Below are 120895 nucleotides of genomic sequence, written 5' to 3'. Positions count from 1 at the left end.
ATACCGATACTCATAACACACACACGCACGCATGTCCGAGGGCAGTGCGCACACTCCTGCTGAATCCAGTCTCCCATTACCAACAAGAAGATTCATGTGCAAATGTATATATTCGACCACATGCAAGCATGAAAACATAGATGAACACGGAGGTAAACCATCTGACAATTCCATACAAATCTGTGTGTGTGCACTGTATGCTCTGGATGGTGCCGATACTTGTGTGTAATCTCTTGCGCTGGATAGCTCAGTGTTTGCATTTCCGGGTACTGAGTGAAGTCTGGACACAATACAAGCCAACGACGGCTCGGGAGCGAGTGGAAACTTATGTTTTCACCAACTGACTGTAGAAGAGGAGCCTGTGCTATTTCCCTCATTCTCTCTTGCATCTCTCCATCCACATCTGTGACTAGACCTTTTATCAAAGGCCAAAAACAAGTAAGGTGAGATGGAATCATAGAATATAGGATATAAAAATGTGTTCAAGGTCCATTCTGTCGTATGTCTTCAACAAGAAACATATTGTATCTACATATTAATATAAACATTTAACTCCTTGTAAATATACTATATGTCTAGCACTGCTTCTTTGTAAGCTAGGGAGGGACCACAGTCAGATATTGTCATCACGGCAGCTTCATCATATGAGGGTCATTTGCCATCTCATGTGTTGCACTTTTTTTCAGTTCCGTCGGGTTTACTGAACTGTTTAGTTTACTGTAATGTACGGTAATGCACACAGGGTGAGAGCTGCAGATGAGAACGGTGCATTGCTGTATTGTGTTGACTGTTATTGCCATTTTTTTATTATTTTGTCTGACCGTGTGTGTTTCTGCTCACAGGTCAGCGGAGACTGAACACAATATGGTTGTACTGTACCTCTCTTTACTTGACTAGTTCAGGAACCTATAAAACATGACCATGCTTGTGAAGAGAGGTTGTGTCTTGAAATGTGAAGTGCCCACATTGTACCAACAGAACTTAATATGAAGTGGCTCATAAATTGAGCACATCTTGTATCTATGACACATGGCCTGTGATTGTATTGGCTATAGGAGGAATGGTTTAAGGAGTCCATGTTGAAGCGGCTTTGACAGTGTGATTTCGGAGCCCATGTAGCTCTCACAGCACCTGTCAGCGTGTCATTTGAGCTCACAGTGCGCAATGTTTTTTTATGCCATGAGTCCTCGGCTTGAGGTGACGATGTGAGACATTCCATGGATGTAATTTTTGAGAGGCATGCGACAACCGGTGATGCCGAAACCTGCTAGAGATGGTGTTGTGTAGAATGTGTCACCCCTGGAGGCAAAAACCCCCACCTGGGCAACACTAACCATAAAACATGCACTTCCAATGCTGAAACACAAACAATGGGAGAGTGCATTCATTGACAAAAATGCATGACATAAAGACAGACGCAGTGTCAAAACTTGCAATAGTATTTATCAGAAATTGTCTGTAATTGAGCCGGAGTGTGGGGTGGGTTTTTGTGTTATAGTTTGTATTCAGTCAAGATGCAGTAGTGCTCCAGGCACCAATCTGTGTGAGAATTTTGTCGTTCAGATTTTGTCCGTCTGAAGTTTGTCTGTCGATGTATATTTATGAGATCAGTTTTTCCTAACTGATCGAAATGGGGCAACCTGTTCTTCAGGTTGGAGAACATGGTTGACAACAAGTGACCAGGGGTCCAGTTTACCAAGAACGTCCTAGCATTTCCATCAGAAGAAAAATGGTCCCGCAAAGGTGCTTTTGGAGAACCCAGACTGACAAGGTCTGCTTGAAAATGACTGGATATTGCCATATTTTACCACATGACAAGATATATCTCCATGCTGTATACAATTTGAATGCTTATTAATACTTATTGAACAGTGTTGGACTAAAACCTACCAAGTTTTTGTTAACTTATACATCCATCCTTTTATCTTTGAGTTGACCAAAGAAAAATATTAAAGTGAGTTTATTTCCTATTTTTGTTTCTAGCAGTTTTATGTCTGTTTGCGGAGAATAAAGAGTGCTGTATTATGATTTGCTATGTCTGGGTTTTCTTGGTGTCAGCAGCTTTTATTTGTTTGCATTGTGTGTGTGTGTGTGTGTGTGTGCGTGCGCGCACAAGAAAAAACTGTACTCTGTGTTTGTGTCCTTTGTTTTCTCATTTGAAAGCTGACATGCTTTGATAGATGCCCATGGGTCCGGCCATTGAGGCTGGTTGATAAACCTATGGATTTGGCAGTATAGGGCTGATGGATCAGGCTTTAAATAACACGTGCCTGTAGATTCACACACAGGGCTAATATATAGGGGACCCCATCCCACAGCTGTCTGTTGTGATGAATGACTAGGGACGTCCTTATACTAACTAACCTCCTTCAATCCTCCAAAGTCTCCTCTCTTCTCTGGGAGACTGACTGAAGCATATCTGGATTCCATAGTGTATATACACACAAACACATGAATGTCCATCCTCACACAAATTCTAGCTGTTTGAAAAATTGATGCTTGCAAATTAGTGGTAAAGTTATACGTTTTTTGCAGCAAATGTTCACAAATGCATTTTTTTTCATTCTACAGGCCAAGTTTCGTCAAGTTTATTACCAGAAGTTAGATGAGAAGATGTGAAACTAACAGCAAAGCCATTTCAATCACAGGATGAAAGCATTCTCCATTAACATCTGGATTGAGGCTCTGTTATGTGCCTCTGAGCCCTGAGCACGCCTATTGTATGTGAATGAATAGAGCTGGGTGCACCAACACAACAGCCGAGTAAGAGGAAAGGCCTTGGAGGCATACGGTTTCTTTCACCCACTTCTAGGAGTTATTACAGCATGTTCTTGATGGCACAGTACAGTGTATATAGCATGTTGTGCTCTGACCCACAGAATACAAAGGCTTTATACTGTATGTTGTGTATGCAGACCGTTATGTAAACAAGTGTTCTTATTAGTATCTTTATTCCTTGCACTACTAAAATGCCCTGGAACTCAAAATGCTGAAGACAGTTGAGACTCATATTGCTTATTTGGATATTTACAGATCAATTGTATTCTTTAATGACCGTTTTGGTTTGAAACGATATGGTTTGGTAAGATGTAACATCATTTCAGAACAAAATTTGTGTTTTATTACACCAACAAATAAACAATTAGAAAAGTCTTGCAGAGATTCAAATATAAAAGGAGACCTTCACTTGTACTCAGGGTGCTGTAGAGTCCTGAATGATGCCACTTTTGCCAATATCTACCAATATTGACACATGTCAGAACAGGGGATCAATACACAGCATTGACAGAATGAACAAGCGAACATCTGGTCCCTTGGGTATAGTTTGTAGAGAGAGTGGATGATGACTTAGAGAGGCCCAGAGCTGTAGGTGGCACCCAAAAAGTCAGGAATCACAAGACTGATGGTTTTATCTATCCAGTCTCTTCTTGACATGGGACCCAGATCTCATATACACTACCAAAGGTATGGACACACACATTTTTCTTTATTTTTACTATTTTTCACATTTTAGAATAATAGTAAAGACATCAAAACTATGAAATAACACAAATGGAATTATGCAGTGACCAAAAAGTGTTAAACAAACTATCTTATATTTTAGATTATTTAAAGTAGCCGCCCTTTGCCTTGATGGAAAGGCAAAGGCTTTGGAAAGAAATTCATACATAGGATCAACTTCACTATTTGTGTAAAAAACACATAGTACATTCAATCAGGTGTGTCCACACTTTTGACTGTTAGTGTGATGTTGGTATGTTCTCTGAACCACAATTTGACCTCCCAGTGTACCATCCATAAAAGCAATGACAGCTAATTCTGTAGAATCCTACAAAGATCATAGAAACCGAAACTCAAAACCTATTTATTCTCACTGTCATACGACCAACCCTATTGTCTAGCTCAGGACCGACACAGTCTCTTCTACCTTAGACAGTATTAACACAGAAATCTGTCATTGGGAAACCAGTGTAAGGCTGCCTCCTGGTTGCTGCATGTCCAGACTGAGTGTGTTGGTCATGTTGAGCACAACTGTGTGTGTGTATGGCTGTCTGTCTTTCCTCTCCCTCAGACACAGTGTTTCTACCTGGCAGTGGACAGTGGTGCTGCCCTAGCTTATAGTCCTTAGTGCTGGCCAAAGTCCCATCTCTGATGCAGTGTTTCTATCTGGCTATGGACTCCAGCGCTGCCCTTGTTTCTGTGGACATCAGTGCCAACCATGGCCCCATCATCTCTCCGCCGCATTATGTTTCTCTTTGCCTCAACTGTTTTCTAATCTCATTGTCATTGTCCATGTTACTGTCCATTCCACTGTTTTGTCCTGGCACCTACTGCACGCTCAGCCGTCCTGGTCAGGGATCAGTCTCTGACTTGGCCCAAAGTTTCTTCCATTTCTTGGGAGTTTTTTCTTGCATGCATTGAGGGTCTAAAGCTGATGGTGCGAGGCTATGTAGAACAGGTTTGTTCTGCTTCCATGTTTGTATCATTCTGTTCTATGTTTGATTGTTGATCAGTTAGATCTAGTTAGGCTCATTCTCTGTTTGTGATGAAGGGCTATATAGCTAAATAATAGAGCGTGAACCTAAGCAGCAGACAGTGATTTACCTGGCCCTTTAAGCTGTTGGCTCAGTTATTATCCCAGTGGGCTACCTGCTTGGTGTGATGTGTTTCTGACCCCCTTCAGGACAGTGTTACCATCCTGACTATTAATTAAACCTACAGGGAGATCCCACTGTGGCCTCAGGCAGGGGAGACGTGCCTGTGTGCAGACCTCAATCTGTGTTATTGTTTGTAGAGTTTTAATTGTGTCAATTAATTAGTTCTCACAGTCAGTATCAGGAGCTTAGCTATAGGCACGTAATCAGGTCGCTTGTTTTGTCCCACATCTTGATCATGTAATTTCTTGCAAAGTAGACTAACTCTTGCTGTAACTAACACTAGAACTTACTGATGCCATACTTTCAAAAGCACATACAGTATATTTGTATGGCATGGTTTAATGGACTAACAAAGTACTTCATTTAGAATGCAGGCTTTATAAGGAGAATTCTAAGAAACTTTATTACTTTAAGAATTGCTATAATATTCCTATAGTATTCCTATAGGGTCTTTTAGTGTGTCTGTGGTACAAAATATCTCCTATGGTATCACTATATACTCCAATAATATTTCTTTAGGGGCTACGTGAATTTGTGTAGGGCTATTCAAACATTCTGCTGTGATGTTTTATAGAATCCTTGTAAAAATGTGTTCTATCTAATAATAATAATAATAATAATGAATTTTATTTATATAGCACACTTTAAAATACAACGAAATCTCAAGGTGCTTAAATGTGTGCTCTAATGTGTTCTATACAATATGTAGCCTAGTTATAGTTCTTCATAAGGATTGTTTTTAACATGACAAATACGATGAGTCTTGGAATGAACCCATGGACAAAGAAACGTAGGAGTTCTATATTGCAAATTTGTTAAAATAAAAAGAAAAGGAAAAAGTTTTCATTCCCACGGCATTATGTGTGTGCCATATTGGCTGGCCCCTGGCGTTGGAAAGGCCCTTTAGTCCTTCAGTCTGTCATCCAGTCCTCTTACATAATGACAGAGCCACATAACGGCCCCCGGCGCTTTATTCAATCAAACGAAAAGATTATGTGTACAGTCTATATAGGGACACGCATAACTCTGTGTGTGTGTGTGTGTGTGTGTGTGTGTGTGTGTGTGTGTGTGTGGTGGAGGTCGGGCGGGCGGATCCTGTCAAACAGGGATTAGGCCTACTTAAAACCCCTCCCAAAGGCAAACTCGGACTGTGTGACCCACTCCGACTGGTGTGTGAGAGACTCGTCCCACCTGAACTCCGCTCCGCTGTAAGGAGAGAGAGAGGAAAGACAGAGGAGGCGGAGGAGACCGGGCGCTGTCCGCGGTCCTGACGAGCAGCTGCAACTTGTTTTGACGGCGCAGAGGCTCCACCGCAGATATATTTCTATCTGTGAGGATCACACATTTTGCGGTTAGATTTGAAAGAGAGATGAGCCGGTACGTAAGTTTTAAATCTAATCGTTTTACAGTTTGTCTTTGTATCGATACGACAACGGTGTTTTGGAATGTAATGAACTTCTGTGGTCAGTGCTCACTGGACAGATCCATAAAGATGATAATGCATTCTGCTGTTATGTCAAGTCATGCATGGCCATGGACTTAATTCATAAACTACCTTGTTCTTACGCTTTTACAAGCAGTCCTGTGTATAACTTTGTGCCCTTGTGTAACTCCATGCCTTTCATTATAATATGGTTATATTGGTTCACAATATTCATATCACCAGTGTTTCAAAGGGATACAAATATCTTGCCCAAGTTCTTAGATAAAAGTTGAATATGCATATCTTTGAACTGATTTCACCCCATTTTTGTGATCAAGATTTGTATTTCTTTACAGTCTTATAGTTATTGATGATCATTAAAAGGAGGGGAGTGGAAGGGATAAAGGAGAGATGGAGGCAAAAGACAATGTACATTCAAATGTTGCATGAAGTTAATAATTGCGACATTAAGTTATTTACCTTTAATAAGATAAGATAATGAAAAATACAATAAGAAATGTTAGATGACAAAAAAGCTCCATGCTTCAACTGTAGGTGGTTTTGGCTTTGTTAAACCTGGCAGTCAAACTTTCAAGGTTTATAATTTCACCACATTTTTTTCATTTTGAGAAGTATTTGTCATTTACAAAGCTCCTGCCATAATCCACAGGTATAAATGGATTCCAGCTATGAAAAATGTTTAATTTCAGTGCATGTGCTCTGTCATCAGAATTCATTGCCATGGCTCCTTGGTACTTCTTACAGTGCTGAAAATCTATTTTTTACCTCATGTAACCCAGATCTTTTCATTTCTCTCTAAATGGAAAAATTCAGATCCTGGAGACATTTCTCAATGTTTTGCTTGTGATGCAAAGGTCACATCTGGGGTCCAGCACAGTTAAAAATCACAGTTTATTTTCCTGCCAGTGTAAATCCAGTCTAAGAGGTTCCATCTTTTCAAGTACAGATGTGGTCAGGCACCGCAATGTGATTTATCTGCTGCTTAGGAACCGAAGCAGGTCTCTCAATGAGGATCGATGAGCCGTGAAATTGATGTTTGTTGCTCATTCTTTTATATTCTTCAAAGCTGTATTTGTTCTGCCTCTCAACACGACTGAGTTGTCATTGGTTCTTGGCTCTGTGGTGTTTGTATTTCATTATGACCTTAGGTTTATCTCCAGAGTTTTGAGTGACATCAAAATGTAACTTCTTGGATCACTGTTTGAAAGCCCAGATGTGGAATGGACCAAAGCATCTGCTGTGTTTACCTTTGGATAACAACAATTAAGCAACGCTTGTGATAAAAAAAAAAAAGTCTTTTGTTTGATTCCCCAGACCAGTGAGGAAGGTGGGTGGTGGGGTTAAAAAAAAGGGAAAGTGGAGCCTCACAAATGCCAACCTCCCCTGCAGAAAACTGTGGTTGTAGTTGGGCAGCTACTAGATATGAATAAGTTTAGGCAGATGTGAAGAAAACAAATCACAGAATTTTTTTTTTTACAAAAGTGCTTGGTCAACTTACCCTTAGTAAATACAGGTTGAACTATTTGTATAATCTTTATTTGTTTTGTATCAGCTGATAAAAATCAGTCCAATAATAATAACTTTTAATTAAAAATCACTATGCAGGAAAAACAAGATGTTGCAGTCCATCATGGGTAAATTCATCAAGAAGTAGGAACAACACAGAGGAATCAAAATAATGTAACTTCAACCACTAGACATCATTTGTTGTCCTCATACTATTCATTAGTAGCCTTGCTCTACATGGTTTGTGTTTATCCAACTACTTATGGACAGTGACTTGGCCCTATGTTGTCCTGTCCTGTAGACTTCATGCCTGCTTTACGCTTCTCCCTGACTGTTGAGTCTGACGTGTTCATTTAGCTCAAGCTTTCCTTACATGCAGCTACCTGAACTGTCCAACCTAATATAACCACGGGCCATTTGATAATTGATACCGGGGCAGACAGTTTCTTTTATTATGTCCTCAAGTCCCCTATTAAAGCGTAGCATGGCCCCTTTAGTCCCATCATCCAGAGAGCAGGGGAGCTATTAACTTGGTAAGGAGGGAGAAGAAGCCTCCTGGAATAGAATATGCTGACTGAGGAGTGCACCTAGCGCAAGAGACCTTCTCTTCCCTTTCCACGGCCCATTAAAGAGACTATGGAGAGTATTTCTGCGCGAGAGAGCGCAGCAGAGTCCTTCAAGTCTCTAAGGGGTTTCCACATCCTTTTCTCACGTCATCGGCATCTGATTTATTTATCTTGTGCCATACTGTACCTGAGCTCAGGAAAGGGAAGTTGCTCTTAGTTGTTGTTTTTCCTCACATGAAGCACTCAGATGAATGGAGAGGATATGTATGAAACAAACAAAATGCTGTGGTGTGATGTGGTTTTCCACTGTCCTTATGTTTACAAGACTGTATGCTGGAAAGCCACTTTCTCATGTTGCGGGTTGTCTTTACTTTTTCTCTTAGGTGATCTGATGAATGAAGAGTTTCCCTGAAGACCCCAGATGAGGATGGAGATATTATACAAGATCAGTCACAGTCAACCTGGCATTCTCTAAAGCAGCACAACAAGGACCATTTCCAGGCTGCAAGTACTTTGATTGATCCGTGGGACATCAGTTCAGCCACTCAGCTAAGATTTATATTCCCTCTCAACCTTCACTTTGTAATTACAATAAAGGCCCCCCTAGGGTCACTATTGGATGACACTTAAAATATTGACAAATAAACATCTGCCGTGGCCACTGAGGACTGCGCAGACAATTTGAAGTTGAAGTCGTGACCTTAGCTTTTGTATCGTTAATTTCTCTTGACGGAGGAACCCTTGAGAGAGAGGGAGAGGGAGAGAGAAAGAGAAGGAGAGGGAGAGAGAAGGGACACCTGAACACCAGCCAGTTCAATCTAATTAAACCTCGCTGAGCATGCCTCAGCTTGCCAGTCGGTTCACCAGGGAGTTTTTTAATTTGCGCCGGTGATTTGCCCTTTGTCATTTTCTACGGGAACATTTCCTTTGCCCTGTGTAACATTTCTTGTTCACCTAAACCTGGAAATATTGTGGTTGAGGTAAATCTGCTGACTCTGTCGACGGCTGTCAGATTTCACCATGTGATTTCCCTCCGGGTTTCAGGTCGGGTTTAAGAAATCCCAATCTAAAACAGTAAGTGCTTTTAATCTTCAAAACACCCCCTCACTTCCACGATGAGCGACACAAACTACTGGGTTGTGGACTATGAATTCTCCTCCCCCGCTCCGCCCGGGTTCCCCAGGGCCCCGGCGGTGCTGCAGCCCATGGCGGGGCACGCCGAGCAGGGGACGGCCCTGTGCTTCGTGGGCCTCCTGCTGCTCCTGCTGCTCTTCCTGCTCGTGCGCTGTGTCCGCATCTTACTGGACCCTTACAGCAGCATGCCTGCATCGTCGTGGACGGACCATAAGGAGGGGCTGGACAGGGGGCAGTTCGACTACGCGTTGGTGTAGAGGGAAGGGAGGGATAGGGGTGGAGGGGGAGTGATGGAGAGGGAGAAGAAGAGTGGAATGAGAGGTAAATATGTCCCTGTTGAGATGCTTTGTGAAGTTGAAGGTGGAGTTATGATTTTATGAAAGGTGGATAGATGATGCATATTGAAAGCGCAATGCAAAAACCTTCTATCTCCAAAGCCTATCTCCAGGTGTTGAAAAAACTGGTTCTCCCGCTAACATCCAAACCAAATTTGACTAAAGTCTAGCCATGTCCCAAGGCCATGAATGCCTCTCTCTCTCTCTCTTTCTCTCTCTCTCTCTCTCTCTCTCTCTCTCTCTCTCTCTCTCTCTCTCTCTGTTTGTGTATGTCTATGTGTGTGTGTGTGTACGTGTGTGTGTGTGTGTGTGGTGGGGGTGATGGGCAATGCCAACTGTCAGTTACAACAAAACACTGTAAAATTGGAGAAACTACTAGAGCTTTCTGTATCGAAAGCATTAAACTGCAGCAATATACAGAGGAAATGCAGCATTGCAGAGAGAAGAGGAGCAGTTATACAAAAGAGCATTTATACGTCTTACTAATTAATAAAAAGAAGGGATTGGATGTGTGCAGATGAAGACTTATGGCGGTGTATGATGGTTCGACGGCAGTTTGGAGAGTGACAAACACTGCAGGAAGAGAGAGATCAGCATTGCAGCATTACTTAATGAACTCTGTTTATCATGTCATTTTGTAATTCTATAATGTTTTGACAAATCCCAGAGGGAATTATAAATAGAGAGCACTGCTGCTGCAAGAGATATCCTGATTGAATAAAAGAGAGATTAAATGAGTTTAGGAGGGACATGGCAGTAGATCAGACAGAACTAATATACGCTATTATTACAGACTTAGAGGCAAGATCTGAGATTCTAAACTTTTACTTGTTGATTATATGTCAGAGTACTGTCCTAAATGGGAAAATGACAGTTTGCCTTTGTAGCATGACAGCTAAGGTACATCCAGCTTTTTATATGTATTTTTTCAGTTTTTTTGCAGCTGAACCAAAAATATAGAGGATGTCATATTAGTTTCTCTGTCTGTTCATTGTCGATAAAGTGAAATCTGCTCTGGAAACCTTCTTTTTTTAAGCCGTGAACCATGCTGGATATTGTGTGTGGCATTTCTACCACTTTTAAGACGATCCTCAGGTAAAATGAGTTTTAATCGACCAAAGGGACTCCCAGCCTCTGTTGTATAAGACCTGTGCCCAAATGTTGCTGAAACAGAGTTTTAATATTGCCATTCATATTGCTCTTTTCATTCTCTATGCCCTAAAATGCAATCTTGTTCTACCATAAAAGTCAGGATTTATAATACATAAAAGGCAACACAACACAATGCATTTATTTGTGGGTTTACTATTTAATGTTGCCATCCCTTTAAGAGGCTTATGAGGCTGAATGCGGAGGGTCATAGCGCTGACTGCAGACTTGTCATATAAAGTTGTACTTATGAAATGCATGTATACCAATTTCTTCTCCTAATCCTGTTTGCCTTTAGGCCCCAGCCAGTCCACCAGCCATATCTGTTCAACAGTGCCTTTAGGAATATGAGAAAAGCTATTATCTATTTCATACTATGATGTTACTGCTCCTTTTGCCACTTATTGTTTTGTAATATTGTTTCTGCCCTCATTTTATTGTAAATCCCTTTGCAATTTGGTTTTGAAAAAGCTCTTTATAAATAGTTTATGATTGGTATATTATTTTACTGATTCATAGATATATTGATTTGTTATCAAAATACCAAACTATTGTACATGGTCCAGCTTCCTGGATGTAGACTCAGTATTTGCTTGTAAGTCTGCTTGAAAATTAGATATTTTCCTAATGTTTTCTTTACAGTGGCATTTGGTTTTGTAATGAAATAAAAGCTTTTGTCTGCCTGTGTTGCTTTTATAAGGTCTGATTACTTAACCATCAGCGTCCTGGAAAGAAATCTGCAGAACACATACACATACTACAAACACACATATGCACACACACACACACACATACAAGCACAGCACACAACACACACACATAAACTTTTACTTGAGCGAAGGTTGTCCTCACTGTTGCCCTCAAATCAATATCAGCAAGATTTAGAGCAAATTAAATCAATCGAATAATCAATAGGAGGCTCGTAAAGAGACACAGCCAGTTAATTCACGAGGATCAGCCCTCGCAGAGTCACATCACCCCCCCAGAAGAAATATATCCTTACGCTGAGTGATTTAGACCCTCATCAGAGCACTCTGCCTGTTTGGAGGGGAGAAAGAGAGCTCACATAAGAGGCTACTGCACTATCTATGATATGCTTTTCCAAACGATGGACATCACTTGTTTCGTCTTGTTTGTGGCAGAAAGACCAAGCAACAGTTTGAGGTATTCCATCTGATTTAGGTAACAATGATATATGACTCAAGTGTCACAGACAATGGCATTGCCTTCAAATGGGCCAAAAACACTACTGCAATTCAAGTTGTACATCTATGAAGTGCAATTTTATCTCCTGACTGTGCATTTTTCAGTTGGGCCTATCAGTGGGTTTCTCCTTCAACTATCAATATCAAACCCTTTCCTGGCAGGTTGTGTGCGTCTCCCTTGCCTCAGTCTGTGAAGCATTAAAGGGAGCGATGCTACCAAGGAGCTCCTCACTCTTGTTCGCTGATGACCTCTTCTGGATGCTTTGAGCACTGCATGAGCCAGTCCACTCACTACTGTTGGCTCAACCCAGTTGCTGCTCCAGCTGGGTTCTTCACTGTGAGGAAACAAGTGGATTGTTACAAAGTTGCAGTTCTTGTTTGTTCTTGTTCTTAATGTTCTAAACAACTGACAAACTGCATAATGCTGCTCTCACTCACTCAAATTTCATTTAAGCAAGCTGAAAGATGGACTAGTAACAGTGCCCATTTGCACAGTACATTCCCCTAAGAGCTGTTTTGATATTAGCTTTGGAAATATAGACTGTTTTATAACCAAAAAAATGGCAACAGCCACTTATAGTCCGTAGGACAGTGTTAATGACCTCTATTATAACATTTCAATTTTGCCTTAACTGCCATTAGCTTTCAACATTGTATGAATCAATATACTTATACTGCCACATGAGTATAGGGAACCCTAATCATAATATTCATGTTGTTCCATTGGTAGTAAAAGGGGAATTCATGAGGGCAAAGTGAGAGCCAGATATTCTGTAGCCTGAAACTTTGCCACTGTGCTAACACAGATATTGTTAACTGGGCGAAGATACTGTTTCTGCTGTTTACAGTTTATTGGACTGCAACAGATGGCTGGAATTGCAGAGTAAACCCCTCTCATTAGTCCAGCAATTAGCAGGGCAGATTTGTGCCTCAGTGGTTTCTGACAATTGAGTTACTAGATAATAGAACAAAGGCACTCCAGTTCCCATCACACACACAGACACACACACGCATGCAAACACACACATACACACACATGCACATGCGTGTAAATAATGAATGCACATTGTTGGATCACAGAAAAACACCAAGTCACACCTGACTTGCATGGGAGAAATTGTTTTGTATTCTGTTACCATAAGTGATGGCGCCAGCAGCTGATGCCATTGCTGTGGTTCACACTGCATTTATTTCTGATTATATAACTGAATAATTATTTTTTCTGTACCTGCTAAATGTTAAGTAAAGAGAGCTACAGCTGGTGTTGTAGGCTCAGCAGATGGGACTAATTCTCACAGCAAGTAAAATAAAATATCTACTGTGTCGATGACAGCGACTCAACCTGTATATGTTTAAGATAGGAGGAGGATGCAAAGCAGCTAAAAACCTGACTGTCTTATTTCATCTCACATAGCCACTAGCCACACCTCTGGTATTGTTTCAAACGCTGTCCTCCTCCACTCCCTCTTTCTCTCTTTCTCTTTCAATTCACTGACCTAATTGGCATGTTTGATCAGCAGAAACAAATATGTCTCTCTTTCTCTCTCTCTGTGTGTCTCTCCAATGTCATGTACATATGTCAGGCAGGAACATACAGAATGCAAACCACTCACACACACACACAAACCCACACACACACACACACAGACTGCATACATATTACACATGCATAGCTCACACCCAGACAAATGCAAATCATATTTGTTTATGCCAAAATGTACACACACAGACACACATACAAAATATGTCATGTGTAGCCCAACAGTGGGTTTTTTGATCTCTCAAAAGTCTGAAAAACAAATCTATCTCCTTCTCTCTCTCTCTCTCTCTCTCTCTCTCACTCTCTCTCTCTCTCTCTCTCTCTCTCTCTCTCTGTTGTGTGGGTGGGGGGGCGTTGGGGGTTAGGGGGGTGGGGGGGCTGTTCCCTTGTTCCCTTGTTCCCTGTACCTGCTCCTATCCTTCTCATGCACCATTAGCTCCCAGCACCTACCAACACACACACACACAAACACACACGCACAAAGACATATACACTAAGTCTCATACATACAGTTTTTGCACATTATTACTTTTACAATATTTATTTATAATAATAAACCTATGATCCGCACAGAACACAGGTCTGTTATTTGCTGACATGTGCATGACAAAGGAAGACTGGCCCATCTGCATGACAGTAGTGATGTTATCAGGAGACAGGAGTCAGCCTGCTTATCTCACAGCCACTACAATACTATCAGCCTGCCTCAGTCTGTTGGTTAGGGAAGGATGGCTGTGTGGAGAGGATTTGAGTGTGTTGTGTGTGTGTGTGGTGGGGGTGGGGGGTAGTTGGTGTGTGAGGTATGGGTTTAAGAGGTGTGTGTGTGTGTTTTGGGGGTGTTTCATCTGCGTTTGTGGTGTGCAATGAAATGCAGCTTCAGAACACACACACACACACACACACACACACTCAAACATGGAGCCCTTGTTGACAGTAGTTTTGCTCAGTGAAGTTAAGTAAGCGACAGCCTGGCTATGCACATAGAATTACCTGGCGAGGTGTGTTTACTTACAAACTTTGAAGTCCTGGAGATGTCCTGGACTGTTGCTATGGGTGTGAGATCATCAACTGCTTTCTAAGACAGTGGTTACCAGGGAAAAGTCTGTGGTCAGTGTAACTAAACCATTTTCTGGCATCTGATTTCTAAACTTTTGGCCAAGTTTAGTTTATTTAGTATTAGTTAAATGTATGAAATGACTGGTAACATTGAAGCCTATTATACTCTATCATTATTATTTGATCTATTATTATGACATAAGTCAAACATAAGTCAGGCTCATGTTACACAGTTATATGACAGACCTCATTTAGACCGTTTTAGTGTTTGTCATTACACAGGTGTTGCTCAGATTGTTCAATATAATCACTTACAATAGTGACGCCTATTGATTCCTTTTTTATCTCTGTTGTTGCCACTGCTAAGGTGAAATTAATGGGGTATGAATCGTCAGTAACTGAGCAGGAGACGCCCCGGGTGTTTTATTATAGCCGTTCAACCGTGAAGCTGCATCAATCCCTCTAGAAATAGACAGAACAGTACCGGAAGCTAGGCGATTTTACCTTCAAAATAAAAGCATTCATTTATTACTGGGTAAAAAAAATGATTAGGTACTGGGTGTGCAGAACAGTCGACTCACTAATATGGGTTAAAATTGACTTTTCGAAGGCAGCAGACATTCCTCCAATTTGTCTGTGTTCTATGACTGAATCTGTGTTATTTCCGACAATCCTGATTTATGTGGCATTTATATAGGCCTGTATTACTGCGTATCTATGCTGTGAAATAACTTTTTGGGAAAAAAACAACATCGTATATTACAACAGGTTTCTCTGCAACTGTTTTCTTTATTTCCTCTTTGGTACTTGTGGTACTTCGGATCACACAAAAAAAGTTGCAACGTGCATCAGTAAGGCTATTACTTTTATTTAAAGGCCATTATTTTGAAGGTTCTAACCGGAAGTTTCTGTTTTATTCTGGCTAACTTGACGCTGCTCAACCGTGATCAGCAAACGGCTCAGTTTATACCAGTGTTGTCGGTAGGATATGGTAGCAGTTGAGCACATCACCAGCCAACGGGCTGAAATCTATAAATTCCGTGTTCGTGGTGTATTTTATTAACTTGTATTCAGGAAAGTTCAATTCTTCGTTTCCTTAGAGCAGCTGACAGGTGAGTCGCCGCTCTGCAGACCATTTCTTTCAACAGTAAGTACAAGTTGGTTGGGTTATTATGCACAGTTGAAATGAATATTTTTTACATTGCATTCTGTTTTCAGCCTAATTTTCAAGTAAAAACACATCACCTCAAAGAAATATCAGTAGCCGTTATATTTCTATTGTGTATTTCTATAGGGACTTTAGTGTGACTGGAGTATTCAATAGTGTTTATAGTGCCCTTATCGTGCTTAATGGTATTTTTAATCTCCTATGGTACCAGTATATATTATTTTAGGGACCTACAGTGTGTCTCTGGCACTCAATAATACATTTACTATATTGGCCGTAGTGTACTTTATTTATCATTAGGCCTATAATATTCATATAATATTCCAATAGGATATTATATATAGTTTCAAGTTTCGCTGATACATTTTTCTGTATTCTTCTAAAATGTATTATATGATTACTATAATTGTTTACTCTTCATGATATTTTGATGGCATTTTTGTAGACAGATATCATATGAGTAAAAACTGTTTTGTAGCCGTGACCAATTATGTAGGCCTTCAAAATTGATCAAATCTGCAGACAGTTTTTTTTTTCTTTTTGTCTGTCTGTCACTCTTTCACATTTGTATAACCTCCCCCCCACACACACACACCAGGCAAGCTGCATATACAAGGCTTTTTAAGCAGTGGTTCCCAAAGTGGGGAAGAAAGAGGAAGTTCCAGAGGTTCATCCAGCAAAACTAGAACTAGTATGAACTCATACAACTTATATTTCATTTGAATATCGCGAAGAGAATCACATATGACTGATTGTTCTCTGTTATCTCCTGGCCTACAGTATAAACTGTTGTACCATTCTGTACCAAATCAAATCTAACAACCACAGTCTACCTAGACAGGGGTCCCCCCGGACCCCCGTCTATAGTAGACGGGGGTCCGGGGGCCCCTGGCTTACCTGTTTGGGAACTCCTGTTTTAAAGTTCTTCTTCTTCCTCCTCCCTCCCCCCTGTCTGTGTCTCTCCATCAGAGGCAGAATGGAGCTGCTGCCAGACGTGTGGAGGCAGGACTACTGGCTGCCTCCAGGAGTGACCTGGGAGGACATGGAGCAGCTGGCGGACTGTGACCGGCCGCGGCCCCGGGACCTTCTGCTGGCTCTGCCCCTGGCACTGGGCTTTGTCGCCCTGCGCTACCTGTTTGAGAGGTAAAACGCACCTGATTCTACTGTTCTCGAACGTTCTGGATGTTTTGGATATCATGGTCTTTATAGGTGGCAGCAAACCAGAGGAAAATGTGTTTTTTTATGTGAAGTACCATTATCATCATTAGTACTGTTACTGTCTCTCTCTCTCTATCTCACTCTCTCTCTCTCTCTCTCTCTCTCTCTCTCTCTCTTTTCCTGTTTCTGTCTATTTCTCTGTTCCCTGCACCCAAGACACACACACACACACACACAATACATCAGAATGATTATTGAATACTGTATACAAAGTCCTTTGAAGAATTAACACCTATCTGACTTAATGGAAAAAATTACCCACTTCTACGTCCCTCTGTGAAGAAGAACAACCATCTGCCGGTGCAGCAGAGCTGCGGGTGTTGTGATGATTCAAGAGGCCAGTATTATTTGACTAGATTCCAAAATGTCATGCACTATTTCCCAACTACAACCAAGACTCAATTTGACTGAAAAACCAGCGCTCAGTCCCTATTGGAGGACAGCGAATTTGTAAGAGGATATGAGCTGTGGGCCAGCGAGCAGGTGTTTTGGCAGGGCAGGTATTGTTATCATTAGAAAAAGCCTTTAGGGAATAGAGAGAGGCATAGAGAAGCATAGAGAGGGAGAGAGAGAGGGAGAGGTAGAGAGAAAGAGAGAGAGAGAAGTAGGACTCTACTTTGTCCTTGTCGAAGTGAAGGATTTTTCAGTGGAGTTTATTTCAAACTAAGGCAGTGGACATAATCCTGTTTACATGCAATGCATCTTCCTCATCTGATGAATTTTATATTTGACTTTGACATTATCTCCAAAATGTAGTCTAGTGGTCAACTTGAAAAGAATATATAAAAAGAAACTAAAGACAGCGAAGAGAGAGAGAGAGAGAGAGAGAGAGAGAGAGAGAGAGAAAGGGGCAGGTGTTGGGAGCTAATGGTGCATGAGAAGGATAGGAGCAGGTAAAGGGAACAAGGGAACAGCCCCCCCACCCCCCTAACCCCCAACGCCCCCCCACCCACACACACACACAACACACACAAACAATTGCCTATCATAGTCTGTGTGTATCTGCGGAGCTGCTCTGCCATCTTCAGGCTTTGTTTTGGTTGATTACACCCCGAGTTGATGGAATCAAATGTTCAAGCCAGTTAAAACACAGATCAGTGTTACTACTGTTAATACACACACACAGACACACATTGCACTGCTTTGATGCTGACTCTAACATAGATTGGTTAGCCTGCAGGTAATCTAGTTCTAAACGGTTTGCTGGTTTAACAACAAACAACAACAAACAACTATAGTGCAGCACATGGCTATCCCACAGTCGGTCCTATATCATCATTTGTGCAAGCTGTGTTTTGTTTTCCTTGCCCCTAGGTTCTTTGCCCCTCCCATGGGCAGGTGTTTGGGGGTTAGGAATAGACCGCAAATGACTGCTGCCCCCTCCCCAAAGCTGGAGTCCTTTTACACCCAGCAAAGCAGACAACCGTCACAGGTTAGTATGAATAGGCCTCATATTATACACACAAGGGTAGAACATGTGAGTTATCATCTGATTTTATTTTACAACCTTTTATCCAGGGAGGGTTGACTGAGCATGCTCTTTTTCAGCAACACTCTGCTTCACATCTGTATATAGTTACACACATTCAACTTATTCTTAAAATAGGTGCTGCAGGATAACATGACTGTTGTGATGGCAATAAAGATAACACATCCTTGTTGCTGGAAAACCAGGCCTGGGGGAATACACACCAACACATGCAATGTAGAAGACATACACTTAAGCTCACACACGTTATCAATGGCAGTATTGTGTGTGTATGTGTGTGTCTGCTCATTACCACACTACAGTCTTTCTGTGGCCTAGGGTGAGGCATGTGCTACGAACTCTCACAGCTTAAATCCAGCTCATGATCTTCATCACACATAAACCAGAAGTGTTACCAGAACATGTTAATGCTTGATAATAAGGTTTAAAAACACAAAATACGACCTATTATAAAAAAAGGTTTTTACTACACCATGTACAGTATAGTCCAATGTAATTAATCCCAGTGGGGCTGTTTGTTTAAAACCTGCATGAGTGCTTTAACCTGTTTCAACAGTCATCACAAACACCAGAAAGACAGAAAACCGTTTCTGCTGATCTGACATTCCATGTTTTGCTACTATAGTTGCAAGATTTTATGTGAATTAACATAAGCATTCATTTAGTGGATGGTAGAGGTGAGATGGTTCAATGATGAGTAATATACTCTGTCTTCCTCTCTTTCTCCCCTCTGTCATTCCCTCTTTTGTGTCTGCCATTCTATTTCCTCTATCAATATTCTCCCATTATCACTTTCTGCTTCATGTATTCCTCCGCTGCATTGGTGTTTCAGAGTGAGATTGTTAGTTTGATGTCGCTGTGCAGCAAAACCCAGAGGCAGATCGAGACCTGGTTCCGTCTTCGCAGAAACCAAGACAGGCCCTGCCACACCAAGAAGTTTGGTGAAGCGGCGTGAGTGCTTTCTCTACTAAAGCGGTGTGCCGACCACAAGCCTTTCATTGTTGTTTCCTCCTCGCAAGAACACTTTGTGGAAGAAAACTCAGGATGAGAGAGTGGCAGTTTGACAGGTTTATTCAGTCTGCAGGTTGGGAGCTAAGGAACTCAAAATCTGGATGATTACAAAGAGTTTTATAGTCTTGAATATTCATGATTATGTTAATATTGATAGAATATAATAAAGCTATTGGTCAAAATGTATAAGGTCATATGAACAAGACTGAACAACCAGTGGTATTTATAGTTCTAGTACTTTAAGGAGATGTGTAATAAGAGGTGACCACCTTCTTCTACAAGACAAATTATTATTTTTCCAAGGCCACTTGGTCAGTGTTTTCTATGACATTTGGACATTTGCACATTCCAGGCTCACAGTTCTGTGAGAAACACACAAGATGTTACTTTTAGAGTTATAATGGTGAGGCAGATTCAGTATTCTTGAGTTTTAGGCACTTAAGGTGTAAATATGAGTCAAAGGATACATTAAGTGAGCATATAAGAATGTTGCTCAGTATAGGTACTTTTCCATTTCTTCCTCAACAACTTCCTTGACAACCCACTGCAACATGTAGAGAGATTTGGGAAAAACCCTTGGAAACCCCAAACTATTGTTCAAGTCACTTACCTTTACCTTTGTCTTCTGAAGTTGCATTGAATGTCAAAGGGTTTTTCCTACATCTGTTCCTAATTTTTAAAGTGGCCGTTGTTTTAATGTTGTTCTAAAATGCTGTATCATTTTGCAGCTGGAGGTTCTTTTTCTACCTCATAGCCTTCCTGGCTGGACTGGCGTGCTTGATTGATGTGAGTATTAGTTTCAAAAAGCTTTACTAAGCTATACATATAATGTAGTAACAGAATGCTATTATTGTTCCATCATTCGTCAGTGAATCAGAGGTGATCATTATAATCCAATAACTTACTCTTTGACTTCTACTGATATTCTTTTGTAAGCTACCTGCACAGCACAACACATTTCTTCCTCTCCCCTCTACAGAGACCCTGGTTCTGGGACCGCGGGGAATGTTGGAGGCATTATCCACTGCAGGTGAGGATGTCACTGAGCTGCCTCATCTCATTGCTTTGGATTATTTGAGCGTGCCTTATTAAAATGTCTCAGTCGTGTCTTTCTTTTGCTCAAGAAACTTGAAAGTCTGGTAACACAAGACTACATTAAAATCTGCACAGCCCCAATGATGAGAATGTTTTATGTGGAATCTGCTAATACTGAGCTGTGCATTTGAGTCTAGTCTTCTCCTGCTGTTATAAGTATAACTGCTGCCATCAGTACTGAAATGTTCAGGTGTTTTTGAATTAATTTGTACTGAGGTTCGATCAATGCTTCATCTACAGCCAATGGAGAGAGCCCATTACTGGTACTACATGCTGGAGCTGGGTTTTTACTGCTCTCTGCTCCTCCGGGTCTCTGTGGACATCAAGAGGAAGGTGAGGGGCTCAACATTCATTTACTGGAAATGTAACAGAACTGACTCACTCCTAAGTTGCCCATCTACATTGCCTCACAATGTTGCCCATTTTTGCCTTTAGAGAAATGCATAACTGAAGGTGTTATGGTATGTTAGCTTCAGCCTGGTCGTATTTCATACTTGATGATTTGCATTAACTTCACTTCCGCTTTAATGATAAACTTTACTCTGCACATGGTTAATGAGTGACTGTAACAGCAGGGGACTAGTTGATATGACCGGTAAAAGAGGAGAATGAAGGATCATTGATAAATCACCAACACTTAAAAAATTCTGTCATTTGACTTCGGTCAAAATGTACCTAAAAGGGAGTGACATGTGAAGGTCATTCTATTTCACTTAATACTTTTTTTTTTTTTTTTTTTCGCTTTGCCAGGACTTTAAGGAACAGGTGATCCACCATTTTGCCACCATCTTCCTGCTCAGTTTCTCCTATTGTGCCAACTACATTCGTATCGGCACCTTGGTCATGCTGCTTCACGACTCCTCTGACATCCTGCTAGAGGTAACATGCAGTCTCACGTAAAACACACTGGTCATGCGTCCCTAAAGGCTGGAAGTAGTCTAGTTTTCACATGCATATACACTATTTTGTGAATACCAAGTGTATATTATGTAATGGTGGCTAGTAGTTCAAAATAGAGAAAAAGAGGAATAAAGCACACACCTTGCTTGTCTCCTGGGCCGTGGTGCAGGAATCCAAAACCCACAAATAGATCAAGTTAAAGGAAATGACAGGGTTCCGCACAAACATATCCTTTTTACACGTTAAAATTTATTTTGCCGATGTTTCAGTACAGAGACCTTTCTCAAGACAGTGTAAATAAGACAGTGTACATACATACATACAGTACTGTGCAAAAGTCTTAGGCACCCTAGCTTTTTTTATATAAAATGTATCTTTGATGTTTATTTGTTTTCTGCATTGATGTTCATTTGTTTTCTGCATTGGCGTTTCAGTAGACTGCTCTTTATAGTACATTTCTTTGATATGGATGGAGAAAATATTCATTTCATTATTTTTGAAAGCATCTTTGCTTTATGGATGTTTTTTTTACATGTGCCTAAGACTTTTGCACAGTACTGTACATACATACATACAGACATACATACATATTAGTTGAGACATAAGGGTACTTTGAAAAAAGAATAGGCCTACTCAAAAGAAACCAGAAAATAAAAAATAAAGAAACAAAGTGAACCAAAAACAACTTGAACTCCACCCACACCACAGGTGTTACTGATATGTATATATAGGGTGATATGTACACTGTCTTATTTACACTGTCTTGAGAAAGGTCTCTGTACCGAAACGTTGACAAAATACATTTTAACGTGCAAAGAGGATACGTATGTGCGGAACCCGGTCATTTCCTTTTGTAGTTCAAAATATGCATAGCAGAGTATGGTTTTAATCCATTGACTTCTTGGTCATGGGTTCAGCTTGCTTATGCTGTGCCACTCTGCTTTCATGCAACCCTGACTGGACTTTGGACCCCAGTGTCTTACATTCAGACTAGGGCTACTACAGCCATAGCTAAACAGGGATATTGGGTATTTAAATGTCATTTAAAAAATAGGATTAGTCTCTATAGCATGTCACCATTTTGAGAAAAGATGGGAACAAGGTAGATTTGGAGGACCAGGGAAGCTACAACCCGGCTTAAGCTTCCATGGGCCAGAGGTTTGCGTTGGGATTGAGGCGAATGTGAGGGAATAAGTATCTACACTGAGATCTCTGTAGTGGCCTGCAGGATGATGAACTTGGCTCGGTAGGCAGGTCCTGTGACTGAGTCCTGATCGCTACAGGCAATGTTGCAGCTAGAGGTGACTTTTATTTACCTGCACAAAACACGCGGTTAACATTTGAAATGGGTTAAGAAATATTTAAAAAATCTAAGGTGTCCTAGATTCTTGAACTCAATAAGAGATGTGAAAGCCAACATGTGCCAAGGTCAAGAATAAAACACATACCAATGATGCTGATAACATTGCAAACATGTATCTTGCTTTGGTCTGTACTAGAGAAACAAACTGCCCCTGTTACAGACAGGGATGTCAGACAGATTATCATCCTTTTTCATCACCAATAGAGTATGAATACAACCGACATTAAGCCTCATTACATTAAGTCTTCAGCTTGGCTCATAACTTCTCTAGTTAGCTTTGGAAGGTAATTCCGTTGTGATTTGTATTGCTTCTTTAATCAATTCAGTCATTCATATTGTTGCAGTCTGCCAAGATGTTCAACTATGGTACTGGCTGGAGGAAAACGTGTGACACACTGTTCATTGTGTTTGCTCTGGTCTTCCTTGTGACTCGCCTGGTGGTTTTCCCCAGCAAGTAAGGTTTTCTCTATTGAGGTTTGTCCATTTTTGTTCTACACTAGTGGTGATAAAATGCTTTGAAAGAACATATGAATTAACTTTTTTTTTAATTAATAAACTTAAATAAACTTCTTTGATGTTTTCTAGAATCATCCATACCACCCTAGTACTGTCCATGGAGGTCTTTGAACCCTTCGTCGGTTACTACTTTTTCAACATCCTACTGATAGTGCTGCAAGCTCTTCACATCTTCTGGGCGTACTTAATCTTACGCATGGCGTACAAGTTCCTCTTCTTGGGCAAGGTGAGAATTAGCATCATTTAATCATTTAATATAAACAGCCAGTATGTAATTTAGATTTAGCATCCAATATTTTAAATGATACACCCATTTTCATAGTTTCTTAACTCTGTCATACATTTTAAGCCTTGTATGTACTTCTGCCTTCAGCTGGACAAAGATGAACGCAGCGATGAGGAGAGTGAGATGGAGGAGGAAGAGGAGGACAAAGGAGGAGAGGAAGAAAAGGATAAAGGAGGAGATAATTGTTGGGAGAAGAGCAAAGACACCATTAACTCCAAACTGTCTATGCTGACCAACAGTTGTGTCCTAAATAACTTGACCAACCACAGGGCCTCTGTAGCTAACAGAATGCGGAAGGCTCAGTGAAGTCTGGGTAGCAGCGCACTTCATCATTTTTAACAGTTTAGCCCCAGTTCTGCTATCCCACTGAATTTTAAGCCAGCCATTAAGTAGTGAATACTATACGATGGATTTGATCCTTCAACCTCTGTGTTACAGGTCCAGCATGCTTGTGCCACTCAGCTTCATGTCTGAATGAGAAAGGGATTAGATGAGTGAAGGGCTGAGTCACTTGCTAATACCAGATTCAACACATAGCTGATGGCACTAGAAGGCTGCGGAAAAGAACATGCTTAGCAGAGGATGGTTTCGATCCATCGACCTCTGGGTTATGGGCCCAGCACGCTTCCGCTGCGCCACTCTGCTGACATGCACCCCAGATGGGACTCGAACCCACAATCCCTGGCTTAGGAGGCCAGTGCCTTATCCATTAGGCCACTGGGGCTACAGGGAACACTGCAGATAGACTCAGTTTACACAAGGTAGTGTGCACTGGTAGCAATGTTCATACCATCTTTCCTTGTTAAGTGACTTTGGATTCTATGCTGTCTGATTTTTTAGAATATGAACCATCTCAGCTTGGTGATGTTATTTGGGGCAACCTAACCTTAGTTGTATCTAAGCAGCAGTTGTATGGCACATGAAGATGAACCTGGTCACACTCTTTTGACTGGTGGCTCTGGCTAAAATGTGAAGAATCAGAGTTTGTGTGTTCAAGAATTATACTTTTTTTTCCCTGAGCACCATGCTCTTAAAAAAATTGGCTTGGGATGGCAACCTTTGTGCTTAATAAGTTCATCATGCAGAGTGAGTTCAGTGCCTGTCTGCCTGCTTGTGCTGTACTCCATTGTAGCCTACATTGCAGACTATTTTTGCACAAAAGTTTGTCAAAAGTTTGTCAGTCAGCAAGTTGGCTAAGTACAGGTTTGAAAAAAGAAAATAAAAAGAAAAAAAGATTTGAACTAAGCTGTAGCAGAATAGTAAACCAAGAACGAGGGACCTGATGTAGATTACGGTATAGACACAAATCATTGTTCAATAATGTAAAATAATGAAACGGTCACATACATTTATTTAACTGTTGTAAATAAAGTCCTCATTTCACTATTTAAGACAAATGTTATGTTGTGATGATTATTGACATGATAGTTTTGACACTATTTTCAATAACAATCTTGTTTCATCAACCATCTTCTGTGATTTTGAATCATACAGGCACTCTCTAGGGAGAAACTAGTGTGTACTGCCTAATAAAATAAAAGCTAGACCTATTGCAACAATAATGGTCTATTATATTGTCTTACATAATGCCTGAATTCTATTCATTCTTTTACAGTTATCATTTTTGAGCCTATATTTTTGCCTATTAAAATGAAGAAGAGCAATTTAATTATCTATTGCTATGGAAATCTGTCTTTTTATGCTCGTTAAGTTACACACATGGTTCTACATGCATAATGGAAAGCAGCTCAGAGCACAGTATCAGCTGGCCAGTTTGGATTAGGGGTCACTGTAGATGTGATACCAGCCTGCCACATTCAACACGCCCTGCTCTTAGTGCATGGGAAAATACCATTTTTGATAAATAGGTTATGTTCATAGCACCACAATGGTAACAAGCATCCTTTGTGTTCAAGTTATTGTTTTATAGCCAATACTCTTTTATAACAAATTAATTCAGTCAGAGTATCCTCCAAAGGGAAGGTGTCATACCATTGGCATATAATTTGCAGCGACAACACTGGAAAGGACAAAACACACACACACACACACACACACACACACACACACACACACACACACACACACACACAAAGCTGGCGTGACAGACAGATGCACGCTATCATGAAGACCTTTATGCCAGTAGTGATCTCCCATATACTCCACATCTAAAACCACACCACCACCAACGCTGACCAATCAACCAATGCAGCTAATAAACCCATAACCAGACCTGATTTCACCAAGACTAACTTACTACCAGATCAATACCACCAAACGTCCAGTGCACTCTCCATATATAGCAGGCAAACCATTTAGTTAAATTATAATGTGTTATTGTTACTCACCAGTGAAGTTCACTCGTCTTCACAAAGACGTTCGTGTGATAGGGCAGTAATCTCACACTAGGAGTGGTCAAATAATCCACATGATTCATGGTTAGCTCTTTTGGCAAATTAATAATTAGTAGTTAGTTAGCAGGAAACAGAAAGTCTAGTTTTATCTAGTTTTACTGAAGCTGATAAATGCACATTACGTCCCGTCGTTTTCAGAGAGCTGATTATTTTTTACCAGTAGGGGGCGCAATTTCACGGTATCTGTCTGGAGCATGCGAGCAAGCTACAGTCTGCACAGCGCCATCTGGTGGCCGGCCCTAATGCTGATGAGGCGCCACTAATAATCTTTATGTCCATGGCCTACCTGCGACAGAAAGAAAACACACAATTACAGCCCCATATTACGTGATAATGGAGGTGTAGAAGTAAGTCTAAATTATTTTGATGAGTGGTAACGTTAAATATTCTACTTCGACATAAAGGACTCGCCCGTTCCCATTCCACTTGCGTCAGTGTGACACGTGATACATTTTCTGAACGGCACATCTGCACAGCTGAACATGTGCAACCATCGTCGGGATGGTGTTTTCGCGATTTAATTCGCTGTCTTTCCCCGTCAGCTGCAAGTTATGCGGCAATACCACACAATTAGGGCAATGTTTTGTTAGATTTGGTTAAACGTGCCTTTCTTTGCAGAATTGGAGTGGTCTTGTATGAATTCCCCAACACCTTTCCAGATGCTAAAGGTAAAGTTGCGAGTGTTAGCGTTAGCAGCTAGGTTTTACCAGTTTAACGTTGGTTGAAGACACAAGGCGGCTCACCTAAATTTCGACTTGACATTATTGTCGAACCATAAATGTTTTTACATGGATAGTAAATATCTTTCGACTACTTGTGGGCCGTAGCACGAGTTGCAGGCAGTTAACGTTAAATGGTCAACATCAGCTAGCAACATTTAATTAATACAATCCGTAAGTGCAACAAACGGTAAGTTATGTTGTAACGTTATAGAGAAGACTGAAAGGACAAAGAAGGCGGCCATTTGGCGATATTTTGTCTTTGCGTCGACTTGTTTGGTAAGTAAAATGTATTGTATCCTTCGTGTATTCAACGGCGCCATGAGCGCGTTGTACCACAAGGGGGCGATAACGCATCGGTCGTGAATGGTATCAGTATCAGTGAATATCTGCTTAGTAATATTTATAATACACAGTATCAAATGAGCTTTCTGTGTAGGTCAATGTACGGTTGTCTCTGTGGCGCAATCGGTTAGCGCGTTCGGCTGTTAACCGAAAGGTTGGTGGTTCGAGCCCACCCAGGGACGACAGAAATTTATTTAATTTCTTTGATATTTTATTATGTTACTAATCGGGATCTGTGAGACAAGCCATCTCGTTCTGCATGTCTGATACGACCCTATCTTCAGATCTTCTCCCCCGATAAAGGTATTTTAGATATAACGTGTCAGCACTTGTCAGCTTCTCTTCAGCCGCCGCCTCCTGTCAGGAACAGATCGGATCTTCACTTGACGAGCTTGTCTAACCTCCCTGGCTTGTCTCCCGGCTGACGCAAAGGACCGTCAACGTCAGATTCCTACTTGTGGATGGTCTCAACGTGAGTGCACATTTCATTACTTCGAAGACGATCTTTTTGTTATGTTTTGGTAAATGCTCTTATATAGGCTACCTGCGCAGTTTTTAACTAGATTGTTTTGTGGTGTGTTATGTATAAATTGGTATTACCTGTTAAACTCCTAGAATTAAGTGTAGGTTTTGAGTTCATAGTCAGAATTTGTACAAAGGCATGTGAGCAGTTTTTCATTTACATTGTGATATTATAATATTATAATAATGTCAATGTGACTCCTGTCTGTTAAGCCTCTTAACGATCAGCTCTAGGTATAAAGGAGTGTGTGGGAAATAGTGGAGTACAGCAAATAAATTGGTTAGTCAGTTCTAAATATGAGGTTACTCATTATCATCTAAGTACGCCATCAATCCAAGGCAGCAGATTTAGAGAGTTTTATCTCTGTTAGTCTTTTGTGCATCGCTTGTGTATTTGTCGGCCTATCTTCGTCTGACTGACACATTTTCTCTCTTCTTTATAGTAACCAGAGATGCAGATTTTTGTGAAAACACTGACGGGTAAAACCATTACCCTTGAGGTGGAGCCCAGTGACACTATCGAGAATGTCAAAGCCAAAATCCAAGACAAAGAAGGTACTTTAAGCGTGTGTGGATGTGACTGAGAACATATTAGTGGCCACTAAAGTAGTCTAAGATAAGCCCTCTGACTGTGCAAGAGTTTTTCAAAAGGAAGATGTGTGTTGTTTAATATTAAAGTGATCAGCTATGGCAGCACATATTCATTTTTTACATGCACAAACCCGAGTATGGCTTCATGAATGGTCAACCACAAATAGTGAAGGCTCAGGGGATCCACAGGTATCATCACTACAATTTTATCAAATTTTTGACAACTAAAAATGTTATTATATTGTATTTATATTGTATATTGCTTATGTTGTCAACCACTTGAACTCGTGTTTTCTTAATCTCTCTTCCTTCATTCACCATTAAATCTCTTGCTAAGACTAAGGAAAAGTGTAGCATCCTATCCTCTGTTAAAATCTAATTTGGCTCAGACAGAGTGTTGTGTAATTGCCTAAACTTTGTGGGATAGTTTCCCAGATACAGATTTAGCTTAATCAGGGAGTAAAAAAAATCCCCTCAATGGGAAGGCCTTCATTCACTAAATCACTAAATCAGTTCGATTTGGCAGTGTGACAGGTGTTTTTTCCAGAGTATTTGAACTGTGGGATGGACCTTAGGAAATGTATGGGCCACCACCAACTATGCGGTCACCAACTGAGAACCACTGGCATGAGGTGCAATAAAAATCGCATGGAGTAGAGTGTAGTTATAAGTGAAGCAAGGGTCAGTTGATAGCAGCAGTATCCAACCCAAAGATAAGCTTACTAATTGCCTGCTTCCAAGTACAGGCAGCACTCTTCACCAATTGCAGGAATGTATTTATTCAGTTTTCTCACCCATTTTTTTGGACACACAACTCCCATTCATCTGTAGTGTAAGATAAGAGACTGAAGAGTGACTGTTACATGACTTTTCATCCCTAACCCTCATTCACATTTGCCACTACCTTCTTATCAAGGTATCCCCCCTGATCAACAGCGTCTCATCTTCGCTGGAAAACAGCTCGAGGATGGACGCACCTTGTCTGACTATAACATCCAGAAGGGTAGGCTAAACCTCCACAGTGTTAAACTATCTCAAATGCTATAAGGTAGACTAGGAATAATCATTGTCAACAGTCTCTTTCATCATTGCTGCATCTTAAATGACTTGCCCATTTCTTTTTCTGCCTAGAGTCCACCCTCCATCTTGTCCTGCGTCTGAGAGGGGGCATCATCGAGCCCTCTCTCAAACAGCTGGCTCAGAAGTACAACTGTGACAAGATGGTCTGCCGCAAGTACGTATGCACACACAGCACATCCTCATAATTGTAATGTTGATCACATTAGAGTTCAAAGAGAGAGGGACAGGGACAGAAAGGAGTAACATTCTATTTGCACCATCGCTACCTGCACAAGCTACCTCAAAAGAAGACAATGTCAAATGTAAAACCTCTTATTTCTTGCTTTGTTGCTCCTTTCAGGCAAAGCTATTAATATAATAAATAAATTCTAATCCAAGCCAAATGATAACATTTTAGGGTAGCTGGTGGAGTTCAAGTAGTGGCCCTTTGGAGTGTACTTAACAGAGAGTAGAGCTTAGGGATGACGCCTTTGCTTTGGAATGAAGGCAGAGATACATATGACTGAAGACATTGATTACTCTTGGTGCTGTGTCCGTAAGAGAGGGAGAAAGAGGGAGACACCGGTGACTTGAATCGGTGAGAAAGACAGGATGATGCTGGGTACTTCGGTCTAACATTTGGTTCCCCTCATGCCAGGTGCTATGCTCGTTTGCATCCACGTGCTGTCAACTGCCGCAAGAAGAAGTGTGGACACACCAGTAACCTGCGACCCAAGAAGAAGCTGAAGTAGACTGCTGGAATCAATTGTCAATATTTTCATTAAAAGGTTTTGACAAGCAAGATTGTTAGCACTTTCTTATTTCTAATGATGCCCCAGAACACAGCGTATACAGAATACAGTAGGGGGTTATTCAACGACTTGATCTTAAAGAAAGCATACTTGCATGTTTTCACCCATAGCTAGCCAAATTTAAAATGTATCAAAGTATCAAGTCAGTGTAGGTTTTATATTGGCACTCCCTACTCATAGAATTTGCCAAGATCCTAAAAGTTACCAACCCACACACACATTAAAAAAGTGATTTTCTATGCATCTGGCCAAGGTAAGATCTTTTCATTGCCAACACATTGAGTGTCTTCGTGTCAGATTTGCCTGCATGTGAAATCTAATAATCTGATATTTGGTTATGTCATGGACAAAAACTGTCATTCCCAATCAAGAAATGTCACAGATTTAATAGCAAAATTAATCTACACATCAAGATATAATTTTAGCCTAAGATAGCCTATTTCAGAAAGGGCTACAGCATACTATGGGACCAGTTATTAAAGAATAAGTACACCTTAATATGAATAATGAAGCTGTGTGCATACGATCTCCAATTACACAAGTGCCTCAAGGTACACAAGCATATTCTAGATGTTGCCAATCCATCATCACATCATAATCATGATTGGTACTGATAAATCATGCTGTATCAGTTGCAGCTTTTGGACTCAAGTCAACTTGCATTTACTGGTAAGGGGTTGTGACAATTTCACAATTGGGACTGCATTTGTAGGCTTAGTGTATCCAGTAATAATGGACATCCACATACCCACAACATGTTTCTTGTAAGTAAAGTCATGCTAGCTTCATAATCATTGTGTGATTTGTGCAAATGGGCAAAGATGGTTGCAATTGACTCCGTGTAATTGGCTCATTGGCACATTTTTGTAGAGTTATAGGTAGGTCTTATTTGGAAATATGCAAAATATGAAATATGATCTTGGTTTCTATTGGCTGATCTATAGCAAACCATGAAACAACAGGTAACTTATATCACAGATCAGCCTATCACAAGATCAGCCAATAGCAGATTGCAATAGCATGCTTTTAACCAGTAGATGTCAGTCCAACCTGAAAAGTAGTCTCTGTGCTTGGTCTTCCTTTTAAGTTCAACTTTGAGCCTCTCAGAAATGGACAAGTCCGTGTCAAAGTACACCATTCACCTTCTGCGCAAGAGCAATTCTCCACGACTGCAGTGTGAGCATGTGCTGCATCTAGCACATGTAGGCCAAATTTAAAAATGAGAGAGATACACAGATCAAACTAGCCCAATAAATTGCCTTGTAACTTGTGTTTGGTCTGTGAATCACTCCGCAGTAAACAGAGCTAGGGCAATCAGTCTGTTTCTAAGATGTTCAAAGTGGATTTTAACAACAAAATCAAACTTTTGAGTGTCTATTTATCACATACGTATATTTGTTTTTGTGTACACTCAAGGAGGAAGCCATTGCATCACATCCCATTGTTGACTAGCCACTTCTTGCTGCATGTGGCCAAGATTTCCTCCAAGGTTTTGCATGGACTGTGTCTGAACACAAGTAAATACAAATCAATTGTAGCGACATCTTGAGGCCATTTGGGTTAATCTCATGGTTAAATTCAAGTTCATATACCAGATGGCCAACAGAAAAAAACAACATTATTCATTACACAAGAAAAAGTTTAATTGAAATGATTGAGTCACTGTGTTCTTTGCTTTTATTTTCAAACCATATAACAACAGCCCAGTGTTTGAGACCTTGAGCTGGCATGACTATCCACATCCATCCATATTTTAGAACAATTTCTGAATAAGGCTTGTCAAAAATAATACAAACATAGCACTGCAGAGTTACAATCTGTGATAAACTTTAAATTTTTGAAGTAGACATTCTATTTTTTAAATAATAAATTCAGTATTCATACAATACAACCACACTCACAAGGCCTATGGCATGGTGCTGCCCCCAGCTAAATATCAAGTAAAGTGCTGAAGAATGACAGAGGGCATAAAATGTCTCTTAAACTTCCTTGAATGCATCACACCAATCAAAGCAAGCGTGTATTAAAATGTGTTGCTCTCATAAGTCATTATCAGGTCAGTGGTTCGTTAAGAGAAAGACATGATGCATTGGAGGAGTTTTCAGACTGGGCCAGTCCAAATGTTGTCAGTTAAACTTATCAGTAATTTGTAGCAGACTAATCAATGACTTAACTATTATTCTTTATGATTCCTAATAACTGTAGCATGTATTGATTTATATAATGTGGAAAACACTTATTTGTCCTAAATTTTATAGCTTAATGTATCTTACTTACCCACAGGTATTAATTAGGAGTTCGCTTATTTTAGAATATTACATTCCCTATGAACATAAACAAGAATGTGATATTAGACAAGCTTTTGAAAGATCTTACCAATGACTGTGCTCTTAACATTTGATCTTTGGTGTGTTGTACTTAAATGCTAATGATTTTCAGATCTACTGTATGTATTTAAGTTGTATGTCCATGCCTTACCAAATTATCATACACTATCATCAACATGCCATTGTACTTAGACACTCTAGATGTTGTATACATGTCCTTCCTTATCCCTGTACAACAGCACCTACTAGAACCACTTTATCCTTTACTGTATACAGGTTTACCAGGCTTAATAATATTCAGAATGTACATTTGATATTAGTTGTTAAATTATGCATAGTCTAAGTACAAGACCATACATAACAGCATGACTTTTACAGATCAATTTAACTCCTCACAAATCTGCTCTTGAGTTATTCAGTAATAATCATTGTATGCAGGATATTAAATAGGCAAATCAGGACATTTTAAATATTTTTCTCTTCTACTGTTTTTTAATTTCCATCCACTTTGCAGTACTTGTGTTTTGCCCCATTTGCATGGATTCATTTTAAATATTTTTTTTTATCACCTGCCACTTGAAACAAATAAGGCGTCTTATTCATGTTGACACTGCATCCCCAATTTTTTTTTTTTTACAAAAATCAGTGCCTCTGAAAAGTATGAAAAACTACAAGCACCAGTTCTCAATATTAAATGTCTAGCACTTTTAAGCACTTACCTTACAGTCGGTTTATTGCGTTGAATGTTACTCTTGAAAGCAACGTGAAACATGAGCGTTACATTAAATTGTACAAACAATATAATTTATATGCTGCTGCTTAGGCCAACACCGCAACCTATGTTTAACATGTTGAGAAGTACAGCATAGCTACTGCTGCAACAGAGACTTGGAGTAGCTGCAATCTTCCCACAGCCGAGGTGGTTCTTGTGCTTGAAGAGGACCAGGACCAGCTCCATCATGTTTTGTTTATTCCCCCCTCATTTCTCTCTGTATTGGCCATGGTGAATTAAACCCTGTCTTCTTCTCCATCTCTCTGTCATGGATTATATTTCTCCATTTTCCCCATCTTATTTGTCGATGAGCTTAACCAGGCTTTGTCGGAGGTCATTAAGGTCAAAGATCTTGATGTCCAGGATTTCGATGGCCCTCTGGATCTCGGTGTCCATACGATCCCGTTCCTCGAGAGAATTACTCAGGTTCTGCTCTGTGTTCTGGATGCGCCTCTCCAACTCTGAGTTGCGCATCTCCATTTCCTGCAGTGTAGAAGAGGCAGAGGGGAAGGATGAGCAAGGAAAAATTACAAACAGAATTAGTTTCAGAGCAGTACTCCAAACTATTGATAAAGTCAATATAACTGCTGTTGACAGATTTTGTTTTACTTTTACTCAACAAATGTCTACAAAATCTGTGAAAGCATGCCAAGGTGTCTTAATAACTTCTCATTTCTACCTGTAATCTATGAATGGCCTCGTCCCTCACTTGTTCCATCTCATGGTACTCTGCTTTCTTGCTCTGCAAAATGTGGATTTCCTGGAAAGGAATGAAAATAATGCTGTCAGTTGGCTCATTATAAGTTTAGCATCTCTATTCGCTTCTAATCTCAATTTTCTTGAGATACTATAGCTGAATAAAACATTATATCTTTGATGATAGCATGGTTGTACCACTGTTAATTACAGTAAAACCTCAATTATCTGAACTGTTAAGTGCTGAATGTCATTTGGTTAAATCTTTTGAAACATTGAATTGTCTTTCAATTCCAGAGCAAAGCTTATTCAAAATAAGAGGTGTCCATTAGTAATGTGGGTGATAACATGCAATATAGCCCCTTGGTGTAAAGTAACTCTTACAGTAAGTTATGTCCCAGCTTGACCAGGAGAATTGTATACTTTTCAAGTGGTGGATTGGATCAGATAGTGCATGTTTAACTATCGTTAAGTAATACTGGTGAATAGAGCGCTTGCAGTTCAAGCCAGGCTGAGGGCAAGCACAGAATATTAATAACACCGCTTTCAGATTAGCCCCAGTTAACACACCACAATCAGACTCTGTCTTAATTGATCGCCTCTCCTCAGCTCTTATTTCTTTCTGTAGCATGTCACTCTTAGATAATTACTTTAGAGTCACTGGAATATTGTCAGAATGGTTCTGACCCTCGCGCTCCTCACTATTGGTTGTTTGTTATTTTGTTGACCTAGAAATTCAAGCTTATCCTACTGCTGCACTCATTCTAAGTTGCTCCAGGTTGACTCATTGTTGTTTAGAGCAGACTGGATGTCATCAAGTAACTGAAGGGCAGCCACATCTGCAGAGTAGTTCTTTAATAATCCATAATTTTACAGACTATAATGGGCATTCAGATGCTTCAGAGTTCAGTCATACACTAGCTTTTCTACAATCTTTGAAAAACATGGAATCACAGCAATAGTAGGTGATTATCCCCAAGTTTTCTGAGGGAGAAGGACAAGCTTTTCAAGAATGCAAACAAAAAGATTGTGCCCTCTCCCCATCAATTGGGTATTTTGAGTCAGCTGTTGTTCCAAGTGTCATTTACAGACTCTACCTTTATTTGTCATGTTCGATGGTAACATTATCTCTAAGTCTACCATAAATGCCAAAAGTATGAATGTTTCAAGTTACTTTTATAGCCTAAACTATAGACTTTAGCAAAGAGAGCAGCCAACTTAAGAGGACTGGAGCATAAAAATCTAAGGAATGTATTTTGGATATTAAATGGATGATATATCAACCATCTGCTCATTTATGAAGGAGAATCATTTGAGATGGGATAGGACTGGGCTTGCTTGTCATTAGGAAAAATTGTGTTGGGTTGTGCCAGAAAGTTACTATTAGAAAGCTAATGTTAGCTGTTTGGCTGAATTAGTTTGTGGTTTTAAAGGGAGAATATTATGGCAATACGAAGAAAAATAAGGGTTTCATACTGTTAATGCCTTTAGAGGACAGGTCAGAGAGACTTGTTCGAATAGGCTATACTGTCATGTACACTGAACAAAAATATAAACGCAACACTTTTGTTTTTGCTCCCATTTTTCATGAGTTGAAATAAAAGATCTAAGACTTTTTGTATACACACAAAAGGCTTATTTCTCTCAAATTTTGTTCACAAATTTGTTTAAGTCCGTGTTAGTGAGCACTTCTCCTTTGCCAAGATAATCCATCCACCTGACAGGTGTGGCATATCAAGATGCTGATTAAACAGCATCGTTATTGCACAGGTGTGTCTTGGGCTGGTCACAATAAAAGGCCACTCTAAAATGTGCAGGTTTATCTTGAAAAAAGACATTTATTAGGCACTGAACTATAGATCTCACATGACTAGGGCTACAGATATGCATTTTTTTTAAAACCAGTCAGTATCTGGTGTGACCACCATTTGTCTCATGCAGTGTGACACATCTCCTTCACATAGAGTTGATCAGGTTGTTGATTGTGGCCTGTTGGTCCACTCCTCTTCAATGGCTGTGCGAAGTTGCTGGATATTGGCAGGAATTGGAACATGCTGTCGTACACACCGAACCAGAGCATCTCAAACATGCTCAATGGGTGACATGTCTGGTGAGTATGCAGGCCATGCAAGTGCATGTTTTCAGCTTCCAGGAATTGTGTACAGATCCTTGCATCATGGGGCCGTGCATTATCATTGTGATGCAACGTGAGCTCAGGTGGACATTCCTGCAGTCAAAACTTGCGACATCTGTGGCATTGTGTTGTGTGATAAAACTGCACATTTTAGAGTGGCCTTTTATTGTGACCAGCCCTAGGAACACCTGTGCAATAATCATGCTGTTTAATCAGCATCTTGATATGCCACACCTGTCAGGTGGATGGATTATCTTGGCAAAGGAGAAGTGCTGACTAACACGGATTTAAACAAATTTGTGAACAAAATTTGAGAGAAGTAAGCCTTTTGTGTGCATAGAAAAAGTCTTAGATCTTTTATTTCAACTCATGAAAAATGGGAGCAAAAACAAAAGTGTTGCGTTTATATTTTTGTTCAGTATATAAAGTTATCCTGCTCTTAAGTCACACACCACTAGGTGGGTACTATAGTATCCATGGCTAATAGCTACATTACATTATTGGGTGCACAATCTGACACCCATCTTTGTGTGTGTGCATTTATTTCACTAGCTTAGCCCCTAAATGCTTTGTTCTTTCTAATGATGCCGGGTATATTGGTGTGCAGCACATAGAAGGTGGGCTGATCATGTTGAAAACTGAATGTACCTGTTAGGATACAGGGTATTGCGGTTTGGACGACTGACTAGTTATGGAGATCAAGCTCAAACTTTGGCTGTTAGCTTGATAGTTGCTTTCAGTGGTTACCTGATGTTATGAGGCTGGCTAGTTCAATTGTTTACCTACACTAAGGGTGTTTTCAAAACCACAGTCTGTTTACTTTGGTCCGAATCAGGGGATAGGTTTTTACTTGTTGCATTTACAGTTTGGTTCGGTTATGTTTCACACAGCATAGTTTCAATTGAACCATAATTTATCAACAAAAGCTAGGTGAAAGCAATTATTTTTATGGATCACACCATCTGACTCTGTTCATCACTTTATGGGTCACTTTAAGTGTGCCGCAGGGAGTTAGACTGCAGACTCTCAATCGGGAGACCCGAGTTTGATTCCCAGCAGGAACAAAAATTCAATGTCGCGGGGCTGTTAAACCCTTAGTCTTGTTCCTTCATTGGTCAGAAAGTTACTGCGGAAAAGGACTTTGTTCCGGGGTAAACGAACATCAGCTGCATTTGTGGATCATCACATTTGCTGTGGTCTTCATGTAAAACAAAGGATTATCCCACTGTTAATGGAATGACAATCTGAATAAATTATATTATTATCGCCAAAATCTTAAAGTAATTGTTAATGATCTCTCACATGGGAATTTATCTTGAATGTTTTGAGAAAAACATTTTTTTGCATAATTTTTTGATGTGGATGCATTATTCTCACAATGGGGGTTCTTCTTGGGGTGTCCCACCATCCTATGCAACCTTGATGTTTTAGGTTACATCAATCGCATCATGTGCAGACACAAGAATGGGCAACATTGCAAATTGATAAAGACTTAAGTGTGATAGTTTTTAGAGGACCTTGGAAGAGGCTAAGAGTAGCAGTTATGGAAAACAATTAAATGAAGCTAGAAATTATTAGTATGATAACTTTATTCTACATCACTGAAGCTGTAGAAAGTGACATCATTATCAACATCTTAAATTTTTATTTCTTTTGTCGAACATTGCATTTTTAAGAAAATTAAAGTACTGACCTCGTCTTTGGCCTTAAGCAGGGCCTCCAACTCCTCCAGTGACTGGGTCAGCTCATCCTTAAGCAGATCACTGGGGCCTTGGCCGCCATGGGCCTCCATTTCAGCCACCTGACAACACAAACACACAGGAAATCTAGTGATTTCTAAAGCTATTTATCACTCAGTAAAATTACTTTGTTACCATCACTGTTACTACTCCTGTACTACTACCACCACAATTACTACCTCTGTTATTACATAACTTTACTAGAGTCAATACTTCATGACAATGAACTCAGCAGTATTTTCAATTGCACAGCAACACACTTTCAAATGTATCACTTCCGAACAAAACACCCAAGCTGTCCTTTTTCAGACAACTTTTTGAGGGATGAGGCACAGCTACCATTTGACACCATTAATACAATCAAGGCTGTCAAGCTGTGCCGGAGAACTACAGCCTTCTGCCTTGTGCATGTGACCACAGCAAAGCAGTGCTAAAGTCAATAGCACTCTTGCATGTGCTATTGCTTAAGGAATATAATGTAAAAACAAATCCCCAAAATTTCTGTACCCTCTCCCTGGATGAAACTGTCTGAAAAGTCTGGTGAGATGAGGCTCGATACATCATATTTGGAGGTAATACATCTACACCATGGGAAATGGACTTTACTCATTTTGCTCCAGTACTTCAGGAGCCCTGCTGTTAATTCATTTATTTAGATCCTCATTAGCTATTACTCAAGGTAACAGCTATTCTTCCTGGGGTCCATGTGTAAACATAATACATCACAAACCCCCTTCGACCCTCCCCTACCCACACATACAGTAATTAGTGCAGACAAAACACTCTAAATTAACAACTTAAAATCTTAAAAATAAAAATCACCATTGAAACAGTAGTTGCACTAAACAAAAAACAGAAAACAAACAAAAAAGTACTGGAACTAACCTTCTGTGCCATCTAAAATGCCTAAACCACTCTCTCCATTTCATCCACCACCCTCTACCCTTTCAACCTCTTCTAATCCCACCATTTACTCTCTTTTTTCCCCTTTCCATCCCATCAAATCTCTTATAAACCACTAGCAACCCATCCATCTATTCTATTCCACACCATCTCATCCAACTTTTCCAGCCACTATCACACACAACATCCGCTAACCCATCTGAAACCACCCTACCTCCTCCATCCCCTCTCATCCTTCCTATCTAAACTCCTCTACTCTCTTCTATTTCTTTGAATCTCCCACATCCCCTTGTATCCCATTCACCCCTGTTTTTCTACTCCTCAAACAGGTAACAGCATTGCTGCCACCTGAGTGAAACAGGTCAATAGATCGTCAATACCACAGCATTCTATATTCTTATAAATTAAGGTCTAGAAAATAGGGAGAAACACTATTATGGATGGGGTGGAGGCTAATGAAAACCTCTCTCTTTTGTTCTATCAGGCTGAAAGTAATGTAGCCTACTTGTTAACTACGGTGTGGAAAAGAATATGCTGAGGCTATGAATCATGCTCTAAAGTAGCAGGCACAAACACATTATAAAGAAAAACCTTTCTATATACAGAGAGCAAAGCTTGTGTTTATCAAATGTAATGTTGGAGCTCAAAAACATGATGTCCAAAATATTAAACATATTTCTATGATTCATCAAAACATTTTTAAGACCCAGAGTTAATGATATCAGTGATCTCAACATGAAAAAATGCAATAACCTGCACCTTCCTAGATTCAAGACCACTTGCACTTCAACAGCTAATGACTCTACAAGCTTAAATTTCTAATACAGGCACATTCTAATAGAGTCTGTCTGATGAACCAACCTTGACTTGTAATTACTTTCACTGCGACACCCACATTATGTTTTATGGCAAGAATCTTCATGAGCCTTTCTTGCTTTTTATCTCATCTGCACATGACATTTTTAATATTTCTTTAATAAATAAATATATGCTTAAACAGAATCTACAGCTGAGACTCCTCCCAAAGCAGCAGGCAGGGATAGACACACCACCATTATCAGGTAAATGGGAATTGAATCCTCACTGCAGTGTCAGCTGGGCCCTATAAAACAGAAACAAACTAGAAGGACACCTCTAAAAAGGTCCCCGCCTCTGAGGGAGTCTTGAAAGAGAGAGGCTGGATTATTTTTAACCGTGTATGGCTGAGACTAGGAGGGGTGGTAGAAAGAAAAAAAAGAAACGAGAGGCTGCCAGCTCCCTCTGGTGATTTTTCATTTTTTCCTAACTGGGGCATTGAAAGTAGGATATCGCTGTCCTACAAACCCCTCTCCCTCTCACACCACCCCAGAGACGTGAACCATTTTCAGCCACCTGGTCCCCATCTTCAGATAGAGGGAATGAGAGCTTGTATGAATTTAAGGACCATTTGTTAATGAGGATCAAAACAGTGAAAACAGTTCCTTGTTGAAATCACAAAATGGTACAATTAAAAGGTAGGGATCAATACTGTAAAGCTAGGCTATAATGGAAAGGGATCAAGGTATTAAACCATCGAATCACAGAGGTTTGCAATTGTCAGCCCAAGGCAAAGTTGTTCCCTAAGGAATTACACCAGCAAACCTGAAAGACCTTGTATTGATGACAGAAGGATCTGCATCCAATGGTCAACCTCAATGGTAATTCAAATGTAAAAACTTGAGGTTCAGTGTATTTAGACCAAACTCCCTTATAGTAAAAGTCACATTGCCACGTGCATATTCCACACACACCAGTGGGTGTGAACCGGTTCAACCAGCACAGAGAGCACCTTGATTAAAGCTTTGGAGGAAAAAAAGCCTGGAGCAAAAGTCTTGTCAAAGAATGATTTAGTGCACTACCAGCCAAACTAACTTGTCCTTTCTTTTTTCTGAACAAACACTTTAAAAAGAAGGAAATGAATTGTCTGAAAACGATGACCCAATCAAAACCTGTGTGACCTCTGTCGGCAGAGAAAGGGCACATGCCTGAGACTTCCAACTCAGTCGTTATTGAAAGTAAGAGAAAGTGAAAGAGGAAAGAGAGAGATGAACTGACTCACCAGCCTAACCTTTCTCTTGTTTGAGCAAGGCTTTACTCTTGCAATAACCTGACTGTCTGCTGCCATTACAGAGTGTCACAGCTCTAGCATTGATAATTAGGTAACCATCAACTTCTGCCCTGTAGGTTACTAAGGAATGAACAAGGATTCGGTTACACGTTAGGGCAAAAGACCTTCATAAGGCCGTGAGAGATGCTCATGGCCTTAACACTTCTCAGTGTTTCACGCCATGATGCATGAATTTAACTTCATTACCCATCCGTGTCTCATCTTTGAATTTCTATAATCTATTTATATAATCTAACAGTTGTCTTTGGTAGAAATTATGTAAAAAGGTATCTATAGTATATATTTAGGTTCAATGGCCCTACCAAATTTTTCATATAACAACTAGTCCATTCAAAATAAATCAGAACAAATGAGCACAGTGGTTTTTGTTTTGTACAATTGAAATTTACAGTTACCTAAGCAACCTGTATTTACAGGTTCAGGGGCCTCATGTATAAACGTTGAGTACGCACAGAAAAGTTGCGTATGCCAGTTTTCCCACACGTCGGGATGCATAAAAATAAACTTGATGTGAGAATGTGCGTGCCATCCCGCAAAGTTTAGACCATGCATATGCACTTTTCAAGTTTTGTACGCCATGTTTCAGAGTGAAATCTACGCAGACTTTTATACACGAGTCCCCTGGTTATCTAGGACTGCAGCATTATATGAACTCTCCTAACAATAACTGAAAAAGCGTCTTCAAAGGAGACCACTCCCCCCCCCTTTCCTCTTTCATGCCTAGTCTCTCACATGTTAGTCTCTTAATATGTCAGTATTGAATTAGATAATAGAGATTCAGGGTAAGCATTGTTGAATTGAATATCTTCAAAGAGCTCCTTCACATGAGTCTCAATCTGAACACGGCAGAGGGTCTCACCTGGTCTCGTAGCCTCTCCGTCTCCTCCTGATATGCTGCCAGCTGTTTCTTCCACTGCTCCACATTGGCATTAGCCTCATGTAGTGCTGCCACCAACTTGGTGTTGCTATCCTGCAGAGTGAAGAGCTCAGCTTCCAGGTTCATCTCACAGATAGACCTGAAAGACAAGCATTCGAGCATTTGATGCCTAAACTCAGAGAGAGGCAAAGAGAGAAAATAATGATGATTCATGAAGTGCAGCATCATGGGTTTTGCTTTTATCAAGTGTTGTGCTTTTTTAAAGATTTTTTTGCTCTTGTGTTTTAATGGTCAATGCACAGTGGAGAGTGACAGAAAAGCTGGGTCAGAGAGAGAACAATGACATACATGGTCACAAATCTACACATCATAAGCAAATGGGATGCACTCCATTCATTCTTTGTTTGGATGAAGACCTTTGCACACTCTGTGGAATGAAACTTGACTCTTTATATCAGGGGTGGGCAACCATGTGCCATGGAGGGTCTGCAGGTTTTCACTCCAACCAAACACTACACCAGCTGATCACTACTAATTAGTTCCTCTCTGGATGAAGCAATTCTAATCAGTGAAATAGCTGCTGTAGTGTTTGGTTGGAATGACTCTTGGCCCTCCATGGCACATGGTTGCCCATGCCTGCTCTATATTTAAAACTGAGGGGCCATCTGAGTTGGCTGGAAAAACTGTCTTGAGTACAAGATTGATGTATGAAGCAACTGTTTGTCATCACTACCGACTGCTATGGCTGGCAGTGCAGCAACAGCCAACATAGCCTCTAACAATGGTTTGGAACATGATGAAAACACTGTTGGCCTGATCAACACAAGCAGCCAAACCACTACAAAAAGCTAAGTATGTTTTAACAAGGACTCCAGGCTACAGCAACACACCTACTGCCCAGAGCAAGACTCATTTCACAAGCCGAAGAACAAAACAAAGATACACTCACTCCAGAAAGCAAACAAGACTAAAGAATTGACATGCCAGAGACTAATTCTGACATTCAAAGACTGCTATCAAGGAAATGAGAGTACACTGCATTCTTCACTAAATTGGGTAGTCAAGCTCTAGACCTATTTGTGAGCCTGAAGGGCACAAAGAAGTGGAATATAGGGGATTTGTTGAAAGCATACAAGATGACTGCTGCAAATTGATCAAATCATCACTGTCATTAAAACGTGGAAATATAATAAGGCCAGTAAATTCAGCATTAGAGAGCCTCCTGCTTTGTAGTTTGGTTTTTTTTCAATTTTTCCATTACATTAGCACCAGTCATTGCTAACCTTGGTTCAAGTTTAAAATGTTTTGATTGTAAAACTTTATTCTTTTACGCTTTACTCTTAGCAGCTTAAAGGTGAATTCTGTTTGGTTTTCATTGGTCATAGTTTTTGCTATTTTTATTTAAAAAATATGCTTTCAAAAGTAAAATAGACCCTTTCCAGGTTTATGATGGGTGTAGCTGTATGGCACATTACACATTACATACAAAATACATAAGCGACACCTGCTATAACTGAACGTTTTCCTCAGATTTTGTGCAATTTGCACAGAAGGTCCATAAAATTCTGTCTTAATCCTTGATCCCATGCCCTGATATCACTCTGTCCTTCTACATCTAGAAAGCTTGAGGTTATCCCATGGCAACAATTTACCATGGTAACCACTTCAGGAGCAGCTTTCGTCGTAATAATGGGACTGTGGAGTATAAAAGCATCGTGGGTGGCTCAGAGGACTGAATGAAGGGCTGTTTACAAGCCTTATTTCATGTTATGTATGAGTCAACACATTAGCAATGGCCTCTTCCTGTCTGGCGAGTGTCCAAGAAAGCTTAACAAATTAAATGACATGGTTAAGTTAAACTGATCACCTGCTCAAAATTGTAATCAGTAACATAATCTACTGGGTCACTCCAAATTTGTAATGCAATCTCATCAATTTCAGCTTCTTTTATAAATTACTTTATTACTTTGTAGCCAAAATCTAAATATTATGAAGTTAAGTAGACATTATTTTCTAATTTACAGACAGTATTTTGAATACTGTCATCATCAGTAACCATGATGATTAACATACATTAAACATGGTAACTCAAACAAAATTATATATCACAAATCTCTCAAAATGCCCTTTCCTTTCTAACATGAATAATCTGACCAGTAATCACCTGCCTTTTCAAAAATGTGCAGCTGATTACTGTTTTTTTTTTTTCCAGTAACTAGGACAGTTTACTGTAATCCCATTACATGTAGGCTTCACTCCCAGCCCTACTAGTGGAGACGTGTGGAAGTCTGACTAGGGCCTAAATGAAATGACTGTCTTCACTGTCAGTTACACTGCAACAATAAGTCCATGTCGTTGAGCAATGGATAGTTATTTGGGAGATCATTTATTAGTCTTACTTCTCGTTTCAAATCAATTCTCAAGTACTATATGTACTTTTTGTGCACCAGAGCAGATGAGTAAGAGACAGTAAAAGTTTACGATGAAAGATTTTCAAAGAACAAGTAGAAACATAATCACTAAACTTGAGAACAGAGCAGGTCATTCCAAACAATGTTAAATAAAACACACAACACAAAACAAGTACAAGCATTTCACAAAGGGAACCTTTCATGGCATTGAATTACTTGGAGAGGGTGAGATTTGACTCACTGAGTTGTGGTCCAACTTCTTCCCTTTAATTTCCTTTTTCTGGGCTGGTGTGTGTGTGTGTGTGCGTGCGTAAATGGGTTACCCTTCAGACAGCATCTTTTTAATGCGCTCCTTCTCAGAAGACAGGGTGATGTCTGCGCTTTGGCTTCGGAACAGCTTGTCCTCAGGCCCGTTCACACACATCACCGGTGGGGACTGGAGTTCATCCGAGAGGTCCTGAGAAACACAATAGAAAACAGACTAACAATAAACACAGACAAGATTATAAAGAGTACATGCTCTTACCAAATATATACATTAGAAAAGGGGGAGGTTGCTTCTTTCAAAATAATTCTTTTATTTTAGGCACAATACTCCCATTTATGTCAAATGGAGAAACATACAAGAATAATACAAATTCTTTCTACTGCCGAGTGTTCAAACCCAGCTATATTAAATTAAAACAAGTAAAGCTACAGCAGGACTACTGACTGAACTAAATAAACTAAGTCATTGCTGTTTTGGTCTTGATGGATTCACAATGGGGGAGTGAGTTGTACTGAGCTCCTTAAGATAGGAAAGGTGTCTGTCTTGGAGTGATAAAGTAAGAGCTTAGCCTAAGGACATCCCATCATGTGCTATCGGCCTATCTCAGCAGGTATAAATAAATATCTTTATGTACTTCAGTGACAGAGAGAAGGCAGTTTACACAATGTTACAGTACAGTTTTTAGCATCTGCACAAATGATACCACTTGACTATTCATAGGTATTCATAAGATAAAATTAGGGAAACAACTATGAAAGACCCACCTGTGAGAACTAGGGAGGAAATCCATCAGGTAGCAAAACAGACAAAGAAATATGTCAACTTAACATAAAGCACACTATACATAATGTACTTTTCAAAATACTACAACCACAAGCATATGTTATCTCTGTGATCAATTATGTTTTAGTTCAGTGCAGCACTACTTAGCAAGAATCAAGTAGAATTGACGCATTTCACAATTTTCTAGGAGTTTGGGTTTTTGTGTTCATTAAATCGCTAAACATGGTAGACGTGGAATGAGAGACACCACTTGGAATCTATTCAGCCGTAGAATTAAAAAGAAATGGGCATGTTTCTCAGGACCAGGCAGACGTAACTGATAGATAATTATTCTCTATTGATCAAGAAGTGGTCCAAGCCCTGAGCTGACTACATTTTCATCATCATGTCAGTCAGTGGCCTCTTGGTAGCAGTGGGTAGAAAATGCGGATGCTGGCGCACTGTGCACTACTGGGCGGCTTGGGATAATTTTACCATCGTCCTAGTTTTCCTCACTTTCTCTTCCCTTGGAGACAACTGACCCAGCTCATCCTTCTTTTGCCTTTCTTCCCTCTCTCCGTCCCTCCTTTGATTCAATCACAGCGGCTTATAGTACGGCCTGTCAAATAGCTGAACTGCTGCAAAGTAAACTGAGTAATACAGGTACAGTCATCTGACCTGGCCTTTGTTCACTGTGTCCCCTGAATCCTACGATACCAAGAAAATCTCAATGTTTCTGTGGATCGTCCTGACTTTTTCTCATTTACCCTTCCTGCTTGATAACTAATTTAAAGAGACCACTTGCTCTACTTTCTTGATGACACATTTGGTTTTTCTGCAGTGTCCCCCCCCTCTGCTGTAAACCATGTGGAATTTGGTGAACTGTCTTGACACGGTTGAGCTCACCTGAGGAGCAGCGATGGTAAGGGCCGTGTTGGCCAATTCCTTATCCTGCGACTTTTCTCGTGCCAGTCGAGCTGCATCTTTCACCTCCTTGAACTTCTCTGAGAACTTTCAAAAGAGGACAAGTATTGACATCTAGTGTAATAAAACAAAAGCAACAGAGCACAAATGAACCTTTGTTTGGACATGTTAAATGAGGTTGATATGAACGTTTTTGGTATTTATCAGTGCTCTGAACTCACATTCACAGCACACGACTTCAACTTGAGTCTGATTTCAAGTTCCAAATTTAACAGTTTAAGACTTGACTTTGGTGAGACTGAAAAGGCTTGTGGTTTAATTTACCTGATGCAACTGTTGCTCTGTAGCAAAACCCAGACCATAGACAGTGTTGGCTCTGCTGTCAGCCCACTGGCCAAACTTCTGAGATGTCTTGGTGAACGTCATGCTGGGTGTAATAGTGCAGTTGATAATTGCCTGCAGATGCAGAGATAACAAATCATACCTTCATGTGGGGTCTAGAAGAAAAAGATATTTGGAGATATTACTGTATATTTCAATAGCAGACACAAAGATATAGACAGGGTCCCCAACAAGTATTGCCTGTTGAAAACAAAATACTTAGACTATAGATATATATACTAAGACTAATACTATAGACTATGGGGAGTAAAATATTAAGTCTGAAATTTTTAATGTGGTGTATAGATAGTACTTGTTTCACCAACTGCATATTTTGCATTCCAACATAGTTTTATTCCAAAATGCAATATATCTTTTATAAAGAAAAATACTTACCTGATGTTCACTGCTCAATATTTAAAAAGTTAAAATGAATAAATTATCTAAAAATAATACTGTTCGTAAGCAAAGTTTTGTAAGAAAGATGTCACATTTTTAAAATGGTGGATTTCTCCTTTTGGGATACACAGGCTGCGCATCAATACAAGCATCATATGAAAGCAACAACTGTTGGCCATTTCAATAATTTATACTCCTATGTGTAATTTTGGGTCATTATTTGAACACAACACTTGCATTAAGTAAATGCTTCAACCTTGTCAATAGTGGGATAACGTCTTGCCTCATATGTTTGATCAAAAAAGGGAAGAACAGCGAGAGAACATCTGTGCTTATTATTGCGACATCTGTTAAGCATTAACTGTCCATTGGGAATCCTATAAGAAAGCAAACAGATGCTATCAAGCACTTGAGACTGAAGACATGAATTTGTTCCCTTAATTTAATTTTTTTGATCATGATCAAAAACAAAAGCTCTGTCGCATGATATGCTCTTATCTTTCACAAGAACAGATGAAGAGCGTAAGGGACATTAAACCATGTTCCTAAAAATGAGAGTGGCCAGCAGCAAAGACACACAAAAACGGTACAACCCCTGACTGAAGAATCCAGTTCAACAACTCAGCCACAGGGACGTGGCTGAAGCCACCTCTTTCCCCCCTTGCTACACGAGTAAAAAAAAAACCCACATTAGAGCAGACCTATTTATAAACCTTTTTACGTCATCTCCAGCATTACAATAATGGAACTGATTTAAAATCCCAGAATTGCAGGGCAATGGCAGCTTAGGAGGCTTTTTCCTCCTTTTCCCTCCAACAAATGATTACAGGGCCTCTGCAGTCTGCACTTCTGCGGTAACATGTTTGACATAACATGTTGGACAGTGGCAGCAGCAGTGAAGATTATTCTGAAGCCAGATACCAGTCCTGGTGGGATTGGGCTGCTGACCGACCAACTGCCACCCCGCACTGCCTTCTGGGAGACAGGAATGTGGGTCAGACCAGAGGTGCTAAGAAGAGATCAGATAGATCCTCCCAGTGCTTGCTGTTGCCTCCTAGTAATCTAAATCCAAAGGCCTGCGAGGAAGATGCTCTTCATTTCTTGACACCCACTGTGGTTTTGTTCATTGCATATTTCTTAATCCTACAGATTTTCTGGTAAAACTCAACACCTAAAAAAGTAAAGCAAATGTCGAATAGTTTTATCAAAAACCCAAACCAGGGACTAATCATTAAAAAAATATGTATAATAATTCCTATAAACTAGGACATATCAGTCTTGATTTATCAACATCTAGTCAAGTCTTCCCCAAGCAAATCAAAGATATATGGTTTGCATTCTCCGTTCTCAACGGTCAACCTGTCGGAACTGCTATATTTTGTATTTTTATAACACTTTCAGCCTTTGACACACTTTCAATTTGATGTCTCAAATGTTTAAAGAAATGAACTCAGACCTGTGCTACGTAGTTGAATTTAAAAAGTTTGACCATTTGTCGGCCTTCCCTGCATCATTATTGTCATCATCACCTTCACTGTCATTATCCTCCACCTCACCTTGGTCCCACCCACGCTGATGATGCGGTAGACATTGCGGTTGGCGTCATAGAAGAAGGAGACGGTGACGGCATGCTTGCTGGCGGGGATCCAGTTCCTCTTGGTGGCGGGGTCGATCTGGAAGACATGGGCCCGGGCGCTGAAGATTGGCTGCTCCCTGGAGAAGCAAAACATAGAGATGACGACGCAACACTGCAGAAGGAGATTACGCTCATTTAAGCCAAATGTCAACATGCAAACCCTTCCTTGTAATGTCCACAAACAATAGTTTAGAAAGAACAGAATTTCAGTTCAATTTTAGTTAAAATGTCTTACCTTCCCTATGTGCGTGTTGATTAACTTTTTCCCTTAAATTGTGTTACTTTCTATGGAAAAACCTATGTTCTCTTGACGATGGGGCACCTCTTCCTCTGTCTTGTCTGACTGCAATCCAGGGACAGATGTTGGAATCACCTTTGGCTCTCTCCCACTCTTTTTCCTGCCTAATTCGCCAGTCATACAGAGCTGTGACTTGGCTGGCATACGATGTTGTCACACTGTTGACTAAAACGCTCTGAACCCTCTCCCAAGTCCCTTTCACCCTCCACCCTCTGCTCTGCTCCGGCAAGTGTTTGCAGCAATGTATCCTAGATACGAGGTAAATAAATCAAAGCAACAGTGTCACTAGTGTTCTAGAAATGGTTTGGCCACTGTCATGTGGTATGAACAGCAAGACTGCAAAAGCTCTCTCTCTCTCTCTCTCTCTCCGGCTGGTGAGAGAGTCAGTCCAATTACTGTGTATACACTACTGTGTATTCCCTATTTTAGATACAGTCTGGAACTGGAGAGCAGACTACAGATCATAAAATTACAAAATACTTCAAGATACTCTCAAAAGCAAACATGCAACAAAGTTTTATTCAGAAAGTCACTGGTCTATACACACTTTTATTGTGTGTTTTGTCCTTGGTATGAATTCATATTCAACCCAGTGAAAGTCATATGACAACATGAATGTCCAATGGTCAAAGATCAAGGCCACTGTAATGGCAGAACAACCTCAGTGGTAGTAAATCAAAAAATGCTAACTGCAAGACTGGTTTCGGTGTTTGATGATCTATTTGTGAGTACATTACTGCCACACCATGTGGTATCACTGTCCACCCCATCATATCATCATCATACTAAATATGTCAGATAGGGACCTGCAGCCATAGAGGTGTTGACCATGTAATCCCAAAGCTGTTGGTTTGAGCACTGGTGCTTGGCCTGTGTTGCAGGTTGTTTCTCTCTTCTTTCATCTTTCCTGTCTTTTGCTACTGTTCCGCAAAAACGCCTGAACCTGAAAATATTTGGCATTGAAGGTGGGCAATATTGCTTTCACCAACAATAGGAGTCAACAAAGGGGACAATATTAACTTTGATTACAACAATTATCAACAAGATACTGCTGTTCATTACTGTTGTCTTGGTTGTATCAAAATGTATCATGGCCTTAAGATCACATTTTCAAAGTGGTAAGTGTAGCATGGAAATCGTAAAAACCAGGACACCACTTTTTCTATGCGGTGTTGTACGTTGCTGTAACTGTTCCCAAGAGCACTGTATTCTTTTGGCCAGTCATTGTATATTTATATCTGACCTCTTTAGTGACACACAAATCCATTAATGGTCTCTCTCGCTCCGTCTCTCTCTGTGCTAGATCATGATATAAAGAAACAAAATTATATAGTCTCACACCCACGAACTTTCTCTCTCACTCTCTATCACACACATACTCTCTCACACACACACACACACACACACATACACAAACAGTGTTTCAAGGACTGGCTATAAAGATGCTGTAGTGAACAGTGGCATTTCGATGGCTGGCCCACTCAAGTCTGATAAAGCCTGCGCTATAATTCTCCTTCTCATCTCACAGTAATCCTCCCTGTTGTCAGTGGATCTCATGCTTAGCCAGCTTCCACGGCCCAGCCACCACAGATACAGTGATCTGGGGCCTGGCTAGGGCAGGACGTTGGGATGAGGGCACTGCGCTGTGACAGCCAGCTTCTATTGACTTTGGTCCAGTCTGTTTGAAGTTGGGAGTCACATTTGTGTTGTGGCTCTCTGGTAATATACTTTAACAGTCATATAAGAAGTTGACATAATGCTTTGGTTATATAGTCATTCTGAATAACGGCTTTCTGCTTATGTAGGAATTTGACATTTAGATGATATTTTCAGGACCATGTAATTAAACTTTCTGATGCCAGTGAAGGAGATGGTGAACTGACATAGAATTTAAGCTTAACCAGGGATGTGGTGAAGGGTGAACCCACTTCAACTCAGTTTCCCATCGTTGCATAATTGCAGAATAAATTTAAGTAAATTCATTGTATAGATCATCGGAAGTACTATCAAACTAACGTAAGTTATGTGAAGAAAAGGTCTTTTAAGGGAAAAAAGCATAAATGTTTTCTTGAAAATATGCTTGATTTTTGATATTGGTGGTTGTTTCCCTTATGATGGTCCCCGACTGAAGGTCATGGCTTTCTTTTTATCACTGAGTTCTAGCCGTCTCTCAGCTGTATTATGGAGCCCCATACTAGGGCCAACAAGGACAGTGACAGTGACATTCAGCAACAAATAGGATTCACACTGAAGCATCACCCTATTCACTCGCTATCTCAGCCTCTATCTGAGCAATCACTTCTTTGTGCTGTCCAAAAGGGCAGTGAAAAAGGGGAAATATGCCCATCACTCAGTTATAAAGTTATTCCATTACTGGCAGGGTCAGTGGACGTGTTTTGACCTTGCCTGGGGTCTGATGTGGGTGCTCTTCTACTGAATATCTGGCAGCGGCGTTGTACTCTCCCATCCGGTGGGATCACCTTGCAGCACCGGAGCCAGGAGGACGCCGGAGGCACATTAGGTCTGCTTCTTTTAGCTCCCAGCACATTCCCCAAGTGCCTGAGAGGCAGAGCTAGCTGCACACTGACAGACCCAAGGAACCTGTTCAGGTTCACCCATACTCCTGACTGACCAGGAATCCAACCTACAGTCAGTCCTCTGTGGTGGGGTTAGGCAGTGCAGTTTCAAACTTGACCGTTACACAGTCAAGACTTCTGTTTGAACAGAAGAGGACTGGCGGATAGAGTGTGTGTGTGTGTGCATATGCTCTTTTCCATGTGTGCAATATTCAGCATTTATTGTTCAGTTACACGTGCTATAGAGCTGTAGTATGGTGTGTGCGCACATGCGAGTACATGTTTCTTGTGTGAATTCTCATTTTTGTGTGTGTGTGAGAAGTCAGGGTTAACTGGACTGTGGTCTCTGTTCTCAAGGATCTTCAGTGACTCAACCTTCATCCTCAGCAGATGGATGTGGCCTACAGGGCTTAATGGGGGTTTCTAAGCATAACAAAGCCTGATAATAATGATTGGATGGAAGCCCAGGCTGCACCGCAGGATGAACAACCCTACTAATTCCTGCCACACTTCTACCATCTAGTATACCACAATCTACTATAGTGGATCTCTCCTTTCACCCTTTATCCTGATTTATTGCATGGTTTTATATACACTGTTAAACACTAGAAAGACCAAGCCACCATCAACTCACTGCTGTTTTTGAAATTGTTCAGCTCTTTTCCTAGACCGACTTTCTGTAGCTACAAATCAGTATCAGATTTTCAAAATTACCCAAGGACATAGATGTTACAATTATATTTATTACTCTCAAATTGACACCTTGTTAGCTTTCTCTTAGACCCCTAAAATCAACTGGCCTTGCTAGTATTAAAACAAATAGTGTGTCTGCTCGCAACAGTACAATAATGAAATAATGCATCTAAAAGATAGGAGACAATAATCAATTTCTAATAAGCAGCCAACACAATTTTCTGTGACAGTTCACTGCTGTCCGACTACAGTAACCTACTTTGTGCTTTACTTGCCACTTACTAAGTACTTAGTACTTAACTCTATGACAAAACCCATAAGACACTTATACTACTGGCTATTGCACACGTACTAAACAAATCAGATACCATAGAGTTCTCTAAAATGGTATGAAAGATATGAGCTTCTTGCACTGCTGCCTGCCATGCGCTTCTGTGCTCCCTCCTCTTTTTCAATTACAACTGCAATAGAAACATCCTAAGCAGAGTCATTACCAAGAAGTATGGATCAAATAATCAGGAGTCTCTGGGGTGATAAGGTAGCTACAATGTGGAAAAACAGAAAATGACCGCCTTAATTTGATAGATAAATAAAATCTAAAAAGGTTCTGCTGTATAGCCATCACTATGTTATTACAATGCAAGGGCGTTTCTGTACAGAAAAGAAACCAGAACATTGTTCCAGATATGCTCCTCAACAACAGCTGGCTATAACATTAGGAGACTCATGCTTTATGCTATCTGTCCCATTAATAACATAACTCTATTATAAGTCTGTGATATAGAATTACTGTAATATAACTTTTTCTATAAGTTAAAGCTTACTTTCCCTAGTCCTGAAATCAAAGAACAGATTCATGTCAGGTGTATGTGGGTGGTTGACATTCCAAGGTCACAAGAGCAAGAAATTAAAGTGTTCAATGAAAAAAAAACCTCAGAAACACAGACAAGCCAGTGAATGTTCAAAGTCCTGGTTGCTTACCTTTCTCTGTGGTGAGGAAACATCTTACAAGGTGCCTGAGGCTTCTTTTCTGTGAAAGAGAGGGGAGAGAGATAAAGCACCGCATGCATTAACTCACTGATGTGCTTTCAGTGCAAAAGACAGACTGTAAGGAGAACAAACGGCCAAAATGAAGGTAGGTTACATTGTTCCCCCTGTAGTTCACAGCTGCAGCCAAGGACAGGACTGCCTTTCATTGTGATAAAAGAAAAAAAAACTTTGCTCTTACACACATACCTTGCCAAATCGCATTTTACAGCGATGAGCCTAATTACATGACCCAGCTACACTCACCCCATGTCGATGTAAAACCTTGATGAGATTTTGTTGTATCTGTCAATATTTAGTCTGGCTAATTTTGCGCCTAGACTGCTGTTGCTGTCCCGGTCTCCTCTTCGTCCGAGTCCAGGGATACCAGATGCTTTATTCCCGGTTTATTCTCCAGGGGGGAATTTCACTGCAAAGCGCTACAGTATCTGACTACACCGACCGTGCTGCAGCCCGCTCCTGTGCAAAGTGTCAATAGCTGAGAAGTCGTCTTGTCTCGGTCACTTGAGTCCGTTCACCGCGGCGGAGACCACAGAGAGTCAGGAGGTAGAGGAGGCAGAGCTGACCTCGGTGACAGAAGTGGCTGCAGTCCCGTCCGTGTCCATCGTGTATTGACAAGAGAAGATGCAGCTGCCTTTTTTTTCTCCTCTCCTCTCCCCGGCTGCTGCTTCCTCTGGTCTAACCTTGGTTGGGTGGTCAGAGCCGAGCTGCCTGCTGCTGCTCTCGGTTCCCCTCTCCTCTCCACTAGCTGGATTCAGCTCTCCAGACCCGCTGCTTACATTCAACAGCCTGACACACTGTCGACAGTAGTCTACCACCTGCTGGCTTTACAGTGTCGGGGCGCAAATTACAACTGTGCCACTTATGTTGCAGGAAGGAAAAAAATAATAATGTGCTGACGCTTTCCCCCCTACAGCCAATGCATGTTACAAACTTGATCTAGCACTGAAAACCAGTTATTTGGGTTATGAAATATTACCTCGGACGAAGAATCTATCTAATATACCTATAGGGACTTAGTGTGTCTATTGTAATTAATTGTTGGCTTATAGTGACTGTATCCTACTTACCTACTAGCATTACTACATTCTTTCTGATAAGGGTTTTTCAGAGCTTATGCATTATGGTATTTAGATCCTATGTAATATAATTTGTTTTTCATAATCAACCCGTTATAATAACAATAGTTCTGTTCTACCCTCCTGTGTAGGCCGTACAGTCAACAGGCCTGACAGAGCTTCACATAGTGATAGTAGGCTGTACTCCAAGTACAGACTGAATCTGTCAACCTTCTGGTGGATGAGCTTTAACTGGCCGTTAAAGGTTGAGGTGGACATTACATGAACTACAAATAAACAAAATGAAATGTGAAGTCACTTGAAATGAGCAAAAAGAAGCAACCATTTATTTTTCAATGATATAAACAGGAGATTTTCTTTGTGAGCATAGGCCTAATTGATAACTACCAACATCAATTAGTGGGCAGAAAACAAAATGGTGCAGCCCATTTGGCCAATACAAAATACAGCTCATTCAATTCAAACAATAAGAAGCCAAATAAAGATTCATTCTCATTCAACACAAAATGGAGAAGAGGAAAATATCCCAAAAATATGTTGGTGAAGGATGTGCTGGTAATTTATCCTTCATATTTTCCTTCCTCCTTCCTTCCTTCCATCCAGAAAAAAAAGAATTACATGACAATTTGTGTCTAATAGCTGGTGCCCCTAAGGAAGGATGTGCATGTACCAGGTAATAATAATCTCATAGTGACAAGGGGTTACATCAAGTTACAGAGTAGGGACATGAAGTTAAGAATTAAGCAGCTTATGAACACTGGTTGATAACCATGCATAATTAATTAGCAAAAGATTGATTTGATGAAGATGCACCTACTGTGCAGGTGGCCAGAAACTGACCTGGGTTGGTTAGTATTTCATAATCATAGGGAACAAGATGGAAATCGCTTTTATCAATAGGGCAGAAACACTTATTCAAATCCATGTGCCTGTCTTTTGTCTCTGGCAAATGAGTAGTTTTCATCATTGTACCAGAGAGCTCAAACAATCTTTTTTCTTTTCTTTTTTTTTTTTGGGGGGGGGGGGGGGGGGGGGGGGGGGGGGGGATATTATTCCATTGACAATGATCGCAAGGGGTTAGGATACCTTGGAAGCAAATGAGATATTGATAAAAGCAGGAGGCATGGAAACTTGATGAGTGTCCATCCAAGGCATGTGAAATGAGAACATACAATACATGTAGACTACTGAAACTTAGACACAAAGTTTACTTAAGTTTACCAAAGTTATAGAACAAGCTAGCTGTTCTGTTCTTGACCGGGTGCACTATTATTTGTGACATTTATTTTCACTCCATTCTATAAGTTCAAAACATAAAGAATAGTTCACCCAAAAATGAAAATTCTGTCATCATCTACTCACCCTCATGCCAAATGAAACACAGGTGAAATTTGTTAGTCCATATAACACACAGGGAGGTTGCCAGCACAACTTGGTAGCAGCCTTCTCTAAAACAACTGAAGTCAATGGGGACCAGTTCTTTAGAGTTCCAAAACAAAAACAGCCAAACAATCACACTGTGAATAGAAAGACCTATACACCATTAATTGTTGCAAATTAATCAGCTGTAGTTAAGATTTGCACTAAATGATGGTGTAAATATACTGTAGGTCTTTCTGGAACTCTGAAGAACTGGTCCCCACTGACTTCAGTTGTTTTGGAGAAGGCTGCTAAGGAGTTGTGCTGGCAACCTCCCTGTGTGTTATATGGACAAACTTCACCTGTTTCAACTGGCATGAGGGTGAGTAGATGATGACAGAATTTTCATTTTTGGGTGAACTATTCCTTTAAGGACAGCAAACAGGTAAATAATGCTACATAATGAAAAATGAGACAGTGCTACCCAAAACTAAATTACACCCTCTGATGGGTCATGTCTTAAGAATAATTTACAAAATGCCCTTATGCCAAACATCAAAGTACAATTTATAACCTTGGAATTTCTAATCCATTGACATTCTGATATGCATCTCAAAATCTCTCTCATCATGGTCCAACACTGTGGCCAGGTTTTCTCTTCATCAATACATTGGTTTTGAGATGGGACAATACTAGAATTTAACTACTTTTGCCCTGGAACTTTTCCATCTTCCTTCATGGTGAGTTATGGTGCCAAGTATACACCTCCATAATAGTCACTAAAAAGCTAAGTCAATCATTTCTATGATTATAAACTCATGATCTCTTGCTTCACGTCACCATGCTCACCAGTGGCTTTAACTGAGATGAAAGAAATCTCATTAAATGTATGTTTATTAACCTAGGACGTTGGGGCAAGAGTCTTTGGGGAATACTGCCCTCTTGCTTTGGCTTATTTTATGCATGTAACTATATGCTCAAGAAGAGCCCAGTCTGCTAGCTAGCGTATACTCGGCAGCTTCAGGGTCGGTGGTGAATCTGGTATGAGGCTTTTCATATAATTTGGAAATTCAGGTCAAAAGCATCATAGCTTCATTCAATTATAAGATGGTAATGGTGCTTGTCTTTCACTCTCCTTTTTGTACTACTCAAAGATACATTTGAAAGAACAAAAACAAAATTGTCTCACTAACCACTGATCTTTCAAGTCCATGCCTTCAGATCTGGAGACAAAAATGTTTTTCTTTAATATATATATTTTATAAGAGCTAATTCCACCACTTATTCTTTGTAGACCACCTTGAGAAAGACCCGACTGGAAAGACGGCCAACTTCACTAGCTTCCCATCATTCAGAACCTCAATGAAAACAGACTTTATTTAGAAAACTTTCCAACTCAAAGCTGAGAAAGAAAAGGTAATGATCTGTGGTTATTTATTCCCCAAACTTCATTTGAGCTGTTTGATGCACAATACCACAACCATTTTTGAGTTCATCGGAACAGTGTTTTCACTCTCTTCTCTCTCAGACATGTTCAAATGCAGAGCATGAGCCTCGATTCAAACTTTGAGTTTAAAAAAGTTCCCATATCAGCTGACTGCCTCAGGAGTTGCGTCCCCTTTTGTTCCTCTCGATTCACGGAAGACGTCCTCTTGAGTTAGCATGGAGGACATTTGTGTGAGACACCTCTTCTCCATCTCTCTCAGCTTTTGGAGCAAGGTCCCCAACCACACTACCTGGAGATCCCCAAGGGTTCAGGGGCATAGGAGGAGAACATGACAGGGTCGCCCCCTTTCCCTCTCTAGAATCTTTCTGACCTTCCACCCTCCTTGACCTATCGAAAGGTCTTGCCTCTCCAACCGCGCTGCTCCGACGAACAACAGCTTTCTCCTTCGCCATGTCTTCGTGTGTGAGCAGCAGCGCCTTCTCTCCTCCTCCAGTCTCCCGCTCTCTTGCTCTCTTCCTGTCCAGCCCTACTCCCATTTTGCTCTCACTTTTGTGATTGGTTGGTTTCTCTCGGTCTCTCTCCTGTTACTTTCACACAGTGGTGCTTCAGTTGTAGCAGTGGAAAACGGGTATCCATGTTTGTTCTTTTTTGTATTTACCCAGATTAAAATACCAATGAACTAAGCTCAACACAGGCTTAGCTCCTTTCCAGCAAACTGTAAAGTAAAGGAAAAAACAATTAACATCCACTGGTTTGAGAAAACATTCATTAATAATTTCAACATATTGAAAAACAAATTTTAATGAGTGTTTAGTTTTTGTCCAGAGTGGAATCTCTTACAGTCTAGTACTGGGACAGTCCAGTCACACCACCGTGTTGGTAAGCCCGCTCCCCCTGGTAGGTGGAGTCTTGGGACAGAGCCACATCAATCTGGGACTTGAACTCGTCACCTAGGTAACTGTCCTGTAAAGGGAAAAACAAATAAAAAGTGAAAGAAACCAGTCAGTCAGCAGTCATTCCTTCAATCCTTTCCAGGCAGAAAAGGAGTAAGTGGGTTTAGACAAAATGAAGAGGAAAGCTTGGACATGCCCTTGGAATATCTATGCTAGGTCAGGCGGATTGAAGACTCTAAATTGCCCGTAGGCGTGAGTGTGTTTGAGGTAGTTTATGATGTAGTATATGATGTACAGTACTGTGCAAAAGTCTTAGGCACATGTAAAAAAAATCTCTAAAACGAAGAGGCTTTCAAAAATAATGAAATCAAAAGTTTCTAAATCTAAAAAAAAATACTATAAAGAGCAGTCTACTGACTACAATAATGTAGAAGACACATAAATAAACATCTAAGACAGGAGACAGGACAAAAATGGCAGAGCGGTCTACAACTTTTGAGGGGTGGAGATATGCACATTACTTTGAATTTGTTGCGCGAAAGGATAAGAATGTGACGGTAAAGTGCAAACTGTGCCCAGGCCAGAAACAACTATCCACTGCTGTGAACGCGACATCAGATTTGTCATCATATTTGTACGGTGTTAGGAAGGCCAACCTCTTTTATATTGTTTTATATGTTGATATAGTTTTATTTTGAGGCAGTTATAGCCTACTGCCAGTGCCGCCTTGATTCTGCTAGGCATGCAATTGAGCCTTGTTCTCGCCACAACATTTTTCTGTGAAGTGCTCTTTGGGCTGGTTTTCACCAACTTTGTTGTCGACTTTGTGGTATTAAAGAGCATAAAAGAAAGATCTTGTGTATGTCCTCCTTATTAGGATAGGGATTTGTGCTGATATGTGGGCATATGTAAGGTTTAACGTTATATTGTTAACTGGCAATTACGTGACAATGCATCTCAGGCGATGTGCAAAAGTAATGTAATGAGTAGTGTAACGAATTACTTTCTACAGGGAGTAAATAAGTAAAGTAATGCATTACTTTTTTTAAAAGTAACAAGTAATGTGTAATACATTACTTTTTTTGAGTAACGACCCCAACACTGGTGATGTAGTATGCATATGGAATGTATATGATATGGTATGTAAAGCCCTTTGAGACAATGCTCATGGTAAAAGGCTATATAAATAAACTTGACTAGCAACATTGGCATTAGGTACGAATTGCAATGAACATGTTGACTGTAAACAGCTTGCCTCAAAGTGCACCTAGTTAGCACTTTATATTGTAAAATCTATTGAATACCAAATTGATGATTAAGATTTATTCACAACTGTTGAAACAACAACAGTCAAACAGACCTGTGAGAGTTCAGGCTGGGACAGCCCAGGTTGGCTCATCTGTGAGGGCTGGCTCATGGTAATGTAGCCCTGGGTAAGAGGCCCCTGGGAGAAGGGCTGGGAACCCAGGTCCTGGCTGGCCTGGCTGCCACTCATGTGGCCATGCTGTCCGCGGTCCGGTCCTCCATTCCCCCCGCTGTGGTTCCCCATGTTGGTGCGGTTTCTTTGACGGCCACCTCGAGCCCCACCGCCACCTCCTCCACCACTATTTGCTTTGCCTTTCATACCTCCACCACGACCTGAAGAAAAATAATGTCAGATGTCACATTTTACAATAACAGTGTTTTTTGAAAAGTGTTACAGCACTATAACCTGAAGAGCAAGCAGGACTACACCGACTTTTTGGGAGTTTGGCCCATTGGTCACCTTATTCAATATCTGACGAGAGGATTGGCACTAAAATCATCTCTGTGTCTCTGGTAGATAGTTGTGTCCGGTGTGCATGTTCACACTTAACTAACATGCAGTATGTTAAGTAATCATAGGCAAAATCTTAAATTGCTCCATACAAACCCATAGCTCTTCCAAAAGTACAGCTTTATTTCTGTCTCACCTGCTGTGGGCCCGTTGACTTGTCCCAAGTACCCAGGTGGAGGCATAGGGGGCATCACAAGGTTGTAAGGGATGGGAATGTTCATGGAAGTCATGGGACTGGGGCCTGTACCAATCATACCTATCTGGTCGTGGGTCTGGAAGTACATGTTGGATGTACGCCCTGTTGTGCAAAGAAGCACAAGTTAAATTTATACCCTATTTAAGTATTTGGTTGTGTGCAGAACTAATCTAGTGAGAGATGACAGTAGGCTACATATAATTTTTTATGTTTTTATATTTCAGGGGTGTCAAAATTCCATTCTCGAGGGCCAATGTCCTGCAGGTGTTTGAGTTAATGAACACCTGCAGGACTGGAGTGTGACACCCTTGGTATATTTAGTAAGTTAGTGTATTTAATTTAGTATTTAGTAATTTAAGGGGAACTTTTTTAGTTAAGAGAACAATAAGGGTGTTGTGTGAAGTATTCCTCACCATTGCTGCTGCGGTCATAAACAGATCCAGGAATGAGGGCCTCCCTGGCATCATACATGGCGGTGCTCATGAATCGACCTCCCTGCAAAACCATAAAACAGGCAGCGCTATTCCTTGTGTCTAGCAGGGTTTTTTTCAGAAAATGGTTCAGCTCCAAGTCTTGTATGCACAAAGAGACAATATATACTGTATTTATTATCCAAGACCTGTTTTCCTTAACTGGATCATTTTTCTATTGGGACACATGAGCCTAGATATCAGGATGTAAGACAAAATCTACTCAGGCTCCTGGGCTGAGAAGTTTAAAAAACCTTAATTTTAAGTGATCCATATGTTCTATGTCTCTTACACACACACACTCTCCACTCACAGGGTTGATGGTGTTGACCAGCTTGCGAGGCTTGCTGAATTGCATGAGACTCTCCCTCAGGTTGTTCAGGGGGCCTTCCACCAGGACCTTCTGCTCCTTGTAGTAGTTCAAGAGGTGGTTCCACAGGGGCTGCTTGGACAGGGCCTTGGGGTTGCCCACAATGATCACACCATACCTGCAGGACAGAGGCAGAACACAATTATGTTAAATGACGGGGAGCTAATGATAATGAAGGATCTTCTAGTACCCTAAAATAATCTGTACCTCAGAGACTGTAAGTTCTAGAGCAACCAAATTTGGTGGACAGGTTTCAAATCTGCCCCACTACTCGGGCAACAAAGATTACACAGATCGGTGGTGCTTTAAACCTGCAATAAGCGATTTCAGACCCTATAACCAATCCTGAAACTAACGTGTGCTATGTGGAGATTTCTGTGAGATGTAATGATATAAACAAATAGCCACCTGTTTTCACCTCTTTTCTAACGCTTGTATCAGGTTTGGCCCGAGGTATAGCTAGTAAACTCGTTCAACTAGTAAACTTGCTACCTACTTCTTCACTTGTCATTGTGGGATATGTAACCTTCAGCGGGAGAAAAATCTGGCAAAGCGAGACTGGTAACCGGCGATATTTCTCTATGTATGTTTATTTTAGCCATCAGCCTTTATGCACCGTTTGTCCTTAAGGGCTTCCGTCGCCCAGTAGTTTTGCTGTGTGTGTTTACAAAATGTGTTGCGGTTTCAGTCACCCTCTAGTGGTCAGAAAATCGCTTAGTGTAGCTTTAACAAGCAACTTTACGTTTTGCCCAGTAAGTCCTGGACCGAAAGGTCTACACTCAAAACTTTTCCCCTCAGATTCCTTGGCTCAAACTGAATCTATTGCACATACTGGTCATTTCCACCATGATAGTTTTTTTTGCAAAAATAATTTTTCGCCATTTCTCCCAGAAAGTTGATCCAATCTCAACAATCTACACACAGCATATGGACTCCCTAGATTAAGCCTATTAGCCAGAGTTTTGAAAATCAAAACCATTTGGTCTTGGTGCACAAACAAAGCTGATGGCGAAGACACGTGGAAGTGAGGCATAAATGCTAAACGCTTGATGCTAGAGCGACCAAACTTCAAATATATAGTTGGGATGGACCCCACATTTATGTGTTTATGCTTTTGGAGCTCAGGTTTGTTATCCTGACTGTATTCACTTGTCTTCCTACTGTAAAACCGAAAGCAAATTAATTGGATGCTACTCTACTAATTTGTGTTGTTTTACCTGGCCCTGGTGAGTGCCACGTTGAGACGTCGGGGATCATTGAGGAAGCCGATACCCTGGTGCTCATTGGCCCTGACACAGGACAGGATGATGAAGTCTTTCTCTCTGCCTTGGAAGGCATCTACACTGGCTATCTCCACCTCCTGCAGAAAGAGTGAGGAAAAATTAGTGAAAAAACTGATTACTCATTTAGTAATAATTTTATCTTGTCTCTTGCATAAAATATGGTACTGTTTAAGGTTAAGAAATTAGTAATTAATTAATAAGTAATGTATCCTCCCAGTCTACAGGATGTCAGGCTGCAGGTTTTGGGGCCATTTGATTCTCCTCTTATTCGAAACTGGACACATTACTGGGTTTCATAAATTTCATTGGTTGTGCTACATTTTTCTTGTGACCAGTGCAATAAACCTTTACACTGCAAGGGATATTTGTCATTATACCTGGTAGAGCTTGGTATGTAGGGAGCCACTGAACTGCATGTACTGGACCAGATAAGACCTCTGTCCTTCATAGGGGGTGATGATGCCAATCTGGTCAGGTTTTGCTCCAGCCTTCAGCAACCTGGTGGTGATTTTCTCCACATTGGCTGCCTCAGTCCTGGATACACACAAGTAGGGGGATTACATTACAGAGAACATATTCTAAAATATTTTTGATGTTAACTAGACATTTCGCACAAACTGACAATGCTTGTCTGAAATTATGTATACAAACTGATGCAATATCTCTTAAAACTTGAAGGCCCTGTGTTTGTGAACACCTGAGACACTGTAAAACTGCACTGTGTAGTTAATGACTATTGGTTGAAGTGATTTAGGAAAATGTAGAAAATCCTGTAGAAAACTGATCAACTTAAAATGAAAATGTCAAATATCAAAAAGGAAAAACAAGCTATTTTTATATATATTTATCTTGTTCCTTTTATATTAAATGATTAAAAAAAAGTCAGCATAATGATCAAAGAAGTTGAAACCTGTTGAGATAGGAGGTTCCAGAGCTAGCAATTTCCTCCTGGCCTTGGGTGACGTAAAAGAACATAGGCTTGTCAGGCTGGGGCCACTGGAAATCAAAGCCTTTTTTCACCCGGTCCGCTGTGGGAGGAGGAAAAAAATAGATATAACTCAGAATAACTGATGTAGAACAAAGTACACCAACTGTTTGATGTGGAAGACCATGGGCTTGTGATGCTCATGGTGCTAGTTGTCAAAGTCTCTTTACAGGATCAGCTGGAAGAAGCGACAGCAGCCAAGGTCTGTTCTGTTTTTGTCCCCCACAATGAAATCGGGGAAGGGACTATGGATTGGCCCCAGTCCATCTGTCCGTCTGTCATGCATAATATCTTGGATGCCACTGATCGGATTTTGAAACTTTGGGGAAAGGGGAGAGCAGCCAAGAAAGGCTAAGTGGGCAGTATAACATGACTTCTGAGCATTTTACTGTATGCTGAAGCCTGGGCAATAGTTTATGGGGCAGTTTCAACATCTTTTACTCGTGCTGAAAAAGCAATGCCACGATTGAGCATCCTCACATTAGATTTCATACCAAGTTCCTTTCTGTCTCACCAGCAGTGACTCCATTCTGCAGGGAGCCCTCGTAGAAGATGTTGGAAGGGAAGGCACTGAGGGCTGGGTGCATACGGTACTGGACCTGCAAACGGATGGGCCGGATCCCCAAAACCACCAGACGCTCAAACAGGGACTGGGACAGACCTGCCTTGGCTGCCTTCTTACACATCACCACAGGACCCAGCTGGCAGTGGTCACCCACCAGGATCAACTGTGGGGAAAACAGATGAACGAAGAATGAGGTGTGGACACTGGATAGTTGAGTTATGACAGCAGTTTTTTAACCATCTGGTCATTTTGTTCTTACAAAGTCAGTAAAACTAGCTACTGTGCACACAGCATACTCCCACTTCTGTGGCAACACTGCCCACTCCGTGTACTTTCCTCTGACAACACAGACACAGCCCTGCATCATTCCTCTCAAAACTCAATTTTGCTTCACTTATAGGCGATAAAACGAGACTTCAGCATTTTGTACTATGACAGCACTTGGTTGTACTGTCAATACTTTATTTTGTACACAAAGAATCCTCAAAAAAAGAAAGCACTATAACCATGTAGAGGAAAGTTATATATAATTTTGTCTACTCTTGTAACTTTTAAAATTGCTGTGATTTGATATATTGTTTTTGAAATGGATCCCCTTACTGAGCAAAAGTCATTCTCAGTATCAAAAGCCATCAAATTGCATGATGACGTACTTTACAAAAAACAAAGATTTAATTCTGTCAAGGACTGACAATGTGTTAGTGAACTACACTGAGCATAATTCATGGTATCCAACACACAGCACATGGTCAGACAGCTGGTGCTCGATTCGTGTTGCATCTGTGCCAACACAATCTGAATGGCAAAATTTGAACATAGCCTACACAGTGTCATATAAGGTAACCTATTTGTAATTAGCTGTATATTTGCTGAGATTTGCTCAGATTGGAGTATAATAGTCAGCTAATTCCAGCCAGCCTCATTAGCTTATTTAATAGAGTAACAGACTTTAGTGGCTGAACAAAGATAGGATACTCGCTAAATTAAATGTCGAAAAATGCAGCCACTGTACAGCCTACTTATAGAGATATACACAAATAACTGAACAAAAGGCACTTGAGCTGCTTATGTCTCTAATTAAATTAATTAAAGTAATCAATGTAATAATTGGTAAATATTTCTGTCAACATACTTGTCTTCACATAACATGGGCGGTATTAATATGAACTCCGTTTCTTAAAGCATTAAGGAGTTATAATAGTTTCAAGAAAATCAGCTTTTCCTCATTAATATGCAAATGTATGCAGGAAGGTGCTCTCATCAGATCATGTAGTTTAGGTGGGCCTAGGTACTCAATTCTGGTCCTCGAGGTTCCTCCCTGATAGTTAGTGAGACACACCTGGTGTCAGGTGTCAGACAGACCAGGTGTGGGTCATTAAGCACCAGGGAGAAACAAAAACCTGCGGGACACTGGACCTTGGTGCAAGTACGAAGTTTCTATCATGTATTGTTCTTGAGTTATTGTGTTCACAAGAATGTGTCTATACACAGACACCGCCATGATGACATAATGTCCCGCATACCATGTACCATTGTGGCGGGAAGAAACATTAAGCCCATTACTAAAGGAAACACTAATAACACTAATAAATAAAACACAAATATTACTCATTGTTCCTTATCAGAATGTATTCTTACAAAACGGGCATTGCTGTGCCCGTACCTGCTTGGTCCCCAGGACGACGGGCACCATGCATTCTGGTTCGGTGGCCTGGGTGCTCTCATCAATCAGGATGGAGCGGAACTGCATCTTGGCCAGGCGAGGATCCCCAGCCCCGACGCAGGTACAACAGATCACATCGGCATTCTGGGAAGAGAGGAGAGATGTGTTTGTGTACAGTGAAGAATCACATTGTTTACTTAATTTATGTCTTTTTACATAAAAGTTTTATAGAATCATCACTATCAGACAGTGGACCTGAACAGATTAGCACAAATATCATTAGGCCCTTAACAATAACCACTGTACAATTTTGTGCTAAAGTACTGTCACAAACAGGTAACTTTTAGTAGGACTTGGAGGTCAGTAACAGAGATCTTCATACCATAAGCAGCTCCCTCTCAGCAGTGCGTTTCAGAGCCCTGTAGCGCTTCTCATCTGAGGAGGATAGCTCTCCGGTCTCATCCTTCAACTGTTGGAGCTTCTGTAGTTCTGGCATACTGCAGCATAAATTATTTCAACACAGTCTGAGATCAGTGCCATGCTGGTGGGCAAAGACTTGAATCTGTAACAGGTTGTACTACTGAGGGGTCTGGAATCATTTTAAGCCACCATTGATTACATTGGCACTTCCTGGATTTCCAATATTAATCAAAACTCTAGCCAATGCCAATCTCACAGGAATCAGTAGGAAATATATGTTGCCTGGCAAACATGCCAAGTTTTTCTAGACACTGTTGGTGGAGAGGAGGATAAAATGCATGTTGACATCTGATGCAAGCTGTGGAGCAGAAGTAGAACAAACAAATAACAAAATACTTCTTCTAGCTACTTATAAAAGAGAAGTAAACACAAGTAACCAGACATCAAAAAAAGGCCTCATGAAAATAATTTTTCTTTTAAAATTGTTTTATTGAGCCACAGCCGGTCATGTGTTACCTGTCCATGTTGCGGGTCTGGTTGTGCAGAGCCAAGAAGGAGACGGGTGAGTCGATGGCCTCCCTGCTCTTGGCACACAGCCTCACCACCTTCAGCCCCGTCTGGTGGATCTTCTCAGTCAGCTGGTCAACCGCAATGTTACTGGGAGCGCACACCAGCACTGGTCTGGAGGGACACAAGTTATTGCAGCACCTTAGTGACTATAACAAATTTTGATTTAACTGCAGAGTAAACACAAGTAATTACTCACATTCAAATCAAATACCAATGCTTATTGTCATAGCATGCTCATGCAATCTATTTCTAGCACTAGCCAATGCATTCAAAATGCAAACTAAAACAGAGGAGAAACAGCTGTGTATCCATCTTACCCATTTCCCTGTCGAGCCAGGTGGTACACTATGGTCGCGGAGGTGACCGTCTTCCCCGTGCCAGGAGGACCCTGGATCAGACTGAGGGGGCGCTGCAACACGGTCTTCACAGCATACACCTGCATTACAACAAACCACAATCATGTGAGCCCTTGGAGGACAGGACCTAATGAGCGTCATATGTGTAAGAAGCAAAGCACCTGGGTTACCTGTGTAAAATTGTTATTCAATTATTATTATCAGAAGCATTTCACACACCCCTGCTGTTTTGGTTTGTTTGTTTCTTTTGAGAAGACATGGTTTTTAAAAACCCTTGTATTTTTTATCTCACCTGTGCCAATTTGCTGGGGTTTTTTCTCCTCAGTGTTTTTTGTCACTGTTTTCTTTGTGAGGACAAGCAGGCCCCAGTTTCATGTTTCAGATCCAGTTTCAAATTCTATGTCTTCGCCACTAACTAGGAGTTGACGAGAAAACGCTTTTTACAACTAACACCTCGCCTTTATTATTTATGCTCCATCTCAAATAGTACTGTTATTTGTAGATTGTAATTTAGAGTTGACCGTATGTAGAATTTCCTGATGTTAAACTGCAAAAATGCCTCACCGAAAACATTTTAGTTTTCATTATCTTTTCTCCATCTCACCTGGGAGTGGTTGAGGTCAGGCAGGCCTTGGGCGGTGAAGCGTTTCGGCAGCTGGCACTTGATGACCACATCCTCCACCTCATGGCCCAGCAGTTTGTGGTAGATGTAACCAGACACAGAAGTCTCGTCCACAGCAAATGTCTTCAGGGCGCTCTGCATCCTGGATGATGGAGACAGAAGTATTGAATTAAGACCCATCCTTCAGTGGAAATCTTAAAACCTAAACTGCGTAAAATTGTCCCAAAGATGAAGAGTTACACTGACATCATTAATTGATCCATTTACTTTAAGGATTAGTTTCATTATCTACAACATAATGTATTTAAAAACATAAATAGATGAAAGTATTTCACTACACACTGAAAAGCTTCAGACACCAGGCTTCATCAGGTTCACTAGTCGTGGTGAAACACAAATTGCTTCAATGCAGCCGTTTACTGAATATGTATAGATTATTAAATATATTTCAACATGAAATAGGTCTGAAGCCTTTCAGTATGCAATACAGTACTATGATGTGGGTGTTGACTTTTGTTCCTGTTCTGACCAACTGACTGAGAAGAGTGCTAAAGTGCACAGGACAAACTACGGCATTAGGATCATCTCTTCATACATGAAAAAATATGTTCTTATTCAAAAGATATGTTTATTTATATAGTCCTTTATCACATAGCCAAAGATGAAAGCTTGTTTTTTGCTGAAACATTAATGTGGTTGACATCACAGCAAGAGACAAAAGTGTGTGCCTGTTCTTTTGAATACCTGTCAAAGGAAGTGGACTTCCACACAAAGTCGACCTGGAAGTTGTGTGGGATCTCCACTGGAGCCCCGGCACTGCTCCTCAGCTCTATGGCGATCTCGTCACCATAGTCTGGTACAGCCAAGTTAAGGAGTATGCAGAACCCTACAGCATACAGTTCTTCTCTCACATGTTGTAACTGTTATGACAGTGCGCTTGGTATACTTTATTCAACTATGATTTGAAGTAAAATATTTAAGTGAACCGCAAGTCACTAAGTTAAATGCAAATGTGTCAAAAGTGATATATGTAAACAAATGACTGGCTCTTGGTCAAGAGGTGTGTGCACATTGTTCTATAACTACGGGTTTGGCAAGGTATTTCTTAATAACGAAAAGCTCAACATGTATGTTCAGAGAATCTGTGTTTACTCAGTATAAGGAACAACGGGCTGATGATATATGGACTAAACCAAAATTGCGTAAATTTAGGATGATAAAATATGAATATGGTACTGAGAATTATGTTGTATATAATTTATCTAAAAAGCAAAGAGCCTTATGTGCCCAGCTGAGATCTGGTATTTTACCACTTACGGTTGAAACTGGACGGTATGTCAGTCTGGAAGAAGAAAAGCGGATTTGTTCAATGTGCTGTTTGACTGATATAGAAAATGAGTTTCACTTTGTTTTCTATTGCCCTTTTTACTGGGAACTACGCAATACTTTGTTTAGTAAGATAAAAACAGATATTGATTTTGTAAATATGGATGATGCACAAAGATTGAGTTGGCTGTTCGCTTATGAAACATTTAAATTAGCTAGTTACCTGGAGAAAGCCTGTCAGATGAGAAAAAAAGCTCTTTATCAAGATAAACTGTAAGTTTGTAGCAGTTCTTTTCAGTGTATTGTTCATTTGAAACCTATCATTTCAAATATGTTATTTGAAAGAATATAGTAGTACTTTATAATGTGGTAATTTATTTTATTTATTTGTTTTGCTCTTATATGCATCACCGGAAGATGTATGTTTTGTAAAATGGTGGTGTCCTGTAATCCCATGTGGGATGGGCCAGATGTTTGGCATGACACAGAAATAAAAATTAACTAACTAACTATGTGTGAATCACAGAACTATACAGCCTCTGTTAGCAACAGTTAGCCTCCTGTAAGTAACAGTGATAAGGATACTGTCGGGCACTTTGATGACATGTCCAATGCCTTTCCACAGAGGGGCCAGGTCTCCTTTGTACCTCAGGCAGATTTCATCTCCCTGCATCAGCCGCATATCTAGAGGAGAGCAGAGGATAAGCCGGACATAAAAACAAACCACAAAAGCAATAACTAAGTGAAAGCCATACATATACATGTATGCATGTAAAATATATAACACAAAATTGGAATGTTTTTTGACTTCAGTTACATCTGCATGCTCTGATAAGAATGCAAAGATGTCGAAATGAAATGACAAGGATCACTCATAGACAAACCATGATGATGACAATGACGATGAAGATGAAGAAAAACAACGAATTACCACCTGAGTCCGTCTTGGGAAGGGTGAAATAAGCAATCCGCTTTTTATTCAGCCCCAAGTCCCACCTGACTGTTATGTTGTCTTGAGTCTGTTGAGACAAAATTAAAAAAAAAAATATTGAATGTTTAAAACTAGCAGAAATCAACTGTTTTCATGTTGTCAAAATCATTGGACAACAAACAACCTCAGAGTATACAGTTCATGTATTCATTAATTTTCAAAACTTCCAAATGCAACACAAAACATAGGCGTACATAGGTTAAATAGCTTCACTTTCTTTACTATAAAGAAAAAAAGCCTGAAATTCAATCACGAATGAGTCCTTAAATGATTCCATCCTGTATATCTCAACTTTTTGAACCATGAACCACCCTTCTCAAATGGTTCAAAAAGGAGAGTAGGAGGTGAATAATGTGAATAAATGTTTTCTCTCAAATCTTTGCTTAAAGCAAGGAGGCTGCATGCCATAATATTTTTTAATAATGTGATAATGCCATCCCCTTTCATCCTAATTCAAAGCACACCCTGCTCAGTTGTACAGGACCTGGGACTCTTTGAGTTTCTTATCGTAGTCAGCCTCCAGCTTGACCAGCGGGCCGAAGATGTTCTGGTACTGGTAGGCATCCTCGTAGCGGAGCAGGACGTGCTGAGGCTCCTCATCCACACCAGGCTTCTCCAGGTCTTCCAAGGTCGCTGTAGGGTTTTCCTGCCAAGAAGAGGATGAACACACACACAAAAGATCACACATGAGGAGTAACAGATTAACATATGGATAGAAAGGCAAAACACAGTTGTATTACGGTTTCCTCTCAGGCTCAAGTCACATCAATTCCAACTGGCATGGATACAACTGAGTGAGTACATATAAAAGAAATGATGACACTGAAAACAACTGCAGGGTATACATGAGTACAGAAACAGGCGTGAGATGGGCAGGCTTACAGAAATAAAGAAATGGAAAGAAGCAGTAAGCAGATGAGGTTACCGAGGAAAATTTTGGGGCAATTTTTGGTGGAAATCTTTATGTCACACACCCCACTGTACAAATATGGCTGATATCAATAACTTCTATGACGGGGCTCTGTGTGCGAAGACAGCTGAGATGGTAGTACCTTCCAGAGTTCCTCCAGCTTGTTGATTTGCTGGGCGGTGATCTGGCGCGCCCTGAGCTGCTCCTGCTCCGAGGGGATCTTCACCAGCCAGGACAGGAAGCAGCGGTCCTGAATGAGAGGCTGCCACTGGGAGCTGTCCCAGTTGATATCCTTCAGGCTGCTCTGGCTGGCACATGGCTGCCTGTGTCACCACCAAAACAAAATTGCCATTTGTCATTTTTTAAGATACACTACTGATTGCTGATGGAGAAATTATCTTTGCACGCGGCCCCATCGACAGGCAGGTCAGAGCGCATGGTCAGCTACAAAACAGCGCCCCCTGGAGCTGCTGGGAAAACTCACTGTCCGGCTCAGGGACACTTCAGCAGAACGGATGTTTGCTGTCAAGGGGGCTTGAACCTGGGTCCTCTGTCTCCCTACTCACTACACCACCCTGCTGCCCTAAAGGAAAATATACCTGTGGATACTCTTACACTGTTATACATCATCAATCTGTGATGTTCAATGCATCCCAGGACGTATTTTGTGATGCAGTGCTGGAATTTACTTTTTTGGTGTACCAACTTTTGTCCAATCTGCCTCGCCTACATGTGCACCAGCTAGTGATTTCCTACATTTCCAAGAATGACTTTCGAAAACCCCCAGAGAACAGGCTACCTTCAGCTGTGGGTTAGACGTGTAGGTGGAGAGAGCAATAACCATGGTGTAGTGAGAGCGAGAGTTTTACCAGTCAACAAAAAGCAAGTTGTGCACCTTACTCAAAATGCAAGTCTGATTGATACCAAATCCTGATGTTTACCAATGAGGTTTTAGATAGCTGAAATTTTTTCTGCTGTCTAACTCCATTGTAGCTGTACTGGAAATGTTTTGACATTTCACGCCATCTATGTTTGGCCTGTTATCCACAGGTATAAGAAAAAAACAGCACCAACCAACAACATGGAAAAGGTACACCGCCAATAGCTGTTGCATTTTTCCTTAATAAAAACTGACTAGCTAACAAGGTTTTTTTATTAGTGTGTCTTGTCATTATACTAATAACATTTGGATAATAGCGGCAATCAAAGATGACAAATGATGCATCCCAATACCAGCTTCTGTTATGCCTGCATATTTTCCACCTTGACAAACACAGTAATACACACAAGCTCTATGTTTAGACATGAGGTTGCTGTCATGGCAACTTGACTTTAAGAACAAAAAGCAATGTAAGCGGTGCCGGACAGTGCACCAATATTACTGGCTTATACTGGCCTTTAAGAGATATACAGGTATTGGAATATAATACTTAAAATAAATAAAGCACAAAACTTTATATTTTGGCACAATTTCAGATTTACAATGTGAGGAAAAATGTGAAAGACTGCAGTGTCTGTTTTATGAGTTTTATGTGCACTAAAGATTTATGGTAAAATTAATATGACATTAATATGACATCTTTTGCACCTAATATAGCATGGCTCAGGCTATTATAGTGGCCAGAGTTTCCATTTCATGTGCCTGAGTAGGCAAAACCCGGGCAAAACGTAGATCCAACTTCAATCAGTGTAGAGTCTTATTTCATTACAGAATATAAAGTAACAATTTCATTTTGCAAGCCTGCTAATTGTCACATTTTAATAGTCTAATTCATTCACTTAATAAGCTCACCATTGGTAGTGTAAAGCACAGTATCAAACACAGTTTCCTCACCTGCACTACATGGATCAAGATCGGCTGATTCTACGCACATGATTTTTGACCTTACCTGCACAGCAACACAACCACTGAGTCGGCCTTGGCGGGGATGAAGCCCAGCAGGAAGACGTTGCGACAGCCGCAGTTGTAGCACTCCAGCACCGTCTCCCCCAGTGGGCCGTCTTTATGCAGGGTCACCTCCTTGGACTTGGCTCTCACCAGGTGGTTTACAATGTGGCTGAAAGAGAAGACAATGGAAAATGCTCTTTATGGGCCAGATGGAGGTCCACAAAAGACAAGTGTCCTGTATACAGTGAGGGTGTATACAATAAGACCCCCCTTACACTTGGCATTGACATGTCTTGGGCATTCATGTTTCATTCAGATTCGAATGGAGCTTAACTGAATCAACCATGCTGGCTTATTTTTTGCTGTTTGTCCTTTTCTTTGGGAAAAAGATTCAGACTTGCAGAACAATAATAACATATGTGTGTGTTTACACTCTCTTGCTTTCCAGTAACAGCGTTCAAATACAGAGGACCAGGTGATGCCTGTGGTATGATAATTGGAAAACACAAGTTTAGTTTTGAAATAAAAGAAATGTTACAAGCACCATTCCAACCTCTTTAGTGCTTCTGAGATTATGAGAGAACATATTATAGGGTAATAGCAATAAGAGTTTTTGTGACTACTAATTTTTAATTGAAATGCAAATTATTTATATTATGAACACAAGATGAATGTTAACACAAGGCATTAAGGGGTCATAACTATGTTTACACCACTAGCACCTGTGTTACTATGTGATTATCGACTTGAGCAAGCTGACTGCATTCTGTAGCACCAGACGTACTAAAGCAATAGGTGGGACATGCAGCATCACTAGTACACAACACTACTGATGGCAATGCTGCCCAGGTTCAGCTACAGTATTAGCCAACTTCACCACGCTGTCACATGAGGAAACCAGGTGACTGCAGGAAATGAGTGGATATCTGGCCAATGTTTTCTGGTTTTATTGACCTCCTCCCAGTTCAGTTAGCTAAGTACAACATGAGGAGGGTCAATAGAAAGCTGATTGGTCACTGAAACTTACCTGCCGGACGTATTTCCACGGCCATTGCAAAACCACTTTTTGCTAGTGTTGCAGTAGACCACACAAGCTGGATCATGAATCCCACAGTAGCTAAAGAAGAGAAAGGAGAATCATCATTTAAAAAACGAAAGGCTTCAGAGAATGATGAATGCTCCACTTGATCAATAATATGCATATTTAATGAGGTGCCCTGTAGTCTGTCAGACAGTGCCCAGCTAGACTGACTAGCCAAAATCTTGATGCCTCAATTATTTATTGTCGATGAGTGCCAAAGTTCCCAACTGGTCATTTGTTTCCCAAAGATAAAACTATTGGTACGCAGTGGGTGGCACAATTAGAGAGAAGGATAAGGCCATCACGCTCTGTCCTACAAACTTTCTGCAACTGGCATCAAAACACCTGGATTTGCTATTGATTTGATGTTGAAAGTAAGAGCGGTACCATCACTTTTTATGGTCCAAGAAGTCACAAACTCAAAGGTAAGTGACACTGATGCAAAGTACCTTGGTTAGCCAACTTATCTAGTTAGACAAATGAGCATGTTTGAGAAGCCAGACATCCTCCACTGGACTTCTTTGGCACAGCCAACCTGATGACTAACAGCTGACAGCCAGCTTGTTAGATGGGCAGCATTACACCTTACTTGCACTGTTGTGTGCAAGTAAGGTAGAGACTGAGATGGAGGAAGAGATCTCTGTGTCGATTACCCTTGGGTTGTACTTCTATTTGGCATGTCATTTGACATGTTGCATTTAAAATATTTTGCAATTTTCACAGTAGATCCTTTTTTCCCCATGATAGAACTTACTTTTGAACTTATGGTACTGTGAAATTTAGATAGTTCGGCTTCTGACAAGATGTCCAACAAAAGACGCCTTGTAATAAGCATGTGGACAGGGAGCATAGCAACAACAGCAAAGCAGTTAAAACAAATTAGATGAACCATCAAAAAGTGAAAAAGACACTCGAGTTAAAAATCCATAGTAAGCTTTTCCTGACTGAAATAAAATCGCTGCAATGGATCGTTTCCCACTCTGATGACAACCACAGCAGCTGTTGCTAGAGGTGTGGAAATTTCTTGACTCTAAGATGCATCGCGATGCGGACGTGGACGATTCTGAATCGATTCACAAATGTCAAAAATCGATTTTCTAAATGTTAGTTAATAACATGATGTTGACGGAACGAAAAAGGCGGAACTCAACTGCGAGGGCAGCGCAGCACCTGGACAGTCTACAGCGCGCACACGCTAGAGTTATCTTGTCAATACATCCATGTTTTTTGTAGTTCATCTTCAAAAAAGGTGGCAGCGGTTGCAAGCATTTTTTGATTTAATGACTCAATAATTACCTTTGCGAGACGAACGTGAAGTATATTGTGAACTTTCTACGCCGTCATTCCAAGATTAATGTTAGCACAGCGGAGCAGCGATCAGCAGGAACAAACAATGAGACCGGCTGACCAACACACACTGCAGCACTTAAACAACTTAAACCAACTCTGAGGTGAAGAAAATAACTCGGTGCTCAGTCTGTTTAACCTCAATTAACCAATTCTGCATCTAACCTGATCAACCCGACCGACCCCCCTACCCCTAAAAAGAATTTCCCCTCGGATCTACACAAATCTCGTAGGTGACCTATCTCAAAATGACAAATTTCCCCGAAAGGTGAGGAGTTTGCATCTCTGTTTGTCTGTTTGTTAAATTATGGATCATTTGTAATGATCCATTGATATTTGATTTTGTCCATATCGCCCAGCTCTACTTACAACTGAACATTTAGCCCGAGATATATATCATGTATCGCCATTCAGCCTAAAAATACCGAGACATGATTTTTGGTCCATATCGCCCAGCCCTAATTACAAATACGGTATGTTTTAAAAGTAGCAAGTTGTCACACAGTGAGAAAAAATAAATCATGTATAGAAATCAAAAATAGATGTATCGATAATCGTTTTATAATCGCATCGCAGCCCTCTGAATTGTAATCAAATCGAATCGTGAGGCCAGTGACGATTCACACCACTACCTGTCGCACAGTCTCTTTCTTTACCTGCAGGCATGCACAGGGAGGTCCTTGGTATAGTAAGTGTCCTCCTCATCTTCCTCAAAGTTCAACTCCGCCAGCAGCTGACTGGCTTTAATCACAGGGTCGTCTCCATTCTGTAACACCCCATCAGGGCCATTAACCTGAAGAAACAGTTGTGCTGAATCAACAAAGATGCACTGCAATCTAATGTCAACTCTATGGAGGTGGAGTAACACTGAGGGATCACAGATATTGAGCTGCAGGTGCACAAATTAGAAAGCCAACTAGCTAAAGAATGGCTTTGTGTTACACTTGCTATCTAGCCTGCTGTCTGTCATGTCAATAGACAACTTGCTGACATCAAAATCACACTACCTTATTGCATCTACTGGCCTTGTCTGAACTGTGTATTTATTGCTGTCAGTGATGGGTGTTGTATGGGGGGCTATAAATAACTGAATTGTGTCTGTGTATCTGGCCACACAGACAAATTCCTGGAAACCTGGGTTGGTATGGCACTAAACTACTGAATCTTGATATGCTAGCTGTGAGAGCATGCTAACTGTATGGGCTAGTTAGCAAGTATGCTAACCAATTAGCAGGATAGCTGCATGGTAACGCATCATGCTAGCCAGAGTTAGCCGTCAGCGATGTTGTTAGCTAATTCAGGTTTTGTCAACACAGTAAAAGATCTATTTTGGCACCGAATTGCCACGCACAAGCACACGAACCTGGTTGTCTAGCTGACTCTGGGTTTGGCCTTGGGTCTGGGTCTGGCTCGGCAGTGTAAAATCGGTGAAGTCGTATTCGGAGCCCTGGGTGTCCGCTCCCAGCAGCTCGGCTTCCTCGGTGTCCAGGAACGTTAGAGTCTGCGAGCTCGGCCCGTACGCCTCAACACTCATGTTTTTATTTTCCACAAAAGCGACGGCACTTAACGGTATTTTAACCCGTTTCGGACGACTCTTCCTCAAACTGTTGCTATTCCGGAAAAAAACTGAACCATTGAGAAAGTGAATTAATTAGGAATTGACAAACACTGGTGGAGGGAGGGAGAGAGAGAGAGAGAGCCTCGACTCCCACTCGAACTGATGACGTAACACGTTGCTGTAGAGCCCATTTAGAGGAGTGTCCGTGACGTTTACACACAGTAATCACTTTAACAATTAAAAAACTTATGAAAGATATATAGAGTACTCATTCACAAGGTAGCAAAAAGCTAAGAATGACACAGTAGAATAATAAAATATATAGAAATGCCTGAAATTAGTCTTACACAGTTTTCTAATCTACAGGTTTCTAGCGTAAGCAAGCAAGTAGACTTTGTAAAATGTGTCTACTTTGTGTGCAGTTGACCCTTATGACAAAATAACTATAGTAATCATATAATAAAATTTAGAGGGATGCAATACAAATATCACACTAAAACTTTAAAATGGCATGCAGCTAATATAGATCAAAAGCTATACCATAGAAAACCATACAGTAATACCATAAACTCACTATAAATACATATAGGAATATTATTGAGATTTTTCACCTAGGGAATATTAACTGTTCTTGTATATTTTTAAGTGTGGATGATAAAAAGCATGCAAATGCTGCTGCAATTGCATTTGTATTAGAAGTATGTCACCTGACTGTGGATTTTAGACTGAGGACAAACTGAGAAATAAGCCAATTTAAGGTCTTTTAATCACACATAGCTTTAAACTTGCTTTGACTTGCAAACTTGCACTACATACACAAGACAAACATGAAGAATGTCATATTTCCATCAACTAACAAATACTGATTGCATGTGCAGTACGTTCCCTGAGATAAACACATGATTATAAGTGTGGATTTTTCAAATAGTTTAGATTCCAGTCATTTCAAATTCATCACATTTCTCTGGAGCACACACAAAGAACACTAGGGGGTGGCAGGATAATAACAACACAATAATAACCAACAGGAACTGAGAGACTGGAGAGAAGAGATAGGAAATCACACACGGAACTAGTTGAAATAGTGAAAAACCACACACACAGCTGGCATGGGGAAGGATGCGGCTTAAAAAGTCTATACAGCAAATTGAGTGTAACCGTATACAACTTATAGTTACAGCTACAACGTACTAAGTTAGTATAGTCACATAAGTGCCCCTTTGAAATGATGCAATGTTCATATGGCCATAAATCTTCATGTGTTGTTAGTAAAGGCCTATTTTCCATTTTCAGTCTCATGGAATATAGTATATTCACAGATACCTACTGCTTATGCACGCACGCACGCACGCACGCACGCACGCACGCACACACACACACACACAATACTGCCTATCAGTGGCTTTTATCTGACCAGACCTAGAGTAAATGGATGCTGAAGAGCCTCTGGCTTACACAGTGGGAATCAAACTGTTAACTCTAGCACCATTATCAACCACACAGGAATTTAAGATTAAGTGCTGTACAATATCAGTCCAATCTGCGGTCAGGGCGTCATGTCTACAGCAGACTGGTGTGCAACCTTTAACATTTTTGACATATTACAAATATTTTAATTACCGCTGGCATTATTGTTAAAGGAACCCAATTCAGGCACATTCCTGTTCTAGATAATGTGTGTATTTCAAATGTGCAAAGCGAAGTTCCTCAAATGAATGCCATTACTTTCCATGGACATGGAGTTGATCAGTTCTCAGGGTGTGTAAGGGGCAGATGGAAAGTTCCTTGAGTTATCATCACTTACACTGCAAGTCACAGGTTCTTAAAATTCTTAAGCCACAGACCCGAACGAGAAATGTATTTGCCTTGGGACCCACGTTCATTAAAACATTACTTCTGTTTTCATGTGGGCCAGTAGTCCATTTTGGTCAATTTGGTCTATTGGTCTACGCGAGTGACCCACATTTTAAGAAACCAGGCTGTGAGTCTATCATCAGTGGGCGTGCTGGTGTTGATGCTGATGCTGATGGTGGTGATGGCAGTGTTCGTGGTCTTTGTGCTGCTCTGCAGCACGATCCAACAGCTCCAACATCTCCTGCACCAGGACCTGAAGCGCTCTCCCCAGGTCCTGGCTGCTGTAAGGTTTCCCCAGAGGAGGCACATGGACGAAGGCACACCGGCCCTGCCCCAGGTACAGAGACGTGTAGTAGGTGTAGTCACACAGATACCTGGCAAGAGGGCAAGGGATGGATGTTACGTTAGGTAAAGATTGTTTTTATGGTATTTTTACTTTATGAAATAGAGTAGTGCGAAAGTAGTGAGAGAGAGGGGGAAAACACGTGACAAAGGTTGTGAGCCAGCATTGCAAACATACAGTAGGTGCCCCAGGCTGTTGACTTTTCAAGGCGTGTTAAATAATTAAACAATCTTAATTAGCATGCAGACATCTGCAGTTGTTCAAAGTGAAAGCGAAGTGTCCCATTTCATGAAATGGCTTTTCTAGTAGTAAGTGTAGTCACAGATACAGTAAGGGGCAGATGTTGACAGAAAAACTCATAAAACTGTTTGTATCTTGATTCCCAAAAGGATGCTCCTTTCCAATGTTTCTTTATTGGTGGTGCTAAACCAAAAACATCTAATTTGTTATGTTTTTATTATAATTCATAATAATTAATGATAATTATAATAGCCTAGCAAAAAATACACAGCAAATTACTATATTTTCTGATCTTATTTACAGGGCTGAACGATTTTGAAAAAATATCTAATTGCGATTATTTTGACTGATATTGCAATTGCGATATGATTTGCGATATTAGAGGGAATGATCATTTTTACATCATTATTCTCATTTTCATTGAAAAACGTATTAAAATGATTATGGTGTGATTTTTGCGGGGGTCTGTACCAAACAAAGATGTTTTCTTAAGTCTGTAGAATATGATGTGTAGGCCAGGACATCTCTGCAGCACCACAATATTTCATTTAAAATGGTATTTTGACACACATTTCGCCTTTAACAAATATTGTGCCTCCTGCGATTTGAAAATTGCAGTAGGCCATATTGTGATTTCGATAAAATTTCAATTAATTGTTCAGCCCTACTTATTTATCATATTTCCCCACTATATTTTCTAATATAATAGAAATCTGAAAACAAGGAAAGAAAAAACAATTCTGTTACAATATGCGCTTTGAATGCACTCAAAAATGTATGAAGTGTGTGTATGTGTGTGCGCATATGCGTGTTTGCCTAGATGTGTGCATAACCGTAACATTACTGACCTTCCCGCATCCTTAGATACGGACACAGTCACTCCGAGCCCAGAGTCATTGACCTTCTTGCAGATAGTATCCATGTCCAGGACTGAGTGTATGCAGTCCGGGCCGTTCTCCATGCAGCACTGGGAGGCCGGGCAGAAGCTGCAGTTGTCCAGGCGTCTGTAGCCCTCGTTGTGGCCACACTGCTCCAGCGTGACTGTGGTGGCTAACCCAGAAACACCGACATGGACCACCAACTGTTGACCGGACCACAAGGGGCAGAGGAGACGTGTGGAGGTGGCAGAGGTTAGTCAGGGCATTTTCTGTTTTCTGGATGGTTGATTGATTCACTGATTGATTGATGACTGATTTTAGCAACATTTCATATATTATGGAAAATTGTATATTTCCTTGAATACCTGTGGCTGGTGCTGTTTCCATAGTGAAGGCAGGAGGCTCTGAACAGCCTGGTATTCAACAGGCACCTCACACACATGAAGGTCTACAGCCTCACCCAGACCCAGTCGCTCCAGTTCCTGTTGGCACAGCAACAGGAATTACATGAAGAGCAACACGCATAACTGAACACGATTAAAGCCTTATTGTAACTTTTGAGCAACACATAATGGGGATAACACAATATAAGCATAAAAGTAATAATACTTTCACAATGGATACAACATGCCGAGTGCAGAGATCCACCTCAAATGCATTGGTTTAGTGCCTGATTGACAAATTCAGGCAATAAAACCAAGTGAAAATAAAACCAAGTGAAAAAAACCAAGGGAAAACCCTTGTTAAATATGGACAAATCAATCACTGATTACCTGTACTGCCACCCAGCTGGAGTTCACTGTGTGCTCTCCAAACGGCTCAAACCCTGCAGAGAAAAGAATGCCACAAACTATCAACCATCAGCCTTGCAACAATGATAAACAGTGCAGCAAGATAATAGAAAGACAGCGAGGATGCTTATCTGTTTTGTGCAGAACTGATAAGAGCGAATGTGTAATAAGACTCTTGATTCAAAGTCTAAAGGTGGGCAAGTTAAACATTAATTGTACTAGTCAAGCCCTTCACTGCACTGCAGCACAACGTTATGATTTTCAGTGGCAAAGAATGAATCCTCTTTTGCATTTGATAACAACATTGAGCAATTGTATGTTTGAAAAGAACTGAAATTCAGTCATTCAGTCTCCTCCTGATTCAGATCTTTCTTTATCTAAGCCAGCAGACAAAACCAATAAAATCACACTATGAATTATTGTCTTCATTATATGATAACCTTTTTGAAAGTTATTACACATTTATAATACAATTAGCTAAATAATATTATGGTAGCTGTCTGTCACAGAGACAAGTGGAAAGCTCACTGTACTGTATCAACACTGTAATGAACATAAACACATGTTTAAAGACAGAGCTGACTGCCTCCAGTCCCCCAACCCAATTAGATCACTCACCTGTTACTATCACTTTCTTCTTATTGGCCATTATCCGTGGTTGATTTAATAGGAATTCTCAAAAATCTATTCTGTGGGTATCATATCCCCCCTGAACGAGAATTGTCTACACTCGCTTCTCTCTTCCTCTGGTTCACTGCTGGAGGAAATAAGACGCGCAACAAACACAGATAGATTATACTGCCACCTGCTGTACGGGCATGCATCCATCCACACAGCACATAATAATGCACTTGATCTCTCACATGTTCCTGCATGACCACCAGGAAAAAAAACAAAAAACAAAAAAAAAAACAAATAATTTCAACATGTGTATCTCTTCACCCTGCTACACTAGACAGTTTTCCAACTGGCTGAGTAACTGGTTTGGCAGACAGGGAGGGATGAAATTGACCTGATCTTTTTATCCAAGTGTATTAATACGATAGATTAAAGCCCCATGTGTGCTAAATGGGAAACCAAGCATCTGCACCAATCAAGGGGCACTGATAGACTAAAGGTTAAATAATCGGGCAAAGGAATGAAAAATAGGCTGCTCACCCCTCCCTCAACAAGTAGGAGCCCCGGAATAAACATTTAACCCCCAGCTGCCCCGGTGGAGCTGCTCACTGACACAACAGTAGAAGACTGTGGTTGCGCTGGGCAGCTCCAAGGTGTGAATGTGTGTAACTGGGTGTGACGCAGGGTGTTGCTGAAAAAGAACACGCTCAGTCTCAACCCTCCCCGGAGAAATAAAGCTAAAGGACACTTCCTCTGGCTGAGGGGGGGAGGGAGATATTTGGTCTTACACAATCTCTATTACACAAATTTAGACTAAAAACCTACTTCTCAGTTGGAACACTGACTGTTTTCATGAAGGCAGTGCTAATCTGATATCTTCATACAGCATAACAGATTTTTTTTTTCCTGTCGGTGCACTCGGCAGTCCACACCCCTGGGCTGTGAAATGACTCACACATTCTGGACACTGCACCCTGAGAGTGTGGCTCTAAATTGGCTGTGCTAATAAAAGTATGGGTGGAGAATTTTTTTTTTATTTTCTTGGAAGAATATTAAACGGTGAATATCTCAAATAGAATCATCCCTTTTCTTATTAATTTGAGTGCTTCTGTGGTACAAAATCAACACCTCTTTTCTACCTCTGTACTTAATGTCCACCACACATGATTTTAGTATGTATGCACACACACACACACACACACACACACACACACATACACACAAACCTCCGCTGCTTCTTGTCGCCCCCATTGACCACCCACACAACCTGCACTGCAGCTCCCAACAAGCCTCCCCTCCCCACCCTCAACCCATTCACCTTCCTCTCTGTCTTGCCTGCGTCACTCGCTATGTCAGCGTTGCCATGGAAACTAATGATGCCCTCTCTGCTCCCGTGGTGCTGATGCAGACGGTCTGCTGACGTCTTCACTTTCTATGGGTGGAATAACAATATTCCAGTTTCCACCACACGGCCACAGTGCTAACCAGGGCTTACTCCTTATTTATGTCTCTCAATATCCACCCAAAACATTTCTCTCCTTTTTCACATCTTGTTCCCAAAAGAGATGATTTCCTAACTGGTCTGTTGTTTAAAAAAATTGTATAGTGCTTCTGATTTCATGTTGTAAATATACCGAGTTGGCCCTGGCAAGCCGCATTCGGCCATGCTGTGGAAAAGCAGGTATAAGCTGCTTCATCTACCTGCCAACCTGCTGTGATTGGCTATTCATAGAAACAGCAATAGGCCATTAAAGAAGGAAGAGAATAGCCTGGAACCATTATTTGCCATATGTAGTTCACACTGTACGCTTTACTGGTGAAGGCTGAGACAAATCCATCTAGAAGTCCCCCCTTGTGGAGAATAGATTATATTCTATTCTATTCTATTCTATTCTATGCTATTCTATTCCACTGGATGTTTCAAAAGTCGCTATACATGTATATATGTATACATCATTAGTACTCACTGAATTATTAAATATTTTTCTTGGATCCTAGTACTCCTATTGTTTACAGACTGTTGAATGTTGAATTATTTTGTTAAATTGACTAAATATGTTAAAAAATTATACAGGTTTGTTTTTCATTATCATTATTATTATTATTATTATTGATAAACACTGTATGCCTACTTTTGAAACACACTGATAAACAGGCTGTGGGCGGCTGAACATCCACCAGCCAAAGCCATTAAAGCCATGAAACATAGTCTGTTTGTACTTCAGCATCCACTGATGGACATGTCCATGCATTAACTGTTCCATGTACAAAGTTGAGTCAGAGAATAATACATGGTTTCCTCATTCCCCTTTCAGTGTTTCCTTCCCTTTTCCAGTTCATACATGATTTCTTCCCCAAAACCACTTTCAGACCTTCCAGCACCCCATCTCAACTCTCAGTTCAGCTGCTTATGAGGAGTGAATGTAACCATTCAGAAGGCAGAATGCCATTCAGAATGAGCCTTGATGAGCTGCAGTGTAACAAGTGGTGTCACAATGTTTGTTTCTGATTAATAGCAAATTAAATAGATTAGTAGAGACACGCTCAGACCACACATTACTGCCTGCATACCAAACCAAACCAAATGAGGGTTCATTCTATTCTGTTCTGTTCTGTTCTGTTCTGTTCTGTTCTGTTCTATTCTATTTAGGTTTGAGAATTTCAATATTCCTATATAGAATCTAGGTCACCCAAATCCATGGAGCACTCAAGATTACACTGATTCTATTTCCTCCCTGTCTATTTTAGGATTTCTATTCTGTAGAGGTTTGTGGATTCTTACGTAGGAGAAAATCTTTCACATTCTGTGGTGCTGCCAACGTTCAGCCACCACACTTCAAATGGATTCCTGTATTTTAAATGTTTGAGGATTTCTATGGAGAATCTAGGCAATTCCATTCTACGAAACTGTCAAGAGTCAGCTGATTCTATTCTATTCTGTTCTATTCTATTCTATTCTATTCTTAGTCCAAAGTTCCTCTTCAGACTGGCCTAGCCTAAGTTGAAGAAGTCTTTCTGTTGGGCCTGTTCTTCCATTCTTCCTTTCCTTAGCCTTCGCCTCTACACCTTCCCCGCCCAGTCTCTGCTCTCTTTTGGCGACCCTGAGCTTTTTTATGCTATGACATCAAACCACAATGCATTGCACTGTTTGTAGTTTACCTAAAGTCTCCATGGCAATAAAGACCGACTCGGCCCCTTATTTAAATTAAACCGGAAACCAACGTCATTTTGGGCCAATCTCCGCGCTCTGGAGTGACATAATGGAATTTTTAGGGCTAGAAAGCGAGCGGAGGGCTGGCGCTGCGCATAGCAGTCGTGCCATCGGGAAAAGGCAATATCATCTGAACAGGAAAGACCGACCGTAGCCTTTAGGCAAAAACAACTCAAGTGACCGACTGATACAGCTTGATATACAAAACAGTGGGATAAGGAAGCGGGATCACATGAAATTAGGATCACCTGATTTCCTCTGCTTGGATGTAACTGTTGAGTAATCTTTGTTCATGCGTAACGCTCAACATTCCCTCATGTGAGGGTGTAGAATGGAAACAGCCCTCTACCCAGGCACCGCGGTCAATACTCCGAGGGTCTCGAGCATCTATTCCCAGAGCAGCATGATGAAGAAAGAAATTAATCTGAACCTGGACGACCAGAACTCCGAGCTCAAATCAAACCCGCTCCGGGACACGGACGGCCTCCTCAACTCCCCGGACTTGGGACTTTTGAAGCTGGCCTCTCCGGACCTTGAACGCCTTATCATTCAGTCCAACGGTCTGGTCACCACCGCCAACCCGACTTCCCAGTTCCTCTACCCGAAGTCGGCCAGCGACGAGCAGGAGTTCGCGGAAGGTTTCGTCAAGGCGCTGGAGGATCTGCACAAGCAGAACCAGCTGAGCGAGGCGGCGTGCGTCTCGGTGGACAGACTGGAGCTCCTGGGATCCAACGCGGTCGGGTCCGCCGGGCTTCAGACATCCGACCTCCCCGTTTACACGACTTTGAACGGCTATGCCGCCAGTCCGCTGGGAACCACCACGATCAACTACTCCACGGACACCATCCCGTTCCCGCCGCCTCCGTCTCATCTGCCCAGCGCGCAGCAACAGGCGGCCGCTGCGGCGGCTCTGTCACGACTCCAGACTGCCGGTGGGGTGAAGGACGAACCCCAGACAGTACCAGACATGCAGAGCTTCGGAGACAGTCCTCCGCTGTCTCCCATTGACATGGACAACCAGGAGCGCATCAAGGCGGAGCGGAAAAAGCTGCGCAACAGAATAGCCGCCTCCAAATGCCGCAAGAGAAAACTGGAGAGGATTTCTCGTCTGGAGGACAAGGTCAAGACCCTGAAAACGCAGAATACCGAGCTGGCATCCACGGCCAGTGTGCTCAGGGAGCAAGTGGCCCAGCTCAAGCAGAAGGTGATGAACCATGTCAGCAATGGATGCCAGCTTCTACCAAACCAAGTCCAGGCTTATTAGCGAGGCAGTGGAGGGAAATTCCATTATTGGTACTCTACATGGATCTCTTTTGTAACTGTAAGCTACATGCTCTGAGGATATAGGCCTGTAATTTGAAGCAGATTTGGAACATTTGCCTTTTCTAATGTAAAAAGGAATAGCCCTTTGTCCTTAAATGTATGAGAGTTAATGTGAGGCCATTGTAAATGCACCCTCCAGGTAAAGGCCGCAACTGCCCGAGAAACACAGAGACACTTTATTTGCATTTTACTGTGTAGGAAGGAATAGGCCTTAGTGATAGTTCCAAGTCAACTGGAAAGTCACAGGTAAACCAGAGACAGGTGTATAGGCTGCAGCCTCTTTTGTTTCATGAAAATCTGGCTACAAACCATTGTTATGCAGCAAACAGACTCATTTTGCTGCCCTCATTTGGGAAACCATGTAGCAACTGAGCTATCCAGTGGACTGGAATAGGATAGCATTACCTGTGTGTAAGCTGGACAATCTCAACAGAGTGCAACGTAACACCAGGGTGTCAAAGAGTGCTGTCATCCACTGTGTAATATAATGCCTTACTTGTTTACAAGCACTTACCAATGACAAATGTATATTTTATTTACTGAAACATAATGTGTCTTATTTTACATAATGGTCTTAATTCTTGTTGTTCCTCCTCTTTTTGCAGAAATGAACAGTGCATGTCTTGTAGCTTTTTTGTGTACAGTAACCAATTGTATTTTGATTATAGTGGCTGTTGTGTATTTCTTCTGTGTACATTTTCAGTCACAACCCATCCATGAATGTATGTGTACGTGCTGAGAAGCCCCATGTAGCCATGTGTAATGGACTTTCACGTCTCAAAGACATTTATTAAATTCACTACATTACTACAGCTGATGTGTGTTGTCTGTCTCACTGAAGACTGAGGGTCTGGTTGCAAAAGTAGAAGAAACAGAAATAAAGTGTCGGTCCATACCGTTACATTCATCTATTCTTACATAGATGACACCTTAATGCTCTGGGTGCCTGAGGTCTCGGAGGTTGATGAGAGCTTGAACCAAGCCATAGATGGTCAAACAGCCCCTTGTGGGTAGAAAACAATAAAATATTGCAATATTATGCCCTCTGGTGGGCACAGCAAAGCTTACTTTAAACACTTTCTAGATCACTAACCCTTGAGAATCATTTTTACACCACAACAAATTGCCAGCTTTTAGAATTTCTTTATTGATTCCTCATTTTAGCAAACCTGGCATTACAGAATTACAGCACAATTCACACAACTAAAACCCGACGGGGGGAAAATCCTTATTTACAAGGGGTATGACAGGGGGAGAGGAGGAGAGGTGAACAGGATTGATACATGTTCCTAAGTCATAGGCAAGTTTACAGCTGTAGCAAAACACAATAAATAAATAACATAACAAATGAAAAAACAAGTCAAAAGTGAACGAATGCAGTAAAAATCTCACTTTTTTTTTTTTTTTAGAAAGTGTTCAGAGTATTCAGTTTACTTCCAAAACATTTCCCTTTTTGAAAGCTACTGCACAGTGTAGGCATACACACCAATTGCTTTTCTTCTCTATGTTTCATTACTACCAGCCTTTTTAGTCAGTGCAAGTCTAAAAATGTGTCTAGCAAGCGCTTTTCCAAGGTGAACTTTTTGGCTCTATATTTGATATTAGGACCTCTTTGGAAAGAAAACTAGGCAAGTTTGCCTAAGACCTTCAGACAAACTGCAATCTCTCGTAGCCACATATGCGTCTTACAACAGATAAACTCTTTCAGCAGGGTTGCCGATATGATATCCGCTATTTAGGTGAGGGGAGACAGGGCTGCTATTGCTCTGCGATGATATCAGACATGACACAGTAGTGGCATCAAGTCTTAAAAGGTTTTGTAGTCGATTTCAAAAGACGAACAAACCATTGGACATGATCAGAAGTTCTTACGCTGGAATGTTTAACTTTCCTCTTTGGGACAGGAGGTACAGCATCCTAAGCTATGTACTCTGTGTAAACACAAATACACTGGAACTGAAAGCTTGGACAGTTGAAGTCATAGAATACTGTTGAACATCTCTTTAAAAGTATAGAGTACAGCTCGCAATTCATAATCTAAGAAGAATACCATCTCAAAAATAAATAAGTTATTAAAACATTTTGAAATAACTTAGGTGATAAAAAATATTCTAACATGCCTGAATGCATCTTTGAATGCATGACTTTCGGAAGGTTTTGTAGTGTATACAAGAGAAGACAGTTCCCTTATCTTGGAATCAGAGAGAGAGAGAGAGAAAGAACATTCACACCATATGACATTTAACATGCTTAAAAATGTTATTTTCCCCACAAAATGAAGAGAAAAACAGTATCTACCATGGCATGAGACTATCTGGAAGTTGATGGAAATGGCAGTTCTGTGGCGTACAGGTGCATTCACTGAATCACGTGCCTTTTATTATTAAGTGTGTGTATGTGTTGCACACTCTATGCAGCAATTCAGCCATAGTGAGTGTGAGTTAGTATGGTGAGATGGGGCTATGGACTTAACATCTGAAACCTTTAGCCCCACTTGCTACCATCCAGCACTGAAACTGTCGGACAGATTGGGTTTGCAACTCGGACAAGGGTTTGGCCATTAACAGCTCATACAAACAACCATCCAATCAGCCAGCCTTGGTCAAAAACATCAACAACATGCACCTCTCACAGCACAGGTAGGATTACAATATTGTAAATCCTTGTCATCATATAATATCTGTTTATAATATATATATATGCATTTTAAAATGCATATCTATTGTATTTTTAAACATTTATACATACTCTTCTTGTGGTGAAAGACATCCCTTATCCATTTATCATTTAGTCACGTGTACTTAAAAAAATACTAATAACAAAAAAGTAAAAAACAAATCCAAGAAGGAAGCAAAAATTTATATGTAGAATATTTATTCCTCTATAAAACCAATAAATATATAACTTAATGACTAATAAATTAACTGATATGCATGACTTTGCTATGTTTGCGTTCAATGTCCAAATTTATGCAAAAGAAAGACCAACCCTTTAACATCAAACATGGACCGTAATATCTGTAGAAACTCAATCACAACACCGGGACGGATTGGTGATTAAAAACCACACCCAACCAACTCAAAGAACTTTAAAAACAGCAACTCTATCCACAGCAACAAACACATTTTCAATGGGACTAAAAGTAAAATGATTCCAAATGATTTGTATCCATTTAGGTTTGAGGCTTGAGGTTTGGAATGTCCCTTCGTTTGAACCTTTCAGAGTAAAACACCAGTGACAGACACGTCAGTAAGGAATGATGGAGTCTTAGCCTCGACTGGCCTTTTACAATTTTCTAAGATGTACTGTTGACAAAAAAGCAGAGTGTGAGGTGGGGGGCGGAGCTCTGTGTTTGTGCGTGTGAGTGTGTGTAAGTGTGAAAGAAAGAGCGTAGGACGGCACCTCTTAAAGTTTTTCACCCCTCTGACCAAGTTAGCACTTGCACGTATCCACTGTATTACTGATTTCAAAAGGGCATGTCTTGGTGAAAATAACAAAAGCTCCACGCTGATGCAAATATGAAAATGCCAAATCTCTGGGGATGGCCTGCTGAATTGGATAGTGCATTTGGTGTAGTGAGAGGGGTAGAGAATCAATATGCAGCCTGTTTATGTGTCTGTGTATGGCAGTGTCCAAGTGTAATGGAGAGAAAGTTGTGTATGTGCATAAGAGAAAGAGAGACAGATAAAAAAAAACAGAAAAGAGAAATCAAGGAGTGAAAACAAGAGTAAATGTTAGTCTAAGCGGAGAGTGTGTCTGTACTCTGTGTGTAAGTGTGTGTGTTTGTGTGTGTGTGTGTGTGTGTGTGTGTGTGTGTGTGTGTGTGTGTGTGTGCACGTGCATTTAGCAAGCACAGTCCTGGTGGGACCTCTGGGGCTGCTCGCTGAGCTGTGGCCCCTGCTTAGCCCCGGTGACGGTAGGGTCGGTGTTGTCCAGGCTCTCTGACATCCTCTCACAGATGATGTCCACCAGCCGCTCGAAGGTCTGCTTCACGTTGATGTTGTCCTTGGCGCTCGTCTCAAAGTACTCGAAACCTGGGGAGGAAAAGACGAGGAAGAGAGAGCGAGAGAAAGAGAGGTTACACTTGGTGTTTCAATGTGCCGCTTATCATGTGATCACATCAGGACACGAATTTTAGATGTTTCTTCACTCCCCAGGCAACATGTATTTGACACACACCTTGCAACAAGAGGAGCAGATAACAACAGAGAGGAGAGCCAGCAAGAGAATGCGGCGACAGCAGCAAACAACATGGCATATACCACCCTCCTCTGTCACCGGCATTGTCTGGCATGACAAATGTGTACTGCACTGTGAGTGGAAAATGCCAGCATAAAAACTGAATAATCAATGGCGAAATGTCCATGTTACTAGCATGTAACTAGCACCCAGTGTTGTTGGACAGTAAACATGCCCTCCGTCAGTGTCTGCGTCGTTACTATGACAACTAATGTCATAGTGACAGCAAATGATTAGGACCTATTCTCACTAAAACACACAAATCCGATCTGGTCACTTGTAAATTACAATGTGGACAGTCAGCCTTAAAGATCAGATTTGAAAAACAAAAATCGGATTTCAGTGTAAGCGACTGGACAATCACACACACTAAGAGAAAAATGTTAATTTCTTATTTTTTGCTCTCATTGCCATTGCATTTTCAAAAGCAGATACGGAACTAAATTCAACGTAGTCTGGACGCAAGCCAGCCACAATGCACATCCAAACAAGGTAAAGAGATGGAGAGGGGGGGTGGAGAAAAATAATGCAGACGCGTATCTTCATAAATACAGCCACAGGAGACACATAATAACCTTTTTCAGGCAAGGTGTGGGCACACAGTGATGTGATCGCATACATTTTGATCTTTAGAATCACATGTCAAATATCAAGATGAAATAACCATAGCCAGAGAGGAAGACTATGAGGAAAGACCATATTGGCTGGAACAGTTGATTTCCCTTGCCTAAAAAGTACTCCAAGTCTTAGTAGAGGGAAACTGAAGAGAGGAACGACAGAACCTGGAGGAGCTTTTGTTTCTGTCTGAGGTTCAATTTGCACAGATAATTCCTGCGTAAATGTGCAATAAAGTATTATCTTATCTTAGTGTAAAATGGGCGAGTATGAGTGTTTGCTCAGTTAGTGTGAAGTGACATTTGCATATGTTTCCATACTATATACTATACACAATAATTTATAGTCTGGTAGGTGGAAGAAATAGTTTGTATAGTTTGTGTTGATTTTATTTATTTTGTTATGAACTGAATGTGCTGACAGGGGTAAAAAATGTAATCACATCAGAATACAACTTCTTGTTCTAAGAAAAAACAAGAAAAAGTGCATATAACATGATTTCCCAAGCATTTTTCATGGTGTTTTTTACTGCAATAGTGTTTGCAGCGTCTGTAACTAGAGTGACTCCTTCACTACGGATGAGGGAAAGGAGCGGTGACTGGTGGGAGCGGATCGTGCTGGAGTCCTCCGGTGAAGCTGAGCGGGTGGCACACTTCAGAATGAGCCATGACCTTTCTAACCAGTGGGTGGTACTTTCTCACAAATGCGAACACACTGTACGGATGGCATTTACACCTGGCTGACTCTGGCTGAGATCCGATCGCAATGCGAGCCAGAAAGATTTTGACCGGAAAGACTGGGCCAAGAAATCCCCTGTGACGTCACAGATAGGTGGTGTGTTCACCTGGGCCCGCTGGTGCCCCCCTGTCCCTCTGCCCCCTCTAAAAGCCCCGTGACGACTCCACTTACCCAGCTGTTCAGACAGCTGCCTGCCCCGGTCTGCGGCCACCACTCGTTCATCCTCCATGTCACATTTGTTCCCCACCAAGAGGACCTGGGCGTTGTCCCACGAGTATGTCTTGATCTGGGTCGACCTGCCAGCAGATACACATTAGTTTGAATACAGTTTATCATACTGCCAGGGTGATCAAACTAGCATTTGTTAACCAGCTAGAGCAACTTCCAAATTCCACCAGTGAACTGAATTTCTCAGCTACCAAAGTAGTTTTTAGGAAAGATTCTATGATAGCCTGCTTGTGTTCCCTGTTCAGACTAGGGCTGGCACGATTATGGCAAAAAAAGATAATTCTGATTATTTTGATAAATACTGTGCTCACAATTATAAATCTCATTTTTTTTATTGTACTTTTGCACTTTTAACATATTTCAATTTTCTCAGTGCAGTGCTTTTCAAGGTAGTAGCAGCTAGAAAGTATTGTTTTTACTCTTACTGTGTTACTCTTATTGTGGTCTAGGAACTAAAACTTGAGCTGATCCATTCTTTTCCACTTTACACATTGCTACGTTTGTCCAAAGTCTCTCTTCTTTCCCACTGGAGCTGCCTGCTTCTTCATTTTAACTTTCGTTTTGGTCACATGGGTTCACGTTGCACATTTAAAGGTTGTGATTGGTCCAACATAATGGGAGTGCTTGATATACTACACCAGGACTTTCAGGAGAATTGAAAATATAACAAACACTTCAGCATCGCAGAATAACACGATTATTAATCAGGGAAACATAAAATCGCAATTACTATCATCTATGATTAATTGTGTATCCCTAGGTCAGACCACATCATAGTAGGTCAGATTTAAGATCATAGTGCAGAAGGCTGTTCTTTCCATTATTTTTATGAAGATAATTTAACTATGTAAATGTTATTATACATTATGATTGGTTGTGATGATGGTTATTTTGCTGCACAATAATTGCCCTTCAGAGACAATAAAGACCTAGTGTTTCATTAGATTTGCACCATAAACTACACACAGCAAGAGTTCATGAACTAAACAAGCACCTAAGAAAGACATCCCAGCCAAATTGTACTATAAGATTAGAAAAAAAAAAAATTACATTTGTGAGGGAGGGAAAGTTTGGGACTACAACTGGTCACACATTCTAGTGTTCATACAATTCATAAAACAGAAATAAGGTGCAATGGAGAAGAGTTGGTTTATCAATGGCCTACATTCCAAGGAAAGCAATGGACTAGGTCCTTGCAATGCATGCAGTATTTGTTTTTCTGCACTTGGGCGCAAATAGAACATAATGTCTCAAGGTCCACAAGGGCGCCACTGTCCCTTCCCAAGATGATTATGATAATGTGATACTTTATTGATCCCTGTAGAATAATTCTCTTTACAGTTGCTCCCCCATGAATCTGCAGGGTCAAATGATGTAGATTTAGTGTCTTGCTCAAGGACACTTCAGGAGGATGGATGCTTATCAGCATCCGTCTCCTACTCTCTACGCCACTCTACTGTCCAGTACTGCAAGGTGTTTAAGAATTCACACGCATAAGCAAGTAGCCTGTGGTGTCCTGTGTGGCATTAAAGGATCCACACCTGGGCAGCAAATCAACTTTCCTCCACTAGTTACAGTGGCTGGCAGATTCATATGTTCACCAGCCACTTTTTCCTGAAATGATGGTTGATGACATATCGAAGTGGCTGGCAAAGAAGACAAATTGACCTGACACACACAACCTTTATCTGCATTTGGATGATGGTAATTGGCCACCTTCATACACACACATACGCGCACACACACATTTGTCCACTGGTCCCTTACCAGTCTTGTACGGCATTGAAGGACTCCTCGTTGGTGATGTCATACATGAGAATGAAGCCCATGGCTCCCCTGTAGTAGGCTGTGGTGATCGTCCTGTAGCGCTCCTGACCAGCAGTATCCTAGACAAACACACATATAAAAGCTTAAGATTAAAACTATTGTATTATTCTGCTATTATTGATTATATTATTATTATTATTAGAGCAGAATGGGTTTAACGTGCAGCCAGACTCCCGAGAGTATTAGGTATTCCTACGGCATCACATGTAATGAGGTGCAGTTGGTCCCAGGGTCAGGTTTTATGGTGCATGTAAGTACACTTCAAGGGTATCACCATTACACTGCAGATAAAGTGATTCTGCAGACTGGAGAGCCCAGTTCAACAGCTGCTAATCATGGCGATATATGATAAGAGACACTGCTTCAGTCAAATATGTGATGAAGGCAGCATGAAAAAGCAGAAATTCCTATGGAGGTGACCTGCAGGCACTGAGATTTTGTGTGTTTAAAAAAAACATTCTGACTTAATTCTGATTAATCAAATTGCAGCCTTACTTTTCAGGCTCCAATACAGGAAATAGAAACTGTAGGTTCCGGCAGTAAACATGCCTAGTCAGAAATTCACTTCATGCATCTTAAGTAGACAATAAATTAAGCTTGCATCCATGAAAGAGGTTTAGCTCGACTGAGGTTTGCTGAAAAGAACCCTAGTTTAATGATATCACCTGCAAAGCTCCTGTTTGTTAGACAAATGGAGCTAAAGCAGCAGTAGCCCATCAAATCCTCAAGCTGCACCTTTCACAGACCACTGGTCATAATCCTCAGGTAGGCTGATGAACACAGCAAGCTTCGGTTCTGTATCAAAAAAGGTACGACTAGATTGCTTGGAGGGAGAGAGAGAGAGAGAGATACAGCGGGGAAGCAGAAGACCTTTGCTAGTTTCCTCATAGTGCCTCTCTCCCCCTGGCCACTCTAGACACAGCTGTCAGGACACTTAAGAGGACATGTGCAGGGAAGCATAGGAGATACTGACAGTGACAGCGTCTAAAAAAGGAAATTAGAATCCAGGGTTTGTATTCATTCACAGAGCATCTCCAAGAAGCAGTGTTTCACAATGAATGAGCTCATTGTGATTGCTTAAGTGGTTCTGTTCACTTCTTCCTATTCAAGGAAAAGCTTTGTGAATACAGGCTTGCATTCATAATTTGCCATCGAATACTTGGGACCTGGGAAGTGACCCGAGGTCAGCAGTTCTACTCTCTGGAGAGGCTTGTTAAAACACATCTTGGCTCTACATCTTTCCAGTGGAATACCAATTAATTGTATGGTATGTGCTGAGGCCCGAAATCCATGAGTACAATGACATTGTTAGAGAAAGTAATTGAAAAGATTTCAAATAATGCCAGGTCTGGTGTCACCCCATCTGAGAAGATTTTGGTTGTTACGTGTGATATAGAATTGCTTAATTGTCTATACTATTGGTAGGTAAGGGGGGCAGTAAAACCTATGATGAAAATGATCAATAATGTATTGATCCCTTGTAGGGACATTCTCATTTAACCTGGGTCAGAGGATAGGGTCAGCTACAGCACCTCTGGGGATGATAGTGATTCAGTCTTCATTCATTCTCCCTCAAGAGCACTTCAGCAGGGAGGATGCTTTCTGAGTTCCAGTGAGTGAAATAATAGTGAAATTTAACTATTCCTTGTTTTGCCTGGGACCTCTGGAACCTCCTCAAGGACCCCTGGAGGTCCCCAGACTTGCTTTGGGAGCCACTAGATAATCTCTACCCGATGACCTCAGCAAGTCTGCGTGTGTGTTTGTGTTCAGTTCCTCACCCAGATCTGCAGCTTTATCCTCTTGTCATTCCTGTAGATGGTCTTGACCTTGAAGTCGATGCCCACCGTGCTGACGAAGGCCGGTGTGAACGAGTCGTCGGCATAGCGGAAAAGGAAGGATGTCTTTCCCACACTGCTGTTGCCGATGATCAGGATCTTGAACATGTAGTCAAAGTTCTGGTCCGAGGACTCCTTCTGTCCGTAGGTTGCATTTGCTGACGCCATCTTTGGAGGGACGGAGATGACATATTAATTAGTCATAAGGAGGTGCTTCAGGAATACATGTTACATCAGTGTTTAGAATTCACATGTATTTGTCAAAGTGCGACAGATAATCTAGTTTTAACACTGAAACCTACACTAGAAATTGGACAAACAGAGGAATGGACCTGGATCCAAAACCAAAATCACCACCACCCACCACTTACTGAAAAAACACTGGGTTTCATAGATAGCCTGTGCCCATAACTGTGCTTTAAGTCTCCCAAAAGTGTCCTGGCATGAGGGTTTCTATATTACACCCCATTTGGCCTACTAGTTACATTATAAAGCAATAGGTGCATTTCCTCAAGCAATTGGCTTATGTAACTGTCTGAAACTTTTCTTGGTTGGCGGCGCAGATAAATAATATAAATGAAGAAGGAAAATGTACGATCCTGCCTCTTTACAGTTTGTAGATAGCCTAAATATCACTGGTCTGGTTTAGGATAGTCTATATGACAGATCAACTCATCCTTATTACTCAAGTTTGCAGTTAGCAGAAAGAATTTTGCATACAGAGCAAACCTTTTTTTTTTAAAACAGTCTCAGGATGGCCCATTAGAACAAAAGATTCAAATGAAAGATCATCTTGACATACTGACTGATTCTGACCATATTCAATGAGGCATCACAGCCTTAAAAAGGGAAACTTCTGCCCTAAAATGTAATGCACCTATCAGTTATTCATATGCTCTTCAGCATAAACAGCTCTCTCCCAGAGCTAGAAATTCAAAGAAACAAGGTTAAAATCTCTGAGGTGAGCTATCTCCTTCTGGAGATAGGCTACTTTGTGACTGGCATTGTGGATTCAAGGATCATTTGCCTGAGAAAACTCTCATTGTTAAACATAACATGCAGACAAAATGACAAAAAGTCCAAGTATATGCAGAAATGCAGGCATATGTCAGGAGCTTGACAAGTGTAAAACATACATGAGGAAAGTGAAAAAATTAAGAGAATTGAGGAACAAATGTGAGCATGTTCACATCTTTTCAAGACACAAAGTATGTGCCTATGTTGTAGGAGGGCCAGGTAACTCTCACATGACAATTTACTGAACTGACTGCTGTCTGATTTTCTACTGGCTTGTTCTTTTCATAGCTTGTGTATGAAATTAATCAAATACATTATGACAGGCAAAGACATATCTTGTCTTTTAGCTGCCACTCATTCTTATCATTAACTGATCAGCATCTCTGAGCAAGACCATGAAACTCTAACCCAATGTACATCTTCTTAGCCTATGATGCGGTTAAATTGTCTAGCGTGTCATAGCTTAATCACGTAATAAAAATGATGCAGTCATTTCCCCAGACGCTGTCAATACATTCAGCCAATACCCAGATACAGATACTTACTATGTATCTGGGTATTACATAGTTATACATACAGAGTACATCTGAAGCACTCTCAATGCTATCTTGACAGTGCTTCCAAATAACGTCTACAACACGGGTCAGACAAGGAATGGACACCTACGCCCCACACGAGATAAGAGGGCGGAAGCAGCAGGGCTTAGCAGGCTAAGCACCAGCTAAACTGCCTATCCCATCCAGGGAAGGCAGGATACCTTGGTAGAGCGCTAGCCAGCCAATTATGAATGAACATATGGTTGGCTAGAATTTAGCTTGTAGGCCACAGTAGAGAAGGCATTCTCGTATCCATTGCAACCACTAACAAACTAACAAACGTATTTTGTGTCTTTTAACCGTTTCTGTACATAATATGCTCTATATTTGCCTGCCAGCCAAAGCACCGAATCTAAACCACATCACTGACCCATTGCGGAGCTTATCTAGCTTGCTAGTTTATATCAGGCTGCCTGAAATTGGCCGTCTAACTCAAGTTAGCTGCCGCTAAATCCTGCAAAAATGCAAGGTGTTCTGTTATACATTATTTACCACCAAAATAGGGGCGCCGCGATTGTTTAGAAGAATAAACGGAACAATACAACAGCAGTTAAAATGCAGGTTTTACCCTCTGACATGCAATTAGGCTAACATTGCTACCTTGTTGGCTAACATAGCATAACGTTAACAGTTATTTATAAGTGGCAGCTAGCTAAGAAGCATCCCAGCTATGTCAAATGAAGGTTACTCTTCCTTATTTACGGCTAAATTTGCTATCTAAATCCAGGATCTGATAAACGATAGATTATTCACATACCCTCCGTTGCTAGGGTTATTTTTTAAACTGTCCCACACGAACAAATCGGCCCCAAGCTTACCATGAAATGTCTGTTTTATCCTCGGCTTCGTTGCAGTGGCTAGCCTAGTGCCCAGCTTTGCACCTGCAGTAGCTCGTGCGTCTCTTGATTGACAGACTCGGAGAAGGCGGGTACAAAACAGAATTTAAGAATGACTGGCAGTGTGAGAAACCAATCAGAGAAGAAGGTCCACTCATTCATGGAGAGCCCCGCCCGCCCATCCATAAATCATGCATAAACCCTAATTCGGTATGATTGAAAAAGGAAATTCATCAGTTCTTAAAGTGTAAAATAATCGCGACCCTAAATTGAAACAGTTTATTCCATAGCATCATTTAAGTGATACGTTTTTTGTTTTTGTTTTTTTTATCCATTATTAAAAGAAGAATTGAAATGCTTCTATTTGAGCTACAAATCAGTTTATATTGGCTTAGTGTATGCAGCTCAAAGATGGAAAAGGACATGGATATTAAGATTTCAATAATTTGTCAGAATGAAAAGAAAATATGATGTTTTTAATACTCACATTAAAACAGAAATGATTCTCCCGGAAGCATCCCGATAAAAGCACAAAACAACACAGGATGTCGAAAGCATGAAGAGTTTTTCCTTTATTGGCAAGGTGGAAAGTCAGGCATACAATTCTAGTCAGAGAGAGAGCTAACACACCCGTAGTTAAACAGCAGTGTTTGGATTGTCAAGGCTGCAGAATCTTAATTCTTGGCCCATATTCATAAAACCTCTAAGAATAGAAATACTGATCGAGGATGACTGGTCAGCCCATATGACTATAATAAAGTTCACTATGACTTATGAGCCAAACAGGTCTCAGATCAGTACTCTTAATTAAAATCCTTCATGAATATGAGATCTGACCAGACCAGGGGAGACAGAGGAAGACAGGCAAAGACAAATGTTTCAGAAAATCCAGAGCAATATCTCTGATACTCAACTATTTTTTTTTTATACCTGGAAAAACCTGAACGTTTTTTTTGCTTCTATGTATAGTGTAATTTGACGACATAAAGAAATGAAGTGAAAGGGGAAAAAGTTGAGTAATAGTTGAAATCTGTCCCGTTTTACTTTCTCACATAGCTAGCAACACAGTACTAAGCCTCTGACCAAGAAAAAGTCTACTGTTTCATCGTTTCTGACAGATAATATAGAAATAATAAATAAACTGTACATGAAGCGACGTGAGGAAAATATACAAAATAAAACACTGAGTGACAGGCAGAGAGACAGACTGAGTCTTCGTATGTTGTGCTGCTGGTTAGGCTGTTGTTAACTTAGTCCATAGTGTAGTGAGTAGAAGGCATCCTTGAGTTTGCTGCTCTTTATGGCTACAGAAAGGATGGCACTAGTCTTTATCCAGCATGTAAATTAACACATCTATGACCAAAGAAAACCCTATGTTTGCAAATAAGGCATCAGAAAAATTTCCAGCTCTTTCACTCATTAAAACATGATTTACTCTACTTCATGGTAATAAAATAACACATGTTTGTCCACAGACTAAGTTTTGTAAGTACTCTATACATCCTTCATACTGTTTGGATCTTGCAGCCAATGTCATGCATTTCACCAAAACATATTTTTTGTACAGTCAACTACAAAAAAAAAGGTTTAATCCCTCCAACATCCCCTTTAAGAGCTGCAGTGGTCCAGCCCGTGCAATTTATATCAACCGTAGCAATCAGGCCATATGCAAACAGAAAGACAGATTACTGTGAAACAGTCACATTACACATGTTCAACTGTACTGGAAGTGCAGAACTGTAAAAGTACCATACAAAGTGCTTTGGTTTTTCTTAGCAAATACATCAAAAAGTCCACCCAGTCAATTCACTCACACACACACAAAAACATCACTGTTTTAAGACAATTTCAGTTTTCAGTTATTGTTTGGAGAGGTGTTAGAAAAAACAGAGAGAGACACTATGGGTCAGATTGGCACACTGGGTGCTACAATCAACCAACTTTATCAGTCACTGATGGAAAGTAGCCAGTGGCAAAATGGAAATTACAGTACGGGTTGTGTCATGCTTGCTTGGCACTTGTTTTGTCATTGGCTATGTCCCTGTGAAGAGCAAAATATTGATCAATGACAGAGAGGAAAAAGGTGAAAAAAATTCTGGCACAGGAAACTATCTCTTGGTAAACTCCTGGTTGACAGTTAGGATGCTGCTGGCATCCTTCTTGTAACCCTTCAGTATTTTTTTTTTTTTTTTTTACAAACTTAGCTTATTTCCGAAATGCTTACAATGTACTGTTGCTTACTAATCCAATAATTTATGTGTATCTTACCAACAATGTTTGACATATTATATAGTAACAACAATGGATCTGAACAGATAGTGTATTGTACATTATCTCTGGTTGTACTGTAGCACTTAGTGTATCTTTGTCTAGTATCCCTCAGAGTTATTCTAGATACACCATCTGCAGGATGGGTATGTCTGTGCTAGTTGCGTTACAGCCAGTGACAAATTGTTTCTCAGTCAACAGCCTCCAATGTGTTCACGTTTTGGCTCAAGCCCTTAAAAAGCAGGATGGGTGCTGGCTATGAGCAAAACTCTAAAGTGCTAAACTTGAAGGCAAACTGATAAAATAGGTGCCAAAAATATCAAGAATGCACAAACATTAGTGAGTCTGGATAAAAAAAAAAAACATCATTAAACATAAACAAAGGAGCAACAAAACTGAAACATAACTGATATAGTCCGACAGCAAAACTATATGTTTTGAATGTGTTTTCCATATATGCAAAACAATGCAAGTTATTTTGCCTCCAATTCCAGAACTTCAGTTCCACCAATCAACACCAGGAGGCACCATGTGCACATCCCACACTGCTTTGGATGTAATTCCTTCACTGTACTCCACTACACTGACACTTGCTCAGTTTTGTTGCTGACAATATAATAGTTAAGGTGACGGTTATTACAGTGGAAAAATAACCCTGAACCTATTAAAAGCCTGAAAATAATATGTACTGCCAGCAATCAAGTTGCAGTGCATTATAAACTTATTCTTCATCCGAAACTACTGCCTGTTGAGAACAATTTAATGGGCCGTGCAACACCAGTTGAAAGGGTTGCAAAGTATACAATAGTAATGATAGAGTCACTCAAAATGTCTGCTACATTTAAAGCTTCCTGCAGAAAATCACACACAGGTCCTTTCTGCTCTTTTCTGTATTTATGTTACTTTGCTTATACTGCTTTGAATCTGCTATTTACCATGATTCACTATCGTCTTTACTACCACGTACGGACCTAAATAAAGGATAGCATCATAAACAGAAAAAATAAAAAAGGCAGGCAAAACAGCATAGTCCCTGTGTATTGCAAAGTTTGGCATGATGTCTTACAAGACTTTGTTGTGTTGTTACGTTCATTCATCACTTCCTCACTTTCTTCATAAAAGTCAAAAGTAGTCCAAAAGAGGAAGACAATTCTCTCATTTGTTTTAGTAGACCTTGGGTTGGCTGGAAAAAAAAACATTTTTTTTAACTTCTCATTGTCTTTGAAGAACAAATACTGTACCCACAGCGAAGCATGTCTGACTCAAAGACACAGAACACAAAAGACCAGCCAGAAACTTGGTTTCCTGTTCAAGTCAGGGAACAGTGACTCAGTCTATCTGTCTCTCTCCAGTGCAAGTGACTGCTGTGTACAACTAAGCAGACTTCCTTAACACCTTCCCCCCCCTTGCCCCCACACCTGCAGCCCCCTGCTTTGTGTTGTCACCCTGTCCATGGAAACCAGAGGTGGTTGTGGTGTTGGTTTGGAGGGGGAGAGGGGGAGCGAGGGAGGATGAGGCACCGAAATCAAGAAAAATAAACAAAAAAAGGCCAAAAGAACAACAACTTTTGAGTGGTGCTATGTGCCTAGCCTGAAGCGCGGTGCCCCGGCAGACCCTTCCTGGTCTGTTTCTCTGTCCTCTGCCATGTCTTTATCAGAGTCTGAGGAAAACGTCCTGCCTGCACCAGTGGTGGCCACTATGGGAAGCAGGTGAGTCGCTGCAGACCCAGCATCAAGTCTGCTGCCAGAATCTGTCCTGGACAGTTCAGCCCTCCTGCTCCCGCTGTGCCCTTCCTCCTCCTCCTCAGGTGGGCTCTCTGTATCGGACTCCCCTTCCTCTTCCAAGGTCAGCTCAAACTGGAACTTATCGCCGGAAGTGGAGCCGATACCCCCTGCGAGCCCCGAGGCTCCCGCGGGAAGGGCCTCCTCGTCCTGGCCTTCCAGGTTGGGCGAGGGGCTGTGGGGGATCATGCTCTGGTACCACTCCCTGTTGTCCTCCAGTGTGTCCAGGATGTCCTGAGCGTCAGGGTGGACGAGGTCAGCCCACGTCTCCCAAAGAGGGTGAACGATGTAGTCAATGAAACCCACCTGGAACAGAGAGAAAGGAAAGGTGTTCAAATTCGCCCATATCCACATATACAAAAGGGTGTTTTAGATGACATGAATTAAACAGCTTGTATACCTGGTTCTTCTCTATGGAGGCGTTGTGTTTGTCACACATGGGGCTGATCTCCATGCCCTTGTCCCTCTCCCTGTCCCCCTGGGTGAAGAACTCCACCATGATGCGGTCGGTCCACTGCCGGTACAGCTCCAGGGGCTTGGTGGGGTTGCTCAGGTCCGCACAGTGCACCATGTTCTGAAGGACCTGGGGTGACAACAAGACAAGTGTGTCAATACCCAATGACGAAATACCTTTCGGACACATTTCTGTTCATTTCTCAGTGTCTGCTTGCATGTTTTTTGGGATGGAATAGTTCCTTTATTAACATGAACAGAACTGTAGTCATGTCTGTGCAATCTGTTTGGCATGATGCATTGATTCCAAATTAACAACGAAAGACTGAATAAATAGTTCTCACCTGTATGCGGTCTGAATAGTTGTCCAGCAGTAGCACTCCTAGACTGGTGACTTTCTTGGTCTCCACCATGGTCTTCAGGTCTGCCAGTAGGTTCATGTGTTTAGACATGTCTGTGGCCAGCACCTGCAGGTAAGGCAATACAGCACACCAGAGAGGATTAATAGACTAGACTAGACCAGACTACACTAGGCTGGTGTAGAACAGAATAGAATAGAACTTGTATGAACTGTTTAAGTTAACATTAAGGATTCAATGGCAAAGGTAATTCCAAAACTAAGTCAAAAACAACACTACGACTAATCTTGAAGGCTCTGCAGAAGTTGCCTTACCATGTCGATGACCATCTTGCGTAGCGACTGTCTCTGTTTCTTGCTGAGGTTCTGGAAGATGTCACAGTTTTCCTCCTGCAGAAGCTTGAAGCCTACAGCCAGGTGGTGATTCTCCAACACTGACGAGTCATTGTACATCAGCGCAAGCTCCGAGTCTGAAGACAGCAAGGCCAAAAAGCTTACCAACATACTCCATTACTATTCATTTAACAGACAAGACTCATTAACGTCTTTTGCAAATGTACAGTAAGCACTGTAAACCGTAAAACCTATGCAGAAGCACAATCCTACACAGACACACGCATACATGCACACGTATACACGCAGCCATACTGCACCCCGTCCACACGCATACACACACAGCACCCACCCACATGCATATAATCCCTATGCTTCTATGCAAACTCACTAGTGTTGATGAGAAATTGATTGGAGACTCCAGGGTGATCCACATCATGGATGGCGCTGGCAAACAGAGCGGCCAGGATCTCCAGATCAGTAAACACAGCCTTGGACAACACACACAAGAAGGCAGGGACAGTCAATATGTGTGTGTGGATATGTAATATGTTCAGGTACTCAACCAGTGTAGGTGCCCATATTTGTATATGACTACTGTCAGTTAAGTATTGAAATATAAGTGTATTTGCATAATAATAACAAATAATAATAATGACAAATTTCTATTGAGTTTAACAAGAAAGAGGCTCTCTAAGAGCCAACCCTGACCTCCAATGGGGGGGTTTTGATGACAGGACATGTCATCTTTTGTATTGTTTTTAAACTACATCTATGAATCTGTATCTATTCTTCCTGTTAGATGAAGCAGAGTCACTCTCTACCTCCAGTGCGGGCGTGGACAGCAGGACGTGTGTGGACTGGACCACGTCTGCAGCATGGATGTTGTTGTGGTAGGCAACGTCTGCGTGGTAATGGTCCTCCAACGTCATCATGAAGGTAATGAAGGTATCCGCTGGGATCTTAAACGACTTCAGCAGGTCACGCTCCTACAGTACCAGGAGGGAGAAACACATCAGACACTGGGTCAGTCAAGGCAAGGATGTATCATTTATTATAATTTGTTTGTTAAGTGATTGACTGATTCATTCATTCATTTACTCCTCTATTCATTTATTATTTAACAGATAGGTTAAAAAAGACCATATTCTGTTCACTTGATTAACGCTGTTAAATTTGTAGTAAAATAAGTTGAAATGTATGAATTCAACATTACCTGGAAGATAGTGTACATGGTCACCGTCAGTGGGCGGTTCCCAGAGTATTCAGACACCTTGAAGATGTCAACACCCCATCTGTTTATGTCCTCCAACTCCTGCCAGAGGACAATAAGCAGAAATGTACATCAACATACTGTACAAGGAAACACATGCGATAAAGGACAAATAACCATTTACATTGAGATAGTCAAAGAAGTCCTCCCAGACGTTGTCAGGGCTTTCACAAGTTTCCAGTCTGCACCCTATAAAAACATCTTCTTGTCCTAACATATGTATCATGTTGTAAACTCGCCCCTGTACCTTGGCTAGGAGTCCTTCCTGGCTGGAGCTGACCCCGAAGCGCGGGATGGTGGAGGGGGCGAGGCTGGGGCTGTGGGTGGCCTTCTTCACGCCGCTGATCTGGGACATGGGGCGCTTCTTCTTGTCCTTCTCCTTGGTGGGGTGAGACATGATGTCCATGTCATGCTGCTTCTCTGTCGGATGGAAAGAGACAAAGTATTCACACTGCAGTCTAACATGCTGCAGACATTATATTAGAAATACAGTAGGTCCATGTTCACCTCTATCAGATAACAAAAATGTTGCATTGTAATCTGCTGTAATGATGAATGTATTTTCTATTCATTTAAATTCCAATGTGGAGACTTTCACAGATGTAAAAAAAACTATCCAGGGAGCTTCTAGAGAGGAGCTTAGACACCTGATCTCTACTATTTAATTGTTCCTTGCCATGCATTTTATATGGTACTCCCACACATGTAACTAATATAGATCAAAAATATCAGTTTAAGGGTAGAACTGCTGCCTAAGAAGGCGCTTGAGATTAATTTAGACACCAGGTTGCTACATATGCTTACATCTATACATGTTTTCATCTACAGCTTCTCCATAATACAAAGTGGAGGTATTTTACCTAGGAAGGTGCTGGAGATGAACTCAGACACCTGGTTCCCTGAGCGGCTGGTTTCTGACAGCTGGGTGAGCTCTCGGTTCAGCATCCTCTTGAACTGGGGACACACACACAAACAACACGTGTTTGATTACACACTCATCCTGCTAAACTGTGCACAGACCCAACCAAAAGCTATTTTCAGGATCCATCATTACTTGCCATAATGTCATTATATCAGGAGAGTTTGAGTTTAGACCTTGAAGTGAGCTCACTCACACAAACATTTATAAGGAAGACATTAAGTTTTTATCTATGTGTGACATTCTGTTTTCATGTATGGACAATGTCATATGTTGGATATCGAGACATCTGAAGGGTGTTCAGCATCAGTGCTTTACAAAGACTGAAAAAGTTGAGTGTGAGTTTGCATAAATGTGTACAGTATATATGCAGGGACGCACTTGTAACATCTAGTTGCGTATGCGCTGCATGCACCACAAGGCAATTTACAACTCTTGATTCCGCTGTGCTTAAGGGCACAAGGTATCACTCCGAATATGCTGAGCGTTAAGCTCACTAGAATGCAAAGAGGTTTCTTTCATAGCAGCAGATGTATTATGTAATAAAGGAGGAAAAGAGATATCCCCCTCTCTGAGAAACACATCTAAATACAGACAAGCATCAGCTTTGGAGAAGACACATCCACAGTCTATCTACCCAGACTGGCTATACCAAGACCTAGACTCCCTAGTCTCCGAAGCACACAAGTTTGTGTTTGTGTGTGTGTGTGTGTGTGTTTGCACACATGGTACAGAAACTACTGAATGGACTCTTGTGCACAGAGGAACGCATGACTGATTTCACACATAGGTATGCATGCACCCAAACATACTGCATACCATACATGCACATTATGTACACATGTGAACACAGGCACACACACACACACACACACTTCTGAAAATAAACAATTGACAAATGAAAACTGAATCTAGAATCTGTGAGAAAGTCCGCTGCCACTTCTGCACCAGTTGTTCTCCACGCTCATTCACAACACAAGCAACATGTGAGCCTGAAGCAGTCTCATCCCCTCCCACCCAATGCAGCCCGTTCCTTTCCTTACCTGAATGAACATCCACGACACAGAGATTAAGTAGTTGACTTCTGGCATTTCAGCACAAAGTCAAGCAAAATAAAACGGAATGAGAGCGCCGAGCTTCCTGGCTGTCCTCTGACACTGCCTGTTCGACAGAGAAACGGACAGCGGGGACACTTTGTGCTCCTGTGCTGCTTGCCTGAGCACCTCCACTGCAAGCAGACAGTCCACTGGCGAGTGCTGGGTATCAGCTGTGGAAGCTTTGATCAGCACGAGCTGAACAAAAAAAACTGTTTAGAGGTCCGTGGAAGAACGGCAGAGTGCAAGCATGGCTGTGGGAATGCGGGATGCGAGGATGCAAGGCAGAGAAGCCACCCGTACCGCCTGCTCCCTCGCTCCCTCTCTCTCTCCCTCATTCACTCTCTTACTGCCTGCTCCCGTATGTGTGTAAACAGAGGAGAGAACGCGGTACTCCAATCTCCGCCTCCTTCCAAAAATGCCTAAGAATAGCAGCCAATCCGGCGCCTGCTGCAGCAGAGGCTGGGAGACACAGAGGGCCCTTATTGGCTGGGAGACGCACAAAGTGGGCCGGGCCGAGTGTTTTGGAGGCGGGGGTCGGGAGACGCACCATGTGCACCAAGTTTGAAGAAGATGTAAAGGAAAAGCTTTGAATGGATGGGGAGGATTTCATTCATGTAGCCAAAAATAAAAATAGTACACCATGTACCACAACTGTGGGTACATCAACCATTATGATGAATGTGATCATTAACGGAAGATAGGACTAATACAAAAAGATTTTGACACAGAAATATGCCTGCAGTGGTTTGATGCTATTATGATTTTAATACCACCATCTGTCTAAGCGTAATGGATACGAGGTAGATGTCCATGTGGGAAAACAACCCCAAATTGAATGAAAGAATGCCTTGAAATCACATTACAGTCTCACATTGTGATGACCAGAGATATAGTGGAGGGTTAAACCCATCTAAACTGTTTATCCACCTTTTGTAATTGTGGAATAGTTTACCCATCTTTTTAGATTGATGTAAACTGTTATCACATAAATTCATAGCACACATAATTGTAAGTAGCATGGCTTTTTGTCCTATGATGATCAGTGACAAGAGGTCATAGTTACCCTCTTTTATATTTACGACTGTGAACCATTGCCTCTATAAACATTATAAATAAGGTGATATGAGCATTTCTTCAACTTAGCTAATCAAACATAAATGTTTCAAGGATCCAAAGAGGTCTTGCTCTTCTTCAAAGAGACGTTCAGGGGTCATTAGAGATTTACTTTAAACGGAAGCGTTCGATAAAGCCGTCAGTGATGCAGAAACAATGTTCGCCCAGGCCTCCCATGTGCCCCGCCTTTGTTCCCAAGTGCCAGCATGGATAATTCCTCCCCACTGACTGAAGCTGCTCATTGACTGATCTGCAGCAATGGGGGGTTGCCTCCCATGAAACTCTGTCCGCCGCCACGTGTGTGTGTAGCGTGTGTAGCGTGTGTAACGGTATATGTATCCAGGCAGGCGCTGTATGTGATGGGAGAAAGTGTGTGTGTGTGTGTGTGTACAGTATGTGTGACATGTGTGTTAGTATGAAGCGCACGTGTATGTTGCGTGGGCGGGCTAATCATGGAATCACACAAGGAATGGGCTCCAGTCTGAGAGAAGGAGGAGGTGGGGGAAGGGAGGAGAGGGCTCTATGGAGGAAGGAAGGATGGATGGGGGGATGCCGTTTCATCTCTGGTCCCACTACCTCATTCACATTTTTCTGCACATGAGTGGGGGGAAGGGTGTGTATGTCTAGTCTCTATTTGCATGCATGAAACTATCCCGCTCATTCATGGAATGAGCCCCTCTTCCATCTACTGGGGGATGGATGGGAGATTCCATTCATATTTTCATGAACGCTGATGGATTCTTTGTATTAGTGAGCTTTCAGATTTGTTTAGGATCAGGAAAGGGTAATTGCACTTAGAGTACATCACACACAATCCCTAGGCTTAGTGTTGTACTTGGAAGCCATTCTAATTTGGGCAGAAAACAACTGTGCACAGCCAAAAATTATTATCCATTAATGGAAAACATTGATGAAAGCGATTAACATGTCTTATGTATTGCCGTTTATTATCCATTCTCATAAAAAATGCTGACGCATTTCAGCTAAAAAAGGGAAACGCCAATTTGAAAAGATTAATTTGATTTTAAGAGTCTGGCCATTAATCTCTTAACCTAAACAGCAGTTGCCGTGGCAGTAGAGGAAAAAAAGTGGTGGAAAGAACTACCTGATATATATGAAAAACAATATATTTTAACCATTAGAAACTGAAAATTGAACAATGGTTGAATCCTTAAAAAAAACCATATCAAGTAGTTTTTACCTTGTGCGTTGTCAGTGTAATGAATATCCAAATACTTTCATATCATTTTCTTTACAGGATATGTGAGTTTTTTACAAATACATTATTTGCTGAAGCATATTCATATTGGGTTCGACCTGGTTGAATCATAGGACAGCTGAACTCAGGGTCAGTGGACCTACTGTACCTTGTTAGCGGAGTTGAGTCTAGCTGCATTAAACACGGAAACAAGATGCACATGACTAATAAGACCCCCGAGGCTGGTGAATAACACCAGAGTTTAGAGTGAGCGCACTGTGCTGCAACCTTGTGCTGAGCTTGGCTGTGTTAAACAGCTGGACAGTGTATCTGGTTGGTAAGTCATTGTGTTGTCCTGTTTTGAATAATACTGAGCTCTACTATACTGTGCTATAATCTATGCTGTGATAGTTATGAACAGTATATCACTCTGTTATTATGTGCCTTTTGGAAACCATGTTCCTAACAGAGTGTCTTGAGTCTATCACTTATACCAGAGAAGTGCCCAGCTCATCAAGTTGAGGTATAACATCCTAGACTACTAAGGCATACTATACTGTATCACTCTGCTGGCAGTGTACCTTGTTGGAGGCCATCTCGCTGACAGAGTGTCGTGTTTTGAGCGTCTCTAGTTGCTCCAGACACCAGTCCAGCTCATCCAGCGTCTCTATGGCCAGCTGCTGGTGAGGCTCCTCTGTCACAAATAAACACAACATGGCATTACGACATGGATTTAATTCTCAGAGACCGTTCAGATGCCGTTCATATTTCAAAAAGACCTGGGTTGCAAGCCTATGGCTGTGTCCACAAAAACCTTTGATAAGTTTGGGTGCTGGAACAAGAGAGGACACCTGTTTGTGTCCCAGGCTGAAATAGTTTAAGAACATCTGGTCAGGAAGAAATTTTAGATTTCATGTATTTGTGAATGAAATTCATTAACTTCTCATTTATTTTGTATTTTACCAATGACCCAGATTTCACAATTCAACAGACAATTTAATTTTAATGTCCTCATGGTCTCTCTGTAGGAACAGGGTCAACGTGCTTTATCTAATAGCAATACTGACCTGCAAGGCTGGTCTTGCACATGGATGGTGGGTTGCTGCCTGAGGATCGCGTCCTGTGGAAACACAGGTACAGATAAATACAGTGAGAGCAGTAAATGACAGTGAGATCACAAATAGATTTATTAAGCAGCCAAGGACATTTTCTAAAAAACCTACTTGCTGGCTGTGCGATCCTGCTGGCCGGTTATCACCGCAAAGTTACTTCGGACTGTCCTCAGGCTGGCCAGGACCTACAAGATAGGGTCAGTACTGAATACACTAGTTCATAAAATGCAATGAACATAACATTTGTGAGATAATGGAACTAGTTATAGAATGGAAGACATATAGTATAGTTTAAATGTGCAGAACTCATAAATTGTAGTCTTGACTTTTGACAACATTTTTTTTCAGTGTGTGTCAGCAGCTTGTGAGCATGTCTCTGGACTCATTTTGATGAAAGTATGAAAGGAAAGAGGAGATGTCCTTTCATTCACATCCCTCAGATATTTGGAAATGCCTTCACTTCATTCATCTTGAAGTAGGTCAAGATCTTTTTAATATGAATGACACTGACAAGCCTCTGAAACCTCATCCTGTTTGTGCATGCATGCATTCACACCACACGCATTCACCCCTCCCTTTCTCTTCCCCTAGTTTTGGTGGCATCACTTTAACACTGGCACTCCTGTATGTCATGTGTGTCAGTCCGTCTCCAGCCATCCAGCCTCTGAGTCAGAGAAAGCCCAAACAACTGACCGAGTATCTGGTGTCCAGACTCTACCCATGTAGCAGCCTTATCAGCCAGCATGCGGATCAGAACAGCATGGTCCAGCAGGATTGGATTCACCACTTGCTTCACATTGTAAAGTGAGTACAAGTGTGACGCACATCCCACGTAAGTGCCAGCCGTGCCATGCAATGCCAGTGGGACGCCTGGCACTGTCACTGGGCCAACATAAGACTAAGGGCTGTTCCGGTGGAACCACTAAAGCCAAGTCACAGTCCATGACGAGAATATACCACTGCTGGCTCTGCTGGCTGGCAGAGCCTACTCTCTAAAGAGAGAGACTGTCTGGAAGCTAGTATAGTTTTCAAAGATCTAATGATTTTCTTTCAAGTGAACATTTACCAAATTTCCAAATAGCAGAATAAAACAGAATAGCTTCATAATTTATTTTTGGACAGGGTTGTTGCAGATGACTCACCTGTGCAAATGGAGTTACAATCATGTCTTCTGTATGTCTATGATGCAGAACATAACACACAGAGGAAAAACAGGCTTATGGCAATGAACAAAACATATGAAACACTGACAAGAGGGCCAATCTATAAGCTCTGATATTGTGAGAACGATGTTGTATTATTTATTGGTTAAAAAAGCCTCAACAATTCTATTACGACTAAAGAAACTGGGTAAATCAAACTGCACCTAAGTGTGAGGTATTGTTTTCAGTTTATTAAACAATAAAGACAGCTTGAGGACATAATGAGCTGTCAGTGATCCTCGGTCAGCGCTGCCTTATTCAGCATTCTGTAATAATGCAGCTAAGTCAAACAAAAAATGTCATGCATTGCACATAGTAGGGTCGGTGAGGAAAGAGGTGGGGTTGGTGGAAGGGTGGGTGATATGTAATAAGTGTGAACTGGTAAATACTCACAAGTAAATAAAGACACAGAGTGTGTTATTATACTTAGTTGTCTCTGATTAAGCATCACATGCAAACAAACAGACAAACAAACAAACAAAAAAATAACGGGTGTTTTAGGGAGTCTTAATGGGACCACAGGTGAAAAACCAAGCGATTCATTTTTAGTCACTTTTGTCAGGAGGGAAGTGGGAAGTGGCCATGAAACCATCGAGAGGGAAAGCAGGAGAGGACTTTAGGGGACAAAGTCAGTGTTTTTATTTTATTTTCGTTTGATCGTGTTCTTCTCACCGAGATGACAACCAGTTGACTTCCCAGTGCTTCAAGCTTTCTTCCCTTCAAAAACAGATAGGCAGGAGTAGATGAGGAGACCTGTGACTGATTATTTCACAAACTAAAAGGTGTTTAGACATTTCGACGGGGGAAAACTGGCTCTGGGACATATTGGAAAAACAAACAGCGAAAAAAGAAACAACAGAACACAAAAAAGTGGGCCCTTTTTTCCAATTGGTTGTAATCCTAGTGAAGCAGAGTTGACATGCGAGCGCTCCAGGATGGAAAGAACAGCTGGTCGCAGTAATATGGGGCTTTTCAAGACTGGAGATCTGACTGTGGATTTTCCAAACCCGCACGATGCGCGCTATGGTTTAATATTGCATTATGAGCTACTAAAATTGACAGACTGGGACAAGAATTGCATCAAAATGCGCTCAAGGTAGATTCTTCTTAGCAATCTGTTTTTCTTGGATATCCGTTGAATCCATGCAAACTCACTGTGCAGAATTGGGCTGAACTATGTCAATACAAAGCTACGGAAAGAGAAAACACCAGTGAAAATGGCGAGCTCCTCTGGCTTCAGAGTTCTCTCTAGGAATCCAAGGAAAATGCCAAAAAGACCAGTTTCAAATTTGCATTTAAAGTTGAGACCACAACTGTGTGCTGCAGTTTGTAAGGGGGCCAACTCTCAAACCAATGTACCATATGAATCTTCCAATACAGAAACCTCTGTGCACAGGGAAGACAGGCTACCACCACTGGACAGAAGGAAAAAAGAAGTATCTATTGAACAGACAACAAACATGTCTGTACTGTATATCCTTAGACTTGTATCCAAGGTTTAAGACATGATAATACTACACTTTGCATCCAAGAGCTTGTATTACCAAGGTCTTGGTGCTGAGACGTCTCACGCAGCACTTAGAGGTGAAAGGTGACAGACAGAAGAGGCAGCATCAACAGGTTGGACTACCATATGTTCAGTCTTAAGATTGAACTCATTCATTTTGCATGTGGCCCAAAACAAAGCGCATTTTGCATTAATGCATTCTGTCAACGTTGAGATCCTGGCTGTTTTTGCTTTTTTCTCTGTGCAGTGAGCTGTCACATTTTCATTTCATGGGAGTATTAAGGAGGTTTCACCACGCAATAAAAGGTGATTTTGGCAGGATTTATTTCTCAAGCTGTACAAAGCCTGACTTGGATATGAATTTATTCTCAAGTTGTGCAAAACGTGTTCTTCATTTTATAGATACAAGTCTGAGTGGAACAGATGTAGTGCATAGTTAGGACCCGCTATATTGCAAGAGAGGGATACTCTATAAATAAAGTACCTATGGAGCAGGCACTGATTTGAGGCGGGTAAGTTAAGAATGCCATACCCTTCCATAAATAAATTGAGGAAAACACATAAATAAATTGAGGAAAATACCTTTTGTTCACTACCATATCACCCTTGTTACATTAGCAAAAAATATCATCTATAGTGTGGACTTTCTAGATAGGGATTAATTTCTAGGCACAACATTATACCTTTTGTCACAGGGAGTGTACCTTCTCGACAAAAAGGCACAATCTCATTGACAGCAGTTACGGTTATGCCATACTCCTTTTTTTCTGAGAGTAAAGGGACTCCCGTTCACAATGACGTGCCATACCAACAGTATCAACTCATGGAACAGCTGAACATGGAAGTGAACTTACAGGTCGCTGGCAGTGGAGGAGTTTCTGGAAGGAGCCTTAGGCGACAGGTCAAAGTCCGAGTCGGAGCGGTAGAGAAAGGACTCCCGCCGCTGGCTGTGGGGAAAGTTGGCCTGTATGACCAGACCAGAGCCAGGGCTGGCCTGCGGGTCCAGGGGGCTGCGCCCCACCGACAAGCCATTCTCCACATCAAAACTACAGAGAGAGAGAGGGAGGGAGGGAGGGAGAGGGAGAGAGAGAGAGAGAGAGAGAGAGAGAGAGAGAGAGAGAGAGAGAGAGAGAGAGAGAGAGAGAGAGAGAGAGAGAGAGAGAATTTATTAAGGTTAGATGACAGACAACAACTATGTTTTATGGGTTAGTTTAACACTAGGTTTGTCCTTTTATGCCACACAAGCATTATAACATTCACCACTCAGCTGCACTGACGGTACAGAGGAGGGCTATACACTTGCTGAGCTTGCCAGTAGAGTGAAATCACTGACCAGTGGAAAAGGCCTGAGAGAAGCCTTGTAGGAAGTTAACCAACCATCCATCCATCCATCCATCCATCCATCCATCCATCCATCCAGCCAGCCAGCCAGCCAGCTCGGAGCAGCCATTGTTAAATCATCATTCATCAATGTAGTAATAATTTTCCCATTAGAATATCAAATCTACAAATGACGCACCTGCCTTGACCACTCGGTAAATTGAGTGTATCTCTGGCAGTTGTCCACTCAAACATGCATGTGCCTGTTATCACATACTAGGCAACAATAAACATGTTGTTCTCTTCTGGGCCAATCAGTAACAAATATTTCACCTTGTGGTTTTCTATTGTTTGGAACAGGAAGGAGCTGCCACTCAGCGGTCTGTATCATTTGAAATGTACTTGACTAACTGGTTATTAAAAATTTACATTTTGACCTGTAATTGTAGTTTCCTATTGGGCCAATTAGTGTAATTTTGAAAATGCAGGAAAGCAGTAGTATCATTCCCCCAAGTTTCATCAAAATCCTATGAGTGTTGCATGAAGTGTGCAGTGTGTGACACAACGAATGAACAAACAAATTGATCCAGAGTCTGTAGATTTCATTGTGGGGGACAAAAATTCAAAAACTGTCTAACAGTCCACATATGTTATCCTTATAGCCAGTCCAATCAGTATTTGTGAAGTTGAGCAACTCTCTTGGAAAGCTAGAACCAAGACTTTAATCATCCTTTTGGAGTACAGACTGGGGCTACTCCATTGAAAATGACTGGGAGAATAGGAACTACATGCATACAATAATCCAAAATTAAAAATATCACAAGCATTCATCATTCATGTAACAGCTTTTCAGCAACGTTGTCAGTTTATCCATAAAACAGGAAGTAGTGTAATTTAGACGGAGGCACAGCCATTATAAATAGATAAAGACCACAATAAGAGCTAAAAATGACTCATTTAGGAGGGTGACAAAAAGGACACTCCAATGTGAAATATGTGGGAAAGCAGTTATCACACTAATATAACCCACAGAGTGAGCTAAAAATGAGCATTTAATTTAAGGAGGTGACAACAGGATTTGAATTTGGTCTGACAATGGGGGTCACCCTGAGAACGACAAGAGTGGATACAAACTGCGCTGACAGAAGTGTGAGAACCACAGAAACTGAATGGCTCCAGATTCTGTGGTGAGAGCTGGTTGCCTCTGAACGGCCTCCTTGCTGTAGCTGGGCTGGTGATTGGGATAACTCATCCACAAAGCCATTCACATCAAATGTATCATCCAATCAGATGAAATACAAAACATCCTCTAAAGATCTGAAGGACAACAGACACTCCCACAACACCGCTCAGCCACAATCACACCACTTCAGCCACTGTGTGTGTGTAGGTACTTGAGGGGAACTTGAACTGAACAGACACAGACTGACCTGACCAGCCTCTGTATTCGGAAAAAATAGGATTCAACACAATTTTACAACAATAATAACAGTCACGCTGATGATCCGCTGTATGGCCAGTCTCATGCAGGAGAGCGTGTGTGTATGTGTGTGTGCACATACAGAAGACTAAATGCCTGTGTGTGTGTGTGTGGAGAAGGACTGCTGGTATAAAATTAGCATCAGAGTATTGACGTGGGGTCATGTGAGTGTGAGTCTAAAAATAGCCCAACGTTCAGGTGAGTAGGAGTTCCTCCTGATCAAATATGATCCGACTACAGAGAAAAACACCAAATAAAGGCACGGAGAGGCCATTTTTCACAGTCTGGGCACGTTTCAGCCTTGATCCACATCTCTATTTTCCCACAGCCCCTCTGCTGACATGCGAACCCAGGGAGCCTCCGTCAGCCTGCAGCTCAGTTTGGCAACACGGCTCCTTTTCTAAACAGTCTGAGGAACTCCAGAGTAGAAATCCACGCTTTAGCAAAACAAGCATTAGCAAAACGTGGAGGATTTTGGACGGGCAAATACCAAGTCACGCACTCGATCTTTTCTCAAATAAATAGAGCAGGGGAAGCTGAAATACAAAAATACCCAAAGCCAGAAACCCAAGGCAAACAAAAACTGGAATTATGAATACGAGAGAGCTAGCCGGAGATGTCTGTTGATGATATGCGAAGGGAAGAATATAACACAGTACCAAAATATTATTAAAGTCACGAGTATGTCAGAAGTCCCAGGACAGACTGCTGTAGTAGCTAATAATAGATGTTACCCTGAGAGAGTAATACAAGATGAGGGAACAGATAATATTTAGAGCCGCAAAAGTAAAGTAAGTAAGGGATAATGCCCGACAAGGTGTCCATTATCAGGAATTAATGGACGGGGAGGCCAGAACCGTCCGCCGCACAGCCTCCGCGGAGTCCATTAATTCCTGATAATGGACACCTCGTCGGGCATTATCCCGCTTATACCATGGTCACTTGCCAAAGAAAAAAAAATTAAGACCATTAATTTATATTTTAATGCGTTTTGTAATCAAAATCTAAGGTTTTTCACAAGCCATAACTCAGTTTCCCTGGTAACACCTGAGGGTTTGACTAATACCTGGAACAATCATTACCATCCCATAAGGTTCTTATGCATTGGAAACGTTGTTCACTACTCCAGTAAATAGGACGAACCTTAGATACGACTTGGCAACGGGAGATATTTCTGGTCCGCTCAGCTCATAGAACCCTTTGGCTCAGCTATGAGCCAGAAAGCTAACGTTATGCTAGCAACATTCAAAGTCAATAATATTGCGTACGGTTGACAAACAGTAAATATAATTTGACAGTATGTTTAACAACAAGACTAGCTAGCTATCCAGCCATGTCATTGTCCCCAAATCAATATCAAGATTTTCACGAAGAAATGAACGGAGTAAACGGAGGCTTTGACTGCGTCCTTGTTGCTATGGTTACTCATTTTAGATACAGGCTGATGCTACGTAGCCAGCGCATTAATTTAGAACAGTGAACAGACAGTTTCACTGGAACTACTTAGTAGGTGTCCATTATCAGGAATTAATGGACACCCTGCAGCCAATCAGAATCAAGTATTCACCCAGACCATGGTATAACTGCAGTTAACTGGTGAGTGACTGAATAATTGCATCCCACATTTCCCCACTGTATGCATTGTGCAATAGTGTGAAGTCTATAAATTTACACAACCTATCATTTCATTGTATTATCTCTACAAAACAGAATACTATCATTTCACAATTCAATCAATATATCGATAAAAGTAAACCAACCGGCAATAGGCTCAATGCCCATAATATACCAAATGTGATCACACAGCAAAATACGGGCTGATTTACAATACTCTAATAGTAGGCATACATGCACCAACTGTAGCATGTAAACATCCCATTCATTCCATCTCCATCCCTTTCTCCAGTACACCCCCCCCCCCCCTCTCTCTCTGCTGTCTCTGCCTAGGATGCTGCATGAGGGAAAGACGTTGGTGTGTTACTGGCTATTACGTAACACCAGCTGAACAGAAGCCCCCGTTCCTCCATTCATGTGACAGATACAGACACACTGACTGCGCTATACATAGCCAAGGAGGGGAGCCAGCGAGAGGAGAGAAAGTAGTGGGAGAGGGGAAGAGAGAGAGACTGAAGTAAAATGGGGCAAAGAGAGAGAGAGAGACAGAGAGAGAGAGAGTGAATGAAACTTTAGGGAGACAGACGGTACAGATGGTTCGATGTGTTCAATGCAGAGAGGTTGTACGTTCGGTCCTTTTGCTCTTCACTGTACACTGTGTGACCAAAAATGTACAAATGTATACCTGTGTGTGTGTGTGTGTGTGTGTGTGTGTGTGTGTGTGTTTGTGTGTAATTATGCCAGAATGAGCTACACAGTAGTCCAACTTGCTACCATATGAACCCTATATTGGGTATAGAACTGAACGGTAAGCAGAGTGCATCGCCTGTCCCCAGTTACTGGATGTACACTTTCTAATTGTGCCTATGCTTGGGGCTCGACTCTCTCCGTCTCTTCATCTCCCCTCTTTTCTATCTCTCTATCCCTCTCTCTTTCTGTCCTCCCTAATGATGCTGCTCCCCTGGCTGTTCCTGCGTGCTCTGACCATAAACTCGTTTCTATTTTCGTTGCTGCGCCACGCTTCTGTCTCTATGCAGCTAAATTTAGCCTCCCCCATGCGTGGGGAATAGACCGAGAGAGGCGGCAATGCAGCTAAAAATAGGATTTCAGGTGGAGCGCAGTCCCCCCCCTCCCCTCTCTCTCTCTCCATCCCTGTCTCCCTCTGCATCACGCAGGAGCAGATTCTTCCCTCCATTCATGAATATTTATGGAGGGGTTTCTATTTGAAGCAGATGCCAAGCTAAAATTAGATCAAAATATCGCCCACGTCTTTCCCTCACTGCTACTTCACTTCCAGTTTTCTCCTCCCACTCTCTCTCTCTCTTTCTCTCTCTCTCAGCTGTTCTGAGTTCAAAGCAGGGGAGTGAACGTAGAGTTCTGACTTATTCATCACACTGGACTATTTACCTTTCACTTGAATACTACAGCATGCGCACGCACACATGCACACACACAAATAACCACACACAAATAATCACAATGATCTCCTTTTGATCCATGTATGAGTTGAGAATAAAAGCTTCAATGTATGTAATCACTGAAGATTATGTGATCAATCAATTCAAATAAATGTTTTAATGTGAATTAAATAATGGAACATTCTTTCTCAATTAGAACAGTTTATTTCTCTACTGACTGAATTCATAATCAATTGATCTCAATTATATAGTTTTCACACACACTGTAAATGGTGGCAATTGTATGTTTTTTTCTATTTTTCTAATCCAAGTAAGGTTTACTAAGGACACTTTTCAGCCACATCCTACTTCACACTAATCCTGCTCACACATTCACACCTGGGAGGTGCCTGCTACAACCACAGTCGTCTACTGTTGTCTGAACAGCTCCATTGTATGTGGGAATGAATAAGCATAGAGTCTACAAAACGTATACTGAATGTGTCAGCTGTGGCATGTTGTGTTTTCAAGAGGGTCAAAGGTCAGGGTTCAGGCTTATAGCGTGCAAGTTGCCGGAACAGGAAGCTCCCATAGAGCCACCATGGCTGTTTGGACGTCTGGACTCCATTGTCTTCCAGTCTTTCACATGCCAGCCAGTCGCACCCACCCACCCACCTTCCCTCCTTCCCTGCCACCCTCATTGCCTCCCTCCCTCCCTGCCAGTCTCAGCCACAAGTGACAAAAATAAAGAGAACAGAACTGAGCAATAATCCTGTTGAGTGGGCGGGTGTTGTTTGCCGATACACTAGATAAACTTGTTGGTGAGTGATGGCAAATGTATAGTAGGTGCTGTCTGGTGAACTGAAATTAATTCTTGTGACAGAGTCCCTCTACTGGGGCTTTGGTGAAATCGCAACAGGCAAACCTGTATACACCACTGTTGAAAATAGCAATATATATGAGTAAGATCAAATGTTATAAGATTCCCCTATGTGTGGAGAGAGTTATACGATAGACAAAAAGCAAGCTGAAACACATGCCACTCCTTTGGGATTGGATATGGTTACATAGATCCATCTCTAGCATGTGGCTGCTCACTTGTCTCACAAAACTACTTTGGGCCACAAATTCACACACTGGGCTACATTCAAATGCACACACACACACAGAAGTAGACACACGCACTCACACACACACACACACACCTGATTCCTTTCTCTAGCCTTAAAACCCAAACTATAGCCAACATTCCTGGGCATCAGAAAGCCTTTTAAGAAAAAAGAAAGAGAGAGGTGTGTTACGCCGTTTGTTATTTAAGCGGGGCTGGCTGGTAAGAAGTGTGATTGATGGTAACCTGTCAGTGGCCCTGATACTTGACACCCCGCCTGCGTCACCGCCTGTCACGGCAACGTCAATCCCATCTGGGGAGCATTATAATACAGGAGCTCTACAGGGCACAGACAGGGAGGGGGGGGGGGGGGGGGGGGGGAGAGAGAGAGAGAGAGAGAGAGAGAGAGAGAGAGAGAGAGAGAGAGAGAGAGACAGAGAGAGGAGAGATAGGCCTGTAAACCAGGGCAAGCTGTCATCTGAACCTTCATTCATCATTCCCAGGCCTTTGCTGTGAGACAGCCAGAGGTAGAATTAGTGACGTAGAATTAGTTACAGCAGAGCAGACTGGCAGGACCGGCTCAGCCATTTATTCAACAGACATTTAAAGGAAGAGAGAAAAGAGGTATTACATGTGCTGCAGATAGAATCTCATTTAGCGATTGAGAGTATTAGATTTCTTTAGATAATTTGAAATACTTTTTTATTTATTCATTATTCTATTACAATGAAAAAGTAAGTTGGGGTCAGTGGTTGGTAGTGAGAAGCAAATGGAAAACTGCAAAATAAAGGCAACAAAAGTGTAAATATCAAAGTATTTATGTTGTGGTTTAATTGAACATTCCAATCTAAGCTGCATGAGGGAATACATTGTTCACAACACCACTGCATCTGCACATGACACATTCAAGATGTCCTGGTGCTATAAGAAGGATTTCATGTTATTTGCAGTCTCGCCTAAAGAGACCGCAAAGTTCACAACAGTAGCCGAGAGTCCACACCCTGAAGCTCAACACAGAGAGGGAAGTCGGCCAGGGATGCAGAAAATCAGTTACGTGGTAAATCTGGCCAAGTTATAAGGCAGCTTTTAAAACTACTATTGGAAAAGATTGTGAATACAAAATAGAAGGCAAACAACTTTTTGATGAATGTCAGTGTTTTACACAACAGTGAGAACAGATTGCTGTGTGATAAAGCCTCTCTGGTTGCTGCGGCCCCTCACAGGGAGGGAGAACCACCCTGTCTGTTTGTCTTGCCCTTCCTCTCCTTTCCTGTGACATCAAGTTATTTGAGGGTGGAGGTGGTGTGTTTATGTGTGCGCACAGATGCATGTGCTTGTATTCATATATGAAACTACAGAATAGCCTTATCCCCAGTCTATACCTACTACCTCCTAGAGAGCTGTAATCCCTCACTGAGTCTTGGCTGAATCTTCTATCCAAAACAGCTGCAACACTGACAACTGAGGAACTTTATGTCTCTACTAGGCTAGTTACGTCTTTCTTCTCTGATTACTACCATTCTATCAAGTTGCTACTAATATATTGAGCATTGTATGAAGAAGGATTGGAAATGATCATGGCTTTAGACCAACTCTTGCATGGCTGCATGAACAGCAGTCAGTAGGGAAACATTAGATTCAGCTGCGGTCTGTTCCCTTGTCTCTGTTACCACCTAATCCCTATTGTTAATAAACATCAAGCAAAAGTCTGCACACTGTGCTCTGCACATACATACTCCAAAACATGTTTAACAAAGAAATAGAGAATTTAAGGATAGATAATTTAGCTGCAGTGATTTCAGAACAGCAATACAAAAATTAATGTTTGAAATTTAACCTTGTAGTCACTGTATCATTTTCACACCCAACATAACAGAATGCAGAGCCA

At 41.2% G+C, this 120895-nt stretch overlaps 9 protein-coding genes and 2 non-coding genes across 15 annotated transcripts; 5 read left to right on the top strand and 6 right to left on the bottom strand.

Moving 5' to 3' along the window:
• Positions 1 to 9289: 9289 nt before the first annotated feature.
• Positions 9290 to 9565, top strand: LOC139657547 (cortexin-1-like). Its single transcript, XM_071535428.1, has one exon. The coding sequence runs from the start codon at positions 9290 to 9292 to the stop codon at positions 9563 to 9565; it is 276 nt and encodes a 91-aa protein (XP_071391529.1).
• A 6013-nt stretch (positions 9566 to 15578) lies between these two features.
• Positions 15579 to 25224, top strand: LOC139657543 (ceramide synthase 2-like). Of its 2 annotated transcripts, none has more exons than XM_071535424.1 (11): positions 15579 to 15705; positions 16731 to 16904; positions 18294 to 18411; positions 19301 to 19419; positions 20208 to 20265; positions 20459 to 20509; positions 20815 to 20907; positions 21325 to 21453; positions 23182 to 23291; positions 23423 to 23579; positions 23727 to 25224. In XM_071535424.1, exons 2-11 carry the CDS (start codon positions 16738 to 16740, stop codon positions 23943 to 23945), a joined length of 1221 nt encoding a protein of 406 aa, XP_071391525.1. In that variant the 5' UTR covers positions 15579 to 15705; positions 16731 to 16737; the 3' UTR covers positions 23946 to 25224. The 2 variants fall into 2 exon arrangements, with proteins under 2 accessions (XP_071391525.1, XP_071391524.1); XM_071535423.1 differs by having other exon boundaries at positions 15601 to 15740.
• On the bottom strand, positions 24291 to 24363 carry trnar-ccu (transfer RNA arginine (anticodon CCU)). The gene has a single exon. It is a non-coding gene; the product is annotated as a tRNA-Arg (tRNA).
• A 2001-nt stretch (positions 25225 to 27225) lies between the features above and the next one.
• trnan-guu (transfer RNA asparagine (anticodon GUU)) lies at positions 27226 to 27299 on the top strand. The gene has a single exon. It is a non-coding gene; the product is annotated as a tRNA-Asn (tRNA).
• A 190-nt stretch (positions 27300 to 27489) lies between these two features.
• LOC139657542 (ubiquitin-ribosomal protein eL40 fusion protein-like) lies at positions 27490 to 30089 on the top strand. Of its 2 annotated transcripts, none has more exons than XM_071535421.1 (5): positions 27490 to 27589; positions 28083 to 28194; positions 29147 to 29233; positions 29362 to 29464; positions 29948 to 30089. In XM_071535421.1, the coding sequence occupies exons 2-5, from the start codon at positions 28092 to 28094 to the stop codon at positions 30039 to 30041; spliced, it is 387 nt and encodes a 128-aa protein (XP_071391522.1). In that variant the 5' UTR covers positions 27490 to 27589; positions 28083 to 28091; the 3' UTR covers positions 30042 to 30089. The 2 variants fall into 2 exon arrangements, with proteins under 2 accessions (XP_071391522.1, XP_071391523.1); XM_071535422.1 differs by lacking the exon at positions 27490 to 27589 and adding an exon at positions 27616 to 27638.
• A 3408-nt stretch (positions 30090 to 33497) lies between these two features.
• LOC139657545 (homer protein homolog 3-like) lies at positions 33498 to 53047 on the bottom strand. The gene is made up of 10 exons (XM_071535426.1): positions 53025 to 53047; positions 48397 to 48553; positions 46385 to 46516; positions 46043 to 46147; positions 45139 to 45147; positions 44430 to 44563; positions 41678 to 41834; positions 37724 to 37831; positions 33880 to 33960; positions 33498 to 33683 (listed from the first exon to the last, which is right to left on the bottom strand). Exons 1-10 carry the CDS (start codon positions 53045 to 53047, stop codon positions 33498 to 33500), a joined length of 1092 nt encoding a protein of 363 aa, XP_071391527.1.
• A 2158-nt stretch (positions 53048 to 55205) lies between these two features.
• LOC139657544 (regulator of nonsense transcripts 1) lies at positions 55206 to 76388 on the bottom strand. The gene is made up of 24 exons (XM_071535425.1): positions 76091 to 76388; positions 75384 to 75520; positions 73327 to 73416; positions 72301 to 72468; positions 70554 to 70734; positions 69986 to 70147; positions 69442 to 69529; positions 69096 to 69194; positions 67929 to 68037; positions 67167 to 67326; positions 66524 to 66642; positions 66153 to 66317; positions 65599 to 65713; positions 65217 to 65360; positions 63503 to 63716; positions 62914 to 63031; positions 62381 to 62537; positions 61938 to 62080; positions 60664 to 60838; positions 60294 to 60375; positions 59821 to 59982; positions 59229 to 59506; positions 57816 to 57938; positions 55206 to 57690 (listed from the first exon to the last, which is right to left on the bottom strand). The coding sequence occupies exons 1-23, from the start codon at positions 76259 to 76261 to the stop codon at positions 57819 to 57821; spliced, it is 3357 nt and encodes a 1118-aa protein (XP_071391526.1). The 5' UTR covers positions 76262 to 76388; the 3' UTR covers positions 55206 to 57690; positions 57816 to 57818.
• Positions 76389 to 77078: 690 nt separating this feature from the next.
• LOC139657546 (pyroglutamyl-peptidase 1-like) lies at positions 77079 to 81149 on the bottom strand. Its single transcript, XM_071535427.1, has 5 exons — positions 81010 to 81149; positions 80374 to 80426; positions 79966 to 80082; positions 79571 to 79803; positions 77079 to 78513 (listed from the first exon to the last, which is right to left on the bottom strand). Exons 1-5 carry the CDS (start codon positions 81038 to 81040, stop codon positions 78279 to 78281), a joined length of 669 nt encoding a protein of 222 aa, XP_071391528.1. The 5' UTR covers positions 81041 to 81149; the 3' UTR covers positions 77079 to 78278.
• A 3185-nt stretch (positions 81150 to 84334) lies between these two features.
• On the top strand, positions 84335 to 86355 carry LOC139657541 (transcription factor JunD-like). Its single transcript, XM_071535419.1, has one exon. The coding sequence runs from the start codon at positions 84552 to 84554 to the stop codon at positions 85482 to 85484; it is 933 nt and encodes a 310-aa protein (XP_071391520.1). The 5' UTR covers positions 84335 to 84551; the 3' UTR covers positions 85485 to 86355.
• Positions 86356 to 86674: 319 nt separating this feature from the next.
• Positions 86675 to 97535, bottom strand: LOC139657540 (ras-related protein Rab-3A-like). 2 transcript variants are annotated; one of them, XM_071535417.1, is made up of 5 exons: positions 97457 to 97535; positions 94969 to 95193; positions 93131 to 93249; positions 91307 to 91431; positions 86675 to 89577 (listed from the first exon to the last, which is right to left on the bottom strand). In XM_071535417.1, exons 1-5 carry the CDS (start codon positions 97457 to 97459, stop codon positions 89387 to 89389), a joined length of 663 nt encoding a protein of 220 aa, XP_071391518.1. In that variant the 5' UTR covers positions 97460 to 97535; the 3' UTR covers positions 86675 to 89386. The 2 variants fall into 2 exon arrangements, with proteins under 2 accessions (XP_071391518.1, XP_071391519.1); XM_071535418.1 differs by lacking the exon at positions 97457 to 97535 and having other exon boundaries at positions 94969 to 95205.
• Positions 97536 to 98033: 498 nt separating this feature from the next.
• On the bottom strand, positions 98034 to 113075 carry LOC139657537 (3',5'-cyclic-AMP phosphodiesterase 4D-like). 2 transcript variants are annotated; one of them, XM_071535415.1, is made up of 14 exons: positions 112943 to 113075; positions 110522 to 110558; positions 109491 to 109564; positions 109335 to 109387; positions 108849 to 108961; positions 104801 to 104894; positions 104188 to 104360; positions 103884 to 103982; positions 103492 to 103656; positions 103059 to 103158; positions 102650 to 102804; positions 102321 to 102443; positions 101924 to 102106; positions 98034 to 101829 (listed from the first exon to the last, which is right to left on the bottom strand). In XM_071535415.1, exons 2-14 carry the CDS (start codon positions 110543 to 110545, stop codon positions 101320 to 101322), a joined length of 1866 nt encoding a protein of 621 aa, XP_071391516.1. In that variant the 5' UTR covers positions 110546 to 110558; positions 112943 to 113075; the 3' UTR covers positions 98034 to 101319. The 2 variants fall into 2 exon arrangements, with proteins under 2 accessions (XP_071391516.1, XP_071391517.1); XM_071535416.1 differs by lacking the exons at positions 108849 to 108961; positions 109335 to 109387; positions 109491 to 109564; positions 110522 to 110558; positions 112943 to 113075 and adding an exon at positions 105903 to 105950.
• Positions 113076 to 120895: the final 7820 nt, after the last annotated feature.

The sequence above is a fragment of the Centroberyx affinis genome, unplaced genomic scaffold (assembly GCF_046629955.1).
Source record: "Centroberyx affinis isolate AG114_WGS23_722 - 3 ecotype Tasmania unplaced genomic scaffold, CSIRO-AGI_Caff_v1 ptg002707l_1, whole genome shotgun sequence".
NCBI classification, from domain to species: Eukaryota; Metazoa; Chordata; class Actinopteri; order Beryciformes; family Berycidae; genus Centroberyx; species Centroberyx affinis.
Note: the sequence above shows the minus strand (reverse complement) of the source record. Positions and strands in the feature narration are given on the sequence as shown.

What these genes read in the sequence shown, in the direction of transcription:
- LOC139657547 (XM_071535428.1), top strand. Translation starts at nt 9,290, where the DNA reads ATGAGCGACACAAACTACTGGGTTGTGGACTATGAATTCTCCTCCCCC.
- LOC139657543 (XM_071535424.1), top strand. Translation starts at nt 16,738, where the DNA reads ATGGAGCTGCTGCCAGACGTGTGGAGGCAGGACTACTGGCTGCCTCCA. An exon ending in AAAGCAGACAACCGTCACAG is followed by an intron (nt 18,412 to 19,300) that starts GTTAGTATGAAT and finishes TTGGTGTTTCAG; the next exon opens with AGTGAGATTGTTAGTTTGAT. An exon ending in CTGGTGGTTTTCCCCAGCAA is followed by an intron (nt 23,292 to 23,422) that starts GTAAGGTTTTCT and finishes GATGTTTTCTAG; the next exon opens with AATCATCCATACCACCCTAG.
- LOC139657542 (XM_071535421.1), top strand. Translation starts at nt 28,092, where the DNA reads ATGCAGATTTTTGTGAAAACACTGACGGGTAAAACCATTACCCTTGAG. An exon ending in TGACTATAACATCCAGAAGG is followed by an intron (nt 29,234 to 29,361) that starts GTAGGCTAAACC and finishes TTTTCTGCCTAG; the next exon opens with AGTCCACCCTCCATCTTGTC. An exon ending in GACAAGATGGTCTGCCGCAA is followed by an intron (nt 29,465 to 29,947) that starts GTACGTATGCAC and finishes CCCTCATGCCAG; the next exon opens with GTGCTATGCTCGTTTGCATC.
- LOC139657545 (XM_071535426.1), bottom strand. Translation starts at nt 53,047, where the DNA reads ATGTTTCCTCACCACAGAGAAAG. An exon ending in CAGAGCAACAGTTGCATCAG is followed by an intron (nt 46,148 to 46,384) that starts GTAAATTAAACC and finishes CTCTTTTGAAAG; the next exon opens with TTCTCAGAGAAGTTCAAGGA. An exon ending in AAAAAGATGCTGTCTGAAGG is followed by an intron (nt 41,835 to 44,429) that starts GTAACCCATTTA and finishes CTTGTCTTTCAG; the next exon opens with GTCTATCTGTGAGATGAACC.
- LOC139657544 (XM_071535425.1), bottom strand. Translation starts at nt 76,261, where the DNA reads ATGAGTGTTGAGGCGTACGGGCCGAGCTCGCAGACTCTAACGTTCCTG. An exon ending in TCCCAAGACGGACTCAGGTG is followed by an intron (nt 69,195 to 69,441) that starts GTAATTCGTTGT and finishes GCTCTCCTCTAG; the next exon opens with ATATGCGGCTGATGCAGGGA. An exon ending in AGTCAACGGGCCCACAGCAG is followed by an intron (nt 59,507 to 59,820) that starts GTGAGACAGAAA and finishes ATTTTTCTTCAG; the next exon opens with GTCGTGGTGGAGGTATGAAA.
- LOC139657546 (XM_071535427.1), bottom strand. Translation starts at nt 81,040, where the DNA reads ATGGCCAATAAGAAGAAAGTGATAGTAACAG. An exon ending in GGAAACAGCACCAGCCACAG is followed by an intron (nt 79,804 to 79,965) that starts GTATTCAAGGAA and finishes TCCGGTCAACAG; the next exon opens with TTGGTGGTCCATGTCGGTGT. An exon ending in GTATCTAAGGATGCGGGAAG is followed by an intron (nt 78,514 to 79,570) that starts GTCAGTAATGTT and finishes CCCTCTTGCCAG; the next exon opens with GTATCTGTGTGACTACACCT.
- LOC139657541 (XM_071535419.1), top strand. Translation starts at nt 84,552, where the DNA reads ATGGAAACAGCCCTCTACCCAGGCACCGCGGTCAATACTCCGAGGGTC.
- LOC139657540 (XM_071535417.1), bottom strand. An exon ending in TTCAATGCCGTACAAGACTG is followed by an intron (nt 91,432 to 93,130) that starts GTAAGGGACCAG and finishes ATCTGCTGGCAG; the next exon opens with GTCGACCCAGATCAAGACAT. An exon ending in GCAGCTGTCTGAACAGCTGG is followed by an intron (nt 89,578 to 91,306) that starts GTAAGTGGAGTC and finishes TTTCCTCCCCAG; the next exon opens with GTTTCGAGTACTTTGAGACG.
- LOC139657537 (XM_071535415.1), bottom strand. Translation starts at nt 110,545, where the DNA reads ATGATTGTAACTCCATTTGCACAG. An exon ending in CAGGATCGCACAGCCAGCAA is followed by an intron (nt 109,388 to 109,490) that starts GTAGGTTTTTTA and finishes GTGTTTCCACAG; the next exon opens with GACGCGATCCTCAGGCAGCA. An exon ending in GCAAGATGGTCATCGACATG is followed by an intron (nt 102,444 to 102,649) that starts GTAAGGCAACTT and finishes CCTTACCTGCAG; the next exon opens with GTGCTGGCCACAGACATGTC.